This window comes from Brachycentrus maculatus, unplaced genomic scaffold (assembly GCF_059751285.1).
Source record: "Brachycentrus maculatus isolate JH-2025_06_01 unplaced genomic scaffold, ASM5975128v1 h1tg000454l, whole genome shotgun sequence".
Lineage (NCBI taxonomy): Eukaryota > Metazoa > Arthropoda > Insecta > Trichoptera > Brachycentridae > Brachycentrus > Brachycentrus maculatus.
In genome coordinates, this window is record NW_028281201.1 from 1,028,594 (window position 1) to 1,145,839 (window position 117,246).

The 117,246-nt window shown below is 31.5% G+C and overlaps 4 protein-coding genes across 5 annotated transcripts; 2 read left to right on the forward strand and 2 right to left on the reverse strand.

The window, feature by feature from the left end:
• Positions 1-14,387: 14,387 nt before the first annotated feature.
• LOC148302411 (UPF0587 protein CG4646-like) lies at positions 14,388-18,360 on the reverse strand. Its single transcript, XM_088271652.1, has 3 exons — positions 17,981-18,360; positions 16,423-16,539; positions 14,388-15,619 (listed from the first exon to the last, which is right to left on the reverse strand). Exons 1-3 carry the CDS (start codon positions 18,228-18,230, stop codon positions 15,504-15,506), a joined length of 483 nt encoding a protein of 160 aa, XP_088127778.1. The 5' UTR covers positions 18,231-18,360; the 3' UTR covers positions 14,388-15,503.
• An 8,290-nt stretch (positions 18,361-26,650) lies between these two features.
• Positions 26,651-55,119, forward strand: LOC148302412 (putative cytochrome P450 301a1, mitochondrial). Its single transcript, XM_088271676.1, has 8 exons — positions 26,651-27,420; positions 47,763-47,956; positions 48,657-48,858; positions 49,779-49,941; positions 50,431-50,600; positions 52,728-52,806; positions 53,344-53,544; positions 54,686-55,119. Exons 1-8 carry the CDS (start codon positions 26,732-26,734, stop codon positions 54,791-54,793), a joined length of 1,806 nt encoding a protein of 601 aa, XP_088127802.1. The 5' UTR covers positions 26,651-26,731; the 3' UTR covers positions 54,794-55,119.
• Positions 55,120-55,826: 707 nt separating this feature from the next.
• On the reverse strand, positions 55,827-100,475 carry LOC148302413 (uncharacterized). The gene is made up of 24 exons (XM_088271675.1): positions 100,001-100,475; positions 96,026-96,306; positions 89,446-89,611; positions 87,422-87,502; positions 84,572-84,688; positions 83,912-83,988; positions 81,860-82,055; positions 78,051-78,213; positions 76,799-76,968; positions 76,096-76,174; positions 74,795-75,043; positions 74,485-74,589; positions 70,993-71,002; positions 69,498-69,683; positions 67,725-67,890; positions 66,442-66,522; positions 65,410-65,526; positions 65,088-65,164; positions 64,318-64,513; positions 63,085-63,250; positions 61,305-61,474; positions 60,052-60,130; positions 57,394-57,651; positions 55,827-56,055 (listed from the first exon to the last, which is right to left on the reverse strand). Exons 2-24 carry the CDS (start codon positions 96,270-96,272, stop codon positions 55,948-55,950), a joined length of 3,264 nt encoding a protein of 1,087 aa, XP_088127801.1. The 5' UTR covers positions 96,273-96,306; positions 100,001-100,475; the 3' UTR covers positions 55,827-55,947.
• Positions 100,476-105,003: 4,528 nt separating this feature from the next.
• LOC148302414 (cathepsin O-like) lies at positions 105,004-112,862 on the forward strand. Of its 2 annotated transcripts, XR_015838642.1 has the most exons (6): positions 105,034-105,385; positions 106,571-106,845; positions 107,719-107,851; positions 108,502-108,698; positions 109,509-110,629; positions 111,011-112,862. XR_015838642.1 is itself a non-coding variant. In XM_088271638.1 (5 exons), exons 1-5 carry the CDS (start codon positions 105,197-105,199, stop codon positions 109,813-109,815), a joined length of 1,101 nt encoding a protein of 366 aa, XP_088127764.1. In that variant the 5' UTR covers positions 105,004-105,196; the 3' UTR covers positions 109,816-112,525. The 2 variants fall into 2 exon arrangements, 1 of the variants encoding a protein (XP_088127764.1); XM_088271638.1 differs by having other exon boundaries at positions 105,004-105,385; positions 109,509-112,525.
• The last annotated feature ends 4,384 nt before the right edge of the window (positions 112,863-117,246 follow it).

A 117,246-nucleotide genomic window follows, 5' to 3' on the forward strand; every position in this document is an offset into this window, starting at 1 on the left:
TGTATTATACAGATGACGCTGCATTATTCTGAGAGGCATTTGCATATTTGGGTGCAGACAAGCATTATTATATTAATAGTCAATGTCTTGGTCATATTATATTAATAGTCAAAGGTCATGGTGTTTGAAAGAGAGAAAGATTTGACAGAATGCAAGATTATCGTGCACAATGAATCCCTAGAACAGGTGCAAGAATTTTTATATCAAGAAAGCATGTTCACAAGGGATGGAAAAGTGGATAAGGATATTGAGAGAAGAGTGAATGCAGGGAATAGGATAAATGGTGCTTTTAACAGAGTGATTGGCAATAAGAATATGTCCATGGAAGCCAAGCTAGCGGTTCACAACGGCGTGTTAGTACCGACACTAATGTATGGAAGCGAAACATGGAACTGGCAAAGGAAGGAAGCAGAGTGAACGCTGTTAAAATGCGCTCCCTCAGACGAATGTGTGGAAAATCATTGTATGACAGAATTAAAAATGACGATATAAGAAAGGAATGTAACGCTGAACGAGGAATAATTTAAAAGATTAGGAAGAGTTCTTTGCGGTGGTATGGACATGTGGAGCGAATGGATAACGAGAGAATGACTTAAGAAAATATACGTTGGCGAATGTGAGAGGGAAAACAGAACGTGGACGACCGAAAAAGACTTGGCACGATCAGATCAATCAGAACCTGAAATCTGGCGGTCTCAAAAGTCTGCGTAATCGGAGTGCATGTATGACTAGATGTATGGATGTGAAGGAGGCGAGGAGTGTATGTCAGGACAAAAGAGTATGGCGTTCCATCCTCTCTGCCTACCCTTGCGGGGAAACGGCGTGATGGTAGTAGTAGTAGTAGTAGTAGTAGTAGTCAATGTCTTAAGCTTAGAGAGAAATGGAAATAAGCGCTGGAAAGTCGAAAAAATAAATATTTATTCACAGAAACGCCCTGAGGGGTTTTACAAGTAAAAATTCAAGTTACAAAAAATATGGAGTTGTTATAAGACAAGAAAATTCAGATACATAAAATAACTAAAAAGTATAATCTTCATTACAAAAAATACACACGCAACCGGTGTGCCGTGGCACAATGGTGTGCCGTGAGCAGGATTCAGGTGTGCCGCGGCCAAATTCAATGTAATTGACATTTTTTATTTAACATTATGTAATTAAATACAAAAATAATTGGTCATTAATAACACACAATGATAAATTATTTTTCATAACATTGTCTAGACTCTAGCTGACATATTTACTCCGCAAAAAAATTGTTCTAAATATGTAAAATTGGGATTGATTTAAATGTATACAATGTATGTTAGTAAAATAATATTTTTTTAAAGCCTTGCTGGTATTTCATATATATGATAGGTAAATGTCAATTTTTGGTCAAATAATATACCCAAATCCTTAATCACTGATACCTTTGCCAACACATTACCAGCAATTGAGTAATCATAAATAAAAAAATTAATTTCTTTGATTAATTATCCAAAGGGATGGTTTTATTACCCCTTTCATATCTTTTAAATACGGATGTAAATTGAAAATTCAAAGATACTCAGGAAAAGACTCAAGGAAAATTTTAACTTGAATGATTTTCACTTTTAATAGGGCGCATTGATGCGAAAATTCGCTTTGCTACCTACTTTCTTTCATAAAAAAAGATTTCGTGAAAGATTTTATTTTTTAGCCCAATGCCACGTAATGGATCCACCGCTCATGAAAGTATGTACATTTCCCCATTAGTGTGGCCTACTTATTGAAGTTGTACTACGTTTTTATCAAGGCTCGCTTATTTTCGACACCGAGCTGTTCTAATTTCGCTCTAACAATACGTGTCTCACTTTGGTCGTAAATGGACCTATATTTGGCACAAATTTAATTTTAACTCTTAATAGCTCTAGCGTTTATGTACAACGGCACCTCGACTTGCGAACCGCTGTATACAACAACTTTTCTCATACGCCATTTTAACCTGTTCATACAAACTTCGAATAACAAATAACGAAATTAAAGTAAGAATTTTCATTCATTCAACCAGGGTTTTTTTGAAACAAAAAAGGTCCCAGAACTCAATTCATTTCAAGCTTTTACCAAAAAAAATATTCTTTACAATACCATATTTTATAATTTTGACGAATTTTAAAAATATAGATTGTAATTATATATATATATATATATATATATATATATATATATATATATATATATATATATATATATATATATATATATATATATATATATATATATATATATATATATATATATATATATATATATATATATATATATATATATATATATATATATATATATATATATATATATATATATATATATATATATATATATATATATATATATATAGATTGTAATTACATATAATGTAATTACAATCTATATTTAACGCTTACGTACATTATTATTATTATTATAATGTACGTAAGCGCATTTTTTTGTCTTATCGATTTTGAAAATTTAAATTTAAAAATTATCCGGAAAAAAGGTGCCGGAACGTCGTTCCACCGCGTTACATGAAAAAAAAACCTCCATTCACTGTATATGAGAGATATTCCAATGGTGAAAGAAAGGAAAGCTGAGATAAGCATTATCTTCGCCGCTATACCGCAAAGGTAGAAAATAATGTCACACTAGACACACAAAGACAGTGGTATTTGCCAACATTCTTCGCCCCTTCCACATTCACTTCCAATCATATTGACTACTGACCTGACCGCTTTCAAGTATTTGACATACCTGATCATGCCAAGCTCTCTTTGGTCTTCCTCTGCTCCCTTTTCTAACAACTTCATCCGCTTCATCAATTTGTTTTACCGTTCTTTCCTTACTCATTCGTTTGACATTTTCAAGCTTTCCATCTCAACACACCTTTCTTAATTTTACCGATAACGCTTATCTCAGCATTGCATTACATCCTTTTTCCACCATTTGAACATCTATCATACATCGTTTTGCCGCACATTCGTCTAAGGGATAGCATTTCAACTGCACTCTGTCTACTTTCGTCCTCCTTTTGCCAACTCCATTACTCACTTCTATACATTAGGGTTGGAACCAGAACTTGTCGTGTACTGCCAGTTTAGCTTTCGCTTTGCGATTTTGATCACTAAGACTCTGAACAAACGAACATTTATACATGTATATGTCCGCCTCCGTAGTGTAATGGTCAGCACGCTCGGCTACCGTTCTGGAGGATCCGGGTTCAATTCCCAGGGGGGGTAAAATAAATATGAGTGATTTTTTCACTGTAATATTTATTCAATATTACCCTGGACTGGTACCTGAAGCGGAGGGCTGATCACATTTCCTTCATGTGTAAACGATCAAGATAACACTGCGTTTATATGACGCAGTGCCCTATGCATCATTGGGGTGCGGATAAGGCTTTTATTATTATTATTATTATGTATATACATGTATAAATATATACATAAATGTATAAACGATGGTATATACTATCTACTATCTTACCTGCAGATAAACCTCTTAAAATAAAGGCTTCGTAGTTTACGAACATATAAATTCATGTACATATATATCTTGATTATCATTACCATGAAAAAAGTCGGTGCATTTTACAATCTAATTTATCAGTGCACTTCGGAATGAAGTATTGCATTATTATTCGATGTAATGAAGTCGAAAATTAGGTCGATTTGAACTGCTATAATGCTTTCCTTACAGGGCCGTCATCAGGCGTTCTGAAACTCTTGAAAGTTTAATTTGTTAACACAGCCCATAAATAAAGAACCAATCAACAAATTTACCTAGATTAAAGTTTAAATGTATAAAAAATGTCTGGTTCTTTAATTAGAGCTATGATACTGTTTTTGGCCATGACAAAAATCGTAAATATTTATTTGGGAATAATAATGGTTCGTTATTTTACCGTTTTGAAGGTCTTTTTGTCTGGTGGTCATAATAATTATACTAAAGTAATATGTTTATCATTCTTAAACCCAGTGGTTGAAGTAATAAATAAGATAATCAAAATGTAACTTTGTTTTTTAATCACTGTAAATATTTTATTATAATGTCTACCGGTTTCGAAGCTAACCGCTTCTTTATCAAGACTGATTAATACTATTATTATTCATCATGGGTAGAATTGGTGAATGTTACACGTGTGTAGAGTGATCACTTAAACCAGCCAATAACAGTCGTAAGCCCCGTAAATGCCCAGACTTCCATACTTTTCTTCACCTTTGTTGAGATGTAAAAAATAACATGTCGCCCACGCCTTTCAACAACGTCATATATCAAAAATCGTCAATTTTCAGATGTGCTTGTTTTTGGAATGCCCAGAAAATGTACTATATCCCAGCAAAAGCGGCATATTTTTAACTTAATATTTACTCGCTACAGGGCAGAAAGTGTTGTTTTTGTATTTTGAAGAAAAATTATTGTTGAATTATTTTTTTAAATACAATAAATATTTTTCAAATGGGGAAAAACATTCAGGATTTACCTAAAAAGATCTGTACGTAGTAAAAAGTTGAATAAGTGGCTTGATATTTATTTTTAATACATTGTATTATATTTTTAATCTTTAAAAACGATCTCCTGAAAAATCAAGTTTTTTGAATTATGACGTTGTTGAAAGGAGAGTGAGCGATGTGTAGAATTAGGAAAATTGTACGACTATATATATAAAGTGATTGTCTAAATTTCTACATCATCCTATAGCAGGTCGTAAACCCTGTCAACGCTTCCACGTGACTTCCATATTCCACTTCCATAAATTGTTCTTCTCGTGAGACGAATCTATAATGCATTCGACAAGATCCATTACCTAAACGTTGAACACGAAGAAGGTACCGTTCGTTCCATAACGATTGAGGTCACATGCAAAAGATGGTGCATTTTATAAAGTTTTTTAATACGGTCTTTAAGATAGAAATTCTGTGCCTAGTTTAATGCAGAACTTTATGACAGAATGGGGAACATGCTGTTGTTTCTTTAAATATATTTTTTTAAGTATTTTTTTTTCATGTATATTAATATGAAGAAAAAAAATTGTTTAATGTATAAGGGTTTGAAATGTATGATGAGATGCCTGAATGTACGAAGAATGAAAAGAGTCTAAAAGAATTAAAAATATTATATTTTATTATATTATTTATTGATTCGGCATTAACTTTGTGGAATTAAAAAAAATTAATTTGTACCAGAAGATGAAAACAATTGTCGTTTTCGAAACTAGTCGTAAATAAAAATAAAACTCGATAAAGTGGATTATTCAAGTGCTTAATTTTAGTAAAATATATTTTATTCATATTTATTTGTATTTCAATTTATGTCATGTTTGTATAATGCAAAAGAATTTAAAATAAAGAAAAAAAAATATTAACGACAATACTTTTGAAATATCCAATGTAACAACTTTTGCGAGCATGTACCTCATGTCTTCATCATTTTTCAGGCTTCGAGAACTAGTAAGTAGGTCGTAATAAATTTGAAAATACGGGCTTTTCATTATTCATTTAATATTCATATCATGATAACATGCGAACGTATCAGTTGTAAATTTATTTATGAAAAACCTTTTTATCTGTTGTTAAAACAACCCTTTTCACTGGAAACAACATACATGGGGTAGTGGAGTTGTTCCTTTGCCAGAGTGATCGCCAATGTTGGGAGGACATGACAGGACACAATTTGAAGAAGAAGATAGTATAATGTTGTTTTTATATTACTACGTAGTCGTAAATAAAATATAACTAACTAACTAACTAACCATCACGCCGCTTCCCGCAGGGGTAGGCAGAGAGAATCGAACGCCACACCACTCTGTCTTTGCAAACATTCTTCGCCACTTCTACATTCATGCATCTCCTCATACATACCGGACGACTATTACGACTCCTGACCCGACCGCTTTCAAGGATTTGACATACCTGATTGTGCCAAGTTTTCCTCGGTCTTTCTCTGCTTCTTTTTTCAATTACATTCGCTTTGCTTAACCTCAATTCAATTTGTTTAACCGTTCTTTCCTCACTCATACGTTCCACATGTCCAAACCATCTCAACACAGTTTTCTTAATTTTATCGATATGGCTTATCTCAGCCTTGCATTATTTCCTTATTTCATCATTCGAACATCCATCAAATATCGTTTTGCCACACATTCGTCTGAGGGATCGCATTTCGACTGCATCCAGTCTGCTTTCATCCTTCTATTGCCAACTCCATGCTTCGCTTCCAACAAAATATAGCTGTCTTAATAAGAACATATTGCACCCACTGCTTAGTCAAGCTGGAATATTTATTTTATTTTATTATTATTGCATGCTTCAAATCCCATAGACAGCTAGACGCACCAACGAGTCCATTTTTCAGCAGTTGCACTTGGATGTCTTGACTCTGGCCAGTGCATGTACACGACGGATTCTTCAGTTCTTTGGACACGTTGCGCGTGGCAATGAGTATAGCCTGAAACGACTGATGGTGATCGGTAGCCTGGAGGGGAAGAGAGGGAAAGGAAGATCCCACACGATGGACCGATCAAGTTAAGGCAGCAGCAGGCACCTCGGTGGTTGGAGCGCTACGTGCAGTGCAGTCAAGGGATAACTGGAGAAAAGTCATTGCTTCGACAAGGGTCACAACCCTCAGTAATGAGGAGTAAGACGAAGAAGAAGATTAACAATATATGATGTTAAATCCAGTTTTTGTGGATAAATATTTGGGTACACAATATTATTTTTACTTGTTGGCTAGTATATCCAAAATTAAACACGGTTATTGGATTGAATTCTACTTTATATATGTGACGCTTTTCGTCTTATTTAGACATTATCACACGCTCAAGTGTCACTTAATATTAAGTCATTATAAAGTAGTTATATATTTAGTCATTATCAAGCACTAGAGTGTTTGATAATGTCTCAATAAGACGAAACGCATGGAATGGAATTCTACCAAATGTCTGTAGTTACAAAAAAAAAATTACATTTTTTTTAAATTAAAAAATTTAGTAGGATACTTGAAAGAAACTTTTAGGGAATTGCGTGAGTGAAAGTAACAATATTATTTTTAGAATTGTCATAATAATAAAGTACACACAAATAGCCATTAATAATAGCGTGTTAATGCGTCAGTTCATTAAAAATTCCCGTAGACGTTAAAACTTTAATAAATCTCTTCTTCTGCGCAGTACTGTACGCTCAAATTACAAAACCAATTTTACTGTTTAAAATAATGGAAAATACCACTTTTTCTCAAAATCTATTGAAACACGCGTTTCGATGCATTTACTAAGTAAAACGTTAATTAAACATGGATAGATATTACCGGGGCTTTTTTCCATGCAACGCAGTGGAACGGCGTTCCGGCACATTTATCATGGATAATTTTTACTTTTTTATTTTAAAAATTAATTAGATGAAACGATGTTTGCGCTTACGTAATTACAATAAATATTTATGTATGTATATACTTCGTCAAAATGATAAAATATGGTACATATGTATTGTAATAAATGATATCTGAATATTTTAGTATTTTTTTTTGTAAAAAGCTTGACATGAAGAGTTTCAACACGTTTTTTGTTTAAAAAAAAAGCCATGGATATTACCACAAAGTGACTGCCGAATCAATTAATGAAATTAGTTTTAAAAATCTTAAAAACCTATATTATATGTCAAAATCTTTTTAAAATAAAGAAGAAATTATTGAGATTAGGATATAGAAGACTTGACGTTAACAAAGCTCTCATTATTAGCTTGTTTAAGTTATTATTTTATAACAAATAAATAAATGGTTCAATATTTTACTTTTATGCAAAATATACTGCCATTTTTTTAGTAAAAATGGAATTTTGTGCTGAAATACAAAATACTTTTTTTTTAAATCTTACAAACGAAACCAAACTATGAAAATATGGTGCAATAAATAGCGGAAAAACTAAGAAAATCCTATATATTATGTATTTAATTAAATAGCTATATTAAATATTTTCATTAATTAATTCGGCAGTCACTTTGTGGGAATATCTATCCATTTTAAATTTAAGTTTTACTAGGTAAATATTACGATTTCTTAAAATGTATTGTAAGAAATATAATAATATATCTATAAGTAATGGTATTTACTAAGTGAAACTTAAATTAAAAATTAAATATTGCTTATGTTAAAAGCAGTATTTAATTTAGTTACATAGAAATTAAAAAAAAAAAATTATTACATACTATCAGTGGAGTATACAGATAATTAATTTGGGTGGGCAGTAGAGGTAGGTAGTAATGTAAGCTAGGTACTACTTAGTAAGGTAGGGAAGGTATTGTTATTATTTTTTATGTCACGCGGGTAAAGATGGGAACTGCTTTTCTGCCTATATGGAATGCACGCCCCTGCATTTTATTGTTATTTTATTTTACTGTTAGAATTATTTGTACTTTTATTGAATTGTACAGCTTTACATTTAGTAAAAGTATATAATGAAAAATAGTTACATTAATAAAAATAATAAAAATACATTTTACATTAATAAAAATAAGTTATAATAACGATCAAAAACAACAAGAGATAAAAAATAAAATAAAAAAAGAGTGTGTGTGTGTGTGTGTGTGAGGAAGGGAGTAAAAGGGTAAGGGTGTGGTATAAAAAATAGATTTTGCAGGAAGGAGAAGGAAAGGAGAGGAATTATTGAGAGTGGTTAAAGGATTTTTTTTTCTACGTAAGAAGATTAAAAATAATAATATATTTATAAGTATACATACATATACATACACATATACATATATATATATATATATATATATATATATATATATATATATATATATATATATATATATATATATATATATATATATATATATATATATATATATATATATATATATATATATATATATATATATATATATATATATATATATATATATATATATATATATATATATATATATATATATATATATATATATATATATATATATATATATATATATGAGTTGTTTGTGTTGAGTACAAGAGTGTAGTATATAGGTATATAAGAGAAGTGAGGTTAGTAGGCATATCAAGTAAATTTGTTTAAATCCGCCGCGATTAATACAAAATTTATACTTTTATTTATTTATATACAAAATTTATTCAATATTACCCTGGACTGGTACCTGAAGCGGAGGACTGATCACCTTTCCTTCATGTGTAAACTATCAAGATAACACTGCGTTAATATGGCGCAGTGTCCTATGGGGTGCGGGTAAGGGTTTTAATATTATTATTACTATTATTTTTATTGTAAAATATTAAATTGGGGGTAGTTTTGTAGCGCCGGCTTACGAGAAAAATCAAAGAGGTGCCAGGAGCATAGAGTAAAAAAGAGGTTCGCTAGAGAGGGACGAAGGGAAGAAATGCGTCGTCTGTATTCCAGATCGATCCGCAGCGTCACGAGCCGCCCACACGTGACTGCCTCTGACGTCATTCGGTGCTCGGGGGTGGGGCGGCCGCGGGGAGGGCGGGAAATCTGGACTACACCCGCGCCGGTCACAACCTAGGATCGAAAATAGAGACATTCGTTTTAAAATGCCATAACTAGGCGAAACAATTGTCGCAAAAAAAAAATTATATATTTTTTAAACAATAAAATACATATTGTCAATATTGTTAATATTTAAGGCATTTACTTTATTTCTTGAATGTTTTTCGCAGATCCTTCATTTAGGATTTTTTACATTTAGGATTTTTTTGTAAGAGAATGTAATTAATTATGAGTATTTGAATATTTTTAATGTTTTAGAATTAAATAAACCCTGATGATAACAAGGTTCTTGTCGAAACCGGTAGGTTAAAGTGTACTAATAATAAAAAGTGGTTAAAACAAAGTTGATTAATTTTATAAAGTTCATTTACTTTGTGGTTAGTCATTTTTTACTTATACATATATTTTTTTAAATGTTAGTAATATAAGTATATAACCCCTCACCAAGATTTTTGTGTCTACCGGTTTCGAGACGTACCCGTCTCTTCGTCAGGACAATCACTACCACAGCATGCAAACAATACTACCCGTCACTACCATAGTACTATTCACGCACTTAACCTTTCCAGGAGTATGGTCGTATATATACGACCAATACCAAGCATGATTTATGACGTGATTTATATCAAAACATGTTTAAAACATGATTTTTGTCAAAATTGTCAATGTGGCTATAAATCATGTTTACTGGTGTAAATGTTTTTTTTTATTCAAGAAAAAATTTTGCTTATAGCATCGACTAAGATATAAATTATAAAGAGTAAAATAATATTTATAAAAAAAAACTCACTTCTGGACAGGTTAAAACTACAAAAATGTTTATCGCATGCGATTTTGGTCGACCCAAAGACAAACATGCACTAAGGGTTGCAGTACAAACATGCATTAAGAGTCGACGTCTGATATGCACAAGGGATGTTAGTTAAAATACATCGGGCTTATATACTCGTCAGTTGAAAGCAGTGGGCATTTTGTCAACAAATATAAAAGTAAAAATGACCAACCACAAAGTAAATGCTTCAAATATTAATAATATTGAGAATATAATAAAATACAGCTTAGTAAACTCAAAAAAAAACCGTGTTTTATTTAATATTAAAAACTAGCCCCTACGACGCAAAGCTTGGTGACATCAAACTTGGCGGTTGCTTGAAACTTTCATGTATGTAGACAAAATACGATGTACATTTTGACATTTATTTCTTGGAAAATTTAGTTAGCGCAGTTTTTCGTGAGGAATCACCCCAAGGGTGCTTTACAATTTACGGTGATTTTGAAGGTGTATAGGGCACTGCTTCATTACGATGCAGAATTGTACAAAATGTTAAATACATGATCAGTCCTACAAGTCAGGCAGGGAGATATCTTTAAATTATTTTTTGACATCTCATAAAAGTTAAAGAAGAATATGGAAGTCTGGGCATTTACGGGGCTGACGACCGTCATAGGCTGGTTTGGCACGTGTGTAAAGTGATCACTTTACACACGTGTAACGTTCACCAATTCTACCCATTATTGACGACCACACTACTCAAATTCTTGGAAGTTCTATATATATGAACCGATTCCGAAACGTTGTTCTTGAATCATTAGAACTTCACTACAGACATCTATTGGTGAGATGAAAAGAAGCTTTTTTATTGAGCAGAAACTTTTTTATTAGTATGTGAGATCCGAATCCTGGATTATAATCACATACATGAGAAACGCCATAAAATATCATTTTCATTTTTATCATTTTAGCTTATAATTTGAGCAGATAATTTATTTACAACATTTTGAGTGTGTCCAAATACTTGTTCACAAATCTGGATTATCTCGATTTATAATTGGATAATAACAAGTGTTTGGACACACTCAAAATGTTGTAAATCATTTTACCAACGAAATTTTCTGTTCACGATTTTAGAAACATATTGCATCGAAAAGTTTGATTTTGACATATCATCTAGCGATTGCGGAAAGGTTCAAGAATAGGTCCGATAGTGTATTAATTCCGGGTCTTTTCTGCATCGTAGTGGGTGTGACCTTTTTTATTTTCTTGTCGAAATGCATTCACTCCACCAGTCTACGTCAAGAGCAGACGGTGGCGCACTATGTGGGCGTGCAATGTCTCTATTTCCAGACAGCTTCAAGCGCCATTTTGATAAAACAGCAACAATTCATCGTGGATCTTCCCGATTACCATGGAAATGATCAAAAATTAGGATAAACTCGGGGATCACAATCGTAGAGGCGCTGTTTAAAGCTGCCAAAGACAAGACAAATACTCTCAAGTGAAGTCAGGGGGACCTGACATGACACGCACAGAAAAAGAGAGGAAATGTTTTAGAATTGTCGTATTGCAATTAAATTCATAAAGTATGCGATTAAATTATTATACGGCTTCTATTGTTCAAGGCTCTTAAGTTTAAGACATTGGGAAAACAAAACAGGTGTCCGAAGACCCCAAAGGAGATCGTCCGACGACATAGTCGCCGTGGGGGGTTAAAACTGGCTGCAAGCAGCAACCGACTGGAGGAAATTGAAAGAAGGGGAAGAGGTCTATATCCAGCAGTGGAGGTTAGAGGGCTCACGAAGAAGTTTAAGACCACTGGGTACTTGGGTAGATGTACGACTGTGAGGTAGAGGAAAGGCGATTGAGATGGTATTGGCAATATGGGCATATACGAAGCAGAAAACCTGAACATACTGTGAACCAGTCAATCGACATGGATTTTCCTCCAAATACATCGAAAGGAAGACCAAGTAATTAAGGGGTCCTACAGATAACATGGACTAGGTGACGTTGTCCATAATGTAAGGACCTATAACCTGAGGACGGGGAGAACTGACACCAAGAATACAAAGATGATAAGTTGGGATGGAGCCAGGAAGAAGCAAAAGGTATTCGAGTATATGATATGAAAGATATGGACATATATGGTATGTATAAGGTATGATAGATATGAAGATATCTCCCAGTTTGGACCGGAAAATGAGACAAGCTGCGAAGGTACGCCTAAAATGATTTATTATATACTAAAGTAACCAACATTTCGATGATATACCATAAAAATGGATTATGGATCAGCTAAATTTTGTCCGAGCGGCAAATAGTGGGTAGAATGACGTAGTATACCCCACCCACAATTTGAACTTCTTGCCAAATGGAAATGTGTGGGAGGTTCGTTTGACTTTACGCTTTCCCAGCAACTACCCCGTAAAAACGGAGACACGTAAAAGAAAAATACGAGCCATTACTACTCCTCTACTTTCTTCGCGGGCGGGATTGTACGACCCTTTCGAGGCATTTATTGCTGTCGTAATGATAATTTGTCGCGTCGGGACCGAAGCTCGAGTCGCATTCATGAATGAAGCCAATTTTGTGGGAAATGAAACTAGGATTTTGACCTATTTAGAAACGGGGAACAATGCGAAGTGTGGAAATTGCCGCATAATAACTTCTCGAGAATTGCACACCGCTTACAAGAAAAAAGGAGCATTTTCAATGTTTGCATGGCACCAAATTTCAAAATACACGCTAAATTTACGTATGGTCGTATTCTTATAATAGGCTTTTGTCAAGATGTTGGATTTTGGCTAATAAATTAATATGAAAAATCACTAGACTATCGATAACATTCTTATTGCCAACTTACGAAAATTACGTTTTTTCGAAGGCGAATTTTCCAAAAGAAAATGATGAATGAAAATGATGAATGAAAATATTAATTATATCGGCTGTTATAAACACAAAACGAGTCTCATACAATCCTTTATAAGTTGAGTATGTTAAATTAGATATTCCTCCCGTCTGACAAAGATCCATTTAACCCTTTAGACCACAGGTTCCCGAACTTTTTTAGAATGACGCCCCCTATCAAAATTTCTCGCCAAAGGGGAAAATGAAATGGCCAGAATGTCCCATCATATAAATAGGGAAGGAATAAAAAATATATATCTTACTCCTCAGCACTTCTATCTATCTCTTTGTGCTTTTTATGCCCTGTAAAGGTCTTCTAGAACGCCCACAAGGGAGCATTATCGCCCACTATGAGAAATACTGCTTTAGATGCTGCAAACGCCGTTGAAATGCACTCCCTCAGACGAACGTGTGGAAACTCATTGTATGACAAAATTAAAAACGATATTATAAAGGAATTTAAGGTTAAACTAGGGATAATTGAAAATATCAAGAAGAGTTCTTTTAGGTGGTATGGATAAGTGGAGCGAATGGATAACAAGAGAATGTAAAAAAATACAATATCCATACTTTATTTTATAGTGTGACACTTTTCGTATAAATTCGTAAAATCAGTTACGGCACCTAAAGGGTTATATACCTGAAGGCCAGGACAAAATATTTTGCTTTTGGGATTGAACACTTTGCTTTAGGATGAGCGTCACTCGAGCGTTAGGAATGGTCGACTCGGTTTGGATAAAATTTTGACATTGTACCGATTTTATAATTTAAATATAAAACATGTTCTAGTTTTGTCCACCTCCGTAGTGTAGTTGTCAACACGTTTGGCTACCGCGCCGGAGGTACTAAGTTCGATTCCCAGAATGGTCAAAATAAAATGTTGTAATTTTTCACATTCATATTTATTTAATATTACCCTGGTACCTGATGCGCAAGGCTGTTCACCTTGCCTTCACATAATTAACGATCAACTTAAAATTGCATCAGCTTGACGCAGTGCCCTATGCACCACCGGGTGAAAAAGAGGGTAAGAAGAAGAATACTTGTTTTAGTAATAAATTTATTCAAAAAATTGATAAAACAAGATTTTTTTCATGATATATTATTAAAATCATAATTATTTAATGTCGGTGTAGTATAACTCCATGATTTTGATAGGTTTAGGGGTTAAATCCAAAAAATGTAATAAAACCATTAATTATCAATAATATGCTTTATTAAAATTAAAATATAACACCTATACAGGTCATTGGTAACAAAAGTACAAAAAAAAGGCTAAATTTATCTCATCATTTAAGAAGATATAGAGCCAAATATGTTTTTTCAACAAAAAGTATATTTTTAAAACTTAAAGAAAACAAAAAGGATTAAAATATGAGTAAAATATATCAAATGTAAGAAAGAAAAATTGTTTACTGATAAACAATACATGGGTCATGGTTATCAAAAATGGATAGCAAAAAAAGTAAAAAAATAACGATAACTAAAGGAGATACCGTAGAATGGGGCTACTTGAACTTTGATGTGTTACTTGAGCACAGTACAAAAAAATTAAATCTGTATTTGGTCTACAATAATGAACGTATTGACATGATTAATTGTTTCCCTGACAGGTGACACTTATTGTCACGATACTTCGATCGATACCATGATCTAAATATTTTTTTTGTACTGTAACACATCAAATTTCGTGTGACCCCGTTCTACGGTACATAAACAAAATAAAAAATTTCCAAAAGCATGTAATCTTATTATTAAAGTAAACAAAAAATTATAAAAAAAAAGAAAATATGTATTACAATAAAAAATACTACAATAAAACCTCGATATAACAGACTGATTGGGGGGAGGGGGTGTCCCTTAGAGACGAAATTCCGTTATATAAAAATAGATTTAAAATAATAATAGAATTTAAATATGTATGTATTAAGATATAAATAAACAAAACAAAACACAAACAAAATTCTATTTATTGTCTTTAGAATTTCTTTGTGAAGTGACATTGCTGTTTGATATCGTTGCGCTTTTGGTAATCCTGCTTCGAAAAAGGAATCAAGTTCTGCTTGCACTTTTGAAGTTTTACATAATTTTGTTCATCATCATGGCCGCTATTTTTTTTACATGCGGCGACACTTGAATTTAAGCATTTATAAAATTAACAGGACGTTGTAATGTTTTATACATTTCCCTGGATTTAAGGTCCTTTATATCCGAAGTTCGTTAAATAGAGGTCCGTTATATCGAGGTTTTACTGTAGTTTATTGAAAAATGTTTTTCACAGGCCAATGCACAAGTCATTGTACAAGTATAATGTATGAGAATTTATTTAATTTTTATGAATTGCGATTCAAATTCATATATTCCAACGGAAACATTATTTTTTTCATCATAGTCAGCCCATTCTTTTTCAGTTAGATCTATGTTGGTGAATTTGGTTCCTGAAAAACAAATTAATACAATAAAAATGTATATCAAAAGTTTCCTCTGGAATATGTTAAAAAATATCAATTTGAAGTCTGCCTATATAGTGTGGTGGTTAGCTCACTTGAATCATGCTGAAATCTTAAACTCATAACTAATTTGATTTCTAACTAATTTTAGTTGATATTTCAACCAAAAGGATAATTCTATCCTTACAGGGACATCTTTGGTCAAGTGTCGCCAAAAGATTTGTATTAAAATTATAAGAAATAATGCATTACAAAAAGCTTTCTTTACTGATTTGAAGATATCACACTAAAGTATCCTTATAATATGAACTACCACGGACAGAGGCGTTGTTTAAACTGCGGCTGATATGCGAATGTAAAATAAAATATTAGCCGCCAATATATGGCGGCCGGTATGCCGATGGGTTAAGGAGAGACTAATCTAGTATGACGCTTGCCAGACTACGTTGGTATTCACATGAACGTGATCATTGACTATTTGATATCTTACTAGCTTAATATTGCCCTGAAAAAAGTCCCTAGGGATTTTAAACTTGGAAGTATAATATATTGACTTGTTAAAAATGACTAACTGTGGTTAAAGTGACTTAAATGGCCCTCATTTTACGTTTTGTTAGTTGGTCATTTTCTCCTGTACGGGTAAGATATACATATGGAATGGTCTTATTACACATATGGGTAGACTTGTCGATAGGTTTGTGAAGTATGACTGATTGCGGCGCCATCAGTTAGGAAATTGGTGACGTAGTTATTTAACTTAAAATTATTATTATTATTGAAATTTCATGTACCATTATCTTTGCCATCGGCCATCCACCCTCCTCTTGGAGAAAATTCAACTGGTTCGATTCCTCTGCATTCGAAAGCCACAATAGTTTCATATTTGCCATCCTCATTCATGTATGGTTCTGAAAAAATAAAATTTTCATTAAATTTACGATTTAATGTATTCCAGTTTCAAGTACATAATATTACTGAATAATAATAGTAAAGTTTGGATGATTTATGTAACGACATTATCGTAAAATCATTCATTCGAACCCTTATCAGCACCCCAATGGTGCACAGGGCACTGCATTATATAAACGCAGTGTTATCTCGATCGTTAACACACAAAATAAAGGTGATCAGCCCTTCGCATTAGGTACCAGTCCAGGGTAATATTGAATAAATATTAGAGTGAAAAAATCACTTATATTTATTTGGCCCCCCCTGGAAATTGAACCTGAGACCTCCAGTACGGCAACCGAGCGTGCTGACCATTACACTACGGAGGCGGACAAAATACTACCTCATAAATAAATATTATGTTAAATAGAATTTTATTATGACTGCCGAACCAATTAATTAAAGATATTTATTATGATACATTTAATTCTGTTTTTTTAATTCTTTAAATGTCTTAATTAACACATTGTTTGCTGAAAATGCTTAAAAGCGTCTTAAACATACTGTTGGTAGAGAGCGGGAGACACTTATAAGCGTTCTATTTGCTTACTTTTGGAAGAGCGCGACAGATGTCAAAAAACATTGTACAGATCGGAATTGGGTTTGCAATTACTTGTGATTAGTACATGACCCTAATAAGTATATTAATTAGGGTCGGGGTTGATAAAAACGGCCCAACAATGTGTTAATAATATGGATTTCTATAAAATAAACACAATCCCAGTCAATAAATTAAAATATAAAGGACAAAGTGCTTTCAGCTCCTGTGTAAAAGTCGTGAAGTAAAGTTAAAGTTATCTTCTATAAATAATTAAAATATTAACTTCTGTTTTTAATGATTGCCTGATTGTAAACATCATACCTGCTGAAATTATGAGATAAGTTTAGAAAGTATTTGATTATAATCAAACGTTGCCAACTTTAAAATATATTAAAAGAGCTGAAATATACTGCAAGATTGAATATTTTTCCCAAGAATAAAAAAAATAATTACATTTCATAATATTTTTTATAAGAACTTAAATCAAAACTTGATCAAAAGATGGCAGTAACGAACGTTTTAACATTTTAAGCAATAGGTGGCAGTAGTATCCACAGTAAATTAATAATTGCATTGTAGGAAAAAAATATTATAGAGATAAAACAATTAAGAAGAACTGAGTGATGAAAGAATTTTTACCATTGTGTGGGATAAATTGATGTGTCAAATAATTCAATAAAATTCAATCCATATTAAAATCTAACTAAGAAATAAGTTGAGAATATACAAATAAATATCATTTTTCAACTCACTACACATGGGTAGTATAAATTATTAGTGCTAATGTAAAAAAATAATAATAAAATTACTAAATTATTAAACTAGCTGCTAAATAAATTAAGAAGTCGTAAGATACATACTATTGCTTCCTTCAATCACGTCCATTGAATTTTCTCTCGAACAAAGCTTGCATTTGATAAGAAAATTGCTCTCGGATCTATTGTGTTTACATGGCACTTTTTCGGATTCAGTTATTACTTGCCATTTGTCAGGCACTTCGCCACAATTGCTACATTTAAGCTTCAAAAACCATTGAAATTCCGGATGACATGTGTACAACTTCTCAATAAACTCCATATCGGCTTTAATTTGAAGGCCAATTTTAACCATTTTGAAACTGATTTAGACCGGCAATTGTTTTTCTCAAAATAAGAAATCCTAAGGGGGAAATTTCTCGCCACTAAACGTAATATAAATACAAAAAAAAGAAAACACGTTAACGGAGCTGTCAAAATAAGCGGCTAATAAAGGCGCAGACAAAAACTCATAGAACAAAGCAAATATTCTATGGATTCAAATATATTTAAATACGGGGCTAAATGTAACATTTTTGATAAACCCAAAAACAAAAATATAATAAAAACTATGTTTTACGAATAATATTTTTGGAAACTCACAGATGAGGCAATTAATAATGGAGATGACATTATAAATTTTTGATTCCATTATTTTACCGGTTTTTCTATAAATATGTGCGCATAAATTAAAATAGTTATTGCATTTTAGATAAATTTGTAAAACGATTTACATTATTTCAGTTTATTTTTAAATATTTAAATTATTTTATTTGAGAATTAAACGGAACCGTTTCATCAAACTATTAACATAAACGAGTATTACAAAAAACAAATACTTGTACTGTTCCAATTACAAAATTCCACATTTGTAAAAATACCCGAGGAATGTGAAGTAGAGGGACGTAAGGAAGGAAAAGGGGAAAAAGGGAAGATCAAAGCTAAAGTGAGAGACAAATTGTACGAAACGAGTGACATACCATGATATCAATGTCGAATGATAATGTTGAATATTGAATCGACTTAGTTTTCAGCTTAAAAGTAAATTAAGATTTTGTTTGTTTGTTTTTTATTTTATGTTTTTATTTGTCAGAAGATTAGACATTTTTTTTTTTATTTCCACTGTATGTATTTACTATTACATTTTTATTTCTTAATTCTTCTAACCATTATCAGCGTCCAATTGTGCATAGGGCATTGCACCGTATCGAACCATTGTTTCTCTGTATTGAAATCTATTCAACATAGTAAAAATAATGTAAAGGAGGAAAATAATATTTGTATTCGATGGTATTTACGATTTTTAGTTACTCATAAAATCCATTGAATGCGTGGAATCTGGTAGATAGCCTTGTCGAATGCAGTTTTACATCAATAATGAAACCGGTTTTGTTGCATTGGTTGCACATTGGGTTCGATTAACTCATATAGGAGTATATATTTATATTTCTTACCGGTAATGTGGTTAAACATTAAGTATTTACCGTAGATAAGTATTGCTCAAATAATACGTACTAGTGGCAAGAACCAACTTTAATCCTTTTCCACTCTCCCAAACCCGCTGATCCTTGACCCACTTCCTTTTGAGAGACAATCTTAATTTTTCCTCCTAAAGTTGTTCGCTGGACACTTAAGGAGGAAGAATTAAAGATAAATAAAAAAATACAACATTGAACTTACAACACATGATATCTTATTACTGTTTTTGTATGTGTAAGTAATATGAATAGTGCATGGTGTGGTGAATAGTTTTGTTTTCTGCTGATGTAGAGATTGTCCTGACGAAGAGACGGGTACTCCTCGAAACCGATATACTAGTATCTCGTGGAATGGTTATATACCTACTAGCATAATTGGCATTGTCCGCTTCCTTAGGGCATTGGTTACCACATTTAGCTACCATACTGGATTTTCGTGTTCGATTCCCGGGGAGCTCAAAATTAATATACAAGAGTATACTCTATACTACTGCTTTACATACTTTAATATGTATTTAATATTAGTCTGGACTGGTACCTGATTGATCACCTTGCCTTCATATGATTCACCACCAACTAAACACTGATCAATTTGATTGTGTGCGGATGAGGATAAGAAGAATATCTTATATTTCGTTATCTTTATTTTTATTTTGAAAAAATGTGTTTAAAAATTTCATTATTTGTATTGTTCTTTTGCATTTTGCTTCGCTTCCACTTTTAATATAATTATCACAATCAGTATAGTATTACGTTGCAACGCGTTGTAGGCATATTTACGAAAAAAAACACAAAAATTAATTTTGTTCGGGCAGGTAGGCACTTTGCGTTATCTCATGTTATCTCTCTCTCTCTCTGTACCCTATAATTAAGGTGTGTATAATGACGCTTTTTACTGCCACAATTACTGTTTTTATTGTAATACATGAGAAAAATAAACAATCGACTACGTTTATCGTCGAACGTAGTAAGGATTTAAACCAGTTGACGAATTAACCTATTTTCGATTATGAAAATCATGACTGATGACTTTTAAAATACTAGTTCGTGCGACGAAATTATGAATGAAAGTCGTGGCAAAAAATTGTGGTCATACTTTAAACTCACATTTTCAATTTGTTGGTCATATTTTTAGTATGTATATTTGTTCACAGGTACTTACCTACCAGTTTTAAAACACAGCAAACACACATAATATGTAGGTAATGTTATATAGGGTGAACTCATAAGTGAATGATTTTTTTTAAATAACTAAGGTATTTGAAAAATAATTTCGATATTGCGAATTGACATTTTTTTTCTCTTTATTTTACATTCTTTTGCATTTCACAATATAATGTAAACAAGTACAAAAAAATACAATAAAAGATCTGCATTCAAATACAATACAAAGAGGTATACATTATATTTAAGGATAGTAAAGGGCACTGGCAAGAATACAAAAGATGTTATCAGAAATAAAATTAGATTTAAAGTGTCAATATAAACTATAAATATTTGAATTTAACAAAAAATATAAAATCAAAAACTTGAAATTTAAAATGAAAAAAAGTTAACAAATATGAACTATATGAGTTATACGTTTAAGAAAAATGATATCAGTACAATTAATTTTTCTATGTGAAACATATCCCACAAATAGATACCTCTACCATTGAGGCAATCACTGTTTATTTTTGAGCAATTCCTATAACGTGGACTATCGAATTAAAGATAGCCTTTAAAAAAAAAAAAAAACATAATTCGGTTTTTAGAGTCGATTATTCAAATCTAATCACGCCAATCAGTGGGCAAATATGATTGCAAATCGAGTATTTCTATCTTCTAATAAACTTAACAATTTGACATGAAAAAAATGCTGGAAAGAAATTTAAACCGATTATGAATACCATTCGAATAAGATAACCGAAAGTGTAACAGTTATCATTAGTCCATCTCTAGAAGTGGAGCAGAGTTCCTGCCTAAATTTTAGAATGTTGTTTTTTAGATTGGCAAGAAACTTTGGACGATTGATGAGCGGCTATTTTCATTACCTATTGCAAAAAATTGGCGGATTCAAATCGGGCGATAGACGTCACCAAATTTCAAGATGAGACATCCACGAAAAAATTTACGTATAATGATAACCAAGCAATTTCGGAATATAGAGCTCTATAACAAATTGTACGCGTCTACACTTTACAAAAAAATCAAACCGGACTGACAAATGTTCATTTAGGTTTGGCTCACCCTATATTTGAGGTGACCATGAGAATTTAGGAAGGTATTTGCTTCCCAGAATACAGTGTGTGTTTTGACATGTTCAATTGGTCAAATTTATCAAGCGTTTAGCATCTAAAACCTTAAAACCCCTATAAAGTTTATTTGAGAAGAAAATTATACCTAATTTGTAAAACTGGTAGGTACTAATTTCTTACATGATTTAAGTCTTTCTGTGAATCTGCGTCATTGGAAGAACTACAATATAAGTACCTACCCCGTATGAAATAATATAAATGCTATAATTGCATGAACAGAACCGGTCTTTGCCTCCTTGGCATCCTTTTGCTAAGGTTTTCGGGCACCCAAAGGTCGAAAATGTCGTCCAATTTCTTATCGACTAAAAAAGGTCATAATATAGTTTACAGGCTTCTCATCTGACTTGTGGTACTCGCTTTTCAAACTACTTAATTCGGTATTCCCAGATGGTTTAAAATAAATACAAATGTCATACTAACATAGAGGGCATACATGACTCCCCAGTATGCAGATTTTGTATGGAGGATCAATCCACATTCTCTATAACTGTGCACCAATCCACATTCTCTATAACTGTGACGCACTCGCTAGCAAACGAAGTCATATCCTTGGAGGACCACTACTGGACTCCGAGAAGGTGAAGCTCCTACCAACAAGACAGGTCGTGAGCTACATGACTCATGTAGGTCTTGAGAGTGAGCTATGATACAGAGGGAGGTCACAATAGACCTAATATGGTCGCAGTGTCATAAGGGATGCAAGATCCCTTGACTTCATAATAAAAAAAATAATTAAAAAAACATAGATGGCTGTTGTGAACTCATATGTGCTATGTAACGAGATTGATCAATATATCCAGGAGTTCCAAAAAAATTAAGTACCTATAGTGTTTTTGTCATTCATGGGTAGAATAAGTGAATGTTACACGTGTGTAAAGTGATCACTTAATCAGCCTACGATAGGTCATAAGTCCTGTAAACACCCAGACTTCCACATTCTTCTCCGTGTATGTTGAGATGTCAAAAATATAAAATACATATAAATGATTTTTTCACTTTAGAAAATCCCAACATCCTCCGATAGATTCATGTTTCCAATGCCTTTATTGCCTTATTATGCCTTTATCTATGTTATTATCTGGGTCGTCGGCTTAGTGGCCTGGAAGACTATTCCCAAGAGATCTAAGCTAAGATAGAAACGCGTAACGCGTAGATGCTTCCTCAAAATGCGTAACCTTCTTAATAATAGAAACTTCAACATCAATCTGCGCCTGAGAATTATACGATACTACATCGGTTAAATGCTTCTCTGTTGCGTCGAAAGCTGGACTTTCACCCAAGTTACCCCATAAAATTGAAGTAGGTATTCGAAATGTCGTGCTTTGGAAGAATGATCAAATATTATGGATTGAGAGAGTTCGAAATGAAGATGTTTCAAGACCTACGTAAAAAGAGAGAAAGAAGTTAAAAGCTATAGTTAAACGCTTTAAAGAAAAGAAAGCTAAAGCTTATGAAGAGAGACAAATACTAAGTAATACGTATTAACGTACATAACTTACTAACTAACTAATTAACTAACCATCACGCCGCTTCCCCGCAGGGGTAGGCAGAGAGAATCAAACGCCACACCACTCTGTCTTTGCAAACATTCTTCGCCACTTCTACATTCATGCATCTCGTCATACATACCCGACGATTATTACGACTCCTGACCCGGCCGCTTTCAAGTATTTGACATACCTGATTGTGCCAAGTTTTCCTCCGTCTTCCTCTGCTTCTTTTTCTAACTACATTCGCCTCATAAATTTGTTTAACCGTTCTTTCCTCACTCATACGTTCCACATGTCCAAACTATCTCAACAATGCTTATCTCAGCCTTATACATATTACAAGGCAATGTGGACGATTGAAGAGTAGTAAGAAGACTACCTATAGGGTAGAAGATCCACTATAGGGCTTTGTTTAAGTACGAAAGATAACGTATTAATTTCGTACTTTAGACAACTTAAGCTTTGCTGATATTCGTGTTAAAATAAATATTCATCACGATTTTTCACTACCGTTAACTTTCTGACAATATGGATCCACAAGCCATGACAAAATATCAATAAAAGGCCGGAAATAATGTTTAAGTTAAATACACTACGAAGTTAAATCGTCAACTTTCGTATGGAAACCAATCCCCAGAGCACAAGATCGTTCTACGAGGAGAGATACAGTCAAAAGACTTCTGGAACAGTCCACCATGGCAACCATTCGGCTGTCCAAACTTAAAACACAGTAAGGGACATGTTTTTGTAGCACGTTTTTTTTGCATTTTTGGACTAAGTAGATTCTACTTAGTCCAAAAATGCAAAAAAAACGTACTCCAAAAAAATGTCCCTTACTGCGTTTTGAATTTGGACAACCGCATTGATCCTGAGTAATTTCAAGATTGTACGAGATTTTTTTTAAATCGCAATTTTCCTCTGAAACGCATATGATTGGTACATTGACTCTTATCCACAAGTCTTTTAATGATTTAAAAATTTATGAGATATGTAAATATGATAATTTCCGCATGGCGTTGAATGACCGCTAGAATTTCGCATAAATTTCCCGTTATGGATATAAAATTTCAGAAAAATATCGTTTTTTAGTTTGTTTATTTTTTGTACTACTAATGAGACGATGAGAGTTTTTTTCATTAAAATTATATACTCTTACTAGAGACTCGAGTTATCGAGAGAAGTTTTTACTTTCTCCTAAAATTACTTAGTATTTAACGAGGAAAATGTTATATGGGGTAATTATTTCGATAAAAATATTTATAAATTATTTAATAAATAAAATAATAATAAAACCCTATCCGATCTCTAGACGAATGGGCGCTAAAACGATGTACGATAGATGTTTTAATGGAAACATTAAGGGAATATATATGATGCGATTTTTTTAAATCTTACATTTATTTTGCATTAATACGTTAGAAAAAAAATCTAAAATGTATAGAAACATTTGTCACAAAAAAGTTCGGGATAATGTCCGTCGGGTTAGCTAGTTTATTATAAATCAAAAACCCTTATCCGCACCCGAATGATGCATAGGGCACTGCATCATATAAACGCAGTGTTATCTTGATCGTTCACACATGAAGGAAAGGTGATCAGCCCTCCGCTTCAGGTACCAGTCCAGGGTAATATAGAATAAATATTAGAGTGAAAAAATCACTAATAATTAATCACGTATTAATGCAAAATAAATGTAAGATTAAAAAAAATCGCATCATATATATTCCCTTAATGTTTCCATTAAAACATCTATCGTACATCGTTTTAGCGCCCATTCGTCTAGAGATCGTATTTCGACTGCATTTAGTCCATTTTCATCCTTCTTTTGCCAAATCCATGCTTTAATTCCATTCAGTAGAGTAGATTATTTTTTTTGTATATTTTTTCGTTATGAAGCTTTTCACGAGAACTCGATAAAATAAAACAATTTATCATAACTTTGTTGATTTTGAGTCCGCCTCTGTAGTGCACTAGTAAAAGCACTTGGCTACCGTACTAGAGCTCCCAGATTCGATTGCTAGGGAGGTCTAAATAAATATAAGTGGTTTTCACTTTCAAGTTCATTTAATATCACCCTGGACTCGTACAACAAGCACACGACTGATCACCCTGCCTTCATTCAATTACCGATCAAAATTACACTGCTTCGATACGATTCAGTGCCCTATGCACCATTGGGTGCGGGTAGTGTTTAAAAGAGGAAGAAGACATATTATTTTTAGTCTGTATTTTACTTAATAAAATAATAATACTAAACAACAGTGTATATCAAATCGAATACAATGAGCGGAATTAAAATTCATCGCGTGGAACAGAAAAGTGAAAAGTGTATAGTATTTCTCATGGGTGCTTCGTGATGGGCAGCATTCCAATCGTGACTGGGCACCGAGTAAAAGTGGCATTTACTAACTATGACAATTTCAGGTATGTGGAGGTGTTACTTATACATTTTTTATAACATGGTTTTATTTTGCCTGCCAATTGAAGAATATTTTGAAGAGAAGATATTCATGTGGTTTGATAGTATGTATTACAGTATGCAGGCGGTAGAAACGATGGTTAGTACTGGTTGGCACACAGTTACACGGCTTACATTTTATATGTAAGCAGAATCGAACCATAGAATAATAAAAATATGCATAAATACAAAATATGTAATATATATTTTGCATTTCAAAAGCCTATATAACACTATTCTTATCATCCATTATTCATATTGTGGATGGATATTATAGTTGATCAACAAACAGGTAAAAAGTATAAAAATTCTCTAGTACACAACTATGATATCTGCTTCACCAACAACGAGGGATTGCTGGTCCGAAGAGTGAATAATAAATATGGAATTAGAACACTTCAATACATATTTATAGCGGCGGAGGTAAGTGGGCAAACAGAAATATGGACCAAAGGCAAAATGAAGGAATGGGTAAATTATCGAGAGCTAATATTTAAAAAAAAAATAACTTATTTTGTATGCATATTATGTCAAATATATTTTTTTTAAAACATATGTAAAAAGAACTCCACCGATGAGACACATATATTGGCTTGGTAAAAAAATAAAATATTAATTTTGTTTTTGAAATTTTAAATGAACGTATACGTATTTGCACATACTCGTATGTACATATATGAAGGTGCATATATTTAACAAATAAATGAAAATTAAAAAAATAAAACATTCTTCACCTTGTGCAATACACTTAAAAATTCTACTTCATGACTACCGGATTCGAAATAACCATTCCGTCATCAGATCAACTATGGACTATAAATGTTATGTTACCTTAACACAAAGCTAACAATGCTTTAATGATATAAAATATAAGTTTTAAAAAAATACTTTGATAATTGTTCTCTATACTATTTTGATAGAGTTCATTATGTTGTTGTATGCTCCTCCTCATCCAACAATGCCATACTGGAATATAATATAAATACATCAACCTTTAGTTAAGGTACATCTCTGTATTAAAAATAATAACGTTGATCGCTGACCATTCTTTTCCCGCGTACATTCAGTCAGTCGTTAGCAACCGAGCGGCAACCATGTCGGCCTTACGAACCGCCTTAAAAACCGTATCAAAAGATGCAATAAAGCCGAATACGGCGGGAATATCAACAACAATAAATAACTTATTCCCATATAATAAAGAAAACAATACACGCGAAAATTATAAATCAATCTTCAATAATAGTGCGAATTTTCAAGCGAGACAAAAAGCGTTCGAATCAGGAAAAAGCTCCCATTTTTACTCCCAAAATCGTTCGTATTCGATTGATCAAAGTGTTAAGATTAAGGGTGACGGTGTTGAAAGTTCCGTGCAAGTGCGTAAGCGATCGACAGCCACTGTCGAAGAGCTGGATAGTTCACAAGCCACATGTCCTTACTCAGCCAAGGAGCTGGAAACATCGAAGCCATACTCTGAAGTTCCCGGTCCGAAGCCTTTGCCTATAATCGGGAATACTTGGAGACTGATCCCGTTCGTCGGACAATATCAGATATCAGACCTCGGCAAGGTATCCCAAATTCTTCACGATGAATTCGGGATGATCGTGAAGATGTCCGGCTTGATCGGAAGACCTGATCTGGTGTTCGTGTACGATGCTGATGAGATTGAGAAAATTTGCAGGCGAGAGGGGCCCACACCTTTTCGACCGTCTATGCCCTGTTTGGTGGAATATAAGAGCATTGTCAGGAAGGATTTCTTCGGGGAACTGGCTGGTGTCGTCGGAGTGTAAGTATAAAAATGCGAGCATTTTTGCCTAAAATTTTCACTTATGAATTACATTTAATTATAGTAAATTTAAACATAAGAGTAAATCCGCTAACGGAAGAAAATAATTTGGAATTTTCAGCATTTGCTAGGCTTGCGTATAGCGAGTGTTTCTGCCTAGAATTATCACTCATGAATTACATAAAATTAAACTAACTTTAAACATAAAGAGTACATCCACTCACAAATAGGCGTAGGCTATAAAACTTAAAAAAATAAACCCTTAGTAGGGCCATGATAAGCGGTTTTGCATAAGCTGTAGCTAGATTTTTTAAAGAAAAACATTAAAAATAAATTAATACACTCATACAAAAAACGTTAAAAATAAATTAATACATATTTCTGATAGTTACAAAGAGAAGTTTCATGTATAATTTAGATAAATTTATTAATTTAAAATTAAAATCATATGTATTTATTAATTTTCCTCTTCTGTGCATCATTATATTGGGTTAGATTTTATGCTATGGATTTTGAATGTATAGTACAATTCAAAAAATATGTATGTATATATGTATTGATATATAATATATAATTTATTTTTTGTAACTCTTTATTCCAGCTTGACTAATATATATACATTCGTATATATTTATGGGCATCTATGAAATAATTTATTTTGAAAACCGATCCAAGCTTTAAAATGCAAAAAACGGTTACATTGCCTATCTGGGATCAGTTCCTTGTTTTGAATATGGAAAGCGTTAACTTTGTGGATCATATTGATATAATATTTTGAGAAATAAAAAGACTTCTTCAGGATTTAATTTAATAAATAAATTAAACCCTGAAGAGGGCAACAGGTTGTTGCCGAAACTAGTTGGTTGTTAGTAAAAATGTGAGTGGATAAAAAAACAAAGCATTTTTATTTCTCAAAATAATATAAAAGAAAAATAACGTTAAAAAAGCTAGATTATTAATAAAAATTTGTGTGAAAGAGGATAAGAGGAAGAGAGAAAACAGCAGGATAAAAACGAGTCAGAAATTTAGCCAATGACATCAGAAAAAATGACGACTATTGAGGGTCATCGATTCCTCAGGATACCCATATCCAATGCCAACGACTTCTTTGGCATTTTTATTAAAATTGAAAACGATTTTTTTAGGCGGTAGAGCTTTAAATGCATAAAAGCTTTTGCTAACTTACAAATTTCAATATATTCCTATAGAGATACGCATATCTATCACCTTTAAATTTTGTTGTTATTTTCAATTTAAGAAATAAGGTTTATTATTCATTGATTTAACAATTTATTATTTAAAGCGCCTCTTTACAATTTACAGTTATTTTTAAAACTTAAAAACGACATAACTAAATAATGTTATTTATTGATTCGGCATTAACTTTGTGGAATGACATGCTGATTATTATTTTTTTAAATTAAACACTTGAATATACCACTTTAATGAGTTTTATTTATATATACGACTAGTTTCGAAAACTTACAGTTCTGGTAAAAATTAAAACCGAAAAACAAGTAAATAAAGTTGTAATTTTTAACAGAAGATGAAAACGTCTGTAAGTTTTCGAAACTAATCGTATATATAAATAGAACTCATTAAAGTGGTATATTCAAGTGTTAAAATTAAAAAAAATAACTAAATAATCATTTTTCCATTTTTTTGACATCTCAACAAAGATGAGAAAGAATATGGAAATCTGGGTATTTACAGGACTTATGACCTGTCATGGACCTGTATATATAAATAAAATTTAAACAAAGTACTTAACAATAAATTAAAATCTTAGCCATTGAAAGGTGAAAAAGAAAAGCAAAGAAAAAAATAATTAATGTAAAATTTTATCACATTACAATATCAAAAAATAAATTTGAAAATTGAAATAAATAAAGTATAGTTCTTAAGGAAAATAAATATAATAATAATAATTATAATAATAAATAAAATAGAAATAATAATAAAGAAAAAATGAGAGAAGAACTCAACTGGTTATCTACATATAAAAAAGAGACTAAAATGTTATACTATTTTTAACATCTCATCAAAGATGAAGAAGAATATGGAAGCCTGGGCATTTACGGGGCTGACGACCGTCATCGGCTGGTTTAAGTGATCACTTTACACACGTGTAACATTCACCGATTCTACCCATTATTGACAACCACACTACTCAAATTCTTGGAAGTTCTTTATACATGAACCAATTTAGAAACCTTGTTCTTGAATCACTAGAACTTCACTAGAGACATCTATTGGTGCCCAGGCTTCCATATTCTTCTTCATCTTTGATGAGATGTCAAAAATAATATGAAAATGACTCCTGTAATTGGAGATAATCCAGATTTTGTGAACAAGTATTTGGACACACTCAAAATGTTGTAAAATGTAGTAAGCTAATAATTTTTTTATCGATAAATTACCTTAATATTTTAAGGATAAAACAGTTTTAAACAAAAATTGTCATGAACATATTACTAGAAATAAGGATAAAATAAGACTGCCATTGTTGAAAAAAAACGAGTCGCAAAATTGTTTAATGTATAAAGGTTTGAAAATGTATGATGAGATGCCTGAATGTATGAAGAATGAAAAGAGTCTGAAAGAATTTTGAAATAAATGTTTTGTTTGCTGTTAGGAGATGTAAATATATATAAAGATGATGTAAATTAAGTGTAAATAAAAGTTTATATTAATTGTAATATAAGCTAACTTAAGAAATAAAAAAATTAATTAAAAAAATATCGCCCAACATACCCTATCCTTATATTTGTGCTTAAAAGTTCGTTTACAGGGTTGAGTCATAAGGAAAATTTTCCATAAAACCTTTCAGATCAATGTAAAAAAATGACATCGTCTTTATTCAATAGCTTTATCCTCTTCACTTCTCAAATATGTCACTATTTAAACCTGCGTCACAAACCTTATTCGGTGTGATACGAAACATTCTTCTTAAAGGATTTTCATAACAGTACGTCAGCAAAATTTTGTTAACGATATTTTTTTTATCTGATTTTATAAACGTTTTTCGTAAGTGAGTAGAATAAATATATATGGGAATACGGAATATTGTGCAAAATAAGATAATTAATGATCAGAAAATTTATATTTCTATTTACGACTATACTTTAGAATTGAGTAAATTTACGCCCGATTTTTTTAAAGAATACATATGTATATATATATATATATATATATATATATATATATATATATATATATATATATATATATATATATATATATATATATATATATATATATATATATATATATATATATATATATATATATTTATATATATGTACATTTTTAATTTTTTTTAATCCCCTTACCTTTCAATAACTCTTTACTTTTCAAAACCAAATAATTACATTTTTCGAATAAAAACTTATTTTTTAATGCAAAAACGGTGTTTTGCGAAAAAAATCATTTACGATACCTGTATTTAGAGGAAATAAATGCAACATAACGAATGCTGGGCCTTAATTACAGATCTGTTACTTGAAAATGACTCGTATAACCAAAGATTTTTATTATACAAAAGCAATAACCATGCGTTAAAAAAAATACACGGTAAAGTATTTTCATTGAATTACTAATAGTGAAATCGCAAAACTACAATAAATAATATCGTACGTGCGTGTGAATTAATCGACTACCGGTTTCTTCATAAAACAACAATGTTCGGATTTCATATTTTACACGAATTATTATGAATGTAAACAGGAGAACAGAACGAGGACGGCCGAAAAAGAAAGAAAAAAAGCACAATCAGATCATTTAAAACTCAAATCTGGTTGTGTCAAAAGTCTTCGTAATCGGAGGGCATGTATGACAAGATTTATGGATGTGAAGGAAGCAAGGAATATATGTCAGGACAGAAGAGTGTGGCGTTTCATACTCTCATATCATTGCATGTAAAAATAATGTGTGAATAATCAAGAAAACACAGAGTTTATATGATGCTGTGCTTTATGCATCATCTGGTTTGGATAAGGGGTTCGAAGTTGAAGTCAAAGAAGATTCTATCTGCAGGCAGGCCTCTAAAATATGTTTATAATAATATATTTGATTGTATAAACGTCTTTTGTAAGTGATTTTTTTGGTAAAATAAATATAAATGAGAAAATGCAATATTGTGTGCAGATATTGATCAGAAAGTTTATTCACGAAAAAAAAAGAAAGTTTATTGAGTTAATTCACGCCCAATTTTAAAAAGAAAATTTATTGGATATTTTTTGAATACACATATATATATATATATATATATATATATATATATATATATATATATATATATATATATATATATATATATATATATATATGTATATAAATATATATATATATATATACATAAATATATATATATATATATATATATATATATATATATATATATATATATATATATATATATATATGTATATAAATATATATATATATATACATATATATATATATATATATATATATATATATATATATATATATATATATATATATATATATATATATATATGTATATATATATGTACATAAATATATATATATATATATGTATATATATATATATATATATATATATATATATACATATATATATATATTTTTTTTTTCTTTTATAATTTTCTTTTTAATCTCCTTTTAAATTATCCAAATTTATTATTATTATTATTACTAGTAACATATATTTTTTATAATAGAAAACCAGATTTGTAAACAAGTATTCGAGCGCACTAAAAATGTTTAGAACTTGTAATTTCGTTTGAATAAAGCTCTAGGCCTCCAGGCGGATTTAGCACGTGGGACTTAGTTCGCAGGTGCTACCTTGATTTCCATTGTGGCAAATCTTCCACAGTTAGTAGTCGGATGGTAATGACATCAATCCGGTTTACAGATATGGCGGGTCTACGCCCAGAACTCATCTAAAATACCGCATTCTTTTATTTTAGCTGTTCAATTGAAAAACAAACAGTGGCTTCGTGTATTTCCAGTTTTCTTTTTCTTCCATGTAAACTTATTGACCACTCAAACTAGGTAGGTACTCGAGTACAAGCTTTCCTAATTATTGTTTATTTTACAACAACCTTTTGTTTACCAGTTTTTTATACATATCTACTGATCCTAAATCATTGATTACAATCATATAACTTTTTTTAAAAAAACAATTAATAACCCAAAAAGCCTCTATTTTTAGAGGCCTGTCTGCAGGTAAAATTCTTCTTCATTCTTCAAACCCTTATCCACACCCAATGGTGCATAAAGCATTGCATCATATAAAGGCAGTGTTATCTTCACAACATTTTGTACTCCATATCCAAATACTTGTTTACAAAATCTGGATTATCTCCAATTACAGGAGTTATTTTCATATTATTTGTTGACATCTCATCAAAGATAATATACTTATAAAAGAGTTTCTGCTCAATAAAAAGCTTCTTTTCATCTCACCAATAGATGTCTCTAGTGAAGTTCTAGTCATTCAAGAACAATGTTTTAAAATTGGTTCACATATATAGAACTTCCAAGAATTTGATTAGTGTGGTTATCAATAATGGGTAGAATTGGTGAATGTTACACGCGTGTAAAGTGATCACTTAAACCAGCTTATGACGGTCGTCAGCCCCATAAATGCCTAGACTTTCATATTCTTCTTCATCTTTGATGAGATGTCAAAAAATACATAATATATGTTATCTTGATCGTTAGTTAACACATGAAGGATAGGTGATCAGTCCTTCGCTTCAGGTACCAGTCCAGGGTGATACTAAATAAATATAAGACTGAAAACTCGGACATGTACAATAGAATGTAAAAATGATAAAATAATAGTTATAATTTTTATTATTTTACAGCGCAATTTTTGTAAAATACTGCCTCAAAGGTGCATGCATATACAGGTGTAGATAATGATAAAATAATGATAATGATAAATGACAATAGTTTCCCCTCACTGAGATTTCCCGTAAAGAGGGTAGGTGGTACATTTTAAAATACTTAAATAATATAAATAAATGAAAATACTCTAACAGTGATAATATTAATATTCCTTTTCTTCTTATAACTATTAAACATAATTTCATTTTTTGTTGTAAACCAATTTCAGAAAACAGCAATTCTTCAATTATTTAAGGGTGAAAAATACTTGAATCTAAAGAAAAGCTCATCTTCGAGACTTAACGTTTTTTTTAAACTTTACAACAGCAAAATGCAATACCTAATTCCAACAGAACTTTAAATATTTGGGAATCAAATACTTCAATAACCTTTCTACAGACATAAAAAAATAGAAGACATTAAAAAGCTAGAAAATTAATTAAATAAATTATCAACATGTTAATCGAAAAAATATAAATATCACTCACAAACATAAACAATAAATAATATATGTACGTCCCCTCTAAGCACAAGAACTCTCTTTATTGGAGAGAACAGCTTTATTTATATTAATATAGTAAATAGAAATGTATATTATAATTAAAATGAAACTTTGTTTTCAAATCACAATTAATGTTTTATTATAATGTCTACCGGTTTCGAAGCTAACCGCTTATTTATCAAGACTGATTAATACTCTTGATAAAGAAGCGGTTAGCTTCGAAACCGGTAGACACTATAATTAAGTTATAATAAAATATTAAGTTATAATAAAAAATGATTTTAAAACAAAGTTATTTTTTAATTATAAAATGGAAAATCACAAAGTTAGTGCTTCAAATATAAATTATAGAAATGTACATAAAAAACTCTTGTAACTTTATTGAGCAATTTTTTAAAAACTTAACTTCTTGTAAGGGTTTTTATTTTATTTAACATTCAAATTTCTTTTGTACTTTTTGCGAAAACGTGCTGATATTTTTGAAAATTAAACCTGTACATTTCAAACTATTCCTATTTCTGACGTTAATTTTATATATATCGATCACATATCTTTAATAAACTGGTCTTTTTTATTGATAATACATAAAAATAATGATTCACATTTCCATATATTATAGATTTTTATTTATTTATAGGCCGACTACAGTGCAATGCCCCTCAGCCACGTGCAAATCTTTAGTTTCGGGATAAAGTTCTTATATTCGAGTAGGTCGATGTAAAAATAAAATCATTAAAGTGTAAAAAATATTGCAAATAATATGTGATATAAGTGAGTTAAAACACTATTTAATAGCGTGTCGATAGAAACCATACGTACTACGTATGCATGCCTGCGATTGCTTGTGGTATACTATAGTAAATAATTACATATAATATTACTAGTATTATATTAAGAAAAAGATGACAAAACAAAAAGACTTTCAAGTCGTTCCGTACAATTGTCTTTGTCAAATTGTGTCAAATGTATTACAAAACGCAGTAATTTTCCACTGTTAGTTAGAATGAAACAGCAAAGTACTGAACGTGTGAAGGGTGTCAGCTCAATTATGTTTGTAGTGAAGGATTGCTATGACCAACTTAGTAAACCTCCGCGACGAAGAAAATGTTCAATTTTGTCATAATATGACCAAATTGAATATTTTCTTCGTCGCTATTATTGATGATGACAATATTATCGGTGATGACAATATTATTGTCATCACCAGAACGTTCATACATGTCAAATTGTTTGATATTCTGCCGAATAATTTAACAATCTGGCACTCATTAATACGTCATACGTTATACATATGAATTCTCCTTCCTGCAAAATCTATTTTTTATACCATACCCTTACCTTCTTACTCCCTTCCTCACACACACAGACTCCCACTCTTTTTTATTTTATTTTTTATTTCTTGTTGTTTTTTTATCGTTGTTATAACATAAACATTTGTCCGCCTCCATAGTGTAATGGTCAGCATGCTCGGCTACCGTTCTGGAGGTCCCGGGTTCGATTCCCAGGGGGGGTAAAATAAATATAATTGATTTTTTTCACTCTAATGTTTATTCAATATTACCCTGGACTGGTACCTGAAGCGGAAGGCTGATCACCTTTCCTTCATGAGTTAATGATCAAGATAACACTGGGTTTATATGATGCAGTGCCCTGTGCACCATTGGGGTGCGGATAAGGGTTTGAATATAACATCAATGTGGAATTGTGTAATTGGCTTTATTTTTATTAGTGTAACTTTTTATTATTATATACTTTTAATGAATGTAAAGCTATACAATTCTCGAATTATTCGCGATATTCGGTGGAATAATTGAACGATTTGACACTCTTATGAAAGTTCTACGTCATACCTTTCAAATTATTCGATATTTTGACGAATAAATGAATAATTTAGCACACTTATGACTTCCTGTAATATGATACCTATATGCATTCTATAAAGCAGTGCCCCCTGGATTACTCGCGTTCCATATAGAAACACAACCATTGCCTACTATGCCTTATCCTTACCCAACCCTACTGCCTATCCTGATTAAAAACCTCTGTGCACGCCACTGCATACCTCCATCTTGTTGGGGCTCTTCTACGCCATTTTCATTCTTCACCCTGTACGTATGGCATTTTCTAATGGCATTTTCAAACATTCCTTTGAAAATACCATAACTAGCTTCAAAAATTGTAAGAAAATTATTTTTTACGTGTTTTTTTTAACAATAAAATACATGATTTTAACATTCAATACAAAAACTGGAGCGGTGTTCGGACAGTCTTCTTTCGATTTGTGTGTGACAATTTCCAGCACCGATGAATTTTGTCGCCAAAATACAACTGTTAAGTGGTTCATTATTTTGTTAGGTTTAAATGAAAAAAAAATCATATTTTTTGATATGGAGATTTATAAGTAAATCCGAAGATAAGAAGTAATTATTAATTAATAGCTCTGTTTTGGTATAAAAAAATCAGCAATAAAGCAATAAATATTTCAAGGGCGCCATGAAATATTTCATGCTTGCTTCATTCTTTTGTAGGTAGGTTTATTGACTATAATTATATGCATATTTTTGTATTTCATAAATTTTTACAATAACTGAAAGGTCAACAAGAAAAAGAGACGCAATATTTTGAGTGTGTCCAAATACTTGTTCACAGATCTAAGTATCTCCACTTGGGAGTTATTTAGATATATTGGACATATCAACATAGATGAAGAATATAGAAGTTTTAGTATTTACAGAGCTTACGACCTAGTATGGCGGATGAAAAATATGTAGTATGTAAAATTATTCAGGAAAAATCTTACATTTATTTTCATAAGAATTTCTGCTAAATGTAAAGTTTAATCAACTCAATCGTAGATGCTGCTGAGGACTCACATACAAACGTGTCGTTCTATTCTCTCTGCCTACCCATGCGGGAAAGCGGCGTAATAGTTAGTACAGCACCCTTGAGGTGATTTTTTTTACGAAAACGGTGCTATACAGATTGGGCAATATTATAATGATTATTTTTAATATTATGAGGTGACAAGATAAAATTTAAATGAAAACACTTTAATGCCAAAACAATAAATAAACTAGATCATCTCAGCTGTCCAAACTCAAAACACAGTAAGGGACATTTTTTTGACAAACGTTTTTTTTTGCATTTTTGGACTAAGTAGAATCTACTTAGTCCAAAAATGAATAAAAACATTTGTCAAAAAAAATGTCCCATACTGTGTTTTAAGTTTGGACAGCCGATCTATACGCTCTCGAATTTTAGTATCAATGAATTAAGGGGGTACTTGCAAACATAGAATTCAGCAAACGACCAGCTGGCCGAGGAGCCAGACGTGTCTCCGCACACAATTTGTTTAAATATATACTGAAAAAATATGTCTCATTTTTTTAATAGCAACTTTTCAATAACTCTTTTCTTTTCAAAACCATACATTGAATTTTCGAAGAAAAACTTTTTTTTAATGTTACCTGGGTTTAAAGAAAATTAAGTTGCGTGCCATCGATTATCCCGCTTTAATATTCAGAACATGACGCGTTTTGTCAGATCACCATTTGTGCGTCTATAGGCTTTGAACCTTCATTGTCAAGAGATGTCATTTGGGTCAGTGACATAATGGTTGAAGATAATAGCTATGTTTCTGAATGGTTCAACCGATGTGCGGTTCGTATTTACTATGTGCAGTTGCATAACTGATAATAATAATTTATTACACCGGACACTATACCCTGTATCGTGAAGATGTCAACTCAAGGTTTATTTGTATACATATAATAAAATACCTAGGTACCTACCTATACATTTTATTAAGTACTTACAAATAGTACCTACATAAAACAGTTCTACCACCAGATGTCGCATGCGTCGCACAGAATAAAACAAAAGACATCCGATAGAAAAAATTATACATTATTATACACCCACTTTACATATTATTTACACCCAATTTACAAAGAAAAATATTACCACGTTATATACATAAGTACATACAATTTTAAAATATAATTATCTCGGCTTATATGCCTGCTAGCACACCTACTGCATTCAATACATCGCAAACAATCACAAGATGCTGACAGAATAACAATCTTCAAATATGATAAAACTATATTAAAATTATGAAATGATACGATTTTTTTTTGTATATACTAGTAGGTACACACAGTTTTCTATGTGTGAAGCATTCATGCGCGGTTCATGTTTATACTCTATTTGAGACAAGCGAGTATAGACATGAATGGTCGAGGGGACTAAAGCTGCAAATTAATAATCTGCACTCGCAAATTATTAATTTATTCATGAAAATTAATTATTTGTTTTTTTTTTCAAATATTTTTTTTTCGTTCATAACACACTGACATAAAATACTGTGTCTACTGTAAGGGTGTATTTTACATTACGTAATTATTCTAGCGCGTATTCCGCACCTGGGCAAATTATAAGTACGCGCCTGGCACGTACGTCGCATCCAGCGTGTTAAAGGTTAAAGAAAAGGTTAATTTATTCCATTTTCTTATTTATGGGTGTAACGTTAATTTTATGCAAAAACGAGATAAGTAATGGAATTTATAAAAATAATTACATCGGGAAAGACTCCCAAGAATTTTCACCTAATTTACATACAGCTGTCCACAATAAATCATCGATATATCAATAAATAACATCGGATCACTTAGTGCTCTTTTCTAACCAAAATTATCAGCAAGAGGTCTCTGATACGATTTCAAAATTCGGTGTCAAAACACGTATCGCTCACTCCTTTCAAGAACGTCATAAATCAAAAATCGTCCATTTTCAGTTGTGCATGTTTTCGGAAAGCACAGAAAATGTACTATATCCTTGCAAAAGAGGTATATTTTTAACTTAATATTTACCCGCTACAGGGCAGAAAGTGCTGTTTTTACATTTTGAAGAAAAGGTATTGTTTATTATTTTTTTCAGATAAACTACTTATTTTTCAAATGGAGAAAAAACCTTCAGGTTTTACCTAAAAAGATCTGATTCACAGTAAAATGTTCAATAAGTGGCTTGATATTTATTTTTAATAAATTGTATTATATTTTAAACTTTAAAAACGTTCTCCTGGAAAATCAAGTTTTTTGATTTATGACGTTCTTGAAAGGAGTGAGCGATATTATTAGTATTGGCACACTGGGGTACTTTTAGGAATTTGGTGGTGGTTTTAAAAGCTAGATTTATTTAGATTGGCAGTGACAGGGATATTAAAAGCTTTTAAATTCGCAGTAAAATTAGGATACAATTTTGTTTAAATTTTACATAAATTTCGCAACTGAGTTCATAAAACAAACGACAATAAAAATGCTTCAAAAGAGGTCTGTCAGGAAGCCTAGATGCTTCTGAATCAGATCTGGAAATGCGGTCGGATAACTTTCAATGTGTTTTGAATAAATACTTCGTTTTGTGCCATTTATAACTTTGAAGTGAAATATCTTAATTTTTTATTAAATTTTTAAATCAGTATCCTTTCCGACTCACTACCAATTTGAATATTAAGTTTATAATCTTTTGAACATTGTCCTTTCTACAAAACAGTCAACTTACTACCAATTTGAATATCATGTTCATAATCTTGTCAACGTTGTACATATTTTGAATAAATAAATTACAAAGGTTCATAATATACGTATCTCTCCAAAAATAATTTCCTGTATTTACGAGGCCAACAAATTATATTATATTGAGATAAAATAAAGACTTGACCTCCAATAAACTTCTTTGGAAAGTGATTTACAATGTACGTTACAACACTCGTACTTGCGAATTTGGTTATAAACATTTTAAAGTACGTACTCAATAAAACTTACATATGAGTAAATACTCATATGTAAGTTTTAAACTCCAAATTTACATTTATATATATATATATATATATATATATATATATATATATATATATATATATATATATATATATATATATATATTTATAAATGTAAATTTAAATTTATATATATATATATATATATATATATATATATATATATATATATATATATATATATATATATATATATATATATATATATATATATATATATATTTATATGCATTTGGCTGGCTTAAGCGATGACTTTATACACTTGTGTTACGTTCACAATTCTGTCCATTACACATCGGTAATTTGTGCCACATGTACCGAAAATTAAAAAAAATTAAACTAGTATGATATCTTGATTATACTCACATGTCATGGTCAGATTAATGAAGAAGTATCGATAAAATTTCCTTATTCGCATTTGGTTGCAAATTTTTGGCCTACTTTACCAGTAGTATAAGCAATACGTAAATGTTACGCAATGAATGTATTTCATTTTAAATATGAATTTCCTTGGCTCAACGTTTAAAACGGATAAATCCAATTAGATTATTTTGATATTTTTATTTATTATTTATACCATGCAGAAATACTTTTTAAACTATTGCAGAATAATCGTACATTGGCCGACATGTTGTTAAGAGGCAATATCTTATTACCAACCGAAAATATACTTGTGATACTGCTCAAAATTACAGCTTTATATATTTATATCTTCCTGATATGTAGTAGCACTCGTAGATGTAGTAGTACAATAATGTTGTAGTTTCGAGGATAGAGAGTAATGTTTCATGAATTTCATGATACTGTATATGTGAGTTCAATGAAACCATAAATGTACAACATTTTGAGTGTGTCCAAATACTTGTTCTCAAAATCTGGATTATCTCCAATTACAGGAGTTATTTTCATATTATTTTTTTTGACATCTCATCAAAGATGAAGAAGAATATGGAAGTCTGGGCATTTACGGGGCTGACAATATAAGAGTTTCTGCTTAATAAAAAGCTTCTTTACATCTCACCAATAGATGTCTCTAGTGAAGTTCTAGTGATTCAAGAACAAGGTTTCTAAATTGGTTCATATATATATAGAACTTCCAAGAATTTGAGTAGTGTGGTTGTCAATAATGGGTAGAATTGGTGAATGTTACACGTGTGTAAAGTGATCACTTAAACCAGCCTATGACGGTCGTCAGCCCCGTAAATGCCCAGACTTCCATATTCTTCTTCATCTTTGATGAGATGTCAAAAAATAATATGAAAATATACTTGCGATACTGCTCAAAATTCCAGCTTTACATATTTATATCTTCCTGATATGTAGTAGTACTCGTAGATGTAGTAGTACAATAATGTTGTAGTTTCGAGGATAGAGAGCAATGTTTCATGAATTTCATGATACTGTATATGTGAGTTCAATGAAACCATACATATTTTATTTATTGTTTCGGCATTAACTTCGTGGTAAGACATGTTAAAATGATAAGTCTATAATAAAACTCAAGTGGTAAAAAACGAAGTGTTTTCTTTAATCATTTCAACCATATATGGTTGGATTTAGAGATATTTTATTTAGCAGAGTAGCAGATGTAAATACCCAGTCTTAGGTATTCTTCTTCATCTACGCTGAGATATAAAAAACGTTATGATAAGAAATAGATGTTTAAAAAGTATTTCATATTCGTATTGTAAGTAGTTCGTGCAATTTTTTATACGAATGGATTTGGCACGTTAACACGTTAAGCTGACCATTGGTGTCCTTGTAAGGTACCAACAGACACAACTGCTTAGTAACGCTTAAAACCGAGCGGTACTATCAATTCGATTAACATAAATAAATAATTTACTTTAACGATGTACTCAATTTGGCAAATCCCAGCCATTTTTAAGTATCGTATCTGAATATTTATCAATAATGCGTGTGTACACATCTGCCCCACAAAGTGTCTTTTTAAAAGATAAATGTACCCGGCCACGTGTTGCTGTGGCACAATCTGGTCTAATGGTAAAGAAAGAAAATACAAATAACGTATTTCTAATCTGTTTAATTTCACAATGCTTGCGAAGCAACGAATATATTTAAAATTTGTGAAACAGCAACTCAATTGAAAATATTTAATGTGGCAGCAGCTGTCAAGAAGCACGTTTTCCGCGTTACATGAAGACAGGGTAATCAGTCCAGCGTTTCAGTCAACAGTCCAGGGAAATATACTCGTACATAAAAATCAATGTTTGTTTGTTTATATTTTATACTTCGGAAAAATAAGTGCTTGCGATAAATAATTTCGATGTAATTTCATTAATTGATTCGGCAATTACTTTGGGGTATTATTTTTATATTTTTAATTAAAATTTTACTTAGTAAATACCACTATTTCTAAAATCTATTGTGACACGAGTTTCGATGCATTCCGCGTCATTTTTAAACACAGTTTGCGGTATTCAATTCGCAATCGATCGAAATATGTGTCACAATACATTTTAAGAAATAGCGGTATTTACTAAGTAAAATTTAAATTAAAAATTGCGATTTAATTTCACTCACATTGAACGGAAATGTAATAATGTAAGGTAAAAATAATGATCTAAATATATATATTTTTTTAAAAGGAATAACCCGCAAAGCCTCTATTTTAGAGGATTGTGTGCAGGTAGGATAGTAAGAATAGAGATGGTAAGTGTGAAAAGTACATCACAATCACTCCAATTGAAAATAAATGTATGAAAATGAATATAAAATACTAAATTAAAAACGTACAAAAATGAAAATATTCGTTTTTTTATAATCTTTAATCTCCCAAAGTTGTTAGTACGGTAAAAATAATGATCTAAATATATATATTTTTTTAAAGCAATAACCAGCAAAGCCTCTATTTTAGAGGATTGTGTGCAGGTAGGATAGTAAGAATAGAGATGGTAAGTGTGAAAAGTACATCACAATCACTCCAATTGAAAATAAATGTATGAAAATGAATATAAAATACTAAATTAAAAACGTACAAAAATGAAAATATTCGTTTTTTTATAATCTTTAATCTCCCAAAGTTGTTAGTACGGTAAAAATAATGATCTAAATATATATATTTTTTTAAAGCAATAACCAGCAAAGCCTCTATTTTAGAGGATTGTGTGCAGGTAGGATAGTAAGAATAGAGATGGTAAGTGTGAAAAGTACATCACAATCACTCCAATTGAAAATAAATGTATGAAAATGAATATAAAATACTAAATTAAAAACGTACAAAAATGAAAATATTCGTTTTTTTATAATCTTTAATCTCCCAAAGTTGTTAAACGATTTTTTAAAAATATTTTATCAAATGAATCCGTTAGCAATCCGGAAGTTTAGACAACTTAAACTATTGTTTATAATTTAGTAGGAGCGATTACCAAATTTTAAATTCAATGCCAACACTGTCAGTATAAGAATTACGTCACTAAAGGTCACACCATTAATAAAATTTACGGTCTATTTTAAATATTTACGAATACACTTTTAATTCGTTATTTGTTTTCTTCTTTAAAAAAAATAGTGACTTGCAAATAATTCATTAAACCATATCCGCTCCCTAGGTGGAGTCCATAAACTGTCTCCAGGCTTTTCTGTCGGCTGCCAGCTCCCTTGCATCCTCCCAAGTCAGGGAAGTTCTGACGAGAACTGCCGACGAATTGTCAGCAGTGGTCGTCCTGGTCGGCGCGAACCTGATGCCTTGTAAAAGATACAAGCTTGATTAAAGCTCTCAGGAGGCATGCGGAGTACATGGCCAAGCCAACTGCAAATGATTAGTTGCTTACAAGTAAACTTCTTCTCTGCGTGTCATGTCAGGTCCCCTTGACGTAAACTATCACTTGAGATTAATTAATTGTCCTTGTCTTGGGCAGCTCTAAACAGTGCCTCGACGGTTCTGATCCTCATCCAATCTTATACATTCCGGAACCAAGAGATCTGTCTTCTGCCCACACCTCGTCGACCTTCTATTTTGCCTTTTATGATTAGGTGTACTTAGCTCGTACTTCTCTCTAAGCACATGCCCCACATAGAATACCTTCCGGACTTTGATATCAGTCAGCAAACTGCCTTTCTACTCTTGCTCTCTGAAGCACATTCAACAAGTCATCACGTTGCTGACTGTATCGGTCTATGGAATGGGCAGCATCTTATCATCATACGGTCCTGATCCCCGTCCTGTCTCATATATTCCGGAACCAGGAGATCCGTCTTCTGCCCACACCTCGTCGGCCTTCTATTTTGCCTTTTATGATTAGGCACAATAACTTCCTATCCTAATAACCTTCAGCACGTTGATATCAGCCATCAATTGTCTTTCTACTCTTGCTCTTTGAAGCACATGTTAGAGGCCCATGTAATGCGTATCATTCTACAATGTAACCACATTTCGAACGCTTCTATGTTGTCATTTAAACGATCTCCATAAATTTCGTATTCATACGCAAATTTGTATTCAAATACACACCTTGGATGATTGGCTAGCTTTTGAGTGGCCTTGTATGGAAACAATGGACATTTTTTTCAATTGCTTCTAGATAATAGAAGAGCAAAACGTGAAGCGCTACACGTCTCAACTGTTAGTGCGTTTTCGCACAACAGTTGAGAATCATACGCCGTAACACGTGAGGTCTACTTTCTCCGTTCATATCCACTATCATGTCGGTCTCAAATATTTTCGTACTAAAATTAAAAATAATCTAGGTCACTGGTCAGACGATACAAAATACGTATAAGCGTAAATATATATATATATATATATATATATATATATATATATATATATATATATATATATATATATATATATATATATATATATATATATATATATATATATATATATATATATATATATATATATATATATATATATATATATATATATATATATATATATATATATATATATATATATATATATATATATATATATATATATATATATATATATATATATATATATATATATATATATATATATATATATATATATATGTATATATATATATATATATATATATATATATATATATATATATATATATATATATATATATATATATATATATAATATTCCCTTTTTTTCATAATCATATAAGGTATTTTGACTCGACTCAGTATCCAGAATAAAATATCGGTTAAATGTTAATTTAGAATATAGTTTAACAAAATCAGACTTAAAAAACGATATATGTATATGGACTGTGTATTCATATGACCATGTAACAATTTTAAGCAACACATTATTTTTGTCTTTTAAATGATACATTTTGTATCACACATCTTATTGGTAGCAAAAATATTGAACCTAAAATGCAATTTGCCAACTGAAAGCACAACAACAACAAAAACTATACCTTACCATTGTATCAGTCTATTTACAAAGATTATTTCTTATTATTTCTTTAGTTAGCTTACATTACATTCAATACAAAATATCATTTACACTAAATTTACATCATATATATATTTACATCTTCTTACAGTAAAACAAAACATTGATTTTTGAATTCTTTCAGACTCTTTTCATTCTTGATTATTTTTTTTTTTTTAATTAAACACTTGAATATACCACTTACATGAGTTTTATTTATATTATACGACTAGTTTCGAAATCTTACAGATGTTTTTATCTTCTGGTACAAATTAAAACATTTCATTCTTCATACATTCAGGCATCTCATCATACATATATTAACTTCTGTTAATGTTATGTTACACAGGTTACAAAACGATTTCTTAAAATTAAATTAAATACGCATTAACCTAGCCAAGAATCGAACATAGGACTCGGTAAAAACGTGGTAGCCGTACATGTCGGAAATGAATTTATTGTATTACGGTAATGACAATTGCTCCTCGCACATTCTCGCCGTGCTTTCTCGATATCACACAGAGAAAGTTGCATGTATTACTTTCTGCACTGAATTCTCGAATTGACCACCTGACTACCGTGTAATAATTACACTACACGGCCGAACTAAAGAACGAGCAATAAAAAATACATCCCACAACTATTCGTTTTAATAACGTTACCGGCTGATTGCTTCACAATTTTTTTGACAGATTGTGCTAGCAATCTACATGTGGCTCAAATCGCACATACATAGAAACGTACATACGTACAAGCACAAACACACATATATTTATTTATAAATATATAAATATATACATATTTATATATATATAAATATATATATATATATATATATATATATATATATATATATATATATATATATATATATATATATATATATATATATATATATATATATATATATATATATATATATATATATATATATATATATATATATATATATATATATTGTCCGCCTCCGTAGTGTAATGGTCAGCATGCTCGCCTACCGTTCTGGAGGTCAGAACGGCAAGTGATTTTTTCACTCTAATATTTATTCAATATTACACTGGACTGGTACCTGAAATGGAGGGCTGATCACCTTTCCTTCATGTGTAATCGATCGAGATAACACTGCGTTTATGAAGCAATGCCCTATGCACCATTTGGGTTCTGTAAGGGATTTATTATATATATATATATATATATATATATATATATATATATATATATATATATATATATATATATATATATATATATATATATACATATAATATCCAAATGTACACAAAGATAATTTCAAACTATCAAGAACAAAAACTTTTGTTTTTGATACTTTTGACATTTGCAAAGACTTGAATTATATTGGTTCATCTGATTAATATCGGCTAGGAATAGAAAAAAGGTAAATACTAGCAACATTAAATAATTCAATAAAAGACAATGTTAAACTTGCGTTTTTTAAACAAATAAAAGCGTACTAAGAGTACAGGAAGTATATATATAATAATTTATATTTTTCTATCTAGCACATGCACCTACGATAGTAAAAAATTGGTGCTTAATTTCGCGTCAACTAACTCAATATCGAATTGATACGAGTGTGCGAATGTTTAAAGAGAACGTAAATCAAATAAACATTTGGATAAAAGATTAAACTTTTTATTGACTTTTTTTATACCTAATGAACATTGATAGTTTATTTAAATCAAGTTTTTGACTGCATATTTTATAAGCACTCTATAATAAGGTTGTGGATTCAAACAAATTAAAACGAAATAAAAGAAAATACAATTGAATGAAGCGGAAATAAGTGCCGGAGGAAATGAAGTGTAAATGAATTAATTGATTATAAAAAAGGTATAAACTAGAAAATAATACTGTCGAATATTTTTAATCGAAATATTCGACAGTGGACAACAGCAAATTTGAAATTGTTTCATCAAGTATGTTATATTGCATTAAATATATTAATTTATATGAAAATATTAAATTTCATATTTTACTAAACAACAAAAATCCAGTTACTTCTCCGTGAAATAAAATCCAAGTCATTAAAATGTTCGGTATAAATGAGAAAAATTAATTAAAGTAACGGTCTTCAAAGTCACGCTGGAGAGAAGCTTGCTGAGTTCCTCGTCTTGTGGATATTAGAAAATATCCACAATTCGATGCGCATGGTATGAAAACATACTTGCGATGCATTTAAACATTATGTTATACTAGATTTTTTATGCCTTCACTGTTTTCTTTTCTCTTCACATATTTTTCCATCACAGTCAGTCATCATTGCTCAAATTTTAAATGCATCATTATGGCTGTAATTTTAATGGATTTATCTACGTAAATAAGACAAATATTTTTAAATCAATCATTGGTCTCATACTTTTATTACTTACGACTTCGTCATTTTGGAAACGACTGTCAGTTGTTTTAGCCAATAATTTATTCGGTTATTTAGAATTTTTTATCAAATAATTTATTCGGTCATTTTGCAAATTAATAGCCATTAACTTATTTGGTTGCTCTGCGAATTATGAGCCAATAATTTATTATGTTGCAAATTATAAACTTATAATTTATTAGCCAATTATTAATCGGTAGTTTTTCGCATTAGTACCAATAATTTATTCGGTTATTTTGCAAAGTTTTAGCCATAATTTGTTGGATTATTTTGCAAATTACAAGCCAATAATTTATTAAGTTGTTTTGCAAATTCTAAGCCAATAATAATTTAGGTGACTTTACAGACACGGCGAACCATGGAGGCAGTTCAGAACCAAGGTCCAGAAACCGGTCCTACAGATACAAACAGTAAGGAAGTACATAGAGCCCATTGAACAGGTGACCAACGACTTTATACAGAGAATGCAGGACATGAAGGACAGTAAGGACGAGATGCCAGCTGACTTCGACAACGAGATACACAAGTGGTCTTTGGAATGTAAGCTAATTTACTTTATTATGTGCTAGCTGTACTCGGCTATGCTATGCTGTGGCTCAGTTTGTTAAAATAAAAAAGAAAGAAAATAAATTGCTAATATGTATAATTTTTTAATATGTATAATCTCACAATTCTTTTGAAGCGATGAAAATTTTAAAAATCTTTGAAACAACAATGCAATCGAAAACATTTTAAATGATAACATAAGCTATCTTCAGTGTGAATCTTCTTTTACGTGTGCTACCGTTTCGTTCAACAGATGGCGCTGCATTGCAGTAAAAAAAAACTGTTTAAAAAAAGTCTTACCATTTGTTTAATTTTTGTTTATATAAATTCGTATTTGAATGCAACATTGTATCAAAAATTCAAAACAAATGTTTAAGAACTTGAGGAGAACAATGTTGCCACTTTACCATAGGGGTAAGCAGTGAGGATAAAACGCCACACCATTCTATCTTTGCAAATATTCTTCGCCTCATCCATATTCATGAATCTCCTCATGCATACCCGCTAATCATTTTGACTGCTGACTTGTCCACATTCAAGTATTTTAAACATGTGTGTATTTAAAAAATATTTGCCAAGACAGAATAGTGTGGCATTCTATCCTCTGTGTTGTAAGCCCTGTAAATACCCAGATTTCCATATTCTTCTTCATCTACGTTGAGAAATAATTTGTTTAATGTTACCATTTTTTCAGGCATTGGTCGTGTTGCATTAGATGTGAGGCTTGGCTGCCTGGACCCTCAGCTCCCCGCAGATTCCGAACCCCAGAAGATAATCAATGCAGCCAAGTTCGCCCTCAGGAATGTAGCCACCCTTGAACTTAAAGCACCCTTCTGGCGGTACTTTCCCACCCCCCTATGGTCTCGATACGTCAACAACATGAACTTCTTCATAGAGTAAGTGAATATTCATTCATCTTAACCTTTTAGGAATTATTTATTATATTAAATACCAGTCTGATGATGTCGGTAACGACGAAACCCGGTCGCTGGTCAAATAAAAATAAAAAGTGGATAAGCTAAAAATATTGGTTTTAATCTAATAATATATTAAAAGTGCAATTCCATCACGAAGTATCAGTGGATAATATAAATCTATTATTAAATATTTTTAAGTTATTTTTCACTCTAATATTTATTCAATATTACCCTGAAGCGGAGGGCTGATAACCTTTTCTTCGTGTGTTAACGATCAAGATAACACTGTGTTTATATAATGCAGTGCCCTATGCACCATTGGGGTGTGAATAAGGGTTTGAATTGAACAGAATTTTTATTTTACTTGAAAAATACCATTATTTTTTTAAAAATCTATCATGACAGGTATTTCAATGCATTCCGCATCATTTTCAAATACCGTATGTGAAGCTAAGTCTTAACATTAGCGTTGTGTCCATGGGACGTTGAAGGATGAAGCGGATCTATTTGCAATTTTTTTATCAGTGGGAACATAGACATTAGCGGGGAGGCTTTAGTAATTATCATATTGTTCATTTTGGGTTTATTATTATTTATATTTTTATGAATTTCTTTTGTTTCAAAATGTTGCAGATTTTAAGAAATAGTGGTATTTAACAAGTTAACCTTAAATTAGAAATAAATAGATATTACCACAAGGTAACTGCCGATTCAATGAATGAAATTAATCAAATAAGCATACTTTCTAAATACAATCAAGAAAAGCGGTTCCATTTTTTTAATGCATTTTTAAATAGACAATAGTTACTGACGCCCTCTTAGTTTTTGATTTTTTAACATGTTAGATAATAGAAGAACAGGTAGACCTAATAAAAGCATAACCTTTCCTTAATTTTCAGAATTTGTTCAAAATACATCGATATGGCGCTGGATAAACTCAAGACCAAAGAAGTATCCTCAGATTTAGACCTGTCACTCCTCGAGAGAGTCCTCATAAGCGAAAAGGATCCCAAGATAGCTACAGTGATGGCTCTGGACCTAATTCTCGTGGGAATTGATACAGTAAGGATTTTTTTTCTTCTTTTTTTTTTAAATTCTTTTTCTTTTTTTTTTTTAAACATTTGACCTGATGATGGAATGATTATTCCGAAACCCGTAGTCACGAAGTAGTGTTTATTAAAGTGGTATTACACAATGTGAACGATGAATGATAAGGAGAGTGGAAGTTTTTGGTAAGGGAAGGGTAATTAACTATAAGTATTTCAATGTTTTAGAATTTAGTACATAAACCCTGATGATGACAAGGTTCTTGTCGAAACCGGTTGGATAAAGTGTACCAATAAAAAGTGGTTAAAACAAAGTTGTTTATTTTATAAAGATAAGGAGAATGTTAAATTTTAATGTATATTTTTTTTAAACATGGATCCTTCCATGAATCGCTATGTGCATTTAAGCTTCTGTACGCTTATTTTTCAATGAATACATTAAAACTGCATATTTATAATTACAATAAGAGTATGTTTTGTATATCGGATCAAACGTCATTTCCAGATTTCTATGGCCGTGTGTTCCGTTCTCTACCAATTGGCCACAAGGCCTGAGGAACAAGAGAAGATCTACGAAGAGTTGCTAACCGTCCTTCCAGATCCCGACACACCGATAACATCCTCGCATCTGGACCAACTTTTATACACGAAGGCTTTCATCAAAGAAGTTTTCAGGTATTCTTTAAACCCTCTTGATCGTTATCACATGAAGGAAAGGTGATCAGCCCTCCGCTTCAGGTACACCAGTTCAGGGTAATATTGAATAAATATTAGAGTGAAAAAATCACTTATATTTATTTAACCCCCCTCGGGAATCGAACCCGGGACCTCCAGTAAGGTAGCCGAGCGTGCTGACCATTACACTACGGAGGCGAACAAAAGTATACAGGTTTTTTTAAATAATTAATTTAACAAGGTATATTTCAGGTATACAAAAGTTTTTTTTAAAATTTCAAATCATTAAGATAACGCCTCTTAGGTTCATATGGATTATTCAATTTCATATGCATTCATATGCATTATTTAAAATACATTGAAGAAATTAAAATAAGAACATGTCGTAAAAAGTTAAAGGTTATATTTAATTTTTGGAAGATAAGTAAAGCTTGTCAAGGGTTTTTATATAGTTTCAAGGTAGGTTTGGGAAATTAAATCGTGAAATGGTTTTACAGATCAGGTTAGATGAGTCTAAAGGTGGATTTAGATATGGTTTCTATAAGCTCTGGAGATAAAAACAATAATAAGATATCGCTCACTCCTTTCAACAACGTCATATATCAAAAGTTGTCAATTTTCAGTTGTGCATGTTTTCGGAATGTCCAGAAAATGTACTATATCCTAGCAAAAACAACATATTTCAACTAAATATTTACCCGCTACACTTTAAAAACGATCTCCTGAAAAATCTTTTTTTATATATGACTTTGTTGAAAGGAGTAAGCGATATGTTAAAAGTATAAATGTCTAGCAAATGAATTAAATTAAATATTTTTTGTAACCATATGAAATCAAATAAACTAAAAAAAAAACTGCTTGCCCATTTGTGGGTTGGGTGGTTTCTACATAACTTGGCCCATATCGTAATTGAATCATTTAGAGATTCGCGGAAATCGAGACGAGAATACCCATTACGTGCTCTCGTATATGCCACGCGCTTGTCAAGTATTTTGCTAATTAAATTTACTTTCCAGTTTACTTGAAACGCCATTATCCTCTATCCGTGATCCATTAATTTTATTTGCTTAAACCTGTTAATACTCATAAGTGCTAGTAAACTTGACATTGAAAATATATTTAAAGAAATTTAACACAAATATGATAATTTGTCGTGCACGTGAGATACAAGTATACGTAGTAGATCGGCTGTCCAAATTTAAAACACAGTGAGGGACAATTTTTTGTAGTAGGTTTTTTTTTTGCATTTTTGAACTAAGTAGAATCTACTTAGTCCACAAATGCAAAAAAAACCTGCTACAAAAAAATGACCCTTACTGTGTTTTAAATTTGGATAGCCGAGATGGTGAATGTCAAAAGCTGTTTTAATTTTTTTATATGTTAAAAACCGTTTTTATTTGTTAATAAATTTGAGCGTTACATAAAAGATTTATATAAATATGTATATTTATGTAAATATATATATATATATATATATATATAAATATATGTATGTATGTATATATATATATATATATATATATATATATATATATAAATATATTTATATATATATATATATATATATATATATATATATATATATATATATATATATATATATATATATATATATATATATACATATATATATATATATATATATATAAATATATATGTATATATATATATATATATATATATATATATATATATATATATATATATATATATATATATATATATATATATATATATATATATATATATATATATATATATATATATATATATATATATATATATTTATATATATATATATACACGACATGAATCAAATACGACATGGCCGAATGATGCGATCTGTTCAGATCTATCCACTTCCATTATCCATTTATAAATAGCTCTTTTATTATAAGTTTATTTTTTTAATAACTTTATGAATAATGGAAGCAGGTTGTACAACTTTATTGTATAATAATTAAAGGTTTTCAAACCAAACTTATACATATACATATTTCATAGCAACATTAAAATATCTGACCCAGACTTTAGAATGCATTATATTTCTTATCTAATAGCCTATATTTGTTAAATGGAGTCCGAATGTAATCTCTTGTTTTAAGAGTATCATGTTGTCTTTTTTAGGGTTTATTCTACTGTTATTGGTAACGGAAGAACTCTACAGGAAGACATGGTCGTCTGTGGTTACAAAATTCCCAAAGACGTAAGTTACACACCAAAAATATTGGTAATACTTATAATTACATTTAAGTTTTGTACTTACATTTTTTGGTGAAACTGCATTTTATATAATGAAATAACGACTACTTATGTAATTTTTTCAACATTAATTTTATTTGACAGTACAATATAGTTGTAATATTTTAGTTAATACAATATAGCGTTTACTTTACTTATAACCCTTATCCGCAGCCAATGGTGCATAGGGCACTGCATCGAATTGACGCAGTGTTATCTTGATCATTACTTACATGAAGGCAAGGTGATCACTCTTGCGCTTCAGGAACCAGTCCAGGGTAATATTAAATAAATATCACAGTGCAAAATCACTAATATTTATTTTCATCCCACTGAGAATTGAACCCGGGACCTCCAGCACGGTAGCTAAACGCACTAACCATTACACCAAGGTGGACAACGTCAAGATCAACCTATCGGCTAAGATCTATAGGGTTTACAATATAGTTAATACAATATAGGTTTTTTTTTCACATAAAACGTTTGTCTTTATTTTTTTTAGACAAGAATGGTGTTTCCAACCTTGGTGACTGGCAACATGGAGGAATGGGTGACGGACAGTGCGAGCTTCAAGCCAAGCCGATGGCTGAGAGGAGCCGAGGGCACCATACATCCCTATGCGTCCATGCCATACGGTCATGGGGCGAGGATGTGTCTGGGCAGACGATTCGCAGACATGGAGATACAAATTCTCCTTTCAAAGGTAACCATTACACAGAAGATAGATTTTCATTAAAATATCGATCAATCGACTCGACCAATTATATAATATAAATAATAATGTTAATTGCAAAAAACAACGGGTATATTAACGCGATAATAGAGATATTATACCCTTGATACTACTACTACTACTACTACTACCATCACGCCGTTTCCCCGCAGGGTAGGGATAGAGGATGGAACGCCACACTTTTCTGTCCTGACATACACTCCTCGCCTCCTTCACACCATACATCTAGTCATAAATGTATGGATGTGAACGGACAGATACAGACTTTTGACACCGCCAGATGTTAGGTTCTTATTGATCTGATCGTGCCAAGTCTTAATAACCCGTTGATAATTTATAATAAAGATATAATGTATATAAAAATAACTAAAAAACACCTATACTCGCTTCTGCAAATGATTCAATCAAAAATAAAATCTTGGCGAAAAATTTTATACACAGATTCAATAACTGATAATATCTTGAAAATCTTACACTCCCACTTCTTACCTGCGTATTAAATAATTGCGATAAAAAATATGGGCCTGTTAGTAAAAAATAGACTTGGAATTGTAGTAGAATTCAGAATGTAATACCTAAAATAATTTAAAAAAATATTATTACAAACTTTATAATATATTGTCCGCCTCCGTAGTGTAATGGTCAGCACGCTCGGCTACCGTTCTGGAGGTCCCGGGTTCGATTCCCAGAGGGGGTCAAATAAATATAAGTGATTTTTTCACTGTAATATTTATTCAATATTACCCTGGACTGGTACCTGAAGCGGAGGGCTGATGACCTTTCCTTCATGTGTAAACGATCAAGATAACTCTGCGTTTATATGACGCAAGTGCCCTATGCACCATTGGTGTGGGGATAAGGGTTTTATTATTATTATTATAAAATAAAACAACTATGTTTCAACCACTTTTTATTGGTACAGTTTATCCAACCGGTTTCGACAAGAACCTTGTCATCATCAGGGTTTATGTACTAAATTCTAAAACATTGAGATACTCATAGTTAATTACACTTCCCATACGTATATTTCACAGTAAATTTTTATTATTGCAAATAAACTTGACTTAAATGGGTGCATTCGTTAATATAAATGTGTTTTTTTTTGTTTCAGCTAATCCGGTCTTATAAATTGGACTTCAACCACAAACCTTTGGATTATGCTGTTACCTTCATGTACGCGCCGGAAGGAGAATTGAAATTCAAAATGACCAAACGATAAGAAAAAATAAATAAAAAATAAAAAAATAAAAACAATTCAAGGGTGGGGATCTGCTTTAACTACTGAACCAGTGTGTTTCCTTCCAATATTATTGTGTTTATTAAATTGTGCAAAAGATTGATTGGACGATTTTTTTCCATGTGAATAATCAAAAAATAAATATAACTTTTAACTTTAAAAGAAACTTTGAACATTTTCACACCAAAAAATGTAAATATGGAAATTATTTTTATTATATTGTCTTTTTGTGAATAGTTTTAAAAGTAAGTTAAGACCTTAATAACATTTATTATTTTGTATGACTTGATATAAATAAAGATTTTTATCGGATATTTTGTTTAATATAAAGGGCATTAACTATTTATGCAACAATGGCAGCGTCAACTTTTTAACAAAACAGCAAAATAAATAATAATAAAAATTGTTAATGGCGGGAAGCGTGCTTCTTGTCACTTAGTATTGTACTTTCAATGTTTTCAATTGCGTTCATGTTTCATAGACTTTTAATTATATAATTGCTTCAAATTCATTCAAACCCTAATCCGCACCCTATGGTGCATAGGGCACTGCATCATATAAACGCAGTGTTATCTTGATCATTAACACATGAAGGAAAGGTGATCAGCCCTGCGCTTCAGGTACCAGTCCAGGGTTATATTGAATAAGTATTACAGTAAAAAATTACTAATATTTATTTAACCCCTCCCTGGGAATCGAACCCGGGACCTCCAGTATGGTAACCGAGCGTGCTGACCATTACACTACGGAGGCGGATAAAAATTTCAATTTCATGAATATACGAGTATGTATATATATATATACACTCGTATATATATGCCACTCTTAACGCAAAAAAAATAACTCTATTCCAAAAATGGGATCTAAATCGTCAACATTGCTTCAAAAGCGTTGTGAAATGACACATATTAGAGAAATGTGCTTTCATTTTTTAAATCTATTTTACCAGACTGAGCCACAGCGACGCGTGGCTAGGAGAGCTAGTAATAAATAAAAACAAAACAAATCACCAAAAAGCGTTTTAAATATTATTTATTCAAATAGTAATGTTATTATAAATAATGATATATGCTTTCACCATTTCTTCAATTGGCTATATTCTTTGATTTTTTATTGGAACGACTATCGCCACGTCATCAGCGATCTATAAGCTTGAATTTAAGTGGACCATTTGGCACATAATTTGGTTGAACATGGTATTCCAATTTTTCGTAATGATATTCAATCTTGTAGGCCTGGATCATCTGAAAAAAATAATGATAAATCGAACATTAGATTAAAGCCAACTAAATATTCGACTTCCTCCTTCGACACATACAGTGTATAGCGTTATTTTTATTTTATTTTATTTTACTTATTTTTGGTTCACAAACAATGAAAAACATATTACAATAAATGAAATAAAGTGCAATACAAATTGTTTGAATGTTTTTCATCAATTAGATAAAAACACAACAAGCTTACAGAAACAATAAAGGTGCTGGTTAAATACATATACTTATAAGGAATAGAAATTTGGTTGTAAAAAAAGGTAATCACAATTAAAAGTAATGAAATAAAAAAATTAAAATTAAAATTAGAAGTAAAAATTAAAAGTTAAATTCATCTATGCTACATAAGGTACAAAATTCAAGACTCCACCAGATTGGTGAAATCAATTTGAAATTGATTTCACCAATCTGGTAATAGACCTCTTGTATTTCTCCGTGCCATCATTAAAAATGTCGATGGTGACATTATCAGTATTTTCTAAATTATTATACAACCTTAGCATCCTAGAAATGGAGTTATAAATTGATAACCTTATTCTTACGGATAGGAGATATCATGATGGCTTAGAAAAAGAAAAATTCTAGATTCGTGAATGGTTAACGATGTAATTTACTTGAAATTTCCAAAAATGTCGAATTACTAGAAATCTAAGAGATAAGTTTTATTATAACAAAAAGAAAAGCTTTCTACATGCGAAACAACAAATTAAATATTCGAAACTTCTCGCATTCAGACGTGGAACAAGTAAAAATAGATTATATAAAAATTCATGGTTAAAATGATATATTTCACTTATTTAAACATTTTATCATCCCACGGTCAATTGATTTTACGAATGTTTTTTTCGGAAAATTATTTAAACTAGCACAAAACAATATCGTTCACTCCTTTCAACAACGCCACACATAAAAAAAACTTGATTTTTCAGGAGATCGTTTTCAAAGTTTAAAAATATAATGTAATGTATTAAAAATAAATATCAAGCCACTTATTGAACTTTTTACTGTGCAACAGATCTTTTTAGGTAAAACCTGGAGGTTTTTTCTCCATTTGAAAAATATTTAGTATATTTTAAAAAATAATTAAATAACACCTTTTCCTAAAAATGCAAAAACAACACTTTCTGCCCTGTAGCGGGTAAATATTAAGTTAAAAATATGCCGCTTTTGCTGGGATATAGTACATTTTCTGGGCGTTCCGAAAACATGCACAACTGAAAATTGACGACTTTTTTATACATGATGTTGTTGAAAGGAGTGAGCGATATGTTATCTCCTAAAGCGATTAAATTAATAAAAATATCTATTCACCTTACAAATTACCATCTGGAGTTCGATATCAACGAACCGTTTTCCAAGACACATTCGTTTCCCATAGCCAAAAGGCAGAGAGGCGAATGGGTGGTGCTGTTGTCCATCTTTCTTGTGATCTCCTTCCTCGCCCTGCGCTCCTGGTATCGGACTATAAGGACACGCGGCCTTCATGTATCGCTCTGGCTGGAATTTGGCGCTATCCTTGAAGTACTTGTCAAGGTTGCTGATGACGTAGTGTTGAAAAATAACCTGAGTCTAACAGAAAAAGGACACAACTGTAAAATTTAGATTTTGCTTCACATACGGTGTTTGAAAATGATGCGGAATGCATCAAAACAGGTGTCACAAAAGATTTTAATAAATAGAGATACCTCTTACTAAAGTGACTGCCTAATCAATTAATAAAAGAAAAATATTAATTTTCAAGGTGTCTCAACTAGATATGAAACCTGTATCATTCTTTACTTTTCAAAAAAAAAAAATTCTTCCAGAAAGAAGAAGAAGAAAACATCTTAATCGAATAAAAAACACGCACAAGTTAACAAATACAAAAAACCATTATATCACTCATAAGCATAAACAATAAACATTGAGTGTAAGTCCCTCTCCAAGCACAAGAGCTTAGTCTGTTTATTTAAGAGAACAGCGTAATTAATTTTAAGATTTTTAAAAATAGAAATGTCTAACAAATTAATTAAAGTAAAAAAATCTTACAACTGTATTAAATAAATAAAAACTATATCGTAGTTGTACAGGAGAAAGTGACCAACTACCGAAACGTAAATTGTTCAGGAGGGCCATTTAAGTCACTTTTGCTTGGCAAGAAAATAAATATCAATGCAGTTAGTCATTTTCAACAAGTCAATATATTATAATTCTAGGTTTAAAATCCTTTGGATTTTTTTCAGGGCAATATTAAGCTAGTAAGATATCAAATAGTCAATGATCACATTTTTGTAAAAAATGCACTTGGTCACTTTCTCCTGTATGACTACGATATATACAAGCGATATCGATAAATTTAAGGGTGTCTCAGATTGATATGAAACATTTATCATTCTTCCCTTTTTTATGAAAGAGGATGGAAGTCCGAGCATCCCGGGGCTTGCAACATGGCATCTGGCTGGCTTAAGAGATCACTTTATACACTTGTGTAACGTTCGCCATTCTGCCCATTATTGAACACCTATATTGTTACACCTCTAAAATTGACATCTAATCCGTATGGCGAATAATCCAGTATACAATATATGGTAATAATACTATTAATATTAGAGAAATATTATTTTATATTCAGTTTTGTTCTCAGTTGAATTATTGCCAGCATTTTCCTCTTACGGTTTAGATACAAAAAAGAGAGTTGATAAAAACAAAACAGGATAATAAATCCGCTTATACCACATATTTAAGCATGTTTACATTCATAATTTAAAATTAGGAAGGCTTATTGTCGTCATAGTTTAAAAAAACCGATTATTATTAATATTAACGAAAAACTAGCAAAAATTGATGAGTTTAAATGTAGATTTTATATGGCAAAATGGCAGGTGTTTTTTTTTACATTTATGATTTTATAATGCAATGGCATTAATGCAAGGCATTATATGACAAAATTTTCAAATTTTTATGGATTTTTAATGTATAAGCTAACAGAATTTTTAACTACTTTTAAAACTTATCTTAGATACACATAGGTTTTCTATCTAGTATTTCTAGCCCATTATAATCTACTACTACAGTCGTTACTATGGTAAAATTAGTTTGAACTACAATATTTCTTCGCCGGGGTAGCCGTACCAGGTACGGAAAAATCCACAAAGGCCCATTTTTTATGTCTTTATAATTTCGTTTAACGTTACGCATGAGACTGTGTTGGCTTTGGGTTTTTAATACATGGTTCTAAACATTAAAATTCAATATTCGATAAATTGCAACTTAATTTTCTTTAAACTCAGGTCACATTAACGTAATTGAATTATTTGCTTAAAAAACGTTTTTGTATTGAAAAAATAAGTTTTTCTTCGAACCAAATATATGTATGAATTTTTTTTTTATTGAAATGCAAGGAGTTTTTTTTCAAGATACATATCGCTCACTCCTTTCAAGAACGTCATAAATCAAAAATCATCAATTTTCAGTTGTGAATGTTTTCGGAATGCCCAGAAAATGTACTGTATACCAGCAAAAGAGGCATATTTTCAACTTAATATTTACCCGCTACAGGGCAGAAAGTGTTGTTTTTGCATTTTGAAGAAAAGGTATTGTTTAATTTTGTTTTTTAAATAAACTAGTTATTTTTCAAATGGAGAAAAAACCTTCAGGTTTAACCTAAAAATATCTGTTGCACAGTGAAAAGTTCAAAAAGTGGCTTGATATTTATTTTTAATAAATTTTATTATGTTTTTAAGCTTTAAAAACGTTCTCCGGAAAAATCACGTTTTTTGATTTATGATGTTCTTGAAAGGAGTGAGCGATGTGTCTGTCTATATTCTAAAAAAAACATTGTACATAAAATTCTTTAAAAAAGTACTGATTTGTACTTGAAACTACAACCTTTTAGTCAAAATTTTATCATATTGTGTAAATTCGAGAAATAAACAATAAATTGTTGGATTTTAAAACAAAAGTATTTCAAAGCTATTTTTTGCAACTTACTCCTTTTGGAATCCTATATCCATGTATGACAGTATCCTTAGTTAGCGTCCTTCCGTTACCAATTACAACAGGATACATTCTATAAGGAAGACATTCAATTTTATTTTATTAAAACGGTAAAAAGGGACATTTCAGGACAACTCACATTGAAATACTTTTCACAACATTTTGAGTGTGTCCAAATCTGCGTTTCTCCACTGAACAGTTGACATCTCAACACAGATGAAGAAGAATGGGTATTTACAGGGCTTATGACCTGGCTGGTTAATGATACACACGTGCAATATTTACCATGCATGGGACACAACGCCATGCAAAACTTAATTTCTCAACATCGATGAAGAAGAATATGGAACAACATTTCAAGTGAGTTCAAATACTTGTTCCCAGATCTGGGCTTCTACAGTTAGGAGTAATTTTTACATTTTAACATCTTAACATAGATGAAGAAGAAAATTGAGGTCTCTAACAACATTTTGAGTGAGTCAAAAGATTAATTTCCAAATCTAGGTTTCTTCACTTAAAAGTTATTTTAGAATGTTAAACGTGTGTTAAGTGATCAACATAACCAATTTGTGTCAGGCCATAAGCCCTGTAAATACACAGACTTATTCTTCTTCAATAGGACAACATTTTGAGTGTGTCCAATTTCTTGTTTACAAATCTGGGTTTCTTTACTTAGGAGTTATTTTTAAATACCAAACGTGTGTTGACCGACCAACTTAAACAGCCTATGACAAGTCATAGACCCTATAAATACCCAGACTTCTATATTCTTATTCATTCATGTAGAGATTTCAAAATGGAAATACTTTCCTAGCATTGTAATTTTTTTTTATATTTTTTTAAAAACATAAATTGTATATATTTATTTAAAGAACAATTTTAAACAAATTTAAAATATTTTTTGCAGAGACCCACAAAGCCACCTTGTGTGTCTTGTCGGTAGAGTTCTTTTTACATACATATTTTATTGTTTTTATACATTTTTACCTAATATACACACAACAAAGAGAGAAAAAAATAAGAATATAAACTATTTTATAATATTCATACAATTAACTCTTGATCATTTACCCATTTCTTTACCTGTAAACCTTTTGCCTGTAAATAAAAACACTTGTTTTTTACCACTGGTAAAAAAATGTGTTTTTACTCAAGTGGTAAAAAAAAAACAAGTGTTTTCATTTACAATTTAATAATGTCTTACCACAAAATGAATTCAGAAACAATAAATAAAATACTTTTCTTACCTCAAGGTTTCCTTAATGCAGGCTTTAAGGTACTGCATACTTTCTAACTTTTCCATCGTAACAGGGGAGTCTTTGGAGGGTAGGACTGAAACGATTTCGTTGTAAAGCTTTTCTTGGACCACCGGATTTTGTGTGAGTTGGTATAAAATTGACGCAACCGCTGTGGAAGCCTTAAACAAGAAGAGAAATTTGAACAGCATGCTGTAGTAGTGATTGTCCTGGCGAAGAGACGGGTACGTCTCGAAAACAGTAGATAACAAAAATCTCAGTGAGTAGTTATATGCTAATTTTACTTACATTTAAAAAATATAAATCAAAGTTAAAGTGGGTTTTATACTAAATAAATATATGATTTTAAAAAGAAAAGAGTAATTGAGTAAACTACAAAGTAAATGCTTTAAATATTAATACTAATGAGAAAAATGAGGTTTTATTATAAATAAATATATGGTTTTAAAAATAAAAGAGTCATTGAAAATTAAGGAGTTAAAAAATTAAAAAAATATTTTTCCAATAAATAAAAAAAGGTAATTCCAATATATAATATTTTTTTTAAAAAAGAAATTTGAATGCTTGAGATCTAGGCCTTAATCACGGGAAGCGTATGCAATTTAAAATCAAATACAAATACACAATAATAAATATTCCATGCACAATATTATTTTTTTAATAAAAAGAGAAATATTTGTATTTTTATTTTTTACACAAATACTCGTATATCAATTTCATACTATTTCTGTGAGTCTAAGCGGCTCATTTTTAGAAATAGGTATCAAATTATTGTTAAAAGAGTGGGTTTGAACCGAGAAACTCTGACTAAAGAGTCAGCAAAACTAACCACAGGACCACAACAACCTGACACTCAATAATAAATATCGTTAATATATATTGAACATGTCTCAGACGCTTCTTAAAAGTTATCAAAAAAGCTGGATTTTTTTACAAGGAGAGGTAATCAATTCCATAGTCTGGCCGCTTGGACAGAGAAGGAATTACTGAAGAATGATGTGTTATGGCGAGGAATGAAAGTGTTCTTTTTTGGGAAGAAAAAAGTGATAGACCATGATCTGAGAGGTATGAACAACATTGTAAATTGGATGTAAAAAGCTCAAGACTCTGCCATGTTGACTGTCTTTCAGTTTTAGTGGCGTTAATTATTATTAGCTATGTCTGTAAATAAAAAAACTGTTTTTTTCTGTTCATATATTGAGCAAAAACAAAGTTTGAGGCTGTTAATTTGATTGAGTTGAATTTGGTACATGAAAACTTTAAAAATCATTAAAATGGCAAGATATTTACATGCCTATTACACCAGCCATGTCACCAAAGAAATATTTCCGTAAAATGTGTTTGTAATAATGTAGAGAGAGGTATTTAATTCCATAGTCTGGACAGAGAAGGAATTACTGAAAAATGATGTGTTATGGTGAGGAATGCATAGTGCTCTTTCGTTGGAAGAACGAAGTGATAGACCGTGATCTGAGCGGTATGAATAATGAAAAGAGAAATGTTTTTACAGCTTTGATGCTATTTTATGTATTGTTTCCGCATTTACTTTGTGGTAAAACATGTAAAAATGATTAAGGAAACACTTGTTTTTATACTACTTGAGTTTATTAATGACTACTATTTTCGGCAGCTAAACTTCCATCGGCAGGTCTGAATAATAAGCTTTGAAGCTATTGGAGCTTTTTAGCTCAAGTAATGATAACTTCTCAAGGGTCAAGGAGGAAAATAATAGCAACAGTCTTGCAGAACTGAATATTTAAAGGTTGCTTACCGTATCTATCCCCACAAGGAACAAATCCATAGCCATAATTACAGCCACTTTTGGATCGTTTTTATTTGAATCCAACAGTCTCTGGAGTAGTGACCTTTCTCTGCCAGTTTTCTTTTCCAATTCTTCGTCCCTCTTCATAGCTGCCTCAATATGATGCAATGTCACACTGAAAACAAAAAAATGATACCATAAGTTTTCGTGCCCAGTTCATATCGCTCACTTCTTTCAACAACGTCATGTATAAAAAAACTTAATTTTTTAGGAGATCGTTTTTTAAGTTTAAAAATATCATCAAATGTATCAAAAATAAATATCAAGCCACTTATTGATATTTTTATTGTGCACTAGATCTTTTTAGTTAAAACCTGAATGTTTTTTCTCTATTTAAAAAATATTTAGTTGGTATATTTAAAAAAATAATTAAACAATACCCTTTCCTCAAAATGCAAAAACAACACTTTCTGCCCTGTAGCGAGCAAATATTAAGTAAAAATATGCCGCTTTTGCTGGGATATGGTACATTTTCTTGGCATTCCGAAAACATGCACAACTGAAAATTGACGATTTTTGATATATGTATGATGTTGTTGAAAGGAGTGAGCGATATATTGAAATGCAAAGTTCTCGTATACGTATGATAAGAATAAAGTAGACTTCACAAGATGGACTCCTAAAATTTTGAGATGGAGACCTTGGGAGAATAAGAGAGACGTCGGTAGACCTCAAAAAGATGGTTCGGCGACATAGCTGCTGTGAGGGATAGAAACTGGCTGCATTTATTTATTTATCGTATGGTCATAGTTGTCATAACACACTGATATTCTCAATATAAATTTTAACAATCGCACAAATATAGATCTAAATATAAAAGTTCAAAATTTAAAATGTTATTTTTCAAATAAACTGGCTGCAAACAGCTACAGACAAAAAATGAAAGTATGCGGAAGAGGCCTATATCCAGCAGAGGATGACATAAGGCTAAAGAAGAAAATATAATATATAAAACCCTTATCCGCACGCGATTGGTGCATAGGGCACTGTGTCATATAAACGCAGTGTTATCTTGATCGTTTTAACACATGAAGGAAAGGTGATCAGCCCTCCGCTTCAGGTACCAGTCCATGGTAATATTGAATAAATAAGAAGAAAAAGAAAAATAAGGAAGAAAAAGGTGATGATAAAGATATGATTTAATGTTAATCGGGTGATAATGGATTAAAATACTTATCTTACTTTTTAATGGTGTCCAAAGCTGTTATGAATTTGTTCCAAGTTGGGGTATTAAATAGCCTCCAGAAAGGGACCTTCAATTCCAGGACTCCGACTTTCAAGAAAAATACTATCACAGCGTCTATTAACTCTTGAGTGTCAGCTGGACAATTGTCATCAAGGCACCCTAATCTGGTGTCGAGAGCCACTCTTCCGATAGCTGGAATTTAGTAATTTTAACAGTTGAAAATCTGAATTTGGTATTCTTCTATCACGACTCAACAGTATCTTAGCTTCTACTTAGTGGAGCTTTGAGTGGATTTCAACCGTAAACGATTTCCAAACGTAAAGCCTTACAACTGAACAGCATCTGAGCTCTCTGAGCAAGGAACTCTCACGAGAGGTGGTATCATATATCGCTCACTCCTTTAAACAACGTCATATATCAAAAATCGTCAATTTTCAGTTGGGTATATTTCCGGAAAGCCCAGAAAATGTACTACATCCAAGCAAAAGCGGCATATTTTTCACTTAACATTTACCCGCTTCAGGGCAGAAAGTGTTGTTTTTGCATTTTTAAGAAAAGGTATTGTATTATTATTATTTTTAAATACACTAAATACATTTCAAATGGTGAATAAACATTCAAGTTTATATATACTCTGTCTTGATAAGTGCGAACTCGAATAAACTGAGTTTTACAGTATTTGTTTCTTATTTTTAACCCCAGCTTCAAATTGTTAATTTACTTTAGACAGTTCGGAATAAATTGATGATATTAATACAAAACTTACATTCCAATGACCATTTGTGTATTTCGTTAACAAAATCGTCTGGCATCTCGAGGTTGTTGTTTCTTATACTCCGACACCTGCAAAATATTTTAGAATTTTATCATGGAAACCTGACGTTCTATACTGGCATACTTCGTAAAAAGATAATCATAAATACATATTATACCTGGTCTTAGATTATCCCTATTTGTATGAGTAATCCAAGACCAGGGGTTTTATGTGAAAACTATCGTGTTGATGTTTTAGAAACACTGCTTGGAAGAAACCAATTGAAACCTGGTCCTAAAAAAACAAATTTCATAATTGACATCATTGTAATTACCTTTTGACGAGAGCATCTGCAGCATCTTCTATAGGTTTTACATAGAGTTTTATGATTCTCGGTTGTAACATATCCTGCTGCACTTTACTGCGAAACTTTTTCCAATTCTCACCATGTCTGTCACAGTAAATTTTACATATTTTTAAATAATAATTTAAAAAAATAGTTTTATAGTCAAGTTCAAGGTTTAAAATTAAGATGCAAATCTATTTAGCAAAAAATACGTTCATGGTTATTATTGTACATATTTTTATGTAACATAGTATATTTACATAAATCGCTATTATGTAAATATATTATGCTAGAATTTTTTCATTACCTACTTAAATATATTAAAATGAAAAAAAAATCCTGTCAGAAACGTTCTTTTATGTTTTTACTAAAGATTATTCAGGTTTTTTACTCCAAATTGAACGTTTTACAAAACAAATTGGACGCCCTTTAAATCAAACTGGACGTTTTTCAAAACAAATGTGACATTAGATTGTATTTTGTAAAAAAGGGAGATTTCTCTACATCAGCACTACATACCATACATCGAGTTGAAACCATCGAAATTCCCATATTCATCGTTAACCAATTTTAATGAACGATAAATATTGAAACTTCGTTTAGAGTTTGTTCTACTCGAGGAAACGCTAAGGTGGCAGTTAAAACCATATATGCATATTTTATTTTATTATATTGAACGTACGTAATACGCGCGCAGAGTACACTAACACGTATAACGTACGCGTGGTCAAAAAACAAAATATGTATATTCCTATTGCGTACGCAAAATATGTATATTCTTATTGCGTACGCTTTGGGTATATAAACTCACCTGTTATATGCTACGTAGATCATCAATATTCTGCCTTATTGGCTGTCTTTCAGTTTTAGTTACTATTAGCTATATCTTTAAATTTAAAAAAAAGTTATATTTTTGTTGTTCGTATATTGAGAAAAAATGAAGATTGAGGCGGTTAAATAATCTGAGTTGAATTTGGTCCATTAAAACATACAGAATCATTAAAATGCCATGATACTTACACACCTATTACACCAGCCATTTCTCCAAAGAAATCTTTTCGTAAAATGTGTTTATAATAATGTAGAGATGGCATAGAGGGCCTGGAAATAACAATAAAAAGCAATGAGTTTTTTTTTAAATATAAAGATAAAACGTGAGTTAATACCACTTTTGAGTTTGTCAATGTAAACAGGACTAGTTTCGAGAACTAAAGATCTTCTCATCAACAGTTGATAATGCAAACTGTAAACTGCATTCTACAACACATAGATACTATAAAAACTGTACTCAGATGTTCTCATCAACAAATTATGATACTATGTATGTAATTGTATTAGGTACTAGTTTACAAACTGTGCTCTTCAACACATAGATAATATACAGTATCTACTCAATGAATTAGGGCCACCCATTATTTTTTTGAATACTCTGAAATCTTTTGGATTATTATATTTATTTTACATAAATACTTTAAGTTTTCTATTGACATCTAATATCATGTATATTACCTTCAATAATATGTAAAATATACCTGGATTATTTAAGCCTTTACAAAATTTCAAACCCTTTTTCTGAGAAAGGTCCCTAATTAGCACAGGTAGACAGATAGTTGAAAGTTCAAAAAAATCAAACTTACTCAGATGTTCTTATCAACGGATGATAATACTATGTAACTGTACTAGTTTACAAACTGCACTCTTCAACACATAGAAACAAACTGTTATCAGATGTTCTCATATGTTCTCACTGTACTAGTTAACAAACTACACTCATCAATAAAGATAATTTAATAATTTCTCTCTTGTAATTACATACAATTATTTTGCCTTGTACGAGTTTATATAGGAGCGGCTGAACTGCACTGCTCTACTTTTTTTTTCATACAATGTCTTTAAAAACACTGTAGTAAATATGGAAAAATTTATTATCCGTTAATTTACCTTGTTTTTATAAGCAGGGTACAAACACTAAAGCCGCTTGTGCACTACATGGATTTTTACCGTCCGGCAGTGCGGTTTTGAAAATAAAAGCGACTATGACAATTTAGCGTAATCGAATTTACGCGCACCGTGATCGGGCACCGATCGAGCGCACCGATCCGAAGAAAGACGGCCAAAAACACAAGCTAATCATCCGTTTTATCATGTTTACCGGACTGCCGGACCGTAAAATTCCGTGTAGTGCACAAGCGCTCTAAGAAAAGTTAAAAAAAAAACAATATTATCATCGATTGAGGTGGGAAAATGCAGGGATTAAGTCGAAACATCGTAAAAAAATTATGGTATATTTTTTTAACCTTTACCTATGAGGTAGTTGGTCTTCACTCCTAAAAACCAGTTCAATGTTATCAGGATCGAAGACGAACAGCATGTCTGGCCTTCCGAGGAGTTTTCCCAACTTCACCACTGGGCCATACTTATTATACATGCTGATGCATAACTTGTCGATATGTTCAATTTTATAAGTACCTGAAAAACAAAAAATAGTATATTAAATTAAAAAATGATACCAAAAATTATCTGATCACCCCGAGTCCTTTGATTGGCGAACAAGAACCTTATCTGATTTTAATTCTTGATTTTACTCAGGTAGTGAATTTAATTATGTATTCTTATATCTATGTACTTACTTACATTACTTTACCCCTAGGAATACTTACATTGCACCTAGGAATACTACATGCTTAACTTATCATTACACTGATTGAGCTAGGTTCGTTGTGTGAGTCGCGTAATGGTCGAACAGAAAGTTCGTTGTACGCAGCGTTCGTTATGCGAGGGATTACCGTATTCAAATTCGTACTAGAAACTAAAGCGAGTTTACTCGCTGATTTTATATGCCCGGTCCTACAAGCGCGACAACAAGCAACGAATAAACTCGCATAACCGGTTGACAATATATTGGTACATCGTGTTTTTAGGCAAGATCTAAAACAGTGGGCCCCATTTTCCTCAAAGAAACGTCACTGTAAAAATAACCGCCTTGTAGACGACATTTTATGGAGTCGAAGGTCGCAGAGAAGGCTATAACCAAATTAGAGATATACGAGTGTTACGCAAATTTAATATTAGATTCAATTCAACGCTAGGGAAAGCAGAAAACTTCAGAGACAAAGCCATTATCTCGGGTCACGGAAGAGGGGATAAATGTTCCGTTTGTGCTAGTCTGGATGTTGGAAGTTGGCTATCTGTAATAACGAGGAGCTCAACAAGCTGCTATTCGGCATGACCATCGCTCAGAGAAGCGTCTAGCAAAACATCTTGGCCATGCTCCAGCCCAAGAAGATTGAGAAGAAGGCGTAACAATATATTGGCTCATATTTTTCCTCACTCCAAACTCCGTCTACTCGACACTCCGAGACCGATATACGACTTTTTTCCACATTTTTTGCTATTTTTATTGTCATCATATTATTATTGGCGCGTTGCAGGAGCCTGGAGTAAGGAACTCTCACGAGAGGTGATATCATACATGATAAAAAAAGTCAAGGAAATTGGTTCCATAAACCAAGCTAGGACACAAAACGCCGAACCCTCTTCTAGTGGAACGGAAGGTCTGTTGACAACATTCAACGGTCCGGCTTCTCCAGAGGAGTTAAACGTGGTTTCCCCCCAGCAATGAGCAAATGCTGAGTACCTGATTGGCCCACACTAGATTATCCCTCCAGTTCCCAACACTGATTAAAATAATAAGAAAAAAATAGCCATCAGTAACAAAAATGCACTTAATGATCTATAAACCTTGTACACAACAAGTAAGGTAAATAAAAACAATCCTAACCAAAAAAAAATACATGGTTTATACAGCATTTAAAAGAGGACATTGATTAAGGAATCCTACTAAGCCGAGCTAATAATGGCATGCAAATAGTTTAGAGACATTAAAATATCCCCTCGTTCTATTTTTTCATTGAAATATTAATATTATGTACATGCTTATTATGTACTGAAAACATTGTACATAAGAAGCAAGGTAAATAATAAATGTAACTCCCATCTATAAAAAAATACGAAAATCGCACTAGATAAATTATGCATTTTTCATTATTTTAATTATTATGTGTAATGCTTTTTACCAATATAAGGGATGAACGCCCAAGTATTCCCAAGTAAGGGGATCGGTGTGGGCCCGGGAACTTGGCTGTATGGGAGGGCATTTCTCAACAGATGTTCTTGGGATTCTTCTTCCAAAAACCCCTCGGTTTGTGGCATTCGAAGCTGCAGTTGAGCTACATCTTGTATTGAACGCACATTTATTGGAACTTTTCACTAGTATCGAATTCACTAAACTTTTGGTTAATTTAATAATGGTCATTTTTGTTTTTAAAAGAGAGTTCACAAGCTTCAAAAATACATAATACATATTGTGATTAAGGATAAAGAAATACGTGTACATGTATGTATATATGTGTGTATATAGATATAATAATAATAAAACCCTTATCCGCACCCCAATGGTGCATAGGGCACTGTGTCATATAAACGCAGTGTTATCTTGATCGTTTACACATGAAGGAAAGGTGATCGGCCCTCCGCTTCAGGTACCAGTCCATGGTAATATTGAATAAATATTACAGTGAAAAAATCACTTATATTTATTTTACCCCCCTTGGGAATCGAACCCGGGACCTCCAGAACGGTAGCCGAGCGTGCTGACCATTACACTACGGAGGCGGACATATAGATATATATATGTATATATATATATATATATATATATATATATATATATATATATATAAATATATATATATATATATATATATATATATATATATATATATATATATATATATATATATATATATATATATATATATATTTATAATGCGTGCTGACCATTACACTACGGAGGCGGACATATAGATATATATATGTATATATATATATATATATATATATATATATATATATATATATATATATAAATATATATATATATATATATATATATATATATATATATATATATATATATACATATATATATATATATATATATATATATATGTATATATATATATAAATATATATATATATATATATATATATATATATATATATATATATATATATATATATATATATATATATATATATATAAATATATATATATAAATATATATATATATATATATATATATATATATATATATATATATATATATATATATATATATATATATATATATATATATATATATATATAAATGCGTGTGTGTGTGTACACACATATATGTATATGAACGTGTGTTTATAATAAATGAAATAATTATTCAGATAATCCTTCCAGTAAAAAAAGCAGTCTGTCTGATACAACAAAGAAGGTGTACTCGTTTACGATCTGTATCGTGATAATTGTTTGACTAAAGGTCATACTCCACAGTCAAAGTAAATAAAAACAAAAATATATTATAAAAAAAAAACAAGAACAGATTACTTTTTACTAACTAAAAACGATGTTATCTTTGCAAAATTCACAAAAATAATAACTGGACTGTTGCTATTCACAACGTTTTGAGTGTGTCCAATTATTTGTTCCCAAGTCCGGGTAATCACAGGGCTAATGACCTGTCAGGCGCTGGTAATGTGATCACTTTATAAACAACTTATGTGTACTGTGTCAAGATATTGATCATGTATCTAGGAGTTCCAAAAAATTTAGTAGTGTGATTGTCAATCATGGGTAGAATGGTGAAAGTTGCACATGTTTAAAGTGATTACTTATCCAGCCTATGATGAGTAATAAGCCCTGAAAATACCCAGACCTCTATATTCTTCTAAATCTATTTTTTTATTGTTATTAATTTAATATATTTTTTACAGTTTACAGTCGGTAGTCAAACGCACTTACTACTACACCACGTAGTATTATGATATGTAATAAATTATGGTAATTAAATAGCAATGTTTCGCTAGAAAACTGATAGGAATGTGAGTATATGTGTTCTCAATGACTTTCAGTTCAAGCTTGTTTAAACAATTCACTCCATTTTATATAAAAACACTTTAAGGTTATTTTAAAACACGTTTGTCTTAAACCACGAAACGTCACACGGGATAAATAAATTTTAAATTAAAACTAACATAATTGGAGGTGTATACTTCGTACGCGTATGGTTGAAGCACTACTGCCAACAGGTTTCGGCGGTGAAGTATTCAACGTAAAATCAATGTTTACTGAAGCATTATACTCCGTTCACATCGAATCAGTCAGCGTCGACGCACGCAAAGTTTTTTTCTGGCGCATTCGGTTAAAGTATTCATTTTAACGTAGCAAGCACACGGCTGTTTTTTTCGCAACGAAAAATATTCCGCGTTTAGAATTTTCATATAGAATTCATTCATATGAAATTCCGAAAGTGGAAAATGCCGTCTGAAAACTCGCGTGCGCTGACTGTCTATGACAAGTTTTAAAAAATAATTTAATGAAAACTGATTGTCTTAGATAAGTAATAAAATATGAAATTTAGTGGAATTCAGCGACAAGAGATGCTTACTAAATAAAGTAGCACAACAGCGAGCCAAATACATAGGCTATAAGATAAGGCACCCAGACCCACTTCTTACGATTGCGGAATAATTTTCAATATGAATTCATTATTGAAAATTAGTCCGTATATTTATTGAATAATTAAGTTTTATATATAAATATAGATTTTTTAATATTTTAATTCCATTCATACTAATAACTATTCATAAGTTGTACAAGTTCATGTTGATAGTATTTAATAGGGTGTATAAAAAAATGTGCCGAAAACGTGAATCCAAATAAAAACTATTACATGGTTTTAAAAAATCTTTAGATAGTGTATATGTATTTAAAAAGGTTCAATTTGAAACAAACCAACCCATGCAGTGTTTGGCAAAAGTTTTATTAATTTTTTTTGTATGTTAATTAATAATAATAGCCTTTTTATTATTTCTAGCAATACACATCTACTGTGAACGTAGTATATATTATGCAGACAAAGATGCCTGGTGAGGCAAAATTGAGGCAATACTTGTAGTAAGAGCCGAGTTACTCAGGTGAAAGTTAGCCTCTTTTTGGACTCGGTAACGATTGTAGTCACTTACAATGTCACGGTAACGATTGTAGTAACGCATAATGTACATTAGGGGTCACGTTATATAGTAACAAAAAAAATAACAAAAACCTTTTTTGTAAAATTTATTGTAAAATTCTTAATAGCTACATGGAAATCAACAACAAAAAGTATTTAGAAATCATCTTTATTGTTTTGACTTCCAAACTTCTTTATTCTTCTACATCTATGTTTATCTCTTACCCCCGTCGGCAACAAATTAAAAATACTCGGAACTTTGTAATTATTTATTTATTTTTAAAAACATATTAAATATATATGTCATTTATATATAATATTTACGATGAGTAATGTCTATTTCTCATGTTGGGACATGGGATTAGGGTTAACAAGACTGGAACACAATTAATAAAGTTACAAAAAAGATAATTTTTTTTTAATAACCAAAACTGGTAAACATGGCAAAATATAAAATCAATAAACAGGTAGGTATAATAAATAGACATAATAAGCGTATTTAAAAGAAGTAAATGAGAAAAACATAAGGTAAGAAGCATATTTAAAATAAACAAATGAGAAAATATAAAAAAACGCTTCATCTTTGATGAGATGTCAAAAATTAATATGTAAGTATCTCCTGTAATTGGAGATAATCCAGATTTTGTGAACAAGTATTTGGACACACTCAAAATGTTAATTAAAAAAATAAATTATCCATTCAAATTATAAGCTTAAATAATAAAAATTAAAATGATAATTTTTGGCGTTTCTCATGTGTGTGATTATAATCCAGGATTCGGACATCACATCCTAATAAAAGAGTTTCTGCTCAATAAAAGCTTCTTTTCATCTGACCAATAGATGTTTCTAGTGAAGTTCTAGTGATTCAAGTATGATGTTTCAAAATTGGTTCATATATATAGAGCCTCCAAGAATTTGAGTAGTGAGGTTGTCAATAATGGGTAGAATTGGTGAATGTTACACGTGTGTAAAGTGATCACTTAAACCAGCCTATGACGGTCGACAGCTCCGTAAATGCCCAGACTTCCATATTCTTCTTCATCTTTGATGAGATGTCAAAAAATAATATAATATTGAAGTGCTCTCCCATATTTATTGTTCACTCACCATCAACCCTTCGTTGTGTGTGAAATGGGTATCATAGTTGTGTACTAAAGGATGTATAATAACTAACGGAAGTAATTAGCAATCACAACGAAATGAGGTTATGATTTTGAAATTAATGTAAAATCACAGTAAATTAATGGGAATGCCCCAGAGTTCTCAATGTATTGTAGATTACTTTATTTTAAAATCATAATAAATAAGTAAAAAAATTCATTGAAAATATTTATTTCCACTTTTCACGTAATATACAAAAAATATCAAAAATAAAGATCTTATTTTAATTTTTAAGTATTTTTATAACATCGCAGGATGCTAATCCCTCATAAAAACAGGCCACAAGGCCTACACCAATAAGAAGAAGAAGAAGAAGAAGAACAACAATATTGTTTATATTCATATTACAGTATTACTTTTGGTTACCTACTCACTTCTACTTTTTTACAAAATGTTTCTCATGTATATCGTCAAACACCGAGATTTTAATCTGCAGGTTTCGAAACGTACCCGTCTCTTCATCAGGACAATCACTACACCAGCATTCAATCAATACTACACGTCACTATTATAGCGCTATTCATACACTTACAAGTTTATAAAATAATAATCATACCCTTTTTTTAGTCAACCCGAGGACCAACAATCACTAAAAATTACTGAACAATATGCGTTAAAGACGAGGTCTAACATGCACTGATTGCCACGGTGGTAGTAACGTGTAGTATTGATTGAATGCTGGTGAAGTATTGTCCTGACGAAGAGACGGGTACTTAAACATCTCGGTGAATGGTTATATAGGTACTAACATAAGAAACAAAATATTTTTGAAAGAACCATTGTAAAGTAACATTGATTTGTCCTATCATATTGTGTGCTTTTTGTATTGTCATACTCTATCAATAAGTTTGAATTTCAAAGGTCCTCTAGGCATATGCATTGGTTTCATGTGGTAACCCAAGTCCTCATAGTGATATTCAATCTTGAAATTTTGCACCATCTGAAAAATTAAATAAAGACATAATAAAAATAATAATAAAATGTAATTATTTAGAAAAATTTAGTTTTTATATTTAATTTATTGTTTCGGCATTCACTTTGTGGTAAAACATGGTGAAATTGTAAATGAGAATACTTTAAATATCATTAATATTTAAAGTATTCTCATTTACTTCTTCTTCATCTAAAAATAAAGTACAAATCACCTTGCATATGACAGTCTGCATCTCCAGGTCCGCGAATCGTTTCCCGAGACACATCCTCTTTCCATAGCCGAAGGGGAGGGACGCGAATGGGTGGTGCTGTGGGCACTCCCCCTTTATCCTCATGCCCCCACCCTCCTCCTCCTGCACACTGGTTCCTGCCTTCAGCCAGCGTTCCGGCGTGAACTTGGTGCAGTCCGCGAAGTACTTCTCTTCAAGACATGCCAGATAATTCGTGAAGACAACCATGGTCTGAAAACCCACAAAAAACATCCATTTTTCATCAATATCAGTTTTAACACTCTCCTTCTGCGATCTACATTTGACCTGATGATGGAATGATTATTCCAAAACAGGTAATCATGAAGTAGTGTTTTTTAACCTGTCCGGGAGCATGGACGTAAAGGAACGTCAGTGCGAATTTTCCTTAGGGGTATCGACGTGAATGAACGTCGAAGTCCATCTGTCAGTAAGTATGATGTAACTTGTATAGCAATGACATCTGTGGATATTTGTGTGTATTTTTGTCATAATTGAAAAATATTTCGATTAGGTATTTTTTTATTATTATTATTACATAATTTCTATCTTCAAAATACATCGATTTAATGAAGAATTTTTTTTTTTTAATGTAAAAAGAACCCACTCCCCAGAGAAAGTCGGACATCAATTTTTGTACTCTCGGAATGGTTAAAGCGATATGAAGATGAATGATTAGAAGAGTGTTATACAACCATACCTACCACAAAGTTAACAATGCTTTTAAAATACAAAAAAATATCAGTTTTTTTTTTATAAATCAATCTACTCATAATTTATTCCAGCGTTACATCATATTATATTTCTAATTCCACCTGGCCAAGCGTTTTTATGGCTCGTCTGGTTATAATGAAAAAGAAAGAAAATAGAAAACACACATTTCTTATATTTATTATATAATTGCACAATGCTTATAGGCATATAAAGTTTTGACAGATGGCTCGGCCATTGTGTTATATTTGCTTAACGATAATTCTTTCTTTTATAGACTCTCTTTTTCAATACCCTACTCGATCCATGTTTTAAGCGCCCTTGAGGTAGTGTTTGACGAAAATGGCGCTTTATAAATTATCCAAATTTATTATTATTGTTGTTATTAGTAATAGCTTTAAAATTTGGTCAAAGTCCCACTTAACAGTTTGTATTTTGACCAAATTTTTTGTCAACGTTTACCAAAAAATGTTTTATTATTTTAATATTTCAGTGACAGTTTTTTTTCAGCTTCAGACTATTAAAATAAAAATTAAAAAATGCATATTGCTTACTCCTTTCGGTATTTGATATCCATGTATCACACAATCCCGACTAAGATTTCTGGCGTTCCACAAAACGGTTGGGTACATTCTAGAACGAAAAAAATACATTATTTATAATAATTTCACAACAAAAAATAGCCTGAATTTTTTTTTTAATCCATATTTTTTTTCGTAAAATGTGTAAATGTTTTTAATCTACTAATAGAGAGTTAAATAAAAACATTCATTGACATACATGCAATAGACTCGGTTTTGCATGTCATGTATTCTCGATTTTAGACATGTGGGTTCGAATTAAAAAGATAGTTAAATAACGACTTAATTAAATAACGCCTGAGCCTTTTTTCATATATTATCCCAAAATTGCGGAAGAATACGGTGTTTGAAAATGATGCGAAATGCATCGAAACACGTGTCACAGTAGATTTTAAGAAATAGTGGTATTTACTAAGTAAAACATTAATTATAAATGGATAGATTTTACCACAAAGTGACAATCAATTAATGAAAATTAATCTTTTGATTAAGTGACTGTGTAATTATACAAAATTGTGTGCATTTTCATCAAACATAGATGGATTTTCGTATTCGATTATTTTGGTTGTGTGTGGGGAACATATCAAAATACTGAAATATAGAAAATGGAAAAAATTAGGTCGGAAGGAAGTTGCACAAAGTTTTCAAAGCTTTTTATAAACAAAATATTACAAACCTAAAGCATTCCTTTATGCAAGCTTTGAGGTAGTGCATACCCTCCAAGTTAGCAGCCGTGATGGGAGTATCCTTCGTTGGTAATATTGACATAATTTCCTTATGAAGCTTTTCCTGCGCATCTTGGTGTAGTGATAATTGATAAAGGATCGACGACACGGCAGAACTAACCTTAAAATAATCATTTCATTGTTAAATATATCACTTTTATATTAATTAACTAACTATCACGCTGCTTCCCCGCAGGAGTAAGCAGAGAGAATAGAACGCCACACAATTCTGTCTTTTCAAACAATCTTCGCCTCTTCCACGTTCGTGCATATCCTCATACATACCCACCGATTATTTCAACTCCTGACCTTACTTGACCACTCCCAAGTATTTGAAATGCTCAATCATGCCAAGTTTTCCTTAGTCTTCCTCTGCTTATATTACCAATCACATTCATAAAATTGTTTTACCATTCTTTCTTTACTCATTCGATTCACGTGCCCACTTGTATGTGTGTTACTTTTTTCAAACAGTTTTGACGAGGTATGGACAAGTACTACATCCCTGAAGAAGGTGCTTGTCGAAACCGGTTGGAAAAAAAGTACCAAAAAAAGTGGTTAAAAAACCAAGTTTCAGTTTTATTTTATTATTTATAGATTTGGCGTTAAATTTGTAGAACTCCATTTAAATTCATTTATTAAATGTTAAAATCAAACACTAAAAAAAACACAGATAAACACATAAAAAATGTGACAATTGTTTCGCCTTATTATGTATTTTTATGTGTTTTTCAACGTCACAAATTTATTTTTATGTGCGTTTTTTTAAGAATATAATACAGTTTAGTTTTACTACAATGTTTTAAAATAGTGTTTGATTTAAACATTTAATATGTAAATTATTCTTTAAAGTTTTCAAAATGTGCCACAAAGTATCGGCAAAAAACATTCAAGGAATCACTCCCATTTCTTCGATCATTTTATTTACAAAGGAAGTTAGGTTACAGGAAGTGGGGAGAGATTTAATCCATTTTATTTGTATGGACAAATTAAAAGTTCAAAATTTGCATCTTTCTACAGATAATTAATGCATCAATATTCAAGAAATCACTCTCATTTCTTCAATCTTTTTATTTACATAGGATAAAGGTAGGATATACGAAGTGGGAAGAAACTCCATCACTTTCATTTGTACGGACACATCTTTACAAGGTCAACTTTTGACAGGTTTTGTGAATTGGAGCATATTGTGCGTATACTTACTGTATCGATACCCACAATGAACATTTCTAAAGCCATGACAACAGCAATTTGAGGATCATTCGTGTTGGAAGCCAATAGTCTCTGTAATAAGGAGAGATTCCTGTTGGAGTCGGGATTATCTTTATTCCTCTGGATTGCGGCTTCAATATGACGCAGACATATACTGAAAAAATAACGAGATTATTACGAATGCACTGTCAGTATCAAGCAAATTATATACAAATATACAGTTTGCTTGTGTACACATAAATGTATTTGCTTAAATACTTTAATTTATTTATATAATTTATTTTTTATTTTTTAAGCATTTATTTGTTAACTTTTTACTGGTACCATACATACATTTATACGTTAACTTGATTGAATTAACGAAGGAAAGGTGATCAGCCTTTCGCTTCAGGTAGCAGAGTGAAAAAATCACTCATATTTGTTCCCCCCCCCCCCTGGGAATCGAACTCGGGACCTTCAACATAGTGGTAACATAACTAACATGCGGCAAAATATGAAATGTGCTAGAATTATAAAAGAGGGAAAGAATGCAAGGAATATATGGCTAAAACAAGCATGTATTCGAAGGGAGCGTTGTGTCAAAATTTCAAAGCATTCAGTCAATAACTTTATTCATATATACTCGTATATCGCACAGGCGAGCTTTTTGGGAATAAATGTATAGAGGGGTCTAAAATTTACAGAAAGCTGTTTACAGCTAGGAAAAATATATCGCTCACTCCTTTCAAGAACGTCATAAATCAAAAATCGTCAATTTTCAGTTGTGCATGTTTTCGGAATGCCCAGAAAATGTACCATATCCCAGCAAAAGCGGCATATTTTAAACTTAATATTTACCCGCTACAGGGCAAAAAGTGTTGTTTTTGTATTTTGAAGAAAAGGTATTTTTTAATTATTTTTTTAAATATACTAAATATTTTTCAAATGGAGAAAAAACCTTCAGGTTTTACCTTGAGAAAACTGTTGCACAGCAAAAAGTTCAATAAGTGGCTTGATATTTATTTTTAATACATTGTGTTCTATGTTTAAACTTTAAAAACGTTCTCCTGAAAAATCAAGTTTTTTGATTTACGACGTTCTTGAAAGGAGTGAGCGGTATATTCAATGAGATTTTGAACAAACTAAGAGTTACATTTTAATTTACAGAGATTTAAAAACGGATCAAAAAGAAAATTACTCTAAAGACCTAAGAAATTTTCAAACAGTGCGCAAGTCTTTTTGGAAATCCAGGCTAGCCAATCACGAGCGTCGTGAACGCTACGATTGCATACAAAGCCACCTAATGCCTCCTCCCAGAGGCTCCTTCTAAAGAAATTAAAATCATTTTCATAAATATTTCAACAGATGGCGTTAATGCAGGTATTAATACCCATTTTCTTACATACAAATTAATTGCAAAAATCTACCTAACTAACTAACTAGTTAACCATCACGCCGCTTCACCGCAGGGGTAGACAGATAGAATAGAACGCCACACCACACTCTGTCCTTGCAAACATTCTTCGCCTCTTCCACATTCATGCATCTCCTCATACATACTTTCCGATTGTTTCGACTCCTAACCTGACCGCTTTCAAGTATTTGGCATACCTGATGGTGACAAGTTTTTCTCGGTCTTCCTTTGCTTCTTTTTCCAATTACAATCGCCTCATAAATTTTTTATACCGTTCTTTCCTCACTTATTCGTTCTACACGTCCAAACCATCTCAACACACCTTTCTTAATTTTATCGATAATTCTTGTCTCAGCTTTTCATTCCTTCCTTATTTCACTATTCGAACATCCATCATACATCTACCTACTTCAAACAAAATTTGTTTTTTCTTTTATAGATTTTGGAGATTTTATTTTATTTTTTTTTTCAATGCATTTCGAGAAATGCAATGGATCATTTTCATGATGTGTTATTATTGGCTAAATTAATGTGAAAAATCACAGACTATTGGTAACATTCTTATTGAAATCTGTAGAGAAGTAAGGCTTGAAGGTTTAAACTTTAGATATTATAATAAAACGAAAAACGGACACCGCTAAACGTCATCAAATTTTACGTCCTCAGGTGTGTGTTTTTTTTAATTACCTAACGTCCAAGTGACTCTGAAATCTAGCTACGGCTTATGCAACACCGTTCATTATGTCCCTACTCAGGCTTCAACTTTATAAGTTTCATAGCCTATGCCTACTCGTGAGTGGATTTACTCTTTATATTTAAAGTTACTATGATTTCATGTAATTCATGAGTGAAAATTCTAGGCAAAAACTTTCGCATCGGGTGTGTTATGGGGCGTATCTCTTTATGTATCTGCTTTATAGAGCTGTAATAGTAGTAGTGTGGAATCGTTTCTGTGACGTCATTCGTTACTAAGTCAAATTTTGCAAAAGAAAATGAAAATATAATTATATCGGCTGTTATAAACACAAAACGAGTCTTACACAATCCTTTATAGGTTGAGTATGTTAAATTAGATATTACTACCGAGTGATAATACCCTATTGACCTCGAGAAAAACATAGGTTTACAGATGTCGACTGAAACAACTTTAGTGAATCCGCTAAATGCGATCTACGCGTATTTGATACGGAAGGCACAGCCCTGACCTAAATTGTTGACCTTAAACTTAATGCGTTCATAGAGACATGATAATGGTACAGGCATTTTTATTTTGAAAAAATATATATAATGCTTACACAATATCAACAAAAGAACAATGGAAACGTGTTTAAGACGGACTTGAGAAATATTGGCATTATTTTTTTATTACAAATTTATTCATTTTACGTTTTATTGACATCGTTCATTATTTTACATGTAAACATTTTGACATCTCATCATAGATGAAGAGGAATATGGAAGTCTGTGTATATACAGGGCTTATAACTTGTCATAGGTTGGTACAAGGCGAGATAATTAATATTCCAAAACTTAATTTTCTTTAAACCCAGATAAAATATAACGTAATTGAATTTTTTGCTTAAACCACCATTTTTCTATTAAAAAAAAAAGTTTTCTTCGAAATAAATTCGGTTTTGAAAAGAAAAGAGATATTGAAAGCAAAGGTGTTAAAAAAATATTTAATAATATTTTTTCAATATTTATTCTAACTAACCAACCAACCATCATGCCGCTTCTCCGCAGGGGGAGGCAGAAAGAATCGAACGCCACACCACTCTGTATTTGCAAACATTCTTTGCCTCTTCCACATATGAATGCATGAGCATCTATATTCATACATACCCGACAATAATTACAAATATTATTATATTTATTTTAAAAAACAAAATAGTCATTGAAAACAAAATTTAAATAAAAATAATAAATGTTTTGAATATTGAAAGCATTAACTTCGTGGATCATATTGATATATTATTTTGAGAAATAAAAAGACTTTGTGTTTTGATCCACTCACATTTTTATTAACCAACAAGTTTCGACAACAATTCTTCAGGGTTTAAATTAAACCCTGTCATAAATTAAACCCTGAAGAGGGCAACAGGTTATTGCCGAAACTAGTTGGTTAATAAAAATGTGAAGGGATCAAAACACAAAGCATTTTTATTTCTCAAAATAATATTAAAATAATAAAAATTGGGGGTGAAGTGACGTCCAGCTCACAGCGCAGCCGGATGCATACTGAATTCTTCTTGCGAGTAACGCCTTAATCAAGATTTTTCTTATTTTTTTAAACTTATTGTATGTGTATTTTTTAAGTGATTTCTTATTGAATGATTTTCTTGCTTGTTTTTTAATGAAATTTATTTATTTTTGAAATCACTAATCTACCAGAAATGCAATCACTTACCTCCAAATCGAATCCAAAGCCTTGATGTATTCTCTCCAAGTTGGCGTACTGAAGAACTTCCAGAATGGGAACTTGATTTCAAGCGTCCTCACATTTATAAAGAAAGTCGTGATCGCGTGAATCAGCTCCTGTGTGTCCTCGGGACACTTCTCGTCCAAACATCCTAACCTGGTGTCCAGAGCTATGCTTGCAATAGCTGGAATAATGAATAATAAAAATAGAGTACAATTTTACAGAAAAGTTACATCTATAAATTCATTCACTAAAATGAGTTTATACTGCCGATGGTTATGGCCGTAGGAAGAGCTACCGCTATGCTGAACAATATCACGCCGGATATTGATCTGTTACATGTAGCTCACTCCTTTCAAGAACGTCATAAATAAAAAAACTTGTTTTTTCAGGAGAACGTTTTTAAAGTTTAAAAATGTAATAAAATGTATTAAAAATAAATATCAAGCCACTTTTTACTGTGCAACAAATCTTTTTAGGTAAATCCTGATGGTTTTTTCTCCATTTGAAAAATATTTAGTAAATTAAAAAAAAATTAAAAAATACATTTTATGCAAAATGAAAAAACAACACTTTCTGCCCTGTAGCGGGTAAATATTAAGTTAAAAATATGCCTCTTTTGCTGGGATATAGTACATTTTCTAGGCATTCCGAAAACATGCACAACTGAAAATTGACAATTTTTGATTTATGACGTTCTTGAAAGGAGTGAGCGATGTGTCCGAGGGGGTATTCTGAAGCGGGATTCTTCTACACCTTTAACCAGAGTCTTCTTACTTACTTTTTTTAATTTATGTTTTGAATGTATACGCTTTAAATGTTAATTTGTAATGTATATAGTTATTAATATTGAATTTTCTATTTTATTTCTTTAATTAGCTTATATTACACTAATATAAACTATTATTTACACTTAATTTACATCACATGTATTTATATATAAAATACATATATATATATATATATATATATATATATATATATATATATATATATATATATATATATATATATATATATATATATATATATATATATATATATATATATATATATATATATATATATATATATATATATACATGTTCTTGCAGTAAACTTTTACAGTACAGACTCTTTTCATTCTTCATACATTCAGGCATCTCATCATACATTTTCAAACCCTTGCACATTAAACAATTTTGTGACTCGGTTTTTTTCAATAATGGCAGTCATATTTTATCCTTATTTCTAGTAATATGTTCTTGAAAATTTTTGTTTAACACTATTTTATCCTTAAAATATAAATAAATTGAATTGAAGCCTAAACTAGAGAAGTTTGGAAGTCATTAGAATAAGCCTACATCCGGCTGATAAAGAAGAAAAATAAAATTTTATATGGATATGTAACAGGTTTTTTCCAATGCATTTTACGAAATAGGTAAAAGTTGTAAAAAAACATATTTCGACAGGGTCAATGTCAATGTTTATGGATCATCACATATGCTAATGGATGAATTTCACTGGTGTAATGATTGAATTTGAAATGTGCATTTTTTGTGAATGAACCCAAACATAAAAATATGGTATCAGGAGAGAATGAGGTAATAGAATGCAGAATTTCCATGAATAATTATTGTTATACCATACATATAATAATGTTTCTTGAACATTTTTTGTAATCATGAAATAACAAAGTTAATGCCAAATTAATAAATAATGAGAAACATGCATGTATGTATGTATGTTTGTCCGCCTCCGTAGTGTAATGGTCAGCACGCTCGGCTACCGTTCTGGAGGTCCCGGGTTCGATTCCCAATGGGGGTAAAATAAATATAAGTGATTTTTTCACTGTAATATTTATTCAATATTACCATGGACTGGTACCTGAAGCGGAGGGCTGATCACCTTTCCTTCATGTGTAAACGATCAAGATAACACTGCGTTTATATGACACAGTGCCCTATGCACCATTGGGGTGCGGATAAGGGATTTATTATTATTATTATTATTATGTATGTATGTAAAAAGTAAAAATGATTTGGAGTATGTAGGACTTACATTCTAGGGACCATTTGTTTAGTTCATTCATGAAATCGGCCGGCATTTCCTGATTTTCATCCTTGATCAGACGAGCTCTGAAAATGAGAAACGGTGGTTGTCAATAACAGGTAGAATTGGTGAATGTTACACGTGTGTAAAGTGATCACTTAAACCAGCCTATGACGGTTGTCAGCCCCGATAATGCACAGATTTCCATATTTCTTCTTCATCTTTGATGAGATGTCAAAAAATAATATGAAAAATAACTCATAATTGGAGATAATCCAGATTTGTGAATAAGTATTTGGACACACTTACAATGTTGTAGAATAAAAACCGTCTCTACCCTAGAATTTTCACGAAAGTTACATAAATTGCAAGCATTTTCCGAAAAAAAACTGACTTTCTGACCTCGTGACCTTGACTTTGACTTGGGGAAGGTCTAGAACCCGGGACTAGTGCCTACTCGGCTGTCCAAACTCAAAACACAGTAAGGGACATTTTTTGTGGTACGTTTTTTTTGCATTTTTGGACAGAATCTACTTAGATTCTACTCAGTCCAAAAATGCAAAAAAAAACGTACTACAAAAAAATGTCTCTTACTGTGTTTTAAGTCTGGACAGCCGTCAGTACTTGTGTCCTTGCATTCTTAGAAAATGAGTGCTATATCTGATTTACCTTTCGACCAGAGCCATTGCCGCTTCCTCGATAGCTCCTACATACAATTTAGCTGTTCTTGGTTGCAACATGGCCTGTTGCACTTTAGTGCGAAACGAGCTCCAAACATCGCCTTGGCTGCGAAAATATACATAAGAATATCATTAATAAATCATAGTAAATAAACATAATAATGTCATCAATAAATCGTAGTAAATAAACATAATAATATCACAAATAAAACAAAGTAATTAAATATAATAATGTCACAAATAAAACATAGTAAATAACCATAATAATATCATCAATAAATCGTATCGTTTTTTTACGGACACATATCTGTGGTGAAACAGAAGAGGGGCACAAGTCTCTAACATATACTATACAGTATCTACTCAATGAATTAGGGCCACCCATTATTTTTTTGAATACTCTGAAATCTTTTGGATTATTATATTTATTTTACATAAATACTTTAAGTTTTCTATTGACATCTAATATCATGTATATTACCTTCAATAATATGTAAAATATACCTGGATTATTTAACCCTTTACAAAATTTCAAACCCTTTTTCTGAGAAAGGTCCCTAATTAGCACTGGTAGACAGATAGTTGAAAGTTCAAAAAATAGTCCTATCTCATTTATTAGTGAAGTTCCTTGAGTTCTGGTTGTTGTTTTGTTCAGAGAGGTTATATAGTTATCGTGTCTTGTGAAAAAAACTTAATTTTTAATTTTAGTTCATAAAGTATAATTTTTTTTTGTAAACACAAGTGTTTTTTTTGAAAAGGACGAAATGGGAAAAAGTAAAGACATTTCTGAGGAAAAAAAGTCTAGTGTTATAGTGCTACTGAAATTAGAAATACTATCTAATAGAGAAATTTCAAAAAAAGAAAACGTTTCTCGTCAAACAGTGGACAGAATTTCAAAATCAATAAAAAATCAGTCATTCGCCACCAGCAATCGGCGAAAGAACTGTCGTAGGATTAGAAAAACAACACCGAGGACTGATCAAAAATCGTTCAAAGTGCCTTAGAAAACCGTAGTGCATCAGCAAAAACATTAAAAATAAAATTGGAAGAAGAGGGTATAAATATATCGGTATCAACACTGAGGCAACGTCTTTACGAAGTAAATCTGAAATGCAGGCGCCCTGTAAAAGTACCAAAATTGATACCACGAATGAAAGCGGATCGATTAAAATGGGCCAGGCTACATCGAAATTACTCGGTAGATGATTGGAAAAAGGTATTTATTTAAATTGAATTTTCAACATATCATTTTAGTAAATAAACTTATATATTTGAATTCAACTTAAATTTTCATTATTTTTCAGGTCATCTTTAGTGATGAGTGCCGGCTAGAAGCCGTGACAGAGAGCCGTCGATTCGTCAGGAGAACACCAATGGAAAGTTACAATGAGGCCTGTGTGGTAAAAGTTATCAAACACCCCCCTGCAACAATGATATGGTCATGTATTATTAACAATTTACCTGGGCCGTTGTTTTTCGTGGAAGGAACAATGAACCAAAATTCCTATAAGCAGATCCTCGAACGAATTTTATTGCCCTTTTACCATACACTCGACCCAACAGAAGGTCCATACACCTTCATGCAGGATGGGGCACCTTGCCACCGGGCTAAATCAATAATAAAATGTTTGTTTAACGAAAATCTGCCTTTGCTCCCCTGGCCTGGAAATTCTCCGGACCTTAATCCTATAGAAAACGTATGGAGCATGTTAAAAAAAATAAGGTATACTCATTTCCAAATCCGACAGTAGACTGTCTAAAAAAAAATATTCAAAAAATTAGGTCAGTAGACGAAGAAATAAAAAATATGATAAAACAGTGCATTTTAAGTATGCCAAAAAGAATTGAGGCAGTTATTTCTGCCAAAGGTGGAAATACTAAATACTAACTATATTTATATGAAAATATATGCATAATTTAAGCGTAATAAAGTGTTCATGTGTAAATAAAATTCAATGTTGTTTTATTCAAGGTTTTCTCTGAGTTATTCCTGTTTGAATTGAGAAATTGCGCGAAATTCTGCGTGGCCCTAATTCATTGAGTAGATACTGTAGTATATGTGATAGATAATATAATATATGTTTATATATATACATATAATATATGTTTATATATATACAAATATATATATATATATATATATATATATATATATATATATATATATATATATATATATATATATATATATATATATATATATATATATATATATATATATATATATATATATATATATATATATATATATATATATATATATATATATATATATATATATATATATATATATATATATATATATATATATATATATATATATATATATATATATATATATATATATATATATATATATATATATATATATATATATATATATATATATATATATATATATATATATATATATATATATATATATATATATATATATATATATATATATATATATATATATATATATATATATATATATATATATATATATATATATAGATCAGACCTGCGTTTCAGGTACTTGTCCAGGGTAATATTAAATAATAGAGTGAAAAATCACTTATATTTATTCGACTCCCCCTAAGAATCGAACCCAGGACCTCAAGTACGGTAACCGATCGTGTTGACCATTACACTTTGGAGGCGGACGCCTCAACTTTCAAACAGCTGTCTATATATTAAAGTTTCATGAACTTTGACCAGTATCCCATCTGTGTTTTTTTGTTGATTGGAAGATATTGCGTTTTGCAATAAGCCAGAAAATTTTTATACTATCTTTGCAAGAAGTTTGATAAATAAATAAATAATTACCAGTACCTAATTAAAAATAAATACTTACACGCTTAAAACACCTCCATATTTTCCGAAAAAGTCTTTTCTCAGCTGCGTCTTGTAATATACCAGAGACGGCATTGAGGGTCTAAAGAAAAATATATTATTAAAACAACAATTGTGTATGGTATATTATATTAGGAGAAAAGGACATTACATTTTATTTTTTGACATCTCATCAAAGATCACTTTACACACGTGTAACATTCACCAATTCTACCCATTATTGACAACCACAATACTCAAATTCTTGGAAGTTCTATATATATGAACCAATTTCGAAACGTTGATCTTGAATCATTAGAACTTCACTAGAGACATCTATTGGTGAGATGAAAAGAAGCTTTTTATTGAGCAGAAACTCTTTTATTAGAATGTGAGGTCCGAATTCTGGATTATAATCACGCACATGAGAAACGCCAGAAAATATTATTTAAGCTTATAATTTTACCAGATAATTTATTTACAACATTTTGAGTGTGTCCAAATACTTGTTCACAAAATCTGGATTATGTCTAATTAAAGGAGTTATTTTCATATTATTTTTTGACATTTCATCAAAGATGAAGAAGAATATGGAAGTCTGGGCATTTACGGAGCTGACGACCGTCATATGCTGGTGTAAGTGTTCACTTTAAGTGACAAATTACATAATTGAAATGTACAATTTAGGGACCTTCAGCATTGTAGCCAAGTGTGCTAACCACTATACCAGCCTTTTCTCTTTTAAACACATTATTTTCTACTTCAGATAAAATGTATTTTAAAACTTGTGATTTTAGTCTTAAGTATCTTTATATACTTTAAACATACATTTGAAAGTTTTACTATTTTAGTAATTTTTTGGAAAGGTTTATTTGTAGCATTGATTTTATCACATAAATTCAATACTACATTAATACATTACAATTAATATTTTAAAATTGGTAATTTTTGTTTTAAGTATTTTATTATTCATTTATAGTTTATATATAACTCTAATGCTCTGGATAAGTTCCATTTGAAAATTAATGCCGCCAAAACAAAATCAATGATCGTTGAAAAAGAGCAATCTGACCTCCATCCAACAATACTTCTCGGAAATAGAGTAATTCAACAGTTGGATCAATTCTGTTATCTGGGTAGCACGCTAACATATAACAATAAATGTACCCTAGACATAAAAAAGAGGATAACGCTAGCCAAGCAAACTTTTATGAAAAAGTACAGCCTCCTATCAAACAAACATTTAAAAATTGAAGTAAGAAAAGGATTCATAAAGGCTTTTGTTTGGAGTGTTTTGTTGTATGGGTGTGAAACCTGGACCATCCAAAAGTACGAAAAAGACCGGCTTGAAGCATTTGAGATGTGGGTTTGGAGGAAGATGACCAAAACATCATGGGTCGTAAGGAAGTCCAACGAAAAGGTGTTGCAGGACGTAAAAGAAAGAAAAGAGCTTATAAATCATATTTTGAAGAGGAAGGCCAAGCTAATAGGGCACTCAATTAGACATAGCACCTTTCTTAGCAACATCTTCGAAGGAAGAATCTTGGGAAAACGAACAAGAGGCCGCCCAAGAACTTCATACTTCCAGGATTTGAAGCGGCTCATGGACGTCTCCTCCTATTCGCAGCTCAAGAGGATGGCGACTGACAGAGACAAGTGGCTGACACAACAAGGCGCTGCCTTTAGAAGATGATGATGATGATATAACTAGAAGTTTTACTTTTTAAGTTAATTTTCATAAATACTTTTTGTAATCAAAAACGGTTTGTAAAATTGCAAAACCTTTTTTTATCATTTCATGTTTTTTTTTACATATTGCTCATATTCTTTGGCACGTTTTTTGGTTAAATTAAGTATCTTGTTTATTATCAAACTGAGTGAATTTCTCCACTTTAATGGTAGGGGAATCAGCCATATTTTGTTTACAACTACATTGTATTATAAAGACAACATAAAAAATATTAAAAATAATAAAATAAAAAACTCCGCGCAAGTTTGGTTCACCCAAGTATCTGCTTATATTTTTTAGTATACATAAACTCGTACCTGTTTGGGTGTTGATCTTCATTCCTGAAGACTTTCTGTATATCATCAGGATCTGCGATGAAAAGGATATCCGGTTTTCCTGGAATCCCAGTTAACTTCAGACAAGGACCATAATCGTCGTATAATTTTTTTCCCATCTTGTCGAGTCGCTCCAGTTCAAATTGACCTGTAACAAGGGAAAAAAACATCTATTAAAGGTCTTTAAATAAATTTTTCTCATGTTATTTTTATGTTGAACAGTGGACTCAGTTTTAAAAGGTAAATAACGTGTATGTATCGCAAAAATCGTATTGAAAAAGCATTTTTTTGTAATATTATTTTTTGACAGCAGAAATTGATGTAATATTATTTTTTGACATCTCTTCAAAGATGAAGAAGAATATGGAAGTGTGGGCATTTACGGGTCTGACGACCGTCATAGGCTGGTTTAAGTGATCATTTTACACACGTGTAACATTCACCAATTCTACCCATTATTGACAACCACACTACTCAAATTCTTGGAAGTTCTATAAATATAAACCAATTTCGAAACGTTGTTCTTGAATCGTTAGAACTTCACTAGAAACATCTATCAGTGAGATGAAAAGAAACTTGTTTATTGAGCAGAAACTCTTTTATTGGTATGTGAGATCGGAATCCTGGATTATAATCACATACATGAGAAACGCCAGAAATAAAGTTTTTTTTTTCGTTAATTATAAGAAAGCAAGATTCTTGTGCTTCCACTAACCAAGGAAAATATTTTTAAAATACCGTTAAAAAGACGTATTTTAACCCCATCCGGAAATAGAACCAGCGACCTCTTGCATTGTAGCGAAATGTGCCAACCACTACACTGCGGAGGCGGACAAAAATACATACGAGTATATACTAGAGATGGTTGAAATAACAGAAAACTGTTGCTTTAAATCAGTTTTTCTTTTGAACAGTTATATTATTTTGAAACCGTATGAAACTGGTTCAATGATTTACAGATTATTTTTCAGTAAGAGCTCCATAAAACACTTTTAAACGTTTCTATAATGTTATTTTTAAACACTTTTTCCTAGTGAAAAGTGAACGTTGTATTTAAGGTTCAATATACGACAAATCACAATTTCATTTTCTGTGAACCCAGATTTGACGCATTTGATATTTTTCGCACAACTTTTTTGTATTGAAAAAAACATGTTTTCTTCGAAATAAATATATCGTAGTCATACAGGAGAAAGTGACCAAGTGCATTTTTTTACAAAACCGTAATCATTGACTATTTGATATCTTACTAGCTTAATATTGCCCTGAAAAACATCCCAAAGGATTTTAAACTTGGAAGTATAATATAATGACTTGGTAAAAATGACTAACTGCATCGATGTTCATTTTTTTGCCAAGCAAAAGTGACTTAAATGGCCCTCCTGAACATTTTACCTTTTGGTAGTTGGTCACTTTCTCCTGTACGACTACGATATAGTCTTGAAAAGAAAAGAGTTGTAAAAAAATGTAAAAATATTTTTTCAGTACATATTCCAAAAACAAACAAAAATGCGATTTGCATGTAAAAAACACACGTGACCCGACGACCGGCTCTATGCGTTGCTGGAAGACAACTGAGTTTTATTAATGCGAATTTGGCCTTAAGGGTATACTCTCAAATTTACAAAGTGAATAATTAGTCATGTCTGCGCACATTTTTTAAAATGTGTATTGAAAATTGGCAAATTAATATAATTTATCATTTTTTAACTCCTTGCCTTTTAATAACTCTTTTCTTTTGAAAGCCATATATTTTTTTCGAAGAAAAACAAAAACGGCGTTTTAAGCGAAATATAAATGCGATTACGTTAAATGTTACCTGGGTTTAAAGAAAACTGAGTAACTCAGAGCAGCCGGTCGCTAATGAATTATACTATTGCGAGTAAGGCCTTAGTATTAAAATTTTCAAATGGATTTAATAATAAGTCTTTATTCCAGCTTGACTAAGTGGTGGGTGCAATACTTAGTCAGCCATATATCGCTCACTCCTTTCAAGAACGTCATAAATCAAAAAACTTGATTTTTCAGCAGGGCGTTTTTAATGTTAAAAAATAAAATACAATGTATTAAAAATAAATATCAAGCCACTTGTTGAACTTTTTACTGTGCAACAGATCTCTTTAGGTAAAACCTGAAGGATATTTAAAAAAATAATCACACAATACCTTTTCTTCAAAATGCAAAAACAACACTTTCTGCCCTGTAGCGGGTAAATATTAAGTTAAAAATATGCCGCTTTTGGTGGGATATAGTACATTTTCTGGGTATTCGGAATACATGCACAACTGAAAATGGACGATTTTTGATTTATGACGTTCTTGAAAGGAGTGGGCGATATGTTTTACATTTTTTTTTGTATAAAATGAAATTAAAATAATAAACAAATTAAAATAAAAACAACGCAAAGAAACGGCGAAAAAAAAAAGATGAGAGATTTTGGAGAGATGTGCAGATGAAGATTAGCTCGCTGGCAAACGCAGCACTGTTAAAAAAAAGTGTCTACCTTGTGACGTCATATAACTAATTGCACATACGGTATAAAGAGTGGGATAAAACCACTTTTTCTTTTCTTAAGCCAGCTGACCCAAATTCTCTAGTATAATCACACACCAAATTGTGAGTTTCGATATACAATACCCTACTATTCAAGATTTTAGAATCTGGTATTTTGTACTATTCGAACAAGGCTGTCTAGCAGAGTTGAAATTACAGTAAAAAAATAGCGTAGAGATTATTTATGAATTCATTATAAAGGGTGTTTTTTTAGAGATATACAAATTTAAATATCCCGCAGTAAAATTATGGTGGCACCTGCCGTGTGGCATAATGCGCCATCTAGTTGAAACCACAGCGCTGTCTCATCAATTCCATTCAACTGAGTTACGAAGAAGTCAATCATGGTCAATCAAATTCTTGAAAGTTCTATATATATGAACCAATTTATTAGAACCTCACTAGAGACATCTATTGGTGAGATGAAAAGAAGCTTTTTATTGAGCAGAACTCTTATATTAAATGTTAACGATGCGATAATTAAACATATAAAAAAGTATGGCAAAAGCGTGTGACCCCAAAAAAAATCAATTAAAAAAAAATTGTTTAAGTAAAATCACTAGTATGGCAGGTATCACCCAAAATTGGGTGCTTTGCCAATAAATTAAAAATAAAAAAATTAAAAAAAACTCTTATATTAGTATGTGAGGTCCGAATCCTCGATTATGATAGTGAAGCTCTAATGATTCAAGAATAATGTTTCTAAATTGGTTCATATATTTGGAACTTCCAAGAATTCGAGTAGTTTGGTTGTCAATAATGGGTAGAATTGGTGAATGTTACACGTGTGTAAAATGATCACTTAAACGAGCCTATGACAATCGTCAGCCCAGTAAATGCCCAGACTTCCATATTCTTTTCCATCTTTTATGAGATGTCAAAAAATAATATGAAAAATAACTCCTATAATTGGAGATAATACAGATTTGTGGACAAGTATTTGGACACACTCAAAATGTTTTTTTAAAATAATAATATCTACTTTTAATAATATCTTTTTAAATACACCTTTCCTTCATGTGTAAACGATCAAGATAACACTGCTTTTATATGACGCAGTGCCCTATGCACCATTGGGGTCCGGATAAGGGTTTTATTATTATTATTATTTAATAATATCTACTTTTGCTTGTGTTACAATATGCCTCAGTTGACAAAGAATATTTTCGTTTTTTATCACTGGTCTACACCAGTGATTTAAATTTACTAAATTGCTTAAAATTAAAGACTTATCAACAAGTGTGTGTATATGAACTGTAAATTAACACGTTGTAGATAAAACAATTCTCACCCTAGTCTTATATTGATAAACTGAAGTGGAAATACAAACAATACGTCATTTTAAACACATTGCAGACAAATACTCGTATAACTAATGTTGATTTACGTTATTTCTTGTTTGATTATGCACTTATTTCTTCAGTGCATTTGTAACAAAATCAATATAAATAAAACTAAAAAGAAAATAAGGAAAATTGTCATGCTAACTAACTAACTAACCATCACGCCGCTTCCCCGCAGGGGTAGGCAGAGAGAAAAGAGCGCCACACCACTCTGTCCTTGCAAACATTCTTCGCCTCTTCCACGTTCATGCATCTCCTCATACGTACCCGCCGATTGTTACGACTCCTAGCCTGAAAACTTTCAAGTATTTGGCATACCTGATCGTGCCATGTTTTTCTCGGTCTTCCTCTGCTTCTTTTCCCAATAACATTCGCGTCATAAATTTGTTTTACCGTTCTTTCCTCACTCATTCGTTCTACATGTCCCAACCATCTCAACACACCTTTCTTTATTTTATCGATAATGCTTATCTCAGATTTGCATTCCTTCCTTATTTCACTATTCGCATGTCTATCATACATCGTTTTGTCGCACATTCTTCTGAGAGATCGCATTTCGACTGCATTCAGTCTACTTTCATCCTTCTTTTGCCAACTCCATGTTTCACTTCCATACATTAGAGTTGGAACCAGGACTCCGTTGTGCACTGCCAGTTTAGCTTCCGCTGATGGGTTTTTATTTGCTATAACTGATTTCAGTGCACCATTCACATTGTTCCCAGCATTGTCATGCGCCTTTAAGTATTTTCTCTGCTTACCTCTGTTACTTAGTTAGTTTTTATTTAAGACCTTACTCGCAAACATAGAATTCAATAAGCGACCGGCAGCGTGCATCCATTTTTTTTTATAATACATATAACATTTTTTTTAGGATCTGTATTTCTTCTTCATCAAACCATAGAGCACTGCGTCATACAAAAGCAGTGTTATCTTGATCGTTAACACACGAAGGGAAGGTGATCAGCCCTCCACTTAGGTTCAGGACTTGTGCCCAGGGTAATATTGAATAAATATTACAGTAAAAAAATCACTAATATTTATTTGAAAAAATAAAAGGTTATTAAAAAAATATTTTCTTAAATATGTTTTTAACTCCCTACATTTCAATAACTCTTTTCTTTTCAAAACCTTATATTTATTCTGAAGGAAAACGTATTTTTTCAATACAAAAACGATGTTTAAAAAATACCTCAAATATTCTTCTAACGCTTACTTGCAATCATAGAATTTAATTTTAACTCCTTACTTTCATTTTTTTTCAATAATTTATTCGGCAGTCACTTTGTGGAAATATCTATCCATTTTTAATTTTAGTTTTACGTAGTAAATACCACTATTTCTTAAAAGTACTATTCCTTACCTTTCAATATTTTTTCTTTTCATAACCATATACTCGCATTTATTTCAAAGAAAAACAATTTTTTTCCAAACAAAAACCTTGTTTTACGAAAAAAATACAATTACATCTTACGTCATAATTTACTTCGATTTAAAGAAAATTAAGTTACGTTTTATCGAATATTGCCTTAAACACAAAAAAAAAATACATGTCCGAATTAAATTTCTCATTTTATACTAATCCCTCACTCCTTTCAAGAAAGTCATAAATCGAAAATCGACAATTTTCAGTTGTGCACGTTTTCGGAGTGCCCAGAAAATGTACTATATCCCAGCAAAAGCGGCATATTTTTTACTTAATATTTACCCGCTACAGGACAGAAAGTGTTGTTTTTTGCATTTTGAAGAAAAGGTATTGTTTAATTATTTTTTTTAATATAAAATGGAAAAAAAAACGTTCAGGTTTTACCTAAAAAGATCTGTTGCACAGTAAAAACTGCAATAAGTGCCTTGATATTTATTTTTAATACATTGTTTTATATTTTTAAACTTTAAAAACGTTCTCCTGAAAAATCAAGTTTTTTTTATTTATGACGTTCTTAAAAGGAGTGAGTGAAATGTGACGTTGTTTTTGTAGCTTTGGGACTAACAAAATATCGATATTTCCAATTATCTTGTAATCATTGGAAATTTTAATTGCTGGATACATAGTGAAAAGTATGTAGCTACTAAATATAATGAATTTACGCGGGAATCAGAGCGTGTCAGGAGAAATTTGTTGCATGATTTACGCGGTGCATTGTTCTTTACAAATAGAAAATAACGACTCCGTTCAGATTATAATAATGCATTATTTTGCATCTGAAGTCATTGATCTATTCTGCATTTTTCCATTGTAATGTACAACTTAAAAATAAAATTATTAAGTATAAAATACACGTTATTTGGCCATTCTCAAAATAAGAATACATTCATATAATGCTTTAAGTATTATTTGAATGCATTTTCCTCAAAAAATAAATTAGATTTATTATTTAAGGTAATAAAATATGTTACATACAGTAAAATCTCAATATAACGGATAAATTAGGGGGAGGTTTTTTTTATATGTATTTTTTAAAAAGGGTTTGACATAATTTATATTTTTGTAAACAATACATACGAATATAATTTATGTTTGAAGCACTAACTTGTGATTTTCCATTTATTATTAAAATATAACTTAACGTCTATCACAAAGTGACCAATGGATGTTAAGAAGAGTGTTTTAGTACCATACCACAAAGTTATCAATGCTTTTAATGTACAAAATACAAATATTTACATACCAAAAAAGGGCAAAAACCTCCAGCTATTTCCTAAAAGCGGTAAAGGCCTCGGCCCTGGAACTTGATCGTAACTCTTAGCGCATCTCCACTCTTTATCCTCCGCCGACATGTTCTCCTGGTAGTCAGGCTCCAGCAAGAAGCTGGCCTGAGGCGCAGCGCTGGACTTCCATCTGCTGAAGGAAGCCACCCTCGGATGCTTTTCATCCAACAGTCTGAAGACTCGCGATGTCAGTTTTGTCACCGCCATTTTGTTGTCATTCGAAGTCCAAAATGGATAAAATCTATAGAAAAAAAAAACAAAACTTAAACCTGTTTTAATAATTTGTTTAAACCGGCATTCTCAACATTCTCAAGACAAACACAATTACTCTCAAGTATCAAGGGGATCTGATGACACACACAGAAGAAGAAAAAGAATCCTGTTATTTGAGTTAATGGTTAACGATTGTAAGATCCCTCGGTATAAGATGATTTATACCAAATTAATGTATGTATTTCGCACACACGAAAACCCTGAGAAAAAAGCTTGCAAGGTTTTAAGATTTGTAAAAGGTTTCAAGCTATATTTTTTTCTCTGAAAAAGAAGCGGTTAGCTTCGAAACCGGTAGACATAAAAATTAAGTTATAATAAAATATTTAAGGTGTTTTTAAAACAAAGTTATATTTTAATTATAAAATAGAAAATCACAAAGTTTTTGCTTCAAATATAAATTATAATATTGTATAAAATAAAATGTTTTATATTTTTAAATATATTATTGGTTCGAAAAGTATTTATCCAAACAAGGATAAACATATAGAAAAAGGAATTATGCATTAACCTGAAATATTTCATAATTATAAAATAAAAATTTATGTATTAATTTTAAATCAAACACAGATTTTTTGAGTCGAATGTCATTCGTTTGATAATGCCCTAACAAGGCGAAACAATTGTCACAATATAATTTTGTATGTGTTTTTGTTAATAAAATACAACTTAGTAGACTCAAAAAATCTGTGTTTGATTGAAAATTAATACATAATTTAAAATGGAGTTCTACAAATTAAACGCCAAATCAATAAATAGAATAAAAATTATTATTGTTTTATAGTTAGGAAGTGGCATATGGTATTCCAGATATCGATATGGTCCGCGAAATCATTGCCAAGGTTTTGTTACGTTTGAAACTTAGTAAATTTCCATTTGTTTATTCAAACAATAAGCGATTTTTTTATTTATGCTCATCGAAATTCCGTACTTTGAACACCTGCGAAAGATTAGCTGGAGACTGAGGGAAACAAGTTAAAATAAAATTTCAAAAAATGAAAATACGTTGAGCAAAATATAGTCTTAACAAGTAACAAACACGTTCTGTCATTGTGTTGGTTCCAGGCATCGTCAACTAATACAGTACCAACTCTCACGATTTTCCGGGATGAATGGTAGGAAAAATCCCGTATAATCGATTTCCCGATTAATCCGAAAATATGAAAAAAAATATACAAATAAAGAGAAAATTAATACTGCTTTATATGCGATTATGTATACCTGCTTGCTTACCAAGCCACACGTGTTGACAACTTGACACTACTAGAGACAATCCTAAAAATTGATAATTTTCAAATTATTTTTGACATCTCAAAAATTGATAATTTTCAAAATGACATCTCAACATAGATGAAGAAGAATATGTATGTGAGGTCCGAATCCTGGATTTTATTCGCATACTAGATAAACGGTTGAAAATACCCTTTTAATTTTTATTTTTAGCTTATAATTTGACCGGTTATTTATTTACAACATTTTGAGTGTGTCCAAATACGTTCAGAAATCTGGATTATCTCGAATTAGGAGCTTTTTTTAAATTAATTTTTTTGACATCTCAACATAGATTAAGAAGAATATAGAAGTCTGGCATTTACTGGGCATCGTAGCGTAATGAAAGAGTTTCAGCTTAATAAAAAGCTTCTCTCATCTCATCATAGATGTCTCCCATAAAATTCTAGTAAATTTACAGTTCGTTTCGAATTTAATCGATATAGTTCGAAGTTCTTAGTTCTCAAGAAGAATTTGAGTAGTGTAATTGTCAATCATGGGTAGAATTGGTGAATGTTACATGTGTGTAAAGTGATCACTTAAACCATCCTATAACTGTCGTTAGCACCTTAAATACCCATACTTTTATATTATCCTTCATCTATGTTGAGATGTTAATATGACATCTACATTTTTATTTAGTATATGACAAAATTCGTATACAGCTAATCCCTTAGTTGGCACATGACGCATAGCAATATAACTTTACCTCGTGTTCAACTGCTAGAAAATTGCTGTCTTTTTCAAACGACGCCATTAAAAAACGTATAAAACGTAATGGAGCATAAAACAGTAGCCTTAAAAATACTGGTTCTTTGATATTTATATTCATATTTTTATTATTCTCAAACCGCATCATTTTCTTTCTGTTTTTCGAAAAAATATACGCGCATGTCACCAGTAAAGATTTGTTAAATTTAACGTGTCACAAATCTGGATTATCTCCAATTAAAGGAGTTATTTCTGATATTATTTTCGTCAAAAAAGCTTCTTTTCATCTCACCAATAGATATCGCTAGTGAAGTTCTAGTGATTCAAGAATAAAGTTTCGAAATTAGTTCATAATATATATTGGTTCATATCATTGATGATAATAAGGAAGGCAAAGGAAAATGGGAGTTTAGGGAAGGAGGTAGCGGGAAATACTCAGGGAGGAGGTTTGGTGGACGGTTAGGATTTTAATGATAAAGAGAAATGTAAAAATTAATATCATATAAGTATACTACAATGCATAATTATATAGTAACATTTTGAGTGTGTCGACCATCATAGGTCAGCTCCGTAAATGCCCAGACTTCCATATTCTTCTTCATCTTTGATAAGATGTCAAAAAATAATATATAGTAAATATAAATAATATAAAAGCCCCCTTGAGACGACATTTCGTAAAAATGGCGCTGTATAAATTTATTAACAGTGAAATCGGTAACTTCCGTATGGAACCACTGGCCTGACGACGTTTTGTTAAAAATAAAATTGATCATCATCAAACAGGTTTTGGGTTTTTCGACCACATGTTCAGTAGGTACGTCATTCACGCCTGACCTTATGTATTGCCATTTCTAAAAGTATTTGCCTAGGCATTCACGAATTGAATATATTTAACTTCATGTAATTTTTGTCACTTTTTCGTCAATATTACTGTTATATTAACTTAACAGTTTTTGTACGCTTTTATTTGTTTTATCACAATGGTCAAATGTAACTGTGAATGTAGTAAAATAGCAAACAATAAAAAAGAGTTTTTCATTTCAAATTTGACCTTATGATAAAAAGTCCATTTAAAAAAACAGATAAGGCAGATTCCTTCCTCTTGTATCTTGTATCTTCATCCAGTTAAAATCATATTCATTTTTAATTTATGTTTTACTTAGTAGATATCACTATTTCTTCAAATCTACTTTCGATGCATTCCGCATCATTTTGAAACACCGTAGATTTTAAGAAATAGTGGTATTTACTAAGTAAAACATTAATTAAAAATGGATAGATTTTACCACAAAGTGACTGCCGAATCAATTAATGAAAATCATATTCACTGAAAAAATTACCGAGAAAATTTTTGGCACATTCAGGTATGTCAAATACTTGAAAGCGGTCAGGTTAGGAGTCGAAATGATCGGCGGGTGTGCATGAGAATATGCATGAATGTGGAAAATAGTGATGTGGCGTTTCATTCTCTCTCCCTACCTCTGCGGGGAAGCGAGTAGTTAGTTTATTGAAACAAATTACAATCGATCCGTATCATATGTGCTTAAAATCAACCTAAACGCTGCCATTTTAAACATAAATCTAATTTTAATGATAAACTACTTGATTTTACTCGTACTTTTTGTATGATTTTGCTTATTCAAGAAACGCCAATTTGTCAGTTGGTTTTGTTAAAAGCTACAAACCTTTTTTTTTATATCTTCTTCTTAATTAAATCCAACTGTATTCCACTGTTTCACCGTTTAATTTTATTTTTTTCGACGCGTATACTTTCACTAAAATCGCGCATAAAAATAAGCACTAGATCTTGAAGTATAACTGCTCCAATTTTATAATCATAAACGAACTAATCACTTTCTAAAAATACTTTGAAAAAATAATAAACACTAAATATTTTGAATTGATTTCCCGATAAAATTTACATACTATAATCATAAGTTTTCATGTAAAAATCGCCATTAAATCGCCTTCTGTATAATAAACCAATCAAACGGTCATAACTTCGTTCAAATTTGATAAATATTTATTTATATTATATAAATGCACATAGGATTCAAGACACTAGTGACTTGATAACATTGGCGATATTGCGTTTATTTGAGAGTTTTTTTTTAATTATCAAACAATATTTCGAGATGTGCGCACGAAGATACCGCCTGTAATGGTACCTTGGATCGACTAACCGAGAAATTTATAAAAATTCTGCCGAGAGTCGGTCAGGCCAGTTACGAAACGTGAAATTTTTGTGGACCACTGGCACTGTATTGTATGTATTTACGCAAGCATTTCATACTCGTGGTTCGGAAGTCGAATTATTGCAAATGGAACTTGAGATAAAATAAAATAAAATAACTAGTTATACACCGAATACAAAAACTCGGCAATGATTTCGCGGACCATATCGATATTTGGAATATGTCACTTCCTAACTATAAAGCGATAATAATTACCAGGCCTTTTTTCCATGTAACGCACATTTTTCACTGATAATTTTTATTATTTAATTACCAAAATCAATTAGACGAAACAATGTTTGTGCTTGCGTAATTGCAATCTGTATTTATATAATTCGTCAAAATTATAAAATAAGGTATTATTTTTTGACATCTCATCAAAGATGAAGAAGAATATGGAAGTCTGGGCATTTACGGGGCTGACACGTGTGAATGTGACACGTGTGTAAGGTGATCACTTAAACCAGCCTATGACTGTCGTCAGCCCCGTAAATGCCCAGACTTCCATATTCTTCTTCATCTTTGATGAGATGTCAAAAAAGAATATGAAAATAACTCCTGTATATGGAGATAATCCAGATTTTGTGAACAAGTATTTGGACTCACTCAAAATGTTGTAAATAAAATAAGGTATTGTTATGAATATTTTGATAATATTTCAATTTTTTTTTGTAAAAAAGCTTGACGTAAGGTGACCTTTTTTGTTTAAAAAAGCCCTGATAATTACAATATTTCAGGCTAATGCATAATTTCCTGTTTAATATGTTGTTTAGATTAGTGAGTGTTTCTGCCTACAATTTTCACTCACGAATAACATAGTTTTTCCACTCAGATAAGAATTTGGAAATTGATGTATTTGCTGGGATGGTTTTTTCCTACAGCGAGTGTTTTTGCCAAGAATTTTCCACTCATGAATTACATGAAATAATAGTAACTTCAAACATAAAGAATAAATCCACTCACAAGTAGAAAATAATATTGGAATTTAGGCATTTTCTGTGATTGCGTATAGGTTTTTCCATAGACGTATTTATTTGCCTAGAATTTTCCACTCATTATTACATTAAATTATTGTAACTTTAAACATAAAGTACACTCACAAGTAGGTATATACTTTAAAACTTACAAATATAAAACCTAAGTATGGCCATATGATAAATGATGTTGCATAATCCATAGCTAGATTTCAGAATCACTTAATAATAATTATAATTTTGTAATTTTGAAGAAAAAGTGTTTTCGTATTATTACGCTTAAAACTTATTTGACTTTAAACCTACATATCATGGGTATAAGGCAGCGGTTGGGGAACTTTTTTAACCATTACCCCAAAATATTTTTGCGTAAATCGATACTAACCCCTCCCCCCATTTTGAAAAGAAGACAATCAATGTTTATTTTAAATAAACATTGAAATTAATTTAAACGGAAAAAATGTTACATGAAAATAGTAAGTATGTAATAGACAAAATGAAATTTTCAGTAGAAATAATTTTTACCCCATTTGGGTATAAGGCAAACTCTTGCCTTATACCTTTGCCTTTTTGCCTTATACCCCGACCGCTGGTATAAGGAAAAAACGTTAACTCTAAAATCCCTATTTGAATAATCCCTGTTATTTAAAGTAAGTAAACCCTGAATAAAATACCCGCTATTGAACTTAGCATTGAATTTATTTTTAAAACCACATAAATATGACATTTCAAAGTACTTAGTGTATTTTGCCAGTTTATAAAACGTTGAAAACCTTATAATATGCGTCATTAAGTAAAAATTGTATTTTTTCGAGTTGGCGTACACCCACGTGTATTATATGATTTTTAATGTAAAATTAAAAATTAAATTAATACAGATGATACACTGCACTCCCTTTTGGCACAATTATGAAATAATATGACGTATTTTTTGTTTATTATTTGTGAAGGTTTTACAGTAATTTGGAATTTCCTACATCCCTCGCATATCCTTACTAATCATGACACGTATGCGGAACGGAGCATAAATAATTTTCGATATATTTATTGTAACTGCAGACAGTTGGTAGAATTCCATTTTGAATTGTTGGGTAATATATCCAAAATTAAACACGGTTATTGGACTGAATTCTACTTTTATTTACATATATCGCTCACACCTTTCAACAACGTCATAAATCAAAAAACTAGATTTTTCAGTAAATCGTTTTTAAAGTTTAAGAATATAGTAAAATATATTAAAAAAGTAAATATCAAGCCATTTATTGAACTTTTTACTGTGCAACAGATCTTTTTAGGTAAAACCTGAATATTTTTTCTCCATTTGAAAAATATTTAGTGTATTTAAAAAAATTATTAAACAATACCTTTTCTTCAAAATGAAAAAATAACTATTTCTGCCCTGTAGCGGGTAAATATTTAGTTTAAAATATGCCTTTTTTGCTAGGATATAGTACATTTTCTGGGCATTCCGAAAACATACACAACTGAAAATTGTCGATTTTTGGTATATGACGTTGTTGAAAGGGGTGAGCGATGTGTTAAATATGCGCATTATATTTATTTTGATAACAAATCAATATAAAATACTTTTTTTTCTTTGGTGTACGAAATTTCTTAATTTGGCAGGTGTACATTAAACAGAAAAAGTATGCGGAACACTGATTAAACCAACCAAAATATGTATTCTTTCCGTAGAAATTTATTTTAGTCAACGGTATTTTAAATTTATTTTATAATATTATACATAATATGGCACTTCAAAATTTTCAAACAAGCAAGAAGCGTATAAAATGCAATGGAGCATGGAAACTCTAATTCTTACGCATTTGTTACGGTTACTGCTTCTTTCTAGTGCATAATGTTAATCAGACTTGAGCAGGGACACCATGCGGAAATTAACAAATAACTTTATTTTTACTTTTATCCAATTAAATACAAATATTCATTAAAAAAAACCGCTAATTCTTTCAGGCCAGGCATTGCATACGGAAGTTGCCGATATAACTACGTAATGCAGGTAACTTTATTAACATATCAACATAGATAAAGAAGAATATGCAAGTCAGGGCATTTACAAGGCTTATGACCTATCATAAACTGGTTTATGTAGTCACTTTATACACTTGTAACGTTCACCATTCTACCCATGATTGATAACCACATTCATTCATTTGAACCCTTATCCGCACCCCAATGGTCCATAGGGCACTGCATCATATAAACGCAGCATTATCTTGATCGTTAACTCACGAAGGAAAGGTGATCAGCCCTCCGCTTCAGGGCCTGGGAACCCGGGACCTCCAGAACGGTAGCCGAGCGTGCTGACCATTACGCTACGGAGGCGGACAAACTTGTTAAATATAAAAGTTTTAAAAGTTATCACTGTAATATTCATTTTATGAATAAATACCCGGACTCATTATTATTTTCTTCTTCATCTATGTTGAGATGTCAATATAAGTAACTCCTATATATCAATAGATGTCAATATAAATAAACCCAGAAGTCTCTTACATACATTTAATAAGCGTCCCTGCTAAATAAAAAATCTAGCCCGTCTTAACTATAGATGATGTCGAGAACTCAAACATATTACATACATAAGTAACATATATAATATTCCTGAGATAAGCAATATCGATAAAATTAAGAAAGGTGTTTTGAGATGGTTTGGTTTGGAACAAATGAGTGAGGAAAGAACGGTAAAATAAAATTATGGCGCGAATGTAGTAAGAAAAAGGAGCAGAGGAATACCGAGAAAAACTTGGCACGATCAGGTATGCCAAATATTTGAAAGCGGTCAGGTTAGAAGTCGAAATAATCGGCTGTTATGTGTGAGGAGATGCATGAACGTGGAAGAGGCGAGGAATGTTTGCAAAGACGGAGTGGTGTGACGGTCTATTCTCTCTGCCTACCCCTGCGGTAAGCGGCGTGATGGTTAGGTAGTTAGTTAGGGCGTTTGTGCACTGCACGTAATTTTACCGTCCGGCACTTCAGTTAGCATGATAAACGGATGAATGGCTTGGATTGGCTTGTGCTTTTGGCCGTCTTTCTTCGGATCGGAGCTCTTGATCGGTGCGTGATCACGGTGCGCATAAAATTGATCACGCTAAACTGTCGTAGTCGCTTTTTTTTAAATCCGGACTTCCGGACGGTAAAATTGCGTGTAGTGCACAAGCACTCTTAGTTAGTTATAATATTCCCGATGAGTAATTTTCTTTCTCCGCAGATCTACGGGACGCGGCTTTGCATTCAGAGGACGCAGCAGATAACAGCCTAGAAATTCATCATACTATTTGTAGGTACCTATCGATTTGTTATATTATTTATTGCTTCTTTATAATATTACTTTTATGTTATGATATTGACTAGCCCCTATCGACAAAAAATTGCACTAACAAACAGATTAAAAGAAGAAGACTAGTAAACTTTAATGTTATGGAACGTCGTTTCGCTCAATTCAGGCAGATGTCAGTTTTATTTTTCTCGGATCTCGTTTTGACTTTTGACGTTCATTCACATTGTTGTCATATAATTAGCAGCCTGTGTTGTTGTCTAACTTATTTCTGTGTTTTCCTCCGGTCGATCTGTTAACTTTTATGATAAAATACTATTGTTATGTCCTGAGTGTGAATACTAGCCGGTTTTATTTTTACTTAACGTCACAATAATGCCGTCTTGGAAGACAATTTGCAACTGGACCGGGCTTATTTTTTTGTTGTTCCTCGGTATACCCATCAGGGTAAAAAGCCCAGATAATCAAGATACTAAAAGACAATTTGATGAATTTATTATACATTATAACAAGTCTTATGCCGCCGGTTCTGATGAATATAACAAAAGATATGACATTTTCAAGGTAATGTGTTGGAGATATTATCTCTGATATTTATTTCGTTGACGCATTGTTATGACTTTGGTGTATGTATTCGAACCTTGCCCGTCACAAGAAAACACAAAGATTATTATAATATTGCTTACATTGTGGTTATAATCAACATTTTTTGTTCTACATACATTACATTTTTGTTATAATCAGCATTTCTTGCTGTATTTACATTACATTTTGGTTATAATCGGCACTTTTTGTTGGAATTACATTACATTTTGGTTATAATCAGCATTTTTTGTCGTACTTACATTACATTCTAATTTATCAGCATTTTTATTGTAATTACGTTACTGTGTAATTTTTAAATCCTTTAAGCTGTAGCAAAATACTTATTTGATTATTTGTAATATTATTTTTAATCACGCTGATGTTAGTTTTTGTCTGTTACATTAGAATTTTTAAATCATTCCACCTCTCAGTCAGGTCTCAATTCTATGAGATTATATGTGCAGCTTGATGTCTACAATTCGATACATGCAATCATACATTCACATTAAATGTACTTCTTATTGAAAAGTTTTTGCCATGGACCCTATAGCAAAATGTTGCGATTTTCGTATTTCAACATAAGGAGCCCATATGATCAATATGGTCTAAAAAAAAATTCTATTCAATTGAGAATAGTTGATGTATATACAAACAAGGATAAGATGTAACCTTTCTAAAGATAAAATTTATCAGCTTGTATATTATGCAAATGTAGGTAGAATCTTTACATTCCCTTAATTCACTTGTGACAATAATATGTGTTTCAATGCATTCCGCATCATTTTCAAACACCGTACGGTGTTTCAAAATGATTCGGAATGCAAGGAAACAGGTGTTACAATAGATTTTAAGAAATAGTGGTATTTATGAAGTAAAATTTAAATTAAAAATGGATAGATTTTTACCAAAAAGTGACTGCCGAATCAATTAATGAAAATAAGAATTATTGCAAATTCTACAAAAATATAAGTTTTATTTTGTTTTTTCTTAAATTGTTTTTTTTTTAACTTTTTTTCGATTCTTGACTAGTATATCAGACAAAACAGGCTCTCGAACATACAAAAAAAAATTCTGTTTGTCATTTTGTTAAAATTCTATCGTATTCTTTAAAAAAAATAGCTAATTTCCCTCAAATTGCACAATCAAGATACCATTTACTTTTAGGACTCTCTGGCGAGAATCAACAAGCTTAATGCCGCTAGAACAGATAACTACACAGCCGTATACGGCGTAACTCAATTCTCCGATCTTACCGAAGAAGAATTCTTGGTAAATTTAGACACAGTCAAACGACTATCTAAAAATCACCAACGAAAGATGAAACCAGATCACAGTCTGACAATCTTAGAAGCTGCTAACCCTCGATTTTTTGGTCCGAACCCAGCCGACATGCTGCGGACTGAAATGGAGACTCTTGGACTACCCCTTAAACTGGACTGGTGAGTTTTTTTTAGTAAATAGTGAAGGATATTGGTAACATAAACCAAGCTAGAACAAATGCCGAACCCTCTTCTAGTGGAACGGAAGGTCTGCTGATGACAGTCAACAGTCTGCCTTCTTCTGAGGAGTATTACTTGGTTTCTTCCGAGAAATGAGCAAATGCTGAGAAGTTAATGATTGGCCAACACAGGTTTAAATAAAAACATATTTATTTAGTTAGAAGAAACAAAAATCCACTTAATGATCTATAAACCTTGTACATAATAAGCAAGGTAAATAATAAATGCATACCCATCTAATTAAAAAGTTTTTTTAGTTTTGAAATTATTGGTGTTACACTCAAAACTTTAAAAAAAAAAACACACACATATCGGGTGGGTGATTTGGGTGTATTATTATTAAAAATAAGAAACAGCTCTTACCCCCGCTTCATCCTTTAAAGTCCCAAACACACAACTCTAAAATTTAGACTTCTGACTATAATTAGGGTCGGGGTTGATGAAAAAACCGCCTTACAACAATGTGCTAACTTGCCAACTTTTCTGTTGTCAAAGACTGATGTTTAACCTTTTCCACTCTGACCATTTTTTCAGCGACTCTGATCAAAAAAATGCGACGTTTTTCTACCATTAAAATAAATATTTTGGGAAACTGTCTGGCAATTCGTATGACCATGTTAAGATTAACTGTATTTATCTGAAATATTTTTTGGTCAAATATACAATACTTGGGTAATAGAGAAATCAGTGATTAAAATTATACCTGCGTCGGGCCAGACATTGTGGCCCACGGAGCTGCCTACTAGAATCATACGGGCCAGAATGTCTGGCTTACAGAGTGGTAAGAGTTAAACTTGTGTATTTCATATTTAGGCGGAACAGGGGAGTAATAAGTGGTGTGGAAGATCAAGGACTGTGCGGTGCTTGCTGGGCGTACAGCACTATCCAGGTTGCTGAAGCCATGGCGGCCATGCAAACTGGTAACCTCACCACTCTAAGTATACAAGTAAGTATTCTTATGGCCATATTTTACTAACTCATTGTTGTCGGGTGGTTTTTACATCAACCCCGACCCTAATAAGTATTGTTGGGTAATATATCCCAAATAAAACAAGTTTTTTGTTGGATTGAATTCTACATTTATTTATGTGTATCTTTATACGTGACGCGTTTCGTCTTCTTAGGACATTATCAAACACTGACTAAAAATATTTACAAAATGTCCTTATATACTAACAATAATTACCCACCATTATATGTACTCCTAGACCTAATAATAGCAATCTAATAGTATACTAATCACAAGCAACCGCAAATGCAATTCCAATCCGTACAATGTTTTTTGCCATCTCTCGCACTCTACCAAAAGTAAGCAAATATAATGCTTATAAGCGTCTCCCGCTCTCTACCAACAGTATGTAAAAGACGCTTTTAAGCGTTTCCCGCAAATGATGTGTTAAAACCTTTTTACTACAGCACATTTTTCTTTCAACCCTGACTTGCAAGTATTTCATCATCAGAAGTAAAATAACCTGCACTTTTTCCAAATAAAATCTTTATCAATTAAAGGGTTAATTTGTTCTTGAGCACAAAGTTGCAAATTTAAGTCGCCTTCTTCCGAATGCATGAAGTTATTGAGGAGCCGCTTTCTTCCAGCAAATGATTGACTGCGCCACAAATGGAAACTTTGGCTGCAAGGGCGGCGACATCTGTAGTCTGTTGGTGTGGCTGACCAAGTACAATGTGACAATCCACCTCTCTGACGAATATCCACTCACCAAGACGACAGACAAGTGCCATTCGGTCAAGACAAACAACACCGGCGTGCGAATCAAAGACTTCACTTGTGGCTCGTAAGTTCTGTTAATGTTTGGCTATTACTACTTTCTTAATTCGTATCCGTTCTTTATGTAGAGTATATGGAGTCTATGAGCTTCTTTGTTATCTACCAACTCCTTTGTTCAGATAAAAACTGCTATTATTGCCAGCAGTGGATATCCAGTGGTAGCGGTGTTCTGTGCCTTAAGAGAGGTAAACTTTGTGGCGGCTCTACTACACACTGGAAGCGTTCATATTGACATATATGATTAATTCTGGTTCATTTTCAATTTTCTTCTTGTGTCATATCGCTCACTCCTTTCATGTACGTCATAAATCAAAAAACTTGATTTTTCAGGTCAACGCTTTTAAAGTTTAAAATTATAATACAATGTATTAAAAATAAATGTCAAGCCACTTATTGAACTTTTTACTGTGCAACAGATCTTTTTAGGTAAAACCTGAAGGTTTTTTCTCCATTTGAAAAATATTTAGTATGTTTAAAAAAATGATTAAACAATACCTTTTCTTCAAAATGCAAAAACAACACTTTCTGCCCTATAGCGGGTAAATATTAAGTTAAAAATATGCCGCTTTTGCTGGGATATAGTACATTTTCTGGGCATTCCGAAAACAACTGAAAATTGTCAATTTTTGATTTATGACGTTCTTGAAAGGAGTGAGCGATTTGTGTTGCTGACCATATCGGTCCATGAAATGCGTAGCATTCTACGATGTAGCCACATTTCGATTGCCTTCAATCGGTTCATAGTGCTGATCTAATCACAATGGGTTAATTGTATTTTTTAAATGCCAAGTTATGTGACATTTCCTTTTTATTTCAGTCTTTTGGGCAGAGAATCGAGCATAGTCAAGTGGCTGGCGCTCTCTGGGCCAGTCGCGGTGGCGATAAACGCGCTCTCCTGGCAGAACTACCTCGGGGGCGTCATACAGTACCACTGCGCCGAGGATATAATGTCGCTTAACCACGCCGTTCAACTTGTTGGCTATGACCTGACCGCCGACATTCCGTACTACATCGCTAAAAACTCTTGGGGGAAGAAATTCGGCCTGGGAGGCTACCTGTACCTTGCCATTGGAAAAAATATATGCGGGCTCGCTAACGAGGTTTCAATGTTGAATATTTTTTAATAGCATTGAAAATTTTTCAAGGCGCTTAGTCGTGTATGTTGCCCTATTAAGCACAGCAGGAATTCGTTTTTCTTTAGTTATTATTACCCTGGACTGGTATATGAAGCGCAGGGCTGATCACATTTTCTTTGTGCGTTTAACAATCAAGATACCACAGCTTCTATATGTTGCAGTGCCCTATGCACTGTTGGGTCCGGGTAAGGGTAAGAAGAAGAAAAAGTACACTGCCAACTCGCTAACCCAAACATAAATCATGCAATATATCGTTCGACTAGGGATTAGGGATTCGTACAGATTACTAAGTGTTTTGAGAAACCTGATGAAAAAAATGTAATTTCTGTTTATAAAAATGCCCCTTATTTTACATTTTTATTTAGATACTGAATGAATCATTTTAAATTTTAACATTTTTATTTTAGCTTCAAAAAATCTAATATTTTCTTTTGAACCAACAAACCTAACTGGTTTCATTTATTGATTCGGCTGTCACAAAATAATATATCCATTTTTAATTTCAGTTTTATTTAGTAAATACCACAATTTCTTTAAATCTATTATGACACGAGTTTCGATTCCGACTTTAAGAAGTAGTGGTACATATTTACTAAGTGTAAAACTTAAATCGAAAATGAACCGATGTTTAAGGGCTAAATCACACATTCATATCAAAACCACCAATTCCTCAGTATTCTGGACGGCTTCTTCAGCCCAGTTGAAGGCCATGTTGAAAGCTTTCACGGCTTCAGAATGTGAAATTTATGAAACTGGCATCAGCTACTCGGCGTCATCAAATTCCTTCTCGAAATTTTCACATGTCGCCCACTCCTTTCAAGAACGTCATAAATCAAAAAACTTGATATTTCAGGAGAACGTTTTTAAAGTTAAAACATAACACAATGTATCAATAATAAATATCAAGTCACTTATTGAACTTTTTACTGTGTAACAGATCTGTTTGGTTTAAAACCTGATGGTTTTTTCTCCATTTGAAAAATATTTAGTTTATTTAAAAAATAATCAAACAATACCATTTCTTCAAAATGCAAAAACAAAACTTTCTGCCCTGTAGCGGGTAAACATTAAGTTAAAAATATGCCGATTTTGCTGGGATATAGTACATTTTGTGGGCATTCTGAAAACATGCACAACTGAAAATCAACAATTTTTGATTTATGACGTTCTTGAAAGGAGTGAGCGATGTGACAGCACGTATGATGCCCTCATCACTCAAAACATCTTGATGCTAGAGTCCTTCATCACAGCCACCTGATGCCCAAATATGATGCAAAATCCTTCAAATTATGATGCGTACGGATTAGTGAACTAGCACTGTATAGAATCCACACTTATTTTTTGCTAAAAATATTCTATAGACTGTATAGTATACACTATGTAGAATATTTTTAGCAAGACGGTTTAAATATTGAAAACCTCGTTTTTCTGGTTTGCTTAGAATGTATATAGCTCATTTGGTGCAACAGTGGCGTAATTACACCTTTTTTTTTAAACATGTTAAGTATGTTGAAATGTGTGGGAAGACTATTTACATCGGGAGAAGCATCGACAGAATTGATCTTGTGATGAAATGCTGCGAGATGGCGCAAGTGTCATTGTAGAATTAAGTAAAATGACACCATTTCTGTTGGCGTATTGTAATGTCTGAATGGCATCTCTAGTAATATTTTTAAAAGTGTAAAAGAGTTCCATTGTTGCACCAAATGAGTGATATATACCTGCTGTGCTTGATATGAGAGTATAGTGCAATAAACTGTAGTGATAGCTTTAAAAGCATTTTTAAAATTCCATGAATAAGTCTTTAAATGATGTGATTTCTCAGTGCTTTTTTCACCAATAAATCTGACCTAGTGAGGATAAAATTATTATGTACGCAGGCATTTTATGTCAAACTTCTGGATCAACCTGAAAATAAACAATATTGTTTTCCAAATTGGTATTCTAAGGGCATTTGTGCACTACACGGAATTTTACCGTCCGACTCTTCAGTTAGCGTGATAAAACAATGATTTGCTTAGATTGACTTGTGCTTTTGTCCATCTTTCTTCGGATCGGTGCGTGAACACGTTGCGCGTAAATTTGATCACGCTTTTACTTTTCAAAACCAGACTGCCGGGCGGCAAAATTCAGGGTAGTGCACAAGCCCCCTAAGTGTAAAATATCATATTACACCAACATTTTATAATCATTCAATTTTGAAAAAGATTTTTTTAGTTTTTTTTATAGTGTTGATAATACCCACATAGTTAGTTACCCAATTGTGTTATTCAGACATCTCCATTTGCCGAAATTTTTCAAAACCATGAAGTTATATTGTTTTTTCTTGACTCAGAAAAATCTGATGTAAAACTCGCGTTACGTATAAACGGCATCATTGTGTGTTAAATTATCCGATTGTCCTTGTGGAAGTAAATTAAGAAGAGGTTGAAAAATACTTCAAATATGAAGAAGAAAAAATTCAATTACGTTGCACCTTGTCAATATTTAAACCTGTCAATGCAAGGAATGCAGAAGGCAGAAGGGGAGTAGTAGCAATAGACTAATATTATTTTTTTGGGCATAGATCCTTCAATTTCTATCACTCCTGTGCCGAAATTAATTACTAACTTACGAAACTGCCATTTTTTAAAAAGCTAATTTTTCAAATGAAATTATTAACACTATATGCAACTTTGCTTACAAAATAATAATAAAATATCCAATACTTTCACTTTGAGATTTCACTGCTCGATGGTAGAAAATACTTAAGAAATATTAATCAATGATAGAATTTTTTTTATTCATGTTTTTGACAGATTTCAGTGATTTTAGTCATTATTTCGTAAGTATATCCTGCCATTTAGTAATGATATTTCGAGGCATAAATATTAAACAATGTTTTTTTGCAAGCAAAGTTGCATATAACCAAGGTTGCCACTGAGATACATGCAATTAATAACGCATGGCTAAAATAGCACCCCAACATGGCGTACCCGGTACTCAAAGTGTTAATTTTTGCAAAAAAACTTACAGTTTCTAATAAAAAACAAAAATGTTGCATTCGGGTAAATGTTAACTATATTATCAAACCCTTATCCGCACCCCAATGGTGCACAGGGCACTGCATATAAACGCAGTGTTATCTTGATCGTTAACACATGAAGGAAAGGTTATCAGCCATCCGCTTCAGGTACCAGTCCAGGGTGATATTGAATAAATATTAGTGTGAAAAAATCACTTATATTTTATTTGACCCCCCCCTGGGAATCGAACCCGGGACCTCCAGAATGATAGTCGAGCGTGCTGACCATTACACTATGGAGGCGGACATTAACTATATGGGCTGTTATAAACACAAAAACAGTCTTAAAATATCATTTATATGTAGAATATTATTAATATGATATTCCTCCCGATTGAAAACAACCTATTGTTAAAGTAAGACTTGCTTATTTTGTGATTTAAAATTAAATACTTTAAATTATAAACAAAACACAATTTTTTTTACCACTTGAGTATTATATTTTGTTACGACTAGTTTCAGAGGCTACAGATGCTTCCATCTACGGGTTTAAATTTAAACCTGACAGATGAATGATAAGGAGAGTGTTTATATTTATGTTTCGGGTTGTGGTCCCGTGGATAGTGTCGCGGACTCTTAAGTCAGAGTTTCTCGGTTCGAACCCACTCTACCACAATTTGATACCTATTTCTAATAATGAGGCGCTTAGGCTCACAGGAATAGTTTGAAATTGAAATATTTGTGTGAATAATAAAAACACAAATATTTCTGTTAATTTAAAAAAATAACAATATTAAAAACCGAGATGAAAGCATATGTACCTTCCAAAACTAGTCATAACAAAAATACAACACTCAAGTAGTAAAAAACAAGTGTTTTTCCACAGTAGTCTTACCACAAAGGGAATGCTGAAACTAAAAATAAAATACTTCAATATATGGATGGTTACTAATCAGAGTGCAAATAATAATAAGACTGTTTCGATAAATTTAATAACTAGTATAGGTTATGATTCAATCATTTTAAGATAATTGCAATATCAATTATTTTGTTTATCAGGGTTTTAAATTGTGCTCATAATTATGTTAATGATGTATGAAGATGTTTTTATAATTATTGTTAAATTGTGCTATATTCTGTTTATTTTTCTAATGAGATTATCCGTATGAACAAAGGAATTTTTTCATTCCGTTTTCTAAAATTATTAAAATGTTTATTTGAAGAAACATCAAGTAATAAAGGAGATAGTCCCATATTGATGTTGTTTAACACGTTGACTGACAACTATGAGATAACTCATACATTGCGTTCTTTGCTGGGACGCCGACTAGGAGTTATCTCGTACTGTGTTTAGTTGCCATATTTGTTGAGTTACGATAAAATTTGTAGTATATCAGTGCTAATATGGATAGATGGCTTCTGGGAAGACAACAAAAATCAATGCTGGTTTACATGAACAGAAGATTTATTAATAAATTAACAGAAAATATAATTATAAAAAAATTATGAAAAATCAAGAAGTTAAATAATATTTTTAAAGAATTGGCTTTTTAGACCGGAATTCTGAAAATTGCCGTGGCAGTCAACATGTTAAGGGTTTTAGTATTAAGCAAAAACAGGATTTGAACACAATCATGCAATTTGACAGTGAATTTGGTTTTGATAGTTGGATATTTATTCAAGAAACTAGTATCCATTATCTTTTGAATATTACAATGATTCTAGGTCTGCGGCAGTGTTACCATCAACAGACTATGTACTAAAGAATAATCCTTCGCAAAGATATGCATAGTAAGTTTCATTTAGCTTCTGCACTCCTTTGAGATTCATAAAACACTAAGATTGCACAATTTATATCCTTAAAGTGGAGACTGACCGGAGCATTTCGACGTAACATAACGTCGTAACATCGTTGGCGGCGAGCATCAGCGAGCATCCGAAACTATGGATGGAGCGCTCGGTTCGCTGTACTGACTGCTTGAATGCTCGCATCGTAACATGTTACGTTACAACAAAATGCTCCGGTCAGTCTCCACCTTAATGTGCTATCATTTGCTTTGGGTTTATGATTTGAATGAAATTCATAAAAAGTAAGAAAAGTATTTGGCATTTTTCAAACAGAAAAGATGTTTGTAAAAGTGTTTTGATTAAAATTGAAAATACTTTTTATGGCAAGAGTATTTAAATACGATACAAAATAAATATAGATATGTTTTACTTGCATTTTGAAAGTTTAAATATATTTAATAAGGTATGTTTCTAGTTGTAAGTAAGTCAAATAAATAAGCCATTTTGTTTTAGTTACTGATCAACTTCCACACATATCACTTTTACTTTATACACCTATTTTCTATGTGTTAATTCGATCACTCAGATGAAATTCAAATGGCGAAATGAGGAAAGATTGCAAAGGCTGAAATAAGCATTACCAATAAAATTAAGAAAAGCGTGGTAAGATGGTTTGGGTATGTGGAACGAATGTTTGATATGAGAATGGTAAAACAAATGTATGAGGTTATGTAGTTGGAAATAGAAGCAGGAAAAGATGGAGGAAACCTTGACATGATCAAGTACTTCAAAAAGTCAAAAATGGACTGGATAGGAGTGTGAATAATTGGCAGGTATGTTTGAAGAGATGCATGAATACGGAAGTGGAAATACTTACAAAGATGTAAGATGGCGTTCTATTCACTCTTGCCTTGAAGTGGCTGTATAGATTTTTAAAGATACTTGTAGGAATTCAAGAACAATCATATATAAATATTTAGAATTGTAATTGACGTTAACCATATTATCTTTTTATTCATTTTTATAATTTTAAGTCTAACAATATTCATCTGAATTTATATGTATATTATTTTTAAATTTTATAGTTACTTGATGTCAGAAGTGTTAATATTTAGTGGAAGCACTATTTTCATCATTAAAACTTAAATCTCATCTTATACACCTTATCCACACCTAATGGTGCATAGGGTACTGCATCGTATTGACACAATTTTGTCTCGCTATTTACATGATTGCTACTTACATGAAAGTAAGGTGATCAATCTCACACTTCAGGTACCATTCCCCGGTGATACATATTAAATGAAAAATCATGAATTTTATTTTGATTCTGGTCTGGGAATCAAACCCAAGGTCTTCTGCATGGTAACTAAACGCGCTAACCTAGTGGTTAAAACACTACATAGTCAAATATTATTGCTTTTATTCTTTTTCTTTACGTGTCGTGTCGGGTCCGCTGGACGTTGGCTATCACTTGTGAGAATGTAATTGGAGATAATCCAGATTTTCTGAACAAGTATTTGGACACACTCAAAATGTTGTAAATAAATTATCTGGTCAAATTATAAGCTTAAATAATAAAAATGATAATGGTATTTTCTGGCGTTTCTCATGTGTGTCATTATAATCCAGGATTCGGAACTCACATACTAATATAAGAGTTTCTGCTTAGTAAAAAGCTTCTTTACATCTCACCAATAGATGTCTCTAGTGATTCAAGAACAAGGTTTCTGAATTGGTTCATATATATAGAACTTCCAAGAATTTGAGTAGTGTGGTTGTCAATAATGGGTATAGTAAAGTAATCACTTAAACCAGCCTTTGACAGTCGTCAGCCCCGTAAATACCCAGACCTCCATATTCTTCTTTATCTTTCATGAGATGTCAAAAAATAATATGAGAAATTGCCTATTTTGGGCAGTCCGAGCTCCAACAACTCCTCAACGCTCCGTACTCCTGTCCACTCGTGTATATTATGGAGCCAGGAGATCCGCCTTCTTCCGATACCTCTTCAGCCCTCAATCTTACCTTGATGATCATTTTTCAAAAATTCTCTATTCTTGTATTATTACTTTGTTTTAATTTATTTTTTTAATTGTTTTGAATATTGAAAGCATTTACTTTGTGGATCATATTGATATATTATTTCGAGAAATAAAAATACTTTGTGTTTTGATCCACTCACATTTTTACTAACCAACTAGTTTCGGCAACAACCTGTTGCCCTCTTCAGGGTTTATGACATAATTTTTTTGGGTTTAGTCATAAATTAAACCCTGAAGAGGGCAACAGGTTCCGAAACTAGTTGGTTAATAAAAATGTGAGTGGATCAAAACACAAAGTATTTTTATTTATTTTTTAATTGATTAAGGTTAATTTTTTAATTCACTAACACTTTTGATCTCGAATGTTATTCAGCCATAAAATAAAATAATATGACATAGTTCCTCGTACTACAACGATAATAACAAAAGAGATTATAATTAGTTGGATGAGATAGAGCTATGGACTTGCCTTATATGTTACTGAGATAAACGGTTTATTGTGTGGAAACTGATCTATATTTCATAACCCGCTGTACTATTTAAATATCTCCATTCCACCAAATTTTGCAAGAACTTCTCAAA

Excerpts from the sequence above, each read along its gene's own strand:
- LOC148302414 (XM_088271638.1), top strand. The coding sequence starts at position 105,197 with ATGCCGTCTTGGAAGACAATTTGCAACTGGACCGGGCTTATTTTTTTG. Across the intron at positions 105,386-106,570 it reads AAAGATATGACATTTTCAAG|GACTCTCTGGCGAGAATCAA; the intron begins GTAATGTGTTGG and ends ATTTACTTTTAG. Across the intron at positions 108,699-109,508 it reads AAAGACTTCACTTGTGGCTC|TCTTTTGGGCAGAGAATCGA; the intron begins GTAAGTTCTGTT and ends TTTTTATTTCAG.
- LOC148302413 (XM_088271675.1), bottom strand. The coding sequence starts at position 96,272 with ATGGCGGTGACAAAACTGACATCGCGAGTCTTCAGACTGTTGGATGAA. Across the intron at positions 67,891-69,497 it reads GGCGTTCATCCCTTATATTG|GTACTTATAAAATTGAACAT; the intron begins GTAAAAAGCATT and ends TTTGTTTTTCAG. Across the intron at positions 61,475-63,084 it reads TCCTTGTGGGGATAGATACG|GCTTCCACAGCGGTTGCGTC; the intron begins GTAAGCAACCTT and ends TTCTTGTTTAAG.
- LOC148302411 (XM_088271652.1), bottom strand. The coding sequence starts at position 18,230 with ATGGTTAAAATTGGCCTTCAAATTAAAGCCGATATGGAGTTTATTGAG. Across the intron at positions 16,540-17,980 it reads CGTGATTGAAGGAAGCAATA|AACCATACATGAATGAGGAT; the intron begins GTATGTATCTTA and ends TTATTTTTTCAG. Across the intron at positions 15,620-16,422 it reads GGCCGATGGCAAAGATAATG|GAACCAAATTCACCAACATA; the intron begins GTACATGAAATT and ends TTTGTTTTTCAG.
- LOC148302412 (XM_088271676.1), top strand. The coding sequence starts at position 26,732 with ATGTCGGCCTTACGAACCGCCTTAAAAACCGTATCAAAAGATGCAATA. Across the intron at positions 49,942-50,430 it reads TTCTCGTGGGAATTGATACA|ATTTCTATGGCCGTGTGTTC; the intron begins GTAAGGATTTTT and ends CGTCATTTCCAG. Across the intron at positions 52,807-53,343 it reads GTTACAAAATTCCCAAAGAC|ACAAGAATGGTGTTTCCAAC; the intron begins GTAAGTTACACA and ends TATTTTTTTTAG.